Genomic DNA, 121896 nt, shown 5'->3' on the forward strand with positions numbered 1-121896 from the left:
CAGTCGTTTGTTGTTAGTTGTTAAAAAGAATCCCCCTTTTAAAAAATTATTCTAAACGATCCCAGTATGATCTTGTCAGGAAATACTGATCAGAGAAAAGGATCAGTAGGACATTTCAGTAATTACAATTTAAATGAACTTTATATCTAGTCAGGGCCAAACTGTGAAGGATTGGTATGTATGTGGTTTGATTGGATAGTTTTGTCAAGGGTTTATATTGTCAGTATATGGGATTTTCTTTTACTGTTTTTACTATCTTTGTTCAATTTTTTAACATTGTATTGTATTTATTTATTGTTGTAAGCCTCCCTGAGTACCAATTCAATTGGGTGGCATTGAAGTCAGATAAATGGATGGATGGATGGATGGATGGGTAGGTAGGTAGGTAGGTAGGTAGGTAGGTAGGTAGATAGATAGATAGATAGATAGATAGATAGATAGATAGATAGATAGATAGATCGGTTGATAGATAAATACAGAGAGATGATAGATAGATAGATAGATAGATAGATGATAGATAGATAGATAGATAGATAGATAGATGATAGATAGATAGATAGATAGATGATAGATAGATAGATAGATGATTGATAGATATATAGATGATAGATAGATGATAGATAGATAGATAGATAGATGATAGATGATAGATAGATGATAGATAGATGATAGATAGATAGATGATAGATAGATGATAGATAGATAGATAGATAGATAGATAGATAGATGATAGATAGATGATAGATAGATAGATGATAGATAGATGATAGATAGATAGATAGATGATAGACAGATAGATAGATAGATAGATAGATAGATAGATGATAGATAGATAGATAGATAGATGATAGATGATAGATGATAGATAGATAGATAGATAGATGATAGATAGATAGATAGATAAATAGATGATAGATAGATAGATAGATAGATAGATAGATGATAGATAGATAGATAGATAGATGATAGATAGATGATAGATAGATGATAGATAGATAGATGATAGATAGATAGATAGATAGATAGATAGATAGATAGATAGATAGATGATAGATAGATGATAGATAGATGATGATAGATAGATAGATAGATGATAGATAGATAGATGATAGATAGATAGATGATAGATAGATGATAGATAGATAGATAGATGATAGATAGATAGATAGATGATAGATAGATAGATAGATAGATAGATGATAGATGATAGATGATAGATAGATAGATAGATGATAGATAGATAGATAGGTAGATGATAGATGATAGATAGATAGATAGATAGATAGATGATAGATAGATAGATAGGTAGATGATAGATGATAGATAGATAGATGATAGATAGATAGATAGATAGATAGATGATAGATAGATGATAGATAGATGATGATAGATAGATAGATAGATGATAGATAGATAGATAGATGATAGATAGATAGATAGATAGATAGATAGATAGATAGATAGATAGATAGATAGATAGATAGGGTGGGTGGGTGGGTGGGTGGACGGATGGACGGATGGACGGATAGATAGATAGATAGATAGATAGATAGATAGATGATAGATAGATAGATAGATAGATGATAGATAGATAGATAGATAGGTAGATGATAGATAGATAGATGATAGATAGATATATATATAGATAGATGATGGATAGATAGATAGATGATAGATAGATAGATAGATAGATAGATAGATAGATGATAGATAGATAGATGATAGATAGATAGATGATGGATAGATAGATAGATAGATGATAGATAGATAGATAGATAGATAGATAGATGATAGATAGATAGATAGATAGATAGATAGATAGATGATAGAGAGATAGATGATAGAGAGATAGATAGATAGATAGATAGATGATAGATGATAGATAGATGATAGATAGATGATAGATAGATAGATGATAGATAGATGATAGATAGATGATAGATAGATAGATAGATAGATAGATGATAGATAGATGATAGATAGATGATAGATAGATAGATGATAGATAGATGATAGATAGATAGATAGATAGATGATAGATAGATGATAGATAGATGATGATAGATAGATAGATAGATGATAGATAGATAGATGATAGATAGATAGATAGATAGATGATAGATGATAGATAGATGATAGATAGATGATAGATAGATAGATGATAGATAGATAGATGATAGATAGATGATAGATAGATGATAGATAGATAGATAGATAGATGATAGATAGATGATAGATAGATAGATGATAGATAGATGATAGATAGATAGATGATAGATAGATAGATGATAGATAGATAGATAGATAGATGATAGATAGATAGATAGATGATAGATAGATAGATAGATAGATAGATAGATGATAGATAGATAGATAGATAGATGATAGATAGATAGATAGATAGGTAGATGATAGATGATAGATAGATAGATGATAGATAGATAGATAGATAGATAGATGATAGATAGATGATAGATAGATGATGATAGATAGATAGATAGATGATAGATAGATAGATAGATGATAGATAGATAGATAGATAGATAGATAGATAGATAGATAGATAGGGTGGGTGGGTGGACGGATGGACGGATGGACGGATAGATAGATAGATAGATAGATAGATAGATGATAGATAGATAGATAGATAGATGATAGATAGATAGATAGATAGGTAGATGATAGATAGATAGATGATAGATAGATATATATATAGATAGATGATGGATAGATAGATAGATGATAGATAGATAGACAGACAGACAGATAGATAGATAGATAGATAGATAGATAGATAGATAGATGATAGATAGATAGATGATAGATAGATAGATGATGGATAGATAGATAGATAGATGATAGATAGATAGATAGATAGATGATAGATAGATAGATAGATAGAGAGATGATAGAGAGATAGATGATAGAGAGATAGATAGATAGATAGATGATAGATAGATGATTGATAGATAGATGATAGATAGATAGATGATAGATAGATAGATGATAGATAGATAGATAGATGATAGATAGATAGATAGATAGATGATAGATAGATAGATGATAGATAGATGATAGATAGATAGATAGATAGATGATAGATAGATAGATAGATGATAGATAGATAGATGATAGATAGATAGATAGATAGATGATAGATAGATAGATGATAGATAGATGATAGATAGATGATAGATAGATAGATAGATAGATAGATAGATAGATGATAGATAGGTAGATAGATGATAGATAGATGATAGATAGATAGATAGATAGATGATAGATAGATAGATAGATGATAGATAGATAGATGATAGATAGATAGATAGATAGATGATAGATAGATGATAGATAGATGATAGATAGATAGATAGATGATAGATAGATAGATGATAGATAGATAGATAGATAGATGATAGATAGATAGATGATAGATAGATAGATAGATAGATGATAGATAGATAGATGATAGATAGATAGAAGATAGATAGATAGAAGATAGATAGATAGATGATAGATAGATAGATAGATAGATATATGATAGATAGATAGATGATAGATAGATAGATAGATAGATAGATGATAGATAGATAGATAGATAGATGATAGATAGATAGATAGATAGGTAGATGATAGATAGATAGATAGATGATAGATAGATAGATGATAGATAGATAGATGATAGATAGATAGATGATAGATAGATAGATAGATAGATGATAGATAGATAGATAGATGATAGATAGATAGATAGATAGATAGATAGATAGATGATAGATAGATAGATAGATGATAGATAGATAGATAGTAGATAGATAGATGATAGATAGATAGATGATAGATAGATAGATAGATAGATGATAGATAGATAGATGATAGATAGATAGATAGATAGAAGATAGATAGATAGATGATAGATAGATAGATAGATAGATAGAAGATAGATAGATAGATGATAGATAGATAGATAGATAGATAGATGATAGATAGACTGATGATAGATAGATAGATAGATAGATAGATAGATAGATAGATAGATAGTTGGATGATAGATAGATAGATAGATAGATGATAGATAGATAGATAGATGATAGATAGATAGATAGATAGATGATAGATAGATAGATAGATAGATGATAGATAGATAGATGATAGATGATAAATAGATAGATAGATAGATAGATAGATGATAGATAGATAGATAGATGATAGATAGATAGATAGATGATAGATAGATAGATAGATAGATAGATAGATAGATAGATAGATAGATAGATAGATAGATAGATTAGAGTTGCCCATATGTGTGAATAAAAATAAAAGAGAACTCCTGGCGGCTTTTGAGTCTGTCACTGGAAAGGGAAGGATCCTGGAGCACAGTATTAGAAATCAATACTATGCCATGAATGAAGACCTGCCAATAACAGGATGGAAAGGTAGCTGAGAGGATACAACACTCGGGTCCATCTCTTCACACGATTATTGTTCTCTTTTTTTTGTTCTCTCCCGTACTCTCTCTCCTGGCCAGATAAAACGCTTTCTGAAGGAAGACTCAGAAGAAGCTGAGCTGGTCCAGTTCCTTCACGATTCCCGGACAGAAGAACCCTTCCAGCGGGGGAAGCCCGAAGCCGTCCCTCAGGCGAGGAGATCCAGTCCAGGTGGGACTGAAATGTTCCCCAGCGCGGCGGTCCAGGCCATTCCCAAAGATGCCTTGGAGGAAAAGGAGCAGAAGGCCTTCTACCGCCCTCACCCTCTAGACTTGAAGCAGCAACACATGGCGGCTCCAACACCGCCCAGTCCATCGCGTCCCAGAAGCCCCTGGGGCAGGCTTGACCCCTATGAATCGGATGAGGTAAAGCATCTCTAGAGCATTTGCATGGGGTGCGGAAAGAACCACGCAGACAAAAGGGCTGGGTGTTAATGGGTCACTTTTATAATTACACAAATGAAATAGACATGCAGAGGTAAAAAACCTAAATGGGGCGGAAATGCCTAACACATAACATTTATCTATCTATCTATCTATCTATCTATCTATCTATCTATCTATCTATCTATCTATCTATCTATCTATCTATCATCTATCTATCATCTATCTATCTATCATCTATCTATCTATCTATCATCTATCTTATCTATTTATCTATCTATCTATCTATCTTATCTATTTATCATCTATCTATCTATCATCTATCTTATCTATTTATCATCTATCTATCTATCTATCTATCTATCTATCTATCTATCTATCTATCTATCATCTATCTTATATATTTATCATCTATCTATCTATCTATCTATCTATCTATCCATTTATTTATTCATTTATTCATTCATTCATTCATTCATTCATTTATTTATTCATTTATTTATTTATTCATTAATTAATTCATTCATTCATCCATTCATTCAATTATTTATGTCGCCCTTCTTCTTATAATCAGGGCAGTTACAACATGTTAGCAATATCACTTTTTAACAGAATCCCCACTATCCAGGTCCCCATTTTTCCCAACTCAGAAGGATGGAAGGCTGAGTCCACCTTGAGCCGGTGATGAGATTTGAACTGCTGACCTACAGAACTACAGTCAGCTTTAGTGGCCTGAAGTACTGCCCTCTACCTGCTGCACCACCTCGGCTCTAAGTAGCTATGGGCGAAAACTCCTTGCTAAGCAATGGGAGGGTGCCATGGCCCTTCCCATGCTCTCCGGCACATCACATGGCATGTGGGCAGGCTCATCCCGCAGATCCCCATCAGAAGAACTGAGTAAATGAGCCCCAAGGGCACCGCCTCTCCATCACACAGGCCCTACATGCCTGGAGCGTCTGGGGAGGGGCAGCCCATCACTTTCCAAAAGGTGCCCTAAAGGAGGACACGCAGCTGCTGCTAACACCCCTTTCCGCCCTTACTTGCCACCCCAGCGACCAAAGGGATTTTACACCAGATTGCAGCCAAATCGAGCTAAGATAGCTGGAAAGCAACCCCCTAACCCAGTGATGGCAAACCTTTTTTTCCTTGGGTGCCGAAAGAGCGTGCACATGCGCTATCACACTTGCATGAGTGCCCACACCCATAATTCAATGCCTGGGGAGGGAGAAAACAGCTGGCCTGTTTCCCAACTTCTGGTGTGCCCAGTAGGCTTGTTATCGCCCTCTCCCGGCTTCCCTGGAACCACCCATAGAAACTCTCTGAAAGCCAAAAATGCCCTCCCAGAGCCTCTGTGTGAGCCAAAAATCGGCTGGACAGCACACATGTATGTTGGAGCTGAGCTACAGCAATGGCTTGCGTGTCAGCAGATATAGCTCTGCGTGCCACCTGTGGCATCCGTGCCATAGGTTTGCCATCACTGCCCTAACCGATCCTGTCTCTAAATCTCAGTGTGGAGTAGGCGAAAAAAATCCCTGTGCCATAAAGTGCTGCAGCTCCAAAAAATTCCTATTCAGCCCCAAACGGGGACCAGTAGTCACACAAAAGGGGAGGGCGGGCGGGTGCCAGCGAAGAGAAATCAGAAGGAAAAAGCCAAGGTAAAGCAGGCTCTTTTATCAAGACCTGGGCCTGCCCCCCTCGGCCTATTGGGCCTGTGCAGACCCCGTACAGCAGGCTGGCCAATCCCGTGATCCCCTGGGATCCCCCAGCTATGTGGCCCGAAGCTTCCGACACTCTATGCATGGCCAGGGGCCGCGCAGCATGCTGGGTGATCCCGTCGACCCCTGGGATTGCCCAGCCACGAGGGATGCCCAAATAGCATCAGTGAGTAGTGTGGGAGCTGGGGGAAGCCTGTTGGGCGATCCCTTTGATCCTTGGGATCACCTGGCATTGTAAGAAGACGAGCCACTCCTTCCGGCCCCAATGCAATAGCTGGCCGGCGTTTAAGCCACCGACCGCTATTTCTGTCGGAACCTCCCATCTTCCAGCCCCTTAAGAGTCTCCCTTTTGTAGAACCGGACGTAGGATTATAGTCACGGATGCTTGAATGTACAGGAATATTCAACCTGGATTCCTCCTCATCCCTATTGATAGGAGCCTTTTGCTTATGTCGTGGAGTAAGCTTCTTCTAGAAGCAATGTTTTGCTGCGCTTCAAATGCTGTAGTAATGAAATTAGTGTCCCCCACTGATGCTTTCCAAGCTGGACAGCTTATTGGCAATCCCATGTTGGAGAAAGCACTGAAATAAAACAAAGGCTATTTTAGTGATTAGTTGATGACTCACTGGCACGAACAGTGGGTGTATAAAGGCACAGAAGTCCATTTCCTGAGTCTTGTATAGAAGATTTATGCCATTCATAAAAAGTACTTTAATAAAGAATGTTTCTCACCAGTGATGCAATTATTGTATTTACCCAGTGTGTTTAATCAAATCAAGTTAAATAGCCTGGCCGGGTGAATTTGCACAGCGTGTGAAGTTTAGTTACTTTCCAAAAGTTTATTTGCGGTTTAGAAACTAAGCCTATTTAATTTGTGTTATTAGTGCCTGATGTGAACTCAGAAATAGATTAATTCTGTAACCAAGTTAAATTTATTGTGTGAATAACTTTTTAAAACCTGCTTCAGACAAATGATTCTTGCAAAAAAAATGCCTGCCAATATGTAATACTGCTTTTTTCTCTTCCTCTTCTGTTTTCTCTCTCTTAGGATAATAAACAATATGTGGGATTTGCAACACTTCCTAATCAGGTCCATCGGAAATCTGTGAAAAAAGGATTTGATTTCACACTGATGGTTGCAGGTATCAATGCTGAAATTACAAGGGCTGTTTCAGGAGACAGTATATAATTGTTGCAGATGAAAAGCACATTATTCATGGCAGAGAACTATAATTAAAACTAAAATTCATTTGCCTTATGTTTAGATAATGTGTGTAAGGGAAAATATATTCTGTTGCATTTAATCTATGAGATCTTAGAAATAATTCCACAGTATTTTTACTGGATTGGATTGTAAAGTTGGATTTCTTAGCATTTTTTGTGACCCAATGGACAATTTAAACCATGGGTCTCCAACCTTGGCAAGAAGAACCGGAGTGGTGCAGCAGGTAGAGTGCTGTACTGCAGGCCACTGAAGCTGACTGTAGATCTGTAGGTCAGCGGTTCAAATCTCATCGCCGGCTCAAGGTTGACTCAGCCTTCCATCCTCCCGAGGTGGGTAACATGAGGACCCGGATTGTGGAGGAAATACGCTGGCTCTGTTAAAAAGTGCTATTGCTAACATGTTGTAAGCCACCCTGAGTCTAAAGAGAAGGGCGGCATTAAAAATTGAAGAAATAAAAAAACAAATAAACTTTAAGACTTGTGGACTTCAACTCCCTCAATTCCTCAGCCAGCAGGATTTACCTGTTTACCTGGGAGTTGAAGTCCACAAGTCTTAATGTTAACAAGGTTGGAGACGCCTGGTCTAAGCTGCAGATGCCAAAAAGCTAGAAATAGGAAGATTGGATTTAACAATACAAACTTGCTATGCAAATTGCCACTGATTGTTTTATTTATTTAAAGCATTCCTCACCTTTGTTGCTTTTTCTTTTAGAAAAAACAGTTTAGTGAACAGTGGTAGGGAAAGCAAGTAGAATGCTTGGCTGCATAGCTAGAGGTATAACAAGCAGGAAGAGGGAGATTGTGATCCCGCTGTATAGAACGCTGGTGAGACCACATTTGGAATACTGTGTTCAGTTCTGGAGACCTCGCCTACAAAAAGATATTGACAAAATTGAACGTGTCCAAAGACGGGCTACAAAAATGGTGGAAGGTCTTAAGCATAAAACTTATCAGGAACTCAATCTGCATAGTCTGGAGCAGTGTTTCCCAACCTTTTTTGAGCCGCGGCACATTATTCATATTTTCAAAATCCTGGGGAACACTGAAAGGGGGGGGGCTAAAGAAAAGTTTGGACAAAAAAACCCTCTCTCTTCCTCCCTTTCGCTCTATTTCTCCCTCTTTCTCTCTTTTCCTTCCTTCCTTTCTTTCTCTCTCCATCCCTCTTTCTTTCTTCCTCTCTTTTTTGCTCTCTTTCTCTCTCCCTCCTTCCCTTCCTCTATGTCTTTCTCTCTCCCTTGCTCTCTCTCTCTCTGTCTCTCTTGCTATCTCTTTCTTGCTTTTTTCTCTCTCTCTTGCTCTCTCTCTCTCTTTCACTGTCTTGCTATATGTCTCTTTCTTTCTCTTTGCCTCTATTGCTATCTCTCTTTCTTTCTCTCTCTTTCTCTCTGTCTCTCTTGCTATGTCTCTCTTTCTTTCTCTTTCTCTCTCTCTCTGTGCCTCTCTTGCTAAGTCTCTCTTTTTCTCTTGCTATGTGTCTCTTTCTTTTTCTCTCTCTCTGCCTCTCTTGCTATGTCTCTCTTTCTCTCTCTCTTTCTCTATCTCTCTTTCTCTGCCTCTCTTGCTGTCTCTCTTTCTTGCTCTGTCTCTCTTTCTCTGCCTCTCTTGCTATGTCTCTCTTTCTCTCTCTCTTGCCTCTCTTATATGTCTCTCTTTCTTTCTCTCTCTCTCTCAGCTGACTGCAAGCGGGAACCCTGATGGCGGCAGCTGGACGTGCTGCTGGACACCGTCAGGGCTCCCGCTTGCAGTCAGCTGAGAGAGAGCGAGAGAGAGCGATCCCTCTCGCCGCCGCCATCTCCCCGTGACTGCCTGCGGCCGCTGCGGCCACCCTCCCCCCCGCTCCCATCGCCAGTGCCCTCCCGCCGGGCCACAAAGGACACTTGCCGTCGACGCCAGAGAAGCTCCAGCTGGGCGGGGCGCTGCCGGTACTTCCGTCCTGGGGCTCCCGCTCGCAGCTGTCAACCGGCTCCTGCTCGATGCCGCGGTTTTCGGCGCTCTCCTGCTGGCCCCAAAGAAGGAAGGCGGGAAAAAGGCGCGAAGAATGGAGCTCTCCTTCTTCCTGCTTTCCTTCTTTGGGGCCCAGCAGGAGAGCGCCGAAAACCGCGGCATCGAGCAGGAGGCGGGGGACAGCTGCGAGTGGGAGCCCCAGGACGGAAGTACCGGCAGCGCCCCGCCCAGCTGGAGCTTGGCGGCACACCTGGCCATGTCTCGCGGCACACTAGTGTGCCGCGGCACACCGGTTGGGAAACGCTGGTCTGAAGGACAGAAGGGAAAGCGGGGGGGGGCATGATCGAAACATTTAAATATATTAAAGGGTTCAATAAGGTTCAGGAAGGAAGTGTTTTTAATAGGAAAGTGAACACAAGAACAAGGGGGCACAATCTGAGGTTAGTTGGGGGAAAGATCAGAAGCAACGTGAGAAAATATTATTTGACTTCAAGAGTAGTAGATGCTTGAAACAAACTTCCAGCAGACGTGGTTGGTAAATCCACAGGCCTGGGATAAACATATATCCATCCTAAGATAAAATACAGGAAATAGCATAAGGGCAGACTAGATGGACCATGAGGTCTTTTTCTGCCGTCAATCTTCTATGTTTCTAGAAAAACTCTTTCTTAAGAACTCATTTTCCTTATATGTTCCTCCTCAGGAGAATCCGGGCTGGGGAAGTCCACTCTGGTGAACAGCCTTTTTCTTACAGATCTATACAAAGATCGCAAACTCTTAAACGCAGAAGGTATTTATTTGTTTGTATGTTCCTTTAGGCTTCTTACTTTCCAGCTCTTAATACATAACACTTATGCTGGCAGGGGAATTCTGGGAGATGATGTTCACCCGTCTTAAGCTGTTTTTAAAAGAAGTAGATTTGGATTTTTTTCCTCTTAAAGGCCAGCTTTATTAAAATGAGGGTTTAAAAACATAAATTAGATACGTTTGTTTGTTTGTTTATTTATTTATTTATTTATTTATTTAGTTAGTTAGTTAGTCCAATACACAATGAGAGTTTTAGTGGATATATATATATATATATATGTATATATATGTCACATGTTTAAGCTGAATTTGAAAATTAAGGGAGACTAGGATAGATCTATTTCGGCCTTATTTTGGCCTCATCAGCTAGCCATACCCACTGGGACTTGAACCTGCAACCTTTGCCTTGTATACACACACACACACACACACACACACAGAGTAAAATATATGATGAAGGTTATAGAGGAGATACTCATAGTAAAATATATCTATGAAAGAATAGAAAAGAAGATATAGTATATAATAAATGGATTGAAGCACTATGGCATAGTTTTACTAGGAAAAAAAAAGCAAATAGCCAATAGAAATTTTGATAGCTAATAGCATTTTGAACTTGAATGCGAACAGAAAACAATCTTTGAAATCAAGATGACAAAATTAGAAAAGGAGGAAGTACAAGATAATTAATGTATACCAAAACAAAATAGATACAATTTAAGAATTTTAATTTTATGGTAATTAAGAATTTGGTGGTTGATATTATATTGTACTGTATTGAAATTTGAAGGTATGTGATTTCTGTATGTTTGTAAGGGTGGAGAAAAAAATAAAAAAATCATATAAAAAAAAAGTTAACAAGTTTGAGAAACACTGTCTTAGCAGCTCGCAAACAAAAAACATAACAATATAATACAAAATGGGGGGGAATTACACTTACTGTAAAACAAACAGCAGACATTAAGCCAAATCAAATAACCATAAAGCAAAATTATGTAGTGGTGATGATACTAAGCCTGATTCTCAATATTCAGCTCCCAGAAGTCCTTTGGATCATTGCTCCTTAGCTCCACATCCTTTGTGATGGTTAGTTACACCTGCAAACACATGTCTTCCAGGAAGAAATCTTTTCTTGGTGACCCTGTGCACCTTACCAGCAAGTAGAAATAAAGTGATAAAATGAAATAGTTCCTCTGTTGCTAGTCCTCACAATGTAGTGTGAGGGTTTGTGACTAAGGAACCCAGTTTCCTACTCCTGTGAAAGACAGATCAATTTTATAACTTTTACTGAAAGAGTAGTAGATCCTTGGAACAAACTTCCAGCAGACGTGGTAGATAAATCCACAGTAACTGAATTTAAACATGCCTGGGATAAACATATATCCATCCTAAGATAAAATACAGGAAATAGTATAAGGGCAGACTAGATGGACCATGAGGTCTTTTTCTGCCGTCAGACTTCTATGTTTACAGGAAGTTTAATATTATTATTTTTTAAATGAAAATAGTAAAACTTCCTTTTTTAATTTTAAGCAGCCGTGCGCAAAACAGAGTTAAGTAAGAAAGCTGTGAAATCACAGACATCTCAAAAGAATCTCCAATAGGAAAACCATACAAAGCAGTCGATGGATCAGTATTGGTCTGTGGCCAATTTCTGCAACATTCTGCAACAAATACACTACAGTATTTCTAGCCCCTGCATGCCTTCTCTGGATTTCTCAGATTCTGTTAAAATTCCAACTTTTAATCAAAGATGCAGGAACAAATGCTCTTTTAAGCAGCCAAAAGATTTCTAAAAATCAGGGAGGAGAAAGGAATCTTATTTCTGGTGGAAAAGCATTCCATTAGCAAGCTTATTCTTGCAATAGTGGAGATTTTCAAGTTGATTTGGAACTTTGCAAATATATACTCTCTCTCCGATTCTCCTTTTTCTATCTCGGGGGCTAGAACGTATTGTCCAAACGGTAGAGATTACCAAGAATGTGGTCGACATAGAGGAGAAAGGGGTGAAACTTCGTTTGACCATCGTGGACACACCAGGCTTTGGAGATGCTGTAAACAACACCGAATGGTACGTCTCTATTTTTATTTATTGTATTTATTGTACGTACGTACGTACGTATTTATTTATTTATTTATTTATTTTATTTATTTATTTATTTTGTCTAGTACATAATGTAGGTTTGTGAGGATATAATCATAGTAAGATTAGAAAAACATTAGGAATAATAAAGAAGAAATAATCATTGGGAGTAATAGAGTTGATATTCATGAAGCTAGTAAAAAACATAAAGAGACATTAGGACAAGGGATGGAAGGCACTCTGGTGCACTTATGCACGCCCCTTACTGGCCTCTTAGGAATCTGGAGAGGTCAACAGTGGACAGTCTAAGGGTAAAATTTTGGGGGTTAGGGGATGACACTACACAGCACCGTTCCCCGTAAGCCGCACGGCCCCCTCGCGCTCCTGGCCTCTTGGCCCTTCCCCCTGCCCGCCCGATCCGCCCCCTCTCCTCCTCCGCCGCCTCCTGCCTTGGGCGAGATTTCTCCCTTGGCGGTCGCTGCAGCTTCTTCTCCTCATCCTCATCCGCGCTCCTGGCAAGAGGGATGCAATTGGCCAGGACGTGGCAGCCCCACTCTTTGGGAGGGCGGGGCTGGAACAGAGGGGCAGCTGCGATGGGGCTGGCTCGGCAAAAGTGCTCCCAACGAAGGGGCTGTGAGAGGGTTTTCTCCGCGCGCTTCTGGAATGCCTGCCCCGCCCCTCTCGCAGCCCCTTTGCTGGGAGCGCTTTCGTACAGAGCTTTCAGCAAGGGGGTTGCAGTAGAGGCAGGGCAGGCGTTCCCAAAGCGCTCGGAGAAAGCGCTCTCGCAGCCCCCTCGCTGACAGAGAGAGGGGGGGGGAGAGAAAAAGTAAGTGAGAAAGAGAGAGAGAGAGAAAGGGGGGAGAGAGAGTTAGCAAGAGAGAGAAGAGAAAGAAAGCAAGAAAAATAGAAAGAGTGAGAGAGAAAGAAAGCAATAGAGAGAAAGAAAGAAAACGAGAGAGAGAGCAAGCGGGGGGGAGAGAGCAAATAAATTGTTTGTTTGTTTGTTTGTTTATTTATTTATTTGTTTGTTTGTTTGTTTATTTATTTATTTATTTATTTATTTATTTATTTTTCTATGCCGCCCAGTCCCAAAGGGACTGCCGCTCAGACACTATACTTTTCCGCCCACACCGAAAAAAAATTAGAGGGAACATTGCTACACAGTCTGGTAATGAGTTCCATGCTTCGACCACTCAATTACTAAAGTCGCATTTTTTTCTACTCAAGTTTGGAGCGGTTTACATTAAGTTTGAATGTTGTGTGCTCATGTGTTGGTGTGGTTGAAGCTGAAGTAGTTGTTGACAGGAAGGACGTTGTAGCATATGATCTTGTGGGCTATGCTTACATCATGTTTAAGGCGACATAGTTCTAAGCTTTCTGGACCTAGGATTGTAAGTCTAGTCTCCCTGGGAAGTAGAAAGGAATTTGCCCGAGGAAAGCCCGATTGCAGAATCATGGGAAATTGTAGGGAGGGAATCCCATTAGGCGTTTCTTGCAGGGATGAGCTAAACCTTGGATGGAGGCCAAGTCTCTGATAAAAATAATCTGCAGGAGACAAAGGCCAGCTGGCTGGAGGACAGGTAAACCCTGCTGCAGGCATCAGAAGAAGAATTGAGTGTTGCCCAAGAGGGAATCTTTTTTACATACATTGTTCATTTGAGGCCTAGATACAAATTTTGAAGTCTGATGGTATTCATTAAAAAAATTAAAATCTGAAGTAGAAAGGAATTCCTGTCTTAACCTCAGATCTTCAGAAAATTATATTTCCAAATGGCATCTCCTCCCCCCTCCCCCTTGTCAACTCCCTAGATTATTATTTTTTTAAAGAAAATATGATCTTTATTGAAGATAAATAGTGGAGGGAATGCATAAAGCAAAAGCACTATGTGAATATTGGTACAAATGTATATGAATTTAGAGTATACAGTTATAAATCAAAATACACGCTTACATAAAGAAAGGAAATAAGAAAGGAAATAAAGCTAAAAAGAGAGAAAGAAAAAAAGAGGGAGGGAAAGAGAAGAGGAAAAATTAAAAATAAAAATGAAGAAAGAAAGAAGAGATAAATTCATATCAAATGTCATAAATAGTGTCAACTTATCTGTTGACCCGACTACTCTACAGCTTGTAAGATCTTTACTATTAATATAGATGAAAGTTTTAGGTTTCTAAACTTGAGTTAGAGTTTAAGTTTTGTCGTTTTGAATTCAGAACAAACTTCCTAGATTAGATAGAGAGGGTGGTATGGACAGAAAGAGGAAGGGGTCACCTTGACCTCAAGCTCTTTCTTTGCTTCAGCCATTGCTAATTTTAAAAAATCACATGTTAGCGCAATAATACGTAGGATCATCCAACACAGATTAGAGCCCTCCATGGAAAAAAGAGATGCCAGATGTTCAAGCTGGCTTTAGGAACATGAGATCATGATTGCTGTGGCACACTGGTTGATTGAGACAGCTAAATACCAACAAGAAGTTATGTTCTTCATTAGTCATAGAAATATCTTTGGGTAGATCACATTGAACTATTGAATGTGCTTAGAAAAATAGGAATCCCAGAACAACTCATTGTCCTTTTGAGTAACCTGCAGGTGGTCCTCGGTTACTGACTTCCTGATACAGTGATCATTCAAAGTTACGACAGTATTAAAAAAAATACCTTTGCAACCAATTTATGATTGTTGCACCATTCATCGGTCATGTGATCGCTGATAGTGTGTTCGCAACTGGCACACAATTTTGTTTGGGACAAGCAGAACGAACACAGTGCAGTGCGTTAAAAACATACCTGTGCCGGCAGGCTTGGGGCTGTCTGATTGTTGTCGAATGAATGTTTTTATATTATAAGGATTTTAATTATAGGGGTTTCTTATACAATAGGGCAGTGATGGTGAACCTATGGCACAGGTGTCACAGGTGGCACACGGAGCCGTATCTGCTGGTACATGAGCCATTGCCCTAGCTCAGCTCCAACATGCATGTGTATGCTGGCCAGTTGATTTTTGGCTTGCACAGAGGCTCTGGGAGGATGTTTTTGGCTTTCAGAAAGCCTCGGGGGGGGGGGGGGTGTTGATGAGGGAGGGCATTTTTATCCTTCCCTGGTTCCAGGGAAGCCTTTGGAGTCTGGAGAAGGTGAAACATGAGCTTACTGGGCACACTAGAAGTTGGGAAACAGGCCATTTCCGGCCTCCAGAGGGCCTCTAGGGGGCAAGGGGGGCTGTTTTCGCCTTCCCCAGGCATTGAATTATGGGTAGGGGCACTCGCGCATACACAATACAGTGCGCACACGTTCTTTCGGCACCTGAGGAAAAAAAGGTTTGCCACCACTGCTGTAGGGGTTTTTAATTATCAGTTTTAGTGTTAGGTTGGGTTTCACTTTTTATATGTATGGTATTTTGTCTATATTTGTCACGCTGAATATTGCCAGCCCCAGAGACGTTTAGTAATGAAAGAGTTAACTGTGTGTGCTTTATTAAGTTCCTCCTATTATGATGTAATATCCTGCCATATCTAACACGACTTCCTCCTTCACCCTAAAACTTCATTCTTCTTTCTATCCACCATCATGTAAGACGTATTTGTTATGTTGTCCACCGAGACATGTTTTATTTTCTACTTTTATAATAAAAGAAATCTTGTTTTGAACAAATGACTAAAAGCTTCTATCCATCACCTCCGCGGTAATTAATGTTCTAACGGACTGTAATCACTCACACCGCGACAATATTGTTGTAAGCTGCCCTGAATCTCTGAAGAAGGGCAGCCTATAAATAAGTAAGTAAGTAAGTAAGTAAGTAAGTAAGTAAGTAAGTAAGTAAGTAAGTAAGTAAGTAAGTAAGCAAGTAAATAAGTAAATAAATAAGTAAATAAGTAAATAAATAAATAACAAAAACAAATAAACAAATAATTACATACATACATATACTGTATAAGGCAGAAGTACAATCTCACGAGAAGGCCACATATAATTTGGATTAGGCAATACATATGATTTGGAAGGGGAGCTGGCACAGTCTCAGGGAGAAGAAACAGTGCGGCCAGCAACTACCTCATGAAGGCCTAGGCCTGGCCCTTCAGTAGCAGCAGGGAGGCCAATTGAAGACAGTAAGACTGGCGAAAATGGCAGGAGCCTTGAGTGCAGGATGGTGGAGTGACAAGTTGGCCAGGCAGGTGGAGAACAGGGTGACAGAGGTAGCGTAATGCAAGGTTTGCCAAAAGAGCAGACATAGAGGTGCCACTGTACTTCAGTAGGGCTTGTAATGCGTTCACGACCGATAAGCCATTGTGGAGATAAAACTAAATATCTCCCTTCCCTACAGAAGTCTCCCTGCTGGTTCACAATTGCTGTAGCTCAGAAATCAGTACTCCTCCCTCCAGAAATGCAGCACTCTCTCTTACATGTCAACACAGCTCACTCAATCTACCAGGAATCAAATTATTCATGGATACGGTATCAAATGACCTCAGGAATGAAAAAAAACACCCCAAGTTATTTTGAAAGAAATTATATCTGACAGGATCTCAGGCACCTTTTCAAAAACATTTAAATTGATTATGCACCGTTAAGTTGGTATTGACTCTTTGCAACCACACATATTTTGTCCAGAAAGATAGGTCTCTGTTCTGTCAGGCTCTCTGGTAGACTCCTCCCAAAAATTCACAGGTACAAATTTCAGACACACAAACGTTTGAAAATTCAAAACAATGTTCTTTATAATGAAAATTCACTTAACCCAAGCCCTCTTTTGGTATAGCAAAGAGCACTCGTCTCCAAACAAACTGGTAATTTGTACAAGTCCCTTATCGGTTCTGTGATACTTAGCTTGCAGCTGTGAGGTAATTCACAGTTCTTCTTTCACAAAGTGACACACACTTTGCTCTGGTTTAGTTTCAAAGCGGGGGAAAATCAGCACACAAAAGTCAAAGTCAGTAAAGCAGTCATGAAACACAACGATCAGATAATCCTCCACAATGGCCAAACCCACAGGTGTCTATTTATAGCAGCCTCACTAATTACCACAGCCCCACCCAACCACAGGTGGCCTCATTTTCTTTGATAATAATCTCTCAGTTGTTGTTGCCTATGCATCGCTCTCCGCATGCGTGGCTGTATCATTAACTCTTGTTCTGAATCCAAGGAGGAGCTAGATAATTGCTCTCCTTCTGAGCTGTCTGCCCCACTCTCCTCCTCCCTGTCACTCATGTCTTCTTGGTCAGAGGAGCCTTCATTAGCAGATTCCACTGGGGGCAAAACAGGCCTGCAGCATGTGGATGTCTCCCCCACATCCACAGTCCTCGGGGCAGGAGCTGGGCCAGAGCTAACCACAACAGGTCTCTAACTTGCTCACCCAAATCACAAGCATTTATGCAGCTTTCCTGTCTTCCTGCTCTTTCTCCTCCCGCATATATATTAGGGATTTCCTAATTGTCAGCAATAATATGTGTGCCAGCCATGTACTATATTGCTGGTATGAAAAAAAAATCATTTAGGATAACCAGTTTTGGAATTCCACATTCCTTAACTCATAATTTTTATCTTTTTTAAAATAATCAGTGTGATATTTACAATAAAGTTTACTTTCGATTGTGCAAACATGATGGCTGCCTCCCTTTCAACCCACCAATTCTAAACAATGTTCTCTTTCTTCCCCAGTTGGAAGCCTGTGGCTGATTATATAGACCAGCAATTTGAGCAGTATTTCCGGGACGAAAGTGGCCTTAACCGGAAAAATATTCAAGACAACCGTGTCCATTGCTGCCTCTACTTCATCTCTCCTTTTGGTCACGGGTATGAACCGAGTCACTCTACTGATGATCCTGGAACATGTTTTTTCTTTAAAAAAAAAACTTGATTAGATTTCGTGATTGCCTTGCTACCTACCTACTCTTAGCAGGGGTTTTTTGGCCCAATCCTTTTATCTTCACGCTTTCTAATTTGCAACTCATGGTTTTCCACCCTGGAATTTACCATATTTTTCAGAGTATAAGACACAATTCCCCCCCCCCCAACTAAAAGAGGCTGAAAATTTGGGTGCATCTTATACTCCGAATGTAGCTTTTACTAAGCATTTTTAAGCACTTACAAGGTGCTAGCACGATCGTCCATGCTCTGCCAACTAAGCTATTTTCCCTTTGCCTCATTTTCTCATTATATCTTTCTGACAAGAGAGAGAGAACTGTTTTAGAAACTGTTTTTTATCCCCAACCAGTGGATAAAAAGCAAGCACGTCGGCTCAGAACCAGCAAACTGATACGCTGAAGCTGATCAGACTAAACACTAGCTAGATGAATACCTAGTAGGCAGATTATTTTTTCCCAATTTTTCTCCCGCAAAACTAAGGTATCTTATACTTCAGTGCGTCTTATACTGCAAAAATATGGTATATATGGTTACAATGCTACTTAACCTGTAAAGTCTATGTGCAATTAATGTCTGTTCCCATCTATTCACATAGAAGCCAATCCAAAGATAAGCCAATCCTTGAATTCTTAAGAAAAATAGTATACATAGTAATAGTATAATATAGTAATAGTAAAGTTATCGTATAATATATATAGTTATAGTATAGTAATAGTAATGTTATAGTACAGTACCGGTATATAGAAACATAGAAGATTGACGGCAGAAAATGATATCATGGGCCATCTAGTCTGCCCTTATACTATTTCCTGTATTTTTTCGTAGGATGGATATATGTTTATTTTATCCTAGGATGGATATATACAGTTAGTTATAGAATAGTATAGTTATAGTATAGTATAGTATATATAGTTATAGTATAGTATGGTATATATATGTATAGTATAGTATAGTATACAGTAATACCTCGTCTTACGAACCTAATTGGTTCCGCAAGTAGGTTCGTAAGGCGAAACGTTCGTAAGACGAAACATTGTTTCCCATAGGAAACAATGTAAAAGCGATTAATCTATGCAAAAAGAAAAAAAAAACGCAAAATGGCGCTCCGCTGGGCGCCACCGCCCGGCTGTCACCTTTTAAAACAGCTGGGGGGCTTCTCGGTGTTCTCCCGAACCCGAACCCAAACTTTTCGGGTTCAGGAGGCCACCGAGAAGCGCCGCCGCCCGGCTGTCACCTTCTGAAACAGCCAGGGGGCTTCTTAGCGTTCTCTCGAATGCCGAACCTGGAAGTTCGGGTTCGGGTTCCGGAGGCTGCCGAGAAGCGGCCGGCTGTTTCAGAAGGTTACAGCCGGGCGCCGCCGCTCGGCGGAACACCATTTTTGCGATCGGTGGCGGCGTTTTCGGCCGATCTGGAGGCTAGAAAGGAGGTGGGGAATCCCAATAGGGAATTCCATAGACGGAGCTTTGACGTCACAATTTTTTTTTTCCCGGGTTCGTATCACGAGGGGTTTGTATTACGAGGGGTTCCTATCATGAGGTACCACTGTATATAGTTATAGTATAGTAATAGTAATAGTAATATTACTGTAGTTATATATTATATATTACTATACTATATGTTACTATAAAATTAAATTCCGTGGCATACGGCTCCCAAAGGATCACCACTTCCAATATACATGACAAAATAAATAAATAAATACAAAATTATGTATATACTTATTCTGTATATATTGACTCTTGTCCGTTCTTGGCAGCTTGCGACCTCTGGATATTGAATTCATGAAAGCGCTCCATCAGCGAGTGAACATCGTTCCTGTCTTAGCCAAGGCCGACACTCTCATGCCCTCCGAGGTGGAACGAATGAAGTGCAAGGTAAAAAGAGATCAGGACAAACCCCGGGACACGCCCCTCACTTCCATGAACAATGTAAAAAAACAGAACATTGAGATAAACATTGAGATAAATAACCCAAGCAAAACTATCCCTGAGATCGCCTTCTACCTCATAGTTCCCAGCCACCGGTAAGATCCCATAGAGCTGATCTCCCCCAGGTCCCGTCAGATAAACAGTGTTCCCTGCGGGGAAGGGCCTTCCCTGTGGCTGCCCCAGCTATCTGGAACCAACTACCCCCTGAGATCTGGACTGCTCCCACTCTATTGACCTTCTGGAAAGCATTGAAGACCTGGCTTTTCCGGCAGGCTTGGGGCTGTTCTTGCAATTTTACGAGGTCCGGCCTTGAATGATATTTATTTATTCATTGGATTTGTATGCTGCCCCTCTCTGAGGACTCGGGGCGGCTCACAACATATCAAATCAATATGTATGTATGTGATTTTTTTAAACTGTTTTTTCTTAATCTTTTATGATGTTTTTAAAATGTATTTTATATCCTGTTGTAAGCCATCCAGAGTCCTTTGGGAGTTGGGTGGCATAGAAATACAATGAATGAATGAATGAATGAATGAATGAGGAAAACCATAAAGAAAAGGAAATGTCCAAGATTTTGAAATTATTTCTGAAGTATAAAAGTATTAAATACTGGTAGTCCCCGATTTATGACCACAAGACCTCTCCCCTTTTCTAAGAGGTTTGTTAGGGTGCACATAATAATAACAATAATTAATAATTATTATTATATTTAATAATAATAATAGTATTATTATTATTATTATTATTATTATTATTATTATTATTATTATTATTATTATTATTATCATCATCATCATCATCATTATTTATTAGACTTGTATGCCACCCCTCTCCAGAGACTTGGGGTGGCTCACAACAACAATAAAAACAATAGTACAAAACTAATCTAAAAATCTAAAAACAAAGTACAAATCTAATAATTAAAACTATGACTAAAACCCATTATCTTAAAAACAATCAATTACACAATCATAAACACATGTAACTCTTAATGGTCAGAAGGGGGAGTGCATAAGCACACCATTGTGCCTACCAACCCTGTCCTATTGTCTTTTTTTATCATTACTTTCTATGTTATGTTTATATAAACTACTCTCCTATACTTGATTGACAAAAATAAATAAAATAAATCAATAAATACAATTCATTGTATTGCGTTTTTTAAGTGAGACATCATGCGACCGCAATTTGTAATCTTCCTTTCTGGCTTCTCCATTGGCTTTCTTTATCAGAAGAAGCTGTCTGGGGAGATTACACGATTGTAGGATACTGCGACAGTCATACAGGCACAATGGTTGCCAGGTGCCCAAATCGTGGTCATATGATTGTGGGGATACTGGTTGTGTGAGTGCCAGTTTCAAGTTACCTTTTCCAGTGCCATCATAACTTTAATTGAACGGTTGTAATGCCAGAGTTACTGGTGCACAACCTGTTGTAATTCAGATTACAAATGCTGAGCTAAATGGTAGGCCGTGTAAAATCCTACTATTTTAAATATCTAATTTGATCTGCTTCTGTTACATCCCCTCTTCCTCACATTGACTTTGTCCTGCTCAACCCTCCCTTCCCCCTCACCAATATCCGGACACTGTGACATTGTGAAATCTGTATTCTTTTTAAAATGAGCCTACGGGTGGCTTTTGGTCTGTTCCCTCAAAGTGGCCACAAGAGAAAGTCAGTGAGAGTGAGGAATTGGAGGTATGATGCTGATTAAACGCTGAGTTCTTTACTCCCCTGTTAGGTTTCTACAAGACCCTTGATTGGCTCTAAAAGAATTCTCGGAGTAGCTAGTGGGTGCCCATGTTCATTCAGTTTGGTCTATAACAGGTAGACCGCCTTCTGCCTCATACCTCCTAGGGGCCAATAAGGGCCCACAGAGTTGGCCTTCTCCAGGTCCCGTCTGCCAAACAATGTCAGTTGGTGGGGCCACGGGGAAGGGGCTTCTCTGTGGAGGCTCCAACGCTTTGGAACCAACTGCCTCCGGAGATCTGCTGTTTGTTTGTTTGTTTGTTTGTTTGCTTGCTTGCTTGATTGATTGTTTGTTTGTTTGTTTGTTTGTTTGTTTGATTGATTGATTGATTGATTGATTGATTGATTGATTTTTATGCCACCCTTCTCCTTAGACTCAGGGTGGCTTACAACATGTTAGCAATAGCACTCTTTAACAGAGCCAGCATATTGCCCCCACAATCCGGGTCCTCATTTTACCCACCTTGGAAGGATGGAAGGCTGAGTCAACCTTGAGCTGGTGATAAGATTTGAACCACTGACCTACAGATCTACAGTCAGCTTCAGTGGCCTGCAGTACAGCGCTCTACCTGCTGCGCCACCCCGGTTCATATTATCCCCACCCTATCGGTCTTCCGGAAGGCCGTTAAGACCTGGCTTTTCTGATGGGCCTGGGACCATGAATAATTGAGAGTATATATGGTTTTAAGGGTTATAAAAACATTTTATATTGTTTTTACTGTCGTTGTTATTGTAACCCATTTTTACACTGTTTTTTAAGTATTGTTATTATTGTGAGCCACCCAGAGTCCAATTTTCACAAAGAAATAAATAACAGGGGTGTCAAACTCAATTTCACTGAGGGCCACATAAGGGTTGTGTTTGACCAGGCGGGGACTGGGGTGGGCATGGCCAGTTCGATGTCACTCGTGTCGTGGGCGCCTGTGGCGGCCCAAGCACTCTGCCAGAGAAAACAGGGCTCCTGAGTCCCATTTTCAGCTGCGACAGCCTCCTGCAATCCTATGCCGGTGAAAATCGAGCTCAGTGGGGGAGTGCATAAGCCCCTCCCAAGAACCCTTTTAGCTAGCAGAAGCACCATAGGCTGGACCTTTGTGGTTCCCAGTATGGCCCTATGGGCCAGATCTAACCACTCTGTGTGTCGGATTTGGCCTGTGGGCCTTGAATTTGACACCCCTGTTTTTAGAATGTGACAAATCAAAACTATGATTGAACTGCTGCTGACCCATTCCTCTGTTCTAGATTCGTGATGAAATTGATCGTTTTGGGATCCGCATCTATCAGTTTCCTGATTGTGATTCAGACGAGGATGATGAATTCAAGCAGCAGGATGAAGCACTCAAAGTGAGGGATTACCAACAGTGGACATATTGGGATCCCTTGGTTTGGCTACATATACCTGATTGTGTTAGAACAAATTCAGAAGAAAGCCTAGCTTTCCCCAGTTATATCCCACGTGTGTTGATGCTTTGACTGTAAAGGAGCTTTTCCTAATACAGCGGTACCTCTACCTAAGAAAGCCTCTACTTAAGAACTTTTCTAGATAAGAACCGGGTGTTCAAGATTTTTTTGCCTTTCTCAAGAACCATTTTCTACTTACAAACCCGAGCCTCCAAAACTGTAACCGGAAAAGGCAGGGAGAAGCCTCTGTGGGGCCTCTCTAGGAATCTCCTGGAAGGAAACAGAGCCGGGAAAGGGCAGGGAGGAGCCTCCGTGGGGCCTCTCTAGGAATCTCCTGGGAGGAAACAGGGCTGGAAAAGGTGGGGAGAAGCCTCCGTGGGGGCTCTCTAGGAATCTCCTGGGAGGAAACAGGGCTGGAAAAGGCGTGGAGAAGCCTCCGTGGGGCCTCTCTGGGAATCTCCTGGGAGGAAACAGGGCTGGAAAAGGTGGGGAGAAGCCTCCGTGGGGCCTCTCTGGGAATCTCCTGGGAGGAAACAGGGCTTCCACCCTCCCTGTGGTTTCCCCAATCGCATGCATTATTTGCTTTTACATTAAGTGTTGGTTATGACCTATAAAGCCCTTCATGGCACCGGACCAGAATACCTCCGGGACCGCCTTCTGCTGCGCGAATCCCAGCGACCGGTTAGGTCCCACAGAGTTGGCCTTCTCCGGGTCCCGTTGACTAAACAATGTCGTTTGGCGGGACCCAGGAGAAGAGCCTTCTCTGTGGCGGCCCCGACCCTCTGGAACCAACTCCCCCCGGAGATTAGAACTGCCCCCACCCTCCTTGCCTTTTGTAAAGTTCTTAAGACCCATCTCTGCCATCAGGCATGGGGGAACTGACACATCTCCCCCGGGCCTATACAGTTTATACATGGAATGTTTGTGTGTGTGTTTGCTTTTAATAATGGGGTTTTTAGTGTTTTTAAAATTATTAGATTTGTTCTTACATTGTTCTTGTTATTGTTGTGAGCCGCCCCGAGTCTACGGAGAGGGGCGGCATACAAATCTAATAAATAAATAAATAAATACATACATACATACATACATACATACATACATACATACATACATACATACATTAATTAATTAATTAATTTGTAAGAAGAAGCATTTTTTCCCATAGGAATTAATTAATTAATTAATTCCTATGGGAAAAATTGCTTCTTCTTACAAACTTTTCAACTTAAGAACCCGGTCAGGGAATGAATTAAGTTCGTAAGTAGAAATACCACTGTATTTGAAGAACAATATGTTTCATATTTGCTTGCCTTTTGTAAATTAAGGCACGTCTTCCAAAACAGGCATGTATCCCTAATCCCAGTTAAGCCGTACTAAAGAAAAGGCAGCTAGGCTTGGATTAAACTCTTAGCCTAAGAAAACATTTTTCTTCAGCCTTCTCCCATCCAAAACATTTATGCTCTTGATTTAATACAGCTGTCCCTAACCTGTTCTCCTCCAGATGTGTTCGGTCTGCAGAATATCAGCCCAGGCACTAGGGACATTGCAATCTTTTTCATCTGGAGGCTGAGAGCGGGCTGGGAGGCAACCTTGTTTTAAAACTGCTGCCGTCTTTAAAAACATGGGTGTTCAGTTTGGAATCCACACCTCATGTTTTTAATCACTTTTTTTCTGTTTTATTGTTGTAGGCCACCCAGAGTAAGCCCCACAGTGAGATGGGCAGCAAATAAATTTAACAAATAAAAACGTAAAAAATAACAAATTATATATTTTTGTAATGCCTGAATCGAATTTCATTTAAAGAAACAAAAGGAAATTGGTGGAACGCAAAGCACTTGTGCATCAAGTTTACTTACTGGACAATAGGGATCAAATCTCTTTTCTGAGCCTTTTTCTGTTTTGATGCTCTCAGAATTCCACCATTTCTTACTTCACTGCCAGATTTGGTGGTGTAATTGATGCAAGTCCACCATGCAATTCTTTGAATCTTTTTGAGGAATGCTCTCTCTTTCGTCACTAAATACCATATTTTTCGGAGTATAAGATGCACCTTTCTCCCCCCTAAAAAAGAGGAGTTGGTTCCAGAGGGTCGGGGCTGCCACAGAGAAGGCTCTTCTCCTGGGTCCCGGCCAAATGACATTGTTTAGTCGACGGGACCCGGAGAAGGCAACTCTGTGGGACCTAACTGGTCGCTGGGATTCGTGCGGCAGAAAACGGTCCCGGAGATATTCTGGTCCGATGCCATGAAGGCTTTTTGTCAAGAATCATGTGCTACAACACTTAATGATTATCATAGGGGTCGAATAAGCAATGAGTGCGTAGAGGATTTGGAAGGCGTGCAGACTGCTGGAGAAGGCAAAAATGCCCGTTTTTGCAAAAAAACCAAGGTGTGCAGAGGTTTTGGGAAGCTTGCAAAGTACAGGGAGGACAAAAACTGTTTTTCCTTACTTACCTGCTTAAAATCTTGGTTTGTCTTATACACCGGAGTGTCTTATAGTCCAAAAAATACAGTATGTGTAAAGTAGCAAAGATTGGGGAAGGCTCCTGCCATCTTATATGACTCCTAATTGCCACCGTTCTTCTGCAGGACAGCATCCCTTTCGCTGTGATTGGCAGTAACACCATTGTGGAGATGAAAGGCAGACGGATTCGAGGGAGGCTGTACCCTTGGGGAATTGTTGAAGGTAACCTATAGCTCCGTGTGGCTCAATAAGCTGGGGGCTGCAGCTAATGAGTCAACATTGATTCAATACAGAATTGAGGGAAAAAAAAAGTCCCATGCTCCCCTCGTTTGCATTAACATCCAATTATCAATGCTCCTGTGAGGTGGAAATACAAAATATTGACTTTGGCAGCTTAATGTCTTAGCTTTGGCTGTAGAAATCAATAAACGCTTCCTGTCCCCAAACACTAAATTTTGTGGGAATGATGGCCTCACCACGGTAGTTTTGCCCCATATCTTGTTGGAAAGTACCAGGAGATAGAGCTGAGGGAGAACATTGGCAAGATGCCACCTCTCAGCAATCCCAAAGATTTAGGATAGGATAGAATAGAATAGAACAGGATAGAACAGGATAGAATAGGATAGGATAGAATAGGATAGGATAGAATAGAACAGGATAGAACAGGATAGAATAGAATAGGATAGAATAGGATAGGATAGAATAGAATAGGATAGAATAGGATAGAATAGAATAGGATAGAATAGGATAGAATAGGATAGGATAGGATAGGAAAGGATAGGATAGGATAGGATAGGAAAGGATAGAATAGGATAGGATAGGATAGGATAGAATAGAACAAGATAGAACAGAATAGGATAGAATAGGATAGAATAGGATAGAATAGGATAGAACAGGATAGGATAGGATAGGATAGAATAGAATAGGATAGGATAGAATAGGATAGGATAGAATAGGATAGAATAGGATAGGAAAGGATAGGATAGGGTAGAATAGAATAGGATAGGAAAGGATAGAATAGGATAGGAAAGGATAGAATAGGATAGAATAGAATAGAATAGAATAGAATAGAATTCTTTAGTGCAGCAAAACAATCTTTCCTCTCTGCTGTGTCCTGGGAACTGCTGCCTGGAGTGGCTGCTTCAGTCCATCCTATCCCTTTGCCCCTGTTGAATTCGAAAAACCCAGTTTTAAAGCTTGGGTTTGAAGTATGCTGAATTTCATGATTTGCTGTATGCCTAAAAATGAATCAGAGTCAAATATAGCTAGGGAAAGCCAACAGGTAGGTAAATGGAAAGAGAGAGGGGAGGAGGGAGGCGGGGAGGAGGGGGGGGAGAGACAAACTCTAACTCAACCCAGACAAGACGGAGTGGCTGTGGGTCTTGCCTCCCAAGGACAATTCCATCTCTCCATCCATCACCCTGGGGGGGGGGGGGGATTATTGACCCCCTCAGAGAGGGTACGCAACTTGGGCGTCCTCCTCGATCCACAGCTGACATTGGAACATCATCTTTCGGCTGTGGCAAGGAGGGCGTTTGCCCAGGTCCGCCTGGTGCACCAGTTGCAGCCCTATTTGGACAGGGAATCATTGCTCACAGTCGCTCATGCCCTCATCACCTCGAAGTTCGATTACTGCAACCCTCTCTACATGCGGTTACCTTTGAAAAGTGTTCGGAAACTTCAGATCGTGCAGAACGCGGCTGCGAGAGCCATTGTGGGGCTTCCCAGATTCGCCCACGTGTCTAAAACACTCCGTGGCCTGTATTGGCTGCTGATCAATTTCCGGTCACAATTCAAAGTGTTGGTGCTACAGGTGGCACACAGAGCCATATCTGCTGGCACATGAGTCGATGCCCTAGCTTAACTCCAATGTGTATGTGTGTGCAGGCCAGCTAATTTTTGACTCGCACAGAGGCTCTGGGAGGGCGTTTTTGGCTTCCAGAGAGGCTCCGGGGTGATGCAGGAGAGTGTTTTACCCTCCTCCGGCTCCAGGGAAGCCTTTGGAGCCTGGGGAGGGCGAAACACAAGCCTACTGGGTCCACCAGAAATTGGGAAACAGGCCATTTCCAGCCTTTACAGGGCCTCCAGGGGCGGGGGAAGCTGTTTTTGCCCTCCCTGGGCACTGGATTATGGGTGTGGGCACTTGAGCATGCATGATAGTATGCAGACACGCTCGTTTGGCACCAAAGGAAAAAAAGGTTTGCCATCACTGCCTTATACCATAAGGTTTCCTGCCTAAGCAGAAGGTTGGACTAGAAGACCTCCAAGGCCTCTTCTAACTCTGTTTTTCTAAGCTTCTAAGAGAAATTGAGAAAATATATAATCTTTCTTGATAAGAACATTATAGATGAAACCACTCAAAAAAGCTAATCTACCGAAAATGGTGTTGAATTAAGGTGATGAATTCAACAGCTGCTTTGACATGTTCTTCAGTTTATTACAGAACAGGGCCTGTCCACAACCCCCACTGGCAGCATAAATAAGAGGGGCCTTTGGCAAACCATCTTTAGGACAACTAAAACAATAATGTCAATATTTGTTAAAGAGAGATGGGGGGAAGTTTTGCTTTTTTATAACAAGGAAAGAGATGTCATCAACGGATCCCAGCAGAATCACTTGAAGCTGATCGTTGTGTGTATACATTTATTTATTTGTTTTAGTAGATTTTCACAGGTACAGGTATGAAGGTCTTGGCATATTCGGGTTTCTTCCTGTTCTGTCGGGCTCTCTGGCAGACTCCTCCCAAAAATTCACAGGTACAAATTTCAGGCACACACACACATTTGAAAATTCAAAACAATGTTCTTTATAATGAAAATTCAAATAAACTAAGCGCTCTTTTTGTATAGCAAAGAACTCTCCAAACAAACTGTAATTTGTACAAGTCCCTTATCAGTTCTGTGATACTTAGCTTGCAGCTGTGAGGCAATTCACAGTCCTCCTTCTTTCACAAAGTGAAACACACTTTGCTCTGGTTTAGTTTCAAAGCGGGGAAAAATCAGCACACAAAAGGTCAAAGTCAGTAAATCAGTCACGAAACACAACGATCAGATAATCCTCCACAATGGCCAAACCCACAGGCTGCTCTTTATAGCAGCCTCACTAATTACCACAGCCCCACCCAACCACAGGTGGCCTCATTTTCTTTGATAATAATCTCTCAGTTGTTGTTGCCTATGCATCGCTCTCTGCATGCGTGGCTGTATCATTAACTCTTGTTCCGAATCCAAGGAGGGGCTAGATAATTGATCTCCTTCTGAGCTGTCTGCCACACTCTCCTCCTCCCTGTCACTCATGTCTTCTTGGTCAGAGGAGCCTTCATCAGCAGATTCCACCGGGGGCAAAACAGGCCTGCAGCATGTGGATGTCTCCCCCACATCCACAGTCCTTGGGGCAGGAGCTGGGCCAGAGCTAACCACAACACTTCCCATGTAAGTTTCAGAGATTCCTGGCAACGTTTCGACAAGGTCCCACTTGTCATCTTCAGGCTGGTGCTTTTGTCCTTGTGCTAGGGCGAGCAGAGGAATCTCTGAAACGTACATGGGAAGAAACCAAAATATGCTAAGACCTTCATTTATTTATTTATTTACATTTCTAAGCCACTCTTCTCCAATGGACTTGGGGGCATACAAGATAAAAACAATTACAACATTTAAAACTCCAAAAATTAAAAGACCATTCAACCACAATTCATCCGATACTACAACATACTAAGAGCCGGAGTAGAGTGTTCACACTCAATAGCCCTAGGCCTGCTGGCAAAGGTGTGTTTTTAAAGCCTTTCAAAAGGCCAGGAGGGTGGGGCCAGTGTGAATTCCTGGGGGGAGTTGATTCCAGAGGACTGGAGCCACCACAGAGAAGGCCCTTCCCCTTGGCCCCGCCAGTCAGCAATGATTGGCTGACAGGACCTGGAGAAGGCTGACTTTGTGGGATCGGACCGGCCACTAGGATACATGAGGCAGGAGATGGTCCTGTAAGTACCATATTTTTCGGAGGATAAGATGCACCTTAGTTTTTTTCGGAGGAAAATAGGGAAAAGAGTGTGCCTACCAGGTGTTCATCTGGCTAGTGTCCTTAGTCTAGTCAGACTATCAGCACATTATTTTATCCCCTGATTAAGGGCTTTGAAAACACTTCATTCGGAGGGAGTAACAATGAAAGAGCTTGCAAGCTAGAAAGAGCTGGGAACATCATTAGCACCTGGAAAGAAACATTCAGAGCAAGTAGAGCAATGGAAAAAACCCTGCAAAAACTTAGGGCTTGGAAAACATTCTTCTTTGCAGAGAGTAACAATGGAAGAGCTTGCAAGCCGGTAAGAGCTGGGAACATTGGTAGCACCTGGTTAGGGCTGGAAAGAAACATTTGGAGCATTTGGCTTGGAAAACATTCATTGCAGAGAGAAACAATTAAAGAGCCTGCAAGGTAAGAGCTGCAAGATCGTTAACAGCTAGTTAGGAAAGGGGGGAAAAAGCTACACTCAGAGTATAAGACACACCCAAATTATCAGCCTCTATTAGGGAGGAAAAAGGTGTATCTTGTACTCCGAAAAATACGGTACTCTGGTCCTAAGCCATGTGGGGCTTTATATAGGTATGAAAGTATTTCCTCCAAATGAGTGGGTGGGATTTGCATACTCTTCAGTCTTATCTTGAACTGGCCAGGTCTCTCTGGAGTCAGATTCCTAAGGACGTATGCTTCATGTTTTTGCCTGCCCGTCTGGATATTCAGCGATTCCCCAGACAGGCTCCATTTCACTCTAAGTTGTTAAAAGCCATCAATAGGCTTTTCATCTCCCATGGATTTGTTTCCAGGTTTTGCGATTGTTGGGCTAGAGCAGTAATGGCGAACCCATAATTAAATGACTGGGGAGGGCAAAAACAGCTTCCCCCACCCCCCGGAGGCCCCCTGGAGGCCAGAAACGGCCTATTTCCCAACTTCTGGTGGGCCCAGTAGGCTCATGTTTCATCCTTCCCAGGCTCCAAAGGCTTCCCTGGAGGCGAGGAAGGGTAAAAACGCCCTCCCTTATCACCCCCCGGAGGCTCTCTGGAAGCCAAAAACATCCTCCCAGAGCCTCTGTGGAAACCAAAACCCAGCTGGCTGGCACACACATGCACGTTGGAGTTGAGCTAGGGCAAAGGCTCGTGTGCCAGCAGATATGGCTCCGCGTGCCACCTGTGGCATCCGTGCCTTAGGTTTGCCATCACTGCGCTAGAGACCGTCATTGGGCTCCAGGGCCTTGAATTGCACTCACGTAGCTCCGCGTTCTTTTGCCAGTGGAGAACCCAATGCATTGTGACTTTGTCAAGCTGCGCACCATGCTGGTGAGGACCCATATGCAGGACCTGAAGGACGTGACTCGGGAGACCCACTACGAAAACTACCGGGCTCAATGCATCCAGAGCATGACTCGCATGGTGGTGAAGGAGCGGAACCGCAAGTGAGTTTGGGGTTGCTGGGACGGAGGAGGTGGGACTGGGGAGGAGGGGAGCTGAGCAGATGGCGCAGCTGAGGAGGATGAAGGAGATGCGAAAGATGGGACTCCTCCCCACGTCCAGTAACCTTGTTGTAACCTCTCCAACAGGTGTGAGGAGGAAGCACAGGCAAAGCGGCCTTAAAAATTCTCAGGTGGAAACAGAGACTGATGGAGGCAGTTCATCCAGGAAAAAATAATGCTGGCTTAAATTCACAGATTTCTTTTAAATGATGATTTAGGCAGGTATTTATTATAACAACAGATGGATAGGCACTTTTATTGCAAACAGAATAAATTATGTACACTGAAGCCCATTTTCCTGGTTTGTGCAATTTTGTGCTAAATAGAGATACCTGTAGATAGGACGTTTCTCGATGTGCCAGGTGCACAGTTAAGAAATAAGTGTGGGGCATTGGTTTAGCTTACAAAATAATTGAGTAATAATAATCCCTGAATATTCTGCTCCAGCCATTGGAGGAGAGGTGGGTTAGTCTAGTGCAGTGATGGTGAACCTATGGCACGGGTGGCACAGGTGGCACATGGAGCCATATTGGCTGGCATGCAAGCTGTTGCCATAGCTCAGCTCCAAAGTGCATGTGTGTGCTGGCCAGCTGATTTTTGGCTCAAAGAGAGACTCTGGGAGGATGTTTTTGGCTTCCAGAGAGCCTCCTGCGGTATGGGGGAAGGTATTTTTACCCTCCTTTGGAGCCTGGGGAGGGTGAAACACGAGTCCAAAAGCAGGGAAACAGGCCATTTCTGGCCTCCAGAGGGCCTATGGGGGATGGGGGAAGTTGTTTTTGCCCTCCAGGCATTGAATTATGAGTGTGGGCACTCGCACATGTGCGATAGCGTGCGTGCATGCTCTTTCGGCACCCAAGGAAAAAAAGATTCACCATCACTGGTCTAGTGTTTTCTTCTTTTTTTTGAAAAATTTCTTTATTGTTTTCACAAATATTTATCACATGATTTGATCGGTTTTACAGATCGTAATCCACCTTCGTTACCTTTTGTGCATATCGTTAATCCTTTTACATCTTACATTTAATAGTATACATTATACATTTATTTTTTATTTCATTAATATAATACATGTTCTAGATAATAAAAAGACATTTGCAAGGTATCTGTTATTTATTCTGTTTGCACTGATACTTTGTATTGGATTATTTTTAGGTTCTCTTTTGAATTCATTCATGCCATTTGTTCCATGTTCGTTTTGATTCGTTAATTTTATTTCCCTTAATTGAATTTGTAATTTCATCTATTTCTACACATGCATATATTTTATCTATTATTAAATTTTCTGTTGGAGTCTGTTCGTTTTTCCATGTTTGCGCTATCGCTATTCTGGTTGCTGTATTTATGTGTGTTATGAGAAGAAGTGTTTGTTTAGAATAGTGTCTCTTCCAAATTCCTAGTAGCATACCTTCTGGAGTATGGTAACTTTGAGATGAAATACTGGTTTAGTCTATATTGGCAAAACATCAGAGGGAAATGTGTTAGTCCCTTTCCTGACTAATACATGTTATTAGAACGCAATATAAGCTTTTGTGACTTGCATTTGATTTCATCAGATGCATTGAGTGGCGTGAAAGATGGAGGATTTAAGTTGGGATTAAAGTCGAAGAGGGAGGGTAAGGCAGGTTGATTACATGTGAGACAGATTACAAGTTTCTTTAAATCCTACATTTTATGCCTGTTAATGAAATGTCTGCTAATCTGCTTGGGTGGCCCTTGACTTAGTACTAAGTACCTGGGAGCTTAACCTGTTGAATGCAACTAACCTGATGATCCTCTGTAATTCTTCCACTGCTGCAGTTCGCCATCTGCATGCTGGGAGGGATTTAGTGAGAAAGCAAAGGGCAATCAGCTTGGGTGGAGAGGAATGCAAGTGTAGAAAAAGAAGAAAAAAGAAACCTTAGGAAGGATACCAAGGAGGTTGCACATTCAAGAAACGATTATATGCTGCTGCTGTTTTGCATTGATTTGCATGCGTTGAACTATAGAGCAGGACACTCCCCGTGTATATATAATATTTTGCTGATAATGAAAAGGAAGGGATACTACTATAGATCTATTTCAGGCTTATTTGCCTTCATCAGGTAGCCACACCCTTACTGGGATTTGAACCTGGAGCCTCAGCCTTGTAAGGCAGAGACCTTAGCCATTAGACTACAGGCTCATCTCCTGTATCAGCTTATACCAGGGAAGGGTTATGTGTGATTTTTTTGTTGAGTCACCCTGGTATATTGAAGGAGCATCACAGCTTCCGTTTTGCCTCTCAGCCCCACCAGGGGCCATATTCCAAGGCAGATAAGTTTTTTTTATAGCTGACAACTATAATCTACAAGTGCAACATATTTTGCTGATAATGAAAAGGAAGGGAGACTACTATAGATCTATTTCGGGGTTATTTGCCTTCATCAGGTAGCCACACTCTTACTGGGATTTGAACCTGGAGAAGGCCCTCCCCCGTGGTCCTGCCAGCTGACTCTGACCCTGAGAAAGCCAACCCTGTGGGCCCTAATTGATTGCTGGGAGGTGTGCGGCAGAAGACGCTCCCATAAATAGTCTTGCCCTAAGCCATGTACGGCTTTAATGTGATAACCAACAGTTTGAATTGCATCTGGAGACTGATTGGGAGACAGATTCCAAACCTCAGGATGAAAGAGCCCAAGGCTACCACCAGAAACTGACCGAATAATGTTTTAAAAGCTTCCTGAGAAATGCCAATATATCTCCAGAATCCAGAAAGAAAGGGGGGGGGGAAAGAGAGTAAGAATAACAATTCTTCTCTTTTTCTCCCTTTTCTATTTTTCTGCATACTTTTTATTCTCTTTTTTTCCTTCACTATCCCTTCTTTCTGAGGTCTGTCTGTCTGTCTGCTGTCTGTGGGAGAAACAGTGTGCCATGCCTTGGAATCGGAGATGGAAGATGAACAGCTGACAGGGAGCGGTAGAGTGGCTCCATTGGTTGTGGAGAAAGGGCAAAGTCAGGCTGGGCAGATCAGGGAAGAGGTAGAACAAGGGAGAGGGGGTTCAGATGAAGACCAAGACCCAACCCCTCCCTATCCTAGGGCACACAGGGAAGAACGCAGAAGAGGGTAACATGGTTTGCATGGCTTACAAGAAAGGATAGGGCCTTGATTCCCTTCACAAGGCACACCTGGGGATGGAGTTTAAAGGAGAGGGACATTTGCTGGGAACAAATGCTGAGTTTCTGGAGTGCTGTGTGCCATCGTTGAACGCTTGCATTCCTGTCTGGTATTCTGGACCGATTATCTGTATCTCTTGTTCCCTGAACTCCTTGCTTTGATCTTGTTTGCTGGATAAGTTCGGGAGTTACTGGTGCAGACAGCGTTGGGCTGGACCAGGGGTGGGCAATTAATTTTGCCATGGGGCTGCATGAGAAATTGGGATGGTTTTAGAGGGCCGGACTAATATAATTAACTCAGTTCTACCCAATAGTGTAAAGACCCAGACCCATGCCTGACCTAAACACCCAGACCCAATCTACAGACCCCTAATTGTTTGCTTTACGGCAACACGGTGCACCACAGTCACTTTCACTGGAGTGTTTGCGTGGTTTCTGTGCTCGGCTGCTCTCGGTAGGAGGTTGGGGTCATGATTCATCAGCAAAGCAGGAACCTGAGAAGTCCCGGCAGACGCAGTGAGCTCTTTCATCCTCACACTGGAGCGGACCCCAACCTCTGCGGACCGGTCACAGACAGCGGGCGGGCTGGATGTGGCCCACTGGCCGCCCCTTGCTCAGGTCTGGGCTGGACTAATTGCAACCAGAGGCTGTATGAGGTTTGGGGGAAGATTTTGAACACTGCAGGCCCCATTCAAGACCAGCCTCAGCAGAATTTGGGGGCAGCAACTGTGCCCTTGAGGAGGGAGGGCTCTGCCCCACACACCCACACACCCAAGGTCAGAAAGAAAAAGAGCTGGTGTGAACTGCCAGCTGTTTGTGTTATCTCTGGGTCATGCTCTGAGTCACCACACAGTGTATAATAGAGCTGTATTTCTCAGACCCACCAACTTCAGGATTAATGGTCTTCAATTTCCAGAATCCTCTGGGACCCTTGGCTGAGGAATTATGGGTGTTGAAGTACACACATCTTAAAATTGCTGAGATTGAGAAACACTGTCGTAGAGAACTTGGAAGAAACTGGCCTCCTTTGTATTGGATCCTGATCCTTATTCAAGATTCCCCCCACATTTACTGTGATTTTTGTCCTATGTAAATGGAGAGTAGTCTATACCAGAGGTCTTCAAACTTGGCAACTTTAAGGCTTGTGGACTTCAACTTCGAGAATTCTGGGAGTTGAAGTCCACAAGTCTTAAAGTTGTCAAGTTTGGGTATCCCTGGTCTAAAGTGTATTTTTGAGAAATTCATTATGTGCCACCAAATTGTTTTAGACTCCTAGTGACCATATAAGCATTCACCACTTGCGAGTCTTTTTTTGCACATTTCAACCACATACTTTCACATACTTTTACTTCTCTCTACCTGAGAAAGAGGATTATTTCCTGGCAACCCCTATTGCACGCACTAGCCAGCTGATTTTCAGCCCTGGGGAAGGCCGTTTCACCCTCTGGATGCTTCAAGGACCCTTCCCTGAAGCCCCTGAATGCAAAGAACAGCATAATGAGCAAACCAGAAGTTCGGAAAACGGACTTCCGGTTTGCCCATTGTATTGTTTTTTGCACCCCGAGTGTTAAAAATAGCACAACGGGCAAAGCGGAAGTCTGTTTTTCCGAACTTTTGTTTTTCCGAACATTTGGCTGTTTTTTTCACCGTCCCAGGCTTCTGCAAGGCCTGTGGGTATGCTTGGGGACAAGGGGATTGTGCGCATAGGCAAGGAGTGGTGTGAGGAGTGCGCATGTGTGTGGGGGAGGGAAGGGGTCTAGGCATATGTGCGTACGCTAGCACATGCACACACAAGCTTTTGGCACATGAACCAAACAAAAAAGGTTTGCCCTCACTGGTATACGGTCTCCTGCTTCTAGTCTTTCTAGAGCAGTGGTGGTGAACCTATGGTACAGGTGGCACACAGAGCCATATCCGCTGGCATGCGAGCCATCGCCCTAGCTCAGCTCCAAAATGCATGTTGATTTTTGGCTTGCACAGAGGTTTTTGGCTTCCAGAGAGCCTCCGGGGGAATGGGGGAGGGCGTTTATACCCTCCACCAGCTCCAGGGAAGCCTGGGGAGGGCAAAACACGAGCCTACTGGGCCTACCAGAAGTTGGGAAACAGGCCATTTCTGGCCTCCATAGAGCCTCCGGGGTGTAGGGGGAGCGGTTTTTGCCCTCCCCAGGCATTGAATTATAGGTGTGGGCACTCGCGCATGGACGATAGCGCGCATGCAGGCTCTTTTGGCACCCGAGGGAAGAAAGGTCACTGTTCTAGAGGACTAGAAGACCTCTAAGGTCCCTTCGAGCTCCATTCTGATTGACTGATTGTTCAAATGATTTGGAAAGGACCATTAATCTAAAAGTCCTATCTTCTACCTGTTTTCTATAGAGATCACGACAAAAGATCCCAGACTTAAAACCATCCAGCCTCTCTTCTAATTTCTTGCTTGATAATTGGTTCCATCCAGGGTAAAATTCAAATTTTGCCCTTGCCGGTTTTGTGGGCAAGGTAGGGAAGGATATTGCAAAATCTCCATTCCCACCCCATTCTGGGGCAGCCACAGGTGGTATTTGCTGGTTCTCTGAACTACTCAAAATTTCTACTACTGGTTCTCCAGAACCTGTCAGAACCTGCTGAATTCCACTCCTGCTTCCACCATCAAGCCATTCTTGCCGTCAGGAAGTTTCCCCCAAAATGAATCAAACTATTAATTGCCTTTTTTCACGGTAACCTCAAACAGCAGGAGAAAGCCAGGCTAGAATTATATCATGGAATAAGTAAGAGAAGTGGTTTGCTGGAAACCAAATACAGCAGCTGGATTGGGAAGCAAATGGGATTTCTTGTGGGACTTCATACCCAAGCATTTTTTTTGGCTGCTTTTTCTTCTGAGAACACTTTAATGTATTTCCTCCTCTTTTATTTCTTTTCTGGGTTTGTTTTTTTGGGAAAACAAACCCCAGTAAGCTAACTCGAGAAAGTGGGACCGACTTCCCCATCCCGACAACGCCCACAGTGCCAGACGCAGAGACGGAGAAACTGATCCGGGAGAAGGATGAGGAGGTATCAGGATTATTATTATTATTATTATTATTATTATTATTATTATTATTATTATTATTATTATTACTACTACTACTACTACTACTATTACTACTACTACTACTACTATTATTATTACTATTATTATTAATATTATTATTACTACTACTATTACTACTACTACTACTATTACTATTATTACTATTATTATTACTATTATTATTACTATAATAATAATAATAATAATTATTATTATTATTATTATTATTATTATTATTATTATTATGTCAGTGCAACACAGCAAACGAGATCACTATGCTGAATTTCGTATTTCATCACCAGTCGGGCGCTTCCCAAGCATCTAGGACTGCGTGATGTAGCAGCAAATTATGTTTGCCGATCCCAGTAAAGTGGCCTTTTGCAATTGACAGATGGAGATTTTGTCTATTCCGATGGTTTTCAAATGTCCGCTGAGATTCTTTGGCACTGCGCCCAGCGTGCCAAGTACCACTGGGACCACTTTCACTGGCTTATGCCAGAGTCGTTGCAGCTCGAGTTTTAGATCTTCGTATTTCACTAATTTCTCTAGCTGCTTCTCCTCAATTCTGCTGTCTCCTGGGATTGTGATGTCGATGATCCATACTTTCTTTTTCTCCACGATCACAATGTCTGGTGTGTTATGCTTCAAAATTCGGTCAGTCTGAAGTCGGAAGTCCCACAGTAGTTTTGCTTGCTCATTTTCGACCACTTTTTCGGGCTTATGATCCCACCAGTTCTTTGCCACTGGTAAATGGTAGTTCCGGCACATTTATTATTATTATTATTATTATTATTATTATTATTATTATTATTATTATTATTATTTAGATTTGTATGCCGCCCTTCTCCAAAGACTTGGGGCGGCTCACAGGATACAGAAACAACACAACAACAGATCTAATTAATTAAAAATTACTACTAAAATCCCATATGTATTAAAATCAGTCATTATTATTAATTTGACTTCTATGCTGCCCAATTCCAAAGGACTCAGCGTGACTCACAACAGTGTAAATTACAAGTAACAATAAAAATAAAAAGAAGTCAAGACAAAAATGAATTAATTTTTAAAACCCTAATTAAAACTTTAAACCGTTCAGCAGCACACCTACTAGTCATTCATACCGATTCATACACATGGACAAGCTAGTGGTTAGTTTAGGGCCCCCAAGCCTGCCGGCATAGCCAGGTCTTCGTGGCCTTACGAAAAGCCAGCAGGGTGGGGGCCGTACGGATCTTGGGGGGGAGTTGATTCCATAAAGTCAGGACACCTCCCTCGCAGTCCCGCCAACCTCAAGAAGGATATAATGGAACTGGAAAAGGTGCAAAAAAGGGCAACAAGTATGATCAAGGAAATGGAGCGCCTCCCTTATGAAACCAGGTTGCAACGCCTTGGTCTCTTCAGCCTTGAAAGACGGCGTTTAAGGGGTGACTTGATCAAAGTGTATAAAATCATGCATGGGATAGAAAAGGTGGATAGAGAAAAATTCTTTTCTCTATCACACAATACTAGGACAAGGGGGCACTCCCTAAAGCTCATAGGCAAGAAAGTTAGGACAAATCAAGGGAAATATTTCTTCACACAGAGGGTGGTTGGTTTATGGAATTCACTACCAGAAGAGGTTATGACAGCTGTCAGCCTGGATAGCTTCAAGGCAGGATTAGACAGATTCATGGATGCCAAATGTATCAGTGGTTATTGAAATGGATGTCCATGTGCCGCCTGTATGTGGGTTGAGGCAGGCAGGATTGCCTTGAGTACCATTTGTTGGGGCTCAAGGGAAAGGGAGGGTTTTGCCTTCTCTTTCTGCTTAAGATCTCCATGTAGAATTGGTGGGGCACTGTGTGACACAGGATGCTGGACTCGATGGGCTTTGGCCTGATTCAGCATGGCTCTTCTTATGTTCTTATTGTTTAGATGATGGGACCTGGAGGGGGCCAACTCTGTGTGTTCTAATTGGTCTCTGGGAGGTATGTGGCAGGAGATGGTCCCGTAAAGTATACTGTCTTGGGGGGAGATTGCCGGTGCTTGAAAGTTCAGAAACATGCAGTTAGTCCTCAACTTACAACAGTTCATTTAGTGACTGTTCAAAGTTATAACAGCACTGAAAATAGTGACTTGTGAAGGCCATTTTTCATGCTTACAACTGTTGCAGCATCCTTGTAGTCACATGATCAAAATTCAGACGCACGCTGGCATCACGTGATCATATTTGGCAGTCAATGGGTGTTGTGATTAGCTCTGGCCCAGCTCCTGCCCCAAGGAATGTGCAGGTGGATGTGGGGGAAACATCCACATGCCGCAGGCCTGTTTCGCTCCCGATGGAATCTGCCAACGAAGTCTCCTCTGACCAAGGAAGCGTGAGTGACAGGGAAGAGGGGAGTTTGGCAGACAGCCCAGGAGGAGATCAATCATCTGTATCATCCCTGGATTCTGAACAAGAATTAATGACACATCCACGAATGCGTAGAGTGATGCATAGGAGACAACAACTGAAGGATTATTACAAGAGAAAATGAGACCACCTGTGGTTGGGTGGGGCTGCTGTAATTAGTGCTACAGATAAAAGTGCCTCATGGCAGTTTATCTGATTCATTGTTTTGTCAAGATCGTGGTTTTTGTGCTGTTCAAGATTGTGTGTGGACTCTCTGGACGTTAGAATTGAACTCAATTTCCCAGTTATTGGGTGAGCAATTGGATTGCATTTAACCTGTGCCTTGTGTGTACCAGAAAATCCCTTTGACATTTAAAAGGGGAGCTGTTTCTGTTTTTGTTTATAAAAACTTTTGGGTTTTCCTTTTATCGTGTGGTGTGTGTCTTCCTGAACTAATTACCCTGTAATTACAGGTGGTTGAAACACGCCAGCAGAACAGTGGGGAATCCAGATTCACTTAAAAACCATGTCACAAACTTAAGAAATGTAATGAGTCATTTAACAAGGGGATAAAGTCGTAAAATGGGGCAAAAATATACCCGAATATGATCTTTGCTAAGATTTGACATATACTATATAAATATAATCTGTGTAATAGAAAATAAGCACTGTTAGAATTGTATTACAGGCACGTATTATAATAACATAAATTCCTGGTTTGCTTTTCTCCTTTCAGTTACGAAAACTGCAGGAAAGGTTGCAGAAAATCCAACAGCAGATGGAAGACTCGTAGTAATCATAAATTGCCCCCGCCATATATTTTTTTGTCCCTGCTGGCTGGCAACCTTCCAAAGTAGAAAATGTTTACATCCCTCTGAACTTCACCCCATCTCCAGTACCTGGTCCTCGTCAAACATAAATTGCTGCAATGATCGCCTTAAAACCAAAGTTCTACAATTACTTTCCCCTCTAAGAAATGAGAAACTCAGAAAGGCTTCAAGATGCTACCAAAACCTTCTAATACATGGGAACTTCTCCTTTCTCCATTCAATCTGGCTACTGATTTTTCTATAAAGTGCAGAGACGAACTAGTCTGCAATCGCAGTGCTGAAAGGAAACTTAACTCTCATCAGACTAGGGTAATGTATACCAGCAAACTGTGGTTGAAAAGATTCTGATCAGATTCCTTTCTAACTCAGTTGTAAAAAAGATGCAAGTGTACAAAAATCAGGCACAGACAAAACACAAGATATTGTCTCCAAGTCCCTCTTGAAATTACTGGCAAAAAATATATGCACACAAGAAATGAAATGACAAAATTCCGACCTATAGAATGGTAAAACTCAGAACTTCCAGCCTCGCATCAGATGTTGGGAATGCTTTAAAACTGGGGTCTCTAACCTTGGCCACTTTAATACTTGTGGACTTCAACTCCCAGAATTCCTCAGCCACCAAAGGTTGGGGACCCCTACTTTAAAAAAAAACCCTTCTGGCCAGCAATTAAATTTCTCATGATTAAGTCTCCTTGAAATGAATGGGAGCTGCCGGAATCTTGCACTGAGAAACTTTTGATTGAATTAAATACATAAGCAGTCCCTTTGCAAAAACTACGTTTGGTTCTATTTTATCTCCTTACAAGGGAGAGTCAAAACGTAGAGTTAATATAGTTTTTGCAAGCAAATATTATTAATTTTATTTTAAGTTTTTCAAGCTGTCTATCAAAGTAAGATAAAATTAATGCATACCCAGCTGCTGGTAGATGTGCAAAGTAACCAAGCTTCTTGCGAGGAATATTCAGTTTCATTCAAAATCGTTCCTTCCCGTGTGTCTTAAGTGACTGTGTTTCTTTTGTGAATATGCATCCGCTCATACCCCCAATCAAGGAAAACCTTAAATTAGGACTTTTCAGCTAGTGAATCCTGTAACGTGTGGCTTATTCCAAATGGAAATCTCCCTAAAAGTCTGAAAAAAAAATGCTTGCCACTCTCCCCTCTGTGGACGGTCAGTCCTGAGAATCTGCATGCCTGTTGCTCTTATGGGGACCAGTCTTTTAAATCTGCTAAAACAATTTCCGTCTCTGCTGATGATGCATGCTGCTGTTATGCTTTGAAAAAAGATCCCAAAGAACAAAGCTACGCGTCTTGCTCAAACCTGCTGATTCGTTGCTCACAGAAAAGGCTGGTGAGATACTCTCTAAAGAAGAACAACAGCCAACCCATCAAGTCTTCTAGGTCTCCCTCACTTCAAGGCTGTTCAGAAGGACCGTTAGAACCCCTGATGGGCAAACCATGGCGGCAAGCCACTCTTTCAAGGAGCGATGCCGATGGAAAGTGCCCTGAGAAAACCAAGGTGATCAATCTCATTGGAGATACGGGTGCAACCTGTTCTGTCCAGCTTGGTTAATTAGCAGTAATTAAGCCCCAATGAAGACTGGAAAGCAAAGTCACTGTGTATATTTGTCTATTTACAAAGAAGCATGCTTGAAACAACAAAGAAATCAGGAATGTCAGCCTGACTGGCAGAAATCCCTCGTTATGGGCCCAGCTGATAACAAGCAGCCAAAAGAAAGTCATAAATTCAAGTCATTAAGTCTCAACCTTGACAGGTACTCACAAATGCCTTCCAAAACCAGGATTGCAGAAGGATTTAAGAGAAAGAGAGAGAGATCCTTTGGCTGCTAGTTCTTTCTCTCTCCATATGGAAACATTGAACTTCTGCACTGGAATTTCCCATCATCCCCCCTTTTATACTATCTGGGATGACGAGCTGTGCATAGAAGCATTCGATGCCTAGATCTACATTGCTGAAGATGCTCTTATCTCCCCCTCATCCTCCTTACTCTGGCGTCTATAATTGGGTCCAATATATCCTCCTCCTCATCTGACTCCAACACTACCACAGCTGGGGGGTCTGCATCCTTTGGAGGTTTCCCAGGGCCCAACTCTCACTCTCTGATTCCTCTGATAAACACACTGGCCTGTGATACCCAGATGGACCCGGTTCATCCACCTCAAAAGTCCGTGATCAAAGGAGCAGGATGCGAGCCAACCACAACCCCACGAAAGCCACCTACTGTTCCAGTTTGGAGCCTCTCGTTAACAGGCTTTTTCTCCCTGTAAAACTCCACAATGAAAGAGAAGCAAAGGATTGGCAGAGGATGGAGAGGACTTCAAAGTGCAAGCGAGTAGCCTAGGACATTAACCTGTTAGACCAGAACAATGAGGCTTCTGAATAAAGCTAATAATCTTTAATTTGTAGGCCAGCTGGATCAGACCAAAGCTCTCGTTAGTAGCAATAGCAGTAGCATTTAGACTTATATACCGCTTCACAATGCTTTACAGCCCTCAGCAGTTTACAGAGAGTCAGCCTATTGCCCTCAACAATCGGGGTCCTCATTTTACCCACCTTGAAAGGATGAAAGGCTGAGTCAACCTTGAGCCTGGTGAGATTCGATCTGCCAAACTGCTGGCAGCCGGTGATCAGCAGAAGTAGCTTGCAGTACAGTGTTCCCTCGATTTTCGCGGGGGATGCGTTCCGAGACCGCCCGCGAAAGTCAAATTTCCACGAAGTAGAGATGCGGAAGTAAATACACTATTTTTGGCTATGAAGAGTATCACAAGCCTTCCCTTAACACTTTAAACCCCTAAACTGCAATTTCTCATTCCCTTAGCAACCATTTAGATTATTACTCACCATGTTTATTTATTAAAGTTTATTAAAAAAATTTTTTATTAAAGGCGGATGAACGTTTGGTGATGACGTATGACGTCATCAGGCGGGAAAAACTGGCATAGGGAAAAAAACAGCAAAGTATTTTTAAATTAATATTTTTGAAAAACCGTGGTATAGCCGTTTCACGAAGTTCGAACCCGCGAAAATCGAGGGACCACTGTATTGCACTCTAACCACTGCACCACCGAGGCTCTTGCAATGGTAATTCGTGGTGTCTTTCCTCTATCCATGGAGGCTCTGTAGGAGTCAATTGTTGATAGATACCTGTTAGTACCCTTCTGTCTCATTCTCTTTTCTGATAAGCTGCCTGTCATAATAAATGCTGCAATGTCAATGAATCCAGATCCAAACGGGCTTGTAAACTGGGCCAAGAATAGTAGAATATTGGTTATTTTCTCTAGAAGGTTCAGAACCCACTGGGCATCATAGAGCCATCTCTATAGTAACTATTATAACGTAACCTGCAGATTAAAGAAAAGCCCAAAAATTGCAGGTTTGGAAATTAAGAAATCTTTAGAATTTAACCAGACCTTTCCACCCAGCTCCAACTGACCAGGATTGCCAACTGACCAGGATTGGGGGGGGGAAGCCTAGCCTTAGCCTAGCATAACCTGGCTTGCTTCTGTGCTTTAAAGATATCTTGATATATAGAAACATGTTTTTCATTGCATGGAGGAAATCTTACTACTTGCTAGTATTGGCAGAGCAAACTGCTATTTACAGAGGCTGACCCCGTACTCTTGGCTTCAATATTTATAGAGGTGCTTCCAATTAAGGCTTTTCTTGTGCAATTAACCTGGTTTGTTTGTGCAATATTATTGGGGGGGGGGTGAGAATGTAATTTCTACTAGTAAACACCCTTTATTTTTCTTCTATTTTTCTACTATAACGTGAAGAAAAACTGGGAATGGGGAAGCTTTTGATTGGTACTGTTAAACTGTCCTCTATCTAAAACCACAATTGTTATCTTCCTATTGTGATATTGTGATGCTATCATCTGATGTGCTTATCCTTTATGATTGATTACTTTTTATTATTAATTTATCCTACAGGGCAGTGGTCACCAACCAGTGGTCTGCGGACCATGAGAAAATTTTGGTGGTCTGCAGAAAAATTATCTGCAATTTTTATATTGCACTGAATACTATTTAGATATTTTTTAAAAAATCATATTAGTGGATTTAAAATTATGAATTGAAGTTTGAAAGGTTGGTGATCCCTGCTCCAGGACACATAGGTGACATTTGCACTTCTGAATTGTTTACATAGATGAAGGCAAATATCTACTCTAAAGTATCACTATTTATAACCTTATTTAACCATCATTTTATTGTTTCCCATGGAGCCATTGTGCCGTGTTTCCCAACCTTGGCAACTTGAAGATATTGGGGGAAAGATCAAAGGCAACATGAGAAAATATTATTTTACTGAAAGAGTAGTAGATCCTTGGAACAAACTTCCAGCAGACGTGGTTGGTAAATCCACAGTAACCGAATTTAAACATGCCTGGGATAAACATATATCCATTGTAAGATAAAATACAGGAAATAGTATTAGGGCAGACTAGATGGACCATGAGGTCTTTTTCTGCCGTCAGTCTTCTAAGTTTCTATGTTTCTAAGTTGGGAGAAAGATCAGAAGCAACATGAGAAAATATTATTTTACTGAAAGAGGAGTAGATGCTTGGAACAAACCTCCAGCAGAAAAGGTTGGTAAATCCATAGTAACTGAATTTAAACATGCCTGGAATAAACATCGATCCATCCTGAGATAAAATACAGGAAATAGTATAAGGGCAGACTAGATGGACCAGGAGGTCTTTTTCTGCCATCAATCTTCTATGTTTCTATGTTTCTAACTCCCAGAATTCCCCAGCCAGCATTCGCTGGCTGGGGAATTCTGGGAGTTGAAGTCCAGATATCTTCAAGTTGCCAAGGTTGGGAAACACTGCCATAGTGAAAGCTGAATCAGCTGTCCACAAGGATGCCCATTAGCATATTCAGACAAGCAATTTCCCCCCTTTGCTTCAATCCAACTTCCGTGTTGCATACAAGGAGGACTATTCTTGTGCCATAACTGAAAGTGCAGAAAACGAAAGGAAGTCGCCCCAAAATTATCTCTCCTTTTCAATCTTTTTAAAAAAAGTTTCTAACCGTCATGATGTGAAGATAAGCTGCTGTGGTTAGATGGCTATTAGATATAATGCTGGGATTCTGGAATGCATACAGTGGTATTGGGGGAAGGTGGGAATATTAAGGAGGATATTGACAACTATGTGTTGGAAACCCAATCCCCCTTTAAAGTGTATTGCATCACAACGTGTGTCAAAAAAGAGACAGGGCTTTGAACCCACAATGGTGGAGTTTGCTTTTTTAATTCCTCTCCCTCTTCCCTCCTGTCCCGTGGATGCTCCTAAAAGGCATAATATTGTGTGCTCTCAACAATGCTTCCAAAACGTTGTATTCCTTTTTTCTCACTGCCTTAATTGCTGGGTTAGTCCCAGGAATAACGAAAGATGAGTGTGTGCGAGAGAGTTGTAGGATGTTTAGCAACCCGCAATCAGCATTTCTGCTTTTATTCATTTTTCAAATCTTAATATTTTCCTATTAAAAAGAGAAAAATTCTATCTGTTGTCTGGGGCTGGGAAATATTTATTGAAAGGTTGTAAAATATATATAAATATATATATATATATAGGTTTATACATTCTAGTAGTTTATTTTTTAATCCCACCAATAAAAGTAGCTAATTTCAAAGAGCCTGTTTGAGACTCGAGTGTTGTTGTTTTTTTAATTGAGCCAAAGCAGGGGGCTTTGCCAGGTGTGATGTATGAAAGTCTTCTTTGATTTAATGGTGGGGATCGGTCTGCGGTTGCATTGCATCAAAACAGTGAGATCTCCAATCCATGCAAGAGAGCCACATCTATAGAATGTCTGTCATTGGGTTGGAAAATATTTTTCCTACAGTGGGGAAGTGATACCCTTTGAAAAGTGGAACTGGATTTCTACAGTATTTGGTACAGAAGATGCTTTTGGAACAGTCATCAGCTAAGGCAATGTAGTAGCATTTATTATTTATTTATTGGATTTGTATGCCACCCCTCTCCAAGGACTCGGGGCAGCATACAAATACAGTAGTACCTCTACCTAAGAACACCTCTAATTTTTTAAAAAAATATTATTATTATTATTATTATTAATATTATTATTTAGATTTGTATGCCGCCCCTCTCCGAAGACTCGGGGCAGCTCACAACAGTAATAGAAACAATATAACAGTGAAACAAATCTAATATTAAAATAAAACATATCTAAAACTCCAGCAATTTAAAACCATACAACACATACATACCAAACATAAAATATAAAAGCCTGGGGGAAGGATGTCTCAGTTCCCCCATGCCTGGCGATAAAGGTGGGTCTTGAATAATTTGCGAAAGACAAGGAGGGTGGGGGCCGTTCTAATCTCTGGGGGGAGTTGAATCCAGAGGGTCAGGGCCACCACAGAGAAGGCTCTTCCCCTGGGGCCCGCCAAACGACATTGTTTGGTCGACGGGACCCGGAGAAGGCCAACTCTGTGGGACCTTATTTAAGAACTTTTCTAGATAAGAACCGGGTGTTCAAGATTTTTTTGCCTCTTCTCAAGAACCATTTTCCACTTATAAACCCGAGCCTCCGAAACTAACCGGAAAAGGCAGGGAGAAGCCTCCATGGGGTCTCTCTAGGAATCTCCTGGGAGGAAACAGGGCCAGAAAAGGTGGGGAGAAGCCTGCATGGGGCCTCTCTAGGAATCTCTATACCACTATACCGCATATTCACCATCCAGGGCTCCGGTTGCCAGGGAAATTCGGGACCAATTGCTCAGGTCAATTTGCAGAAAGAACATTCCAATGCAAATATGCTTATTCCTGAATTCAAGGCCCACAGGCCAGATTTGGGGGCAGTCGTAAAAAATTTAAGGGGCCGGCCTCCATTGCTTCAGCCCATTCTACCTGCATTGCTTTGGCCCAGTCTACCCGAACAGGAAACATTGGGCCAGTGTAGCTTAGGCCTGGTCTACCCAATATAAAGAGGAAACAAACCAGCAGTTTGGGGAGTGGCATCAAACTGGCCATGCCCACTCTATTGGCCCTCAATGAATTTGAGTTTGACAACTGAAATCTCAAATACAGTGGTACCTCTACTTACGAACTTAATTCATTCCGTGACCAGGTTCTTAAGTAGAAAAGTTTGTAAAAAGTTTGTAAGAAGCAGCAACTTTTCCCATAGGAATCAATGTAAAAGCAAATAAAGCGTGTGATTGGGGAAACCACAGGGAGGGTGGAGGCCCTGTTTCCTCCCAGGAGATTCCTAGAGAGGCCCCACAGAGGCTTCTCCCCGCCTTTTCCGGCCTTGTTTCCTCCCAGGAAATTCCTAGAGAGGCCCCATGGAAGCTTCTCCATGCCTTTTCCGGCCTTGTTTCCTCCCAGGAGATTCCTAGAGAGGCCCCATGGAGGCTTCTCCATGCCTTTTCCGGAGTTGTTTCCTCCCAGGAGATTCCTAGAGAGGCTCCATGGAAGCTTCTCCATGCCTTTTCATGTTACTGTTTTGGAGGCTTGGGTTTGTAAGTGAGAAATGGTTCTTGAGAAGAGGCAAAAAAACCTCGAACACCCGGTTCTTATCTAGAAAAGTTCTTAAGTAGAGGCGTTCTTAGGTAGAGGTATCACTGTAATTGGAAAATTGATAGATTATTTGTAAACGAATATCCAAGCCAACTCTGAACTTTTGAAAAACTCCTTACCAGTGGTATCACTACAGACGTCTGATTGTTCTAGGATAGCCTGGAGGTGGCATTGTGGGAACTTGCCTCTTTTGACATGTCCTGGCATGCTATGCAGAATGGGAGCTGCTATTCCCACTGTTACATGAATACTGTATGGCAGGGAAAAGGAAGCCGAGGAATCCAAAGATTGCTACTCTGCAACAAAGATTAAGTCTGCACTTCACTTCTCAGTCTTGTTGAAGAAAAATAAAACATGGCTGAGAGTCCAAATTATTTTGATGGACTTCTTTCCCATCTCAAAGATAGGAGAAGCACATGCAGCAAAAGGCTGCAATTTTTTTTACTACCACACTGTGAGCTTGGCTTATTTTGTGGATGTGGCTTGCTGGCCATGTGACCAGGTGGGAGTGGCTTTACAATCATGTGATCAGGGAGTGGCTTAAAGGTCATGTGACTGGTTTAAAGATGACCAACTTGACGTCACTCACTTCAAGGGTTAGGGTGCCTAGCCTCTCCTTGCCTCAAAGAGATACAATTTCCCTATCTATTTATTATTACTGAACATCCAAAATATACTATTTAATTCTACGTATACAGTATATGCCATATGTATACATATATATTACATATTGGCACACAAAAATATATATAATCTACTATATAAACTATATGTGTATACACACACGCACAGCTCTTTTAAAATTATACACATTCAACCTCATTTACTGCAATAGGAAAAACATACTCAGAGCCCAGAAGAAAAGAAAAAATAATAATTTTTTTCTACCAATTCTGCAGCTGTGAGGATGTGCCCCCGCTACCAGGTTGAAGGAAGTCCAGTGCGGCTTCCAAAGTAATGTTTCTCAGCCTTAGCAACTTTAAGATGTGTGGGCTTCAATACCAAGAATTTTCCAGCCAGCAAGGAGTTGAAGCTGCCAAGGTTGAGAAAGACTTGTAAGAATAGAGTGGAGCTCAGTATTGTTGACTGTGAATTTCGTTGTATGGGTATACTGTGTATATACATACAATGACAATAAAGTATTTCTTCATTCATTCATTCATTCATTCATTCAAGTTAGGAAGTGGCTTGATAATTGTTATTAGGAGACGAGAGTTGCAAGCTTGGCAAGTCTCACCCCACATCGATGATGTTGACGTTGGCTTCCTGTACCAAGGCATCACAGGGGTCATAGTTAAGGTTTGCCCATTTCTTAAGAATGGAGGAAAAAAGGAGTGGATCCAGATCAATGAATGCCAGCAAAGGGATCTGAAAAACTTTCAAACACCCTCCATAAAAATGTCATCAAGAAAATCAGGTAGCTAGAACAAGGGAGTGGAAGGACTTTTATTATTTCCATGTAAATTAATTATACATCACAGTTTTGTGAATTCTGACCATTGTCATCAGAGAGGGCATCACATTTCATTTTTCAAAGTGCGTATAAATGTTTCACAGTCTTTGTCCAATTCATGGTCCCCCCCTTAACACTTCTCCTAAAGACAACTGAGGCAGAGTGATATTAATATGATAAACTCCCCAATTCACCAAGGTTGACGGAGGGAACAAATACAATACAAGCTCTTCAGTTATGTGACAGAGCAATGATCCTGAGTACAGCAATGACGGGCTACACAACCCCCAAGTGTGCCAGAGTTGTGTGGAAGAGCTGCTTGACTCAGGAAAACAGCTCACCTGCAGTACCTGAAGAATGTGAAAGAATTGGGGGAACAGCATGGGAAACACATGGAAGATGGAAGGCAGACTCCCTAAAATGAGGAGCAGGATAGGAAATCAGCGACTTTGCGGTCTATAACAAGATAATGACAATGACAGTAAAACATGGTCTTAAAACCAACATTTCAGGCCTGAGTTTAGAACTTCTAAATGGGTTTTAGGCCATCAGATAACAAAGGGACCCTCTTCTCCAAGAGACATGTTGAACCTGGGAGAAATGGATTCCTTTTTCACCTTCTACTGCAAACCTGCAGCCTCTCTTTGTTTCTTGGTAAAACCACGAGAAAAGTGTCTTTTACACATAGCCATAGTTGGGAGACACTACATCAGGCTTGGAATGTCATGGTCTCCACACAAGTATAAATGCAACATCCACACTTTGGGTCACAGTTTTAAGTGGCTGTCAAAATTCTTCAGGAAAAAAACCCAATTTCTATAGATGTACATAGATGTACATAGAAAAAAACCCAATTTCTATAGATGTACATAGAAGTGGCAATGGAGCAGAGATGCTTGCTTATAACTTCCCTGTGAAGATCATTCATAAAATACGTAAGGTCTGCTTCTTTTGCGAAATACACGTCCCCAAAAATAGGGAGCATTAGCCTTTTCTAACAGATGCTCATAAAGTGATGTATCAGTCTGGAAGCTTCAAAGATATGCAAAATCAAAATTTAAAAACATTTTTCTCCAAATCTAGTACACAGAGGTGAGGTCCATTACTCTTAAATAGGGATTCTTCACTTAGTCTTGATTCTTAGATGAACGGACGTAGGTATCGGGCAGGCTTTGTTGATAAAAAGCAGAAATATTTGAAATTTCATTTCAGGTCAGAGTTTTGTGCCATTTCCTCAAACCCTTCAAATCATCCAGTGAGTGTTATGCATACTTTCAGTTTGTGACAATACAAGAATCTGTTTTCCAAATTATTTTAGATTTAGTCCCTGTAACAATGGTGGGTTGCTACCGGTTCGCCCCAATTCAGGCGAACCGGTAGCAGCGGCAACAGCGATAGGCTCCGCTCACGCACCCGAACATCATCATGGACAATCTGTACGTGCACAAATGCACACACACACAGCTCCCAACAGGTAGCAAAGGTAAGTGAAACCCATTACTGCCCTATAACAATGTGGTTCACCAAGGGACACTCCACCCCACTGTAACAACTGCTTCCAATTCCATGTATTTCAGGATTTAGAAGCTGCATAGTTACGCATGCACCATGGGTTGAGGAGAACTGCTTCCTACTACTTCTGAATTTGCAGAATTCCCTATTTCTAAGCAAGAAGATCCAGGAAATTTGCCTCTTTTTTTAAAAAAGCCAAGATGTCTGTCTGCAAATTTGGCACATAGGAGATTTAACAAAGCTGGACCAGAAGTCTACGGAGGGAATTCATTTTGAGATTGTAAGGAATGTTTACTTTCTTCATATTTTCCTCCTTCTTAAAAAAAAACAAAACCCCAAAACCCAATGATAACTATAACCCGGCCTTCAATTAAAATGAAAAACATGCTGGTGTTCCCTTGAAAAGAACAGGACCCCATTGGAAAGAGTTTAAGAAGATCCATGTGGTCTCCTTCAGCAGCTAACTAGACCAGTGATTTTCAACCTTTTTTGAGCCGTGGCACATTTTTTACATTTACGAAACCCTGGGGCACACTGAGTGGGGGGGAGGGCGGCTAAAAACAGTTTGGACAAAAAAATTCTCTCTCTCTTCCTCCCTTTCGCTCTATTTCTCTCTCCCTCCCACTTTCTCTCCCTTCCTCTTTCTTTCTCTCTCTCTTTCCATCCCTCTTTCTTTCTCTTCCTTCCTTCCTCTCTTTTTTGCTCTCTTTCTCTCTCCCTCTCTACCTCCCTCTATGTCTCTCTGTCTCTCCTTCCCTCCCTCTTTCTCTCTCTCTCTTGCTTTCTTTTTCTTGTTCTCTTTCTCTCTCTCTTGCTTTCTTTCTCTCTCTCTTGTTCTCTTTCTCTCTTTCTCTCTCTTGCTTTCTTTCTCTCTCTCTCTCTCTTGCTTTCTCTCTCTCTTTTTTCTCTCTCTCTCTTCCTTTCTCTCTCTCTCTGAGCTTCGCGGCACACCTGACCATGTCTCGCGGCACACTAGTGTGCCACGGCACACTGGTTGAAAAACACTGAACTAGACAACCAGAAGCCCAGAAACTGACTTTTCTTACCAGCACTAATAATCAGAGGTAGGTTGTCTCCAGGGATTTCCCAACTGGCATGGCTAAACTCCTTCAAGTCTTCCTGACTGACACTTTTGTACTTTGGTTGCACAACCAATGTTTATCCTGGGTCCTCGAATGCCAGGAAGAGAGAAAATAGTCTATTTTCCCCCCAATGGCCACCCACACTGTTAGTATTGAAAACCCAGTTTTCATGGTTCAGGTTCTGACAAATGCACTCTCAGGAACTGAAAAAGCTCCATTCATTTTCCCCAACCCCACTTCTAAAGGCCATCAAGCCAATCTCCTGTTGCACTGAATGACACAGGGATGAGCCTATTCCCAAATAACAATCTGAATGGCTGCTTCGTGTCCACAAAAAGCTTGCGTGATAAGGAAAAAAGCGAGGCCTGTTCTTCTTCTGCCTGTGACATACAAGGTTTTCATACGCAGGGGTGATTTATTTATTTATTTTGGCACAAGAGGACATTTAGTCCCGTAGCCCTGCAACCCAGAAGGGTAAGTCAAAAAATATGGTCTCTTTAAGTTGTGAGGATCCTTGGAAAAGTTGAATTTAGCTGGTCCAAAGGCTCCTTTTGCTGCTATGCTGATCCCCCAGATGGAAAACACCAGCTGCCCATTTCCAGGTGAGGGTCCAATAATGCCTGCTTATTCTTATTGCTGACCCTGGTGCATAGATTAGCTCATGCTTCTCCAATCTAATCCTTTCCAGATGGGTTGGAACTGCAACTCCCAGAATACCTTTGTCCGCCTGGCCTCCAGACCATTGGCTAAGAATTCTGGGAGTTGCACAGTTCTGGAAGCCATGTTGCCTGAGGAGTTCTGGGAGTTGTAGTGAAAACAAGTCTGCCTGGCATTGGTCTGAGGAAGGCTGGGGAGTGCACATCCTATGGTTCTAAACTGACCCTGGAAAGAGTTGGGTAGATTTTCAAGCTATGCAGAAAGATCTCTCTTTGGAATTAGTTGTTTCCTCCACTTTCTGTCCTTCTAGAAATCCAGCCATTTCCAAGACCTGACGGCATATGGGTGTATGCACGTGCACACATACATTATTAAATCTTGCAACAAAACCTTAACACGCATTTGGATCTCGGGAGTAGGCAAGCAGTTTAAACAGGGTGGTAATTTGGAGCAGAGGAGGGTAAGAGGAGACGATTTCAGCTCTACCTTAGAGCCTCTCTCTCTGGGGCAAACTGCCTGCTTAGGAAAATAGTTTTTCAACACCAAAAAAAGCAGCCTTGGACTTTATGTACTCCTGCCAAACAAGGAAGGAAGAAGCTAAGGTGTGCACACAGTGAAACATGCACACAGCACAGGTGGGTGTTGACAGAGCTACATTCACATAACAGATTTCACCTGGTTATCGGATTGAGCCATTGTGTGCGTGCATGTGGATTTGCACAATATTTCGACTTCAAATGAATCAAACGGGCTGGGTTTGCATAACATGCCAAGCTATATGAAAATAAAACCCTAACCGAGGTTAAGAATAGCGATAAGCTCAGTATGTTGTGCAAATACAATCTTCAGCCCACTGGGCAAAACATGTTGTGTGAATGTAGTCAGACACGGGATCCAGGGAGCGCAAACATCTGCAACAGATCTCTCAGTCTTGCAAACTTCCAAGGAAAGGCTGAGCACATGCTAAGCACACGCCGAGATGCCCGTTGCCTCTCTGCAGAACAAGGAAGTGGGGCTCGAGAATCCAAGTATGCAACTCCACATATAAACCCCAAGGCACCACTTTATAGGACAAAAGGTCTGAAAGAGGATCTGTAGAGGTGTATTGGGGGGATGGGAGGGGGACAGGGTAGCAGCCCCCACCTTAATGCCAGCTTGTGAGCAGCCGCCAGCTGATGACAGAAGCTTATGTGCTCAGCGGGGCGTGCAAAGCTTTCCGCAATCCGCAAAGTGTAACGAGGAGAGAGTCAAGGGTCCCTCGCTTCTCCCCCACTTTGCGGGAGGCGCAAGGAGAAGGATGTATTCACAAGGAGTATTTACAAGACCCCGGGCTGTCCCCAGGCCATCTCTGTGCAAGCCAGGCACAGGACTCATTTCCCCCCGAGGAAGGAAGCAGGGAGAACCAGCTCCCAGTAGCTCTTTCCAAAAAGCAGCTCTGCCCAGTGAGCTGCCCGCGGCTGGTGGCAGGGCTCAGCAAGAGAAGCTTTTCTTCAGCCCAGCTCATACCGAGGCATGCAGGCTTGGGGGCGGCTGGCCTGCCCCTGCTGTCCTCATTCCGACACTTCTGTATGTGCACACAGTCCGCTCTCAGCTCGCCGGTGGGTCTCCCAGAAGGCCCGGTCCAATTGCTCCAGCTGTGGACTCAGGGGGAGTTGCATAGCCAGGTGCATGCGGAGGGCTTCCAGCCACTGCTCCAACCGACTGAAGGAAGGCCTGGGGAGAGGAAGAAGAAGAGCGTGAAGAGTGGTTTGCTGGATCAGTGGTTATTGATTGATTGATTGGATTTGTATGCTGCCCCTCTCCGTAGACTCGGGGTGGCTAACAACAATGATAAAAACAATATGTAACAATCCAGTCCAATACTAAAATAACTAAAAAAAACCTTATTATAAAAACCAAACATACATTCAGACATACCATGCATAAAATTGTAAAGGCCTAGGGGGAAAGAGTATCTCAGTTCCCCCATTCCTGACGGCAGAGGTGGGTTTTAAGAAGCTTACGAAAGGCAAGGATGGTGGGGGCAATTCTAATCTCTGGGGGGAGTTGGTTCCAGAGGGCCGGGGCCGCCACAGAGAAGGCTCTTCCCCTGGGTCCAGCCAAGCGGCATTGTTTAGTTGACGGGACCCAGAGAAGACCCACTCTGTGGGACCTAACTGATCGCTGGGATTCGTGCAGCAGAAGGCAGTCCCTGAGATAATCTGGTCCGGTGCCATGAAGGGCTTTATAGGTCATAACTAACACTTTGAATTGTGACCGGAAACTGATCGGCAACCAATGCAGACTGTGGAGTGTTGGTGTAACATGGACATATTTGGGGAAGCCATGACTGCTCTCGCAGCTGCATTCTGCACGATCTAAAGTTTCCGAACACTTAAGTTAAGTTTGGTTCTTGCAGACTTAATCTTTGCTGCAGAGTAATTATCATAATGACATCCTTCCAAGGTGGATAAAATGGGGACCCAGATTGCTGGGGCAATAGGCAGACTCTGTAAACTACTTAGAGAGGGCCGTAAAGCACTATGAAATGGAATATAAATAATAACAACAACAACAAGAACAACACACAACAACAACAACAGAGTTGGAAGGGGCCTTGGAGGTCTTCTAGTCCAACCCCCTGCTTGGGCAAGAGACCCTACACCACTTCAGACAGACGGTTATCCAACATCTTCTTAAAAACTTCCAGTGTTGGAGCATTCACCACTTCTGGAGGCAAGCTGTTCCACTGATTAATTGTTCTAACTGTTAGGAAATTTCTCCTCAGTTCTAAGTTGCTTCTCTCCTTGATTAGTTTCCACCCACTGCTTCTTGTCCTATTCTTAAGTGCTTTGGAGAATAGAAACATAGAAATACAGAAGACTGACGACAGAAAAAGACCTCATGATCCATCTAGTCTGTCCTTGGGAGCAGCAAAAGAGCAGCTGAACCTCTCACAGTCTGAATTTTACTGGAAGTTTGGAAAAGCCTTAATCTAATGTTTCTCAAACTTGGCAACTTGAAGATATATGGACTTTAGCTCCCAGAATTCCCCAGGCAGCATGCTGGGAATTCTGGGAGTTGAAGTCCACACATCTTCGAAGCTATCAAGGTTGAGAAACACTGGCTTAATTTGTCCTTCCAGGCTGGACCATCTGCCCTGAAGAAGACTCATCCCTTTCTCCAAGCCACATCTCCTCTTATCCCCATTTCTAAGGGATCCCCTGACTCAAAGGTCTGACATGTCCGTTTCAACTTGCTCACCGTTTCTCATGATCCAAATCACAGCAACAAACAGCGATAGGAAAGAAGCTGGGAGGACAACTGGGAGGACAGTAGCGGTCCAGGAAGCCTCGCACATTGAGGCCAAAATCCAAGGTTCGAGGCAGGTAATCAGGGTCAGCGCTGACCCTTCCAATGATCTGTGCAAAATAAAAAAAAGAGTTGTTAGAAGCTTCTCTGAACTGATCTAGCCTTGATTAACAATCTAGAACTGTGATAGAAACATAGAAGATTGGCCACATGACCATGGAGATTTCTTCAGACAGTGCTGGGATAAACATATATCCATCCTAAGATAAAATACAGAAAATAGTATAAGGGCAGACTAGATGGACCATGAGGTCTTTTTCTGCCGTCAGACTTCTATGTTTCTATGTTTCTATGTGCTGGCTCTTCAACTTAGAAACGGAGATGAGCACCGACCCTAGAGCCAGAAATGACTAACACGCATGGAAAAACATCCAGATGACCCTTAGGTGGCAGTTCTAAAATGTTCTTCAATGTTCTGCATCTGTCTGCTGCCATCTAGTGATTGTCTAAATCAGTGTTTCTCCAACTTAGCCACTTTAAAATGTGTTGATTTCAACTCCCAGGGGAATTCTGGGAATTGAAGTCCACATATAGAAAGATAGAATATTGACAGCAGAAAAAGACCTCATGGTCCATCTAGTCTGCCCTTATACTATTTCCTGTATTTTATCTTAGGATGGATATATGTTTATCCCAGCCATGTTTAAATTCTGTTACTGTGGATTTATCAACCACGTCTGCTGGTCGTTTGTTCCAAGCATCTACTACTCTTTCAGTAAAATAATATTTTGTCATGTTGCTTCTGATCTTTCCCCCAACTAACCTCAGGTTGTGCCCCCTTTTTCTTGTGTTCACTTTCCTATTAAAAACACTTCCCTCCTGAACCTTATTGAACCCTTTAACATATTTAAATGTTTCGATCATGTCCCCCCTCTCCCCTTCTGTCCTCCAGACTATACAGATTGAGTTCATTAAGTCTTTCCTGATACGTTTTATGCTTCAGACTTTCCACCATTTTTGTAGCCCGTCTTTGGACCCATTCAATTTTATCAATATCTTTTTTTAGGTGAGGTCTCCAGAACTGAACACAGCATTCCAAATGTGGTCTTGCCATCGTTCTATACTTCGGGATCACAATCTCCCTCTTCCTGCTTGTTATACCTCTAGCTATGCAGCCAAGCATTCTACTTGCTTTCCCATATCTTGAAGCATCTAAGGATGAGAAACTCTGGCCTGGATTCTTACAGCTCAGATGCCTTGATCCATATACCACACCAGGTCCTGATTATAACCAAGATTCTCCTTTTCCCCCCCTTACTGAAAACCATATCACTTCCGGTGTAATCTACCAGAGTTGCATGCAACCACATTTAAAACTTAAAACAAGACAAACAGAACAATCTGTTTCCCCTCTTTTTTGCCGTTCCAGTTTTTGTGCTTGCTTCTCAAAATGAGGTTAAGATCAACAACTCTTTAAAGCAGTGGTTCTCAAACTAGGGGTCGGGACCCCTTTGGGGGTCGAACAACCGTTTCACAGGGGTCGCCTAAGACCGTGGGAAAAGACAAATTTCCCATGGTGTTAGGAATTAAAACTTCTATTCTGGCGCTTTGGAACATATTTTTACAATCTGACCAATCAGGCGTTTACAATGGGGGTGTCCCTCTGACCTTTCTGCCAATCATCTTAAATCTCTGTTGGGAGAATTGGCGCTAGACTTATGGTTGGGGGTCACCACAACATGAGGAACTGTGTTAAGGGGTCGCGGCAAGCATTAGAAAGGTTGAGAACCCTTGCTTTAAACAATGTAAGAACAAGGCTAGTGAAAGCTGGCTTCAAGCATCTGTCAAAACGCTCTTTGGAAATGTTCCTCTAGATCAGTTTTTCCCAACCTTGGCAACTTGAAGATATCTGGACTTCAACTCCCAGAATTCCCCAGCCAGCATTTGCTGGCTGGGAAATTCTGGAAGTTGAAGTCCAAATATCCTCAAGTTGCCAAGGTTTGGAAAAACTGCTGTAGATTTCTCAACAGAACCATCTAGCAATCTTTCTTTCCTCCTTGAATGGTTTATGTTGTGGGGACTTGCCTCACAAAGGATGATGCCAAAAGAGAAGACGTCCACTTTCTCATCATAACTTCTCCCTGCAAAAAGATGACAAAAGGTGAAAATAACCGCATTTAGCTATCAGGCCCAGACATCCTAGCCAGGGATGGGCTACTGTTTGGAGTTGGTGAGTGAGTTCATCTAGAATTTGTAAAGCAACTTATGGATGCTCCCACAAAATGGCCTCTGTTATGTACTGAAGTAAGTGCTAAATTAATATAGCTGCTGCTGATTGGCTAATGAAGCGGCGGCAGGTTTGAATGCCTGTCATTGGCCCACAGAGCTGCCAGGAACTCTTAAAAGCAGTTTTTCTGCAACTCGCAGCCAGTTCTTGTCAGAGCCTTTGCTTTTAAATAAAGTGCTTAACTCACTCTTGGTTTGTCTTTATTTGCTCAGTGTGCCAATCTAACAGCTTTCTTAAGGATCCATGAGCTCTCATGACAATCAATTTTTTAAAATTTATTTTGTTCAATACACAATACATATAGAAGAGAATAGACATGAAGTAATACAGTGGTACCTCATGATACGAACCCCTCGTCTTACGAACAACCCGAGATAGGTTCAGAAAATTTTTGCCTCTTCTTACGAACTTTTTTCTTCTTATGAACCCGCCGCCGCCGAGAAGCCCCGCCGCCCGGCTGTCGCTTTTTGAAACAGCCGGGGGGCTTCCCAGCGTCCTCCTGAACCTGAACACCAAACCCGAACTTCCGGGTTCGGCGTTTGGGAGGCCTCCGAGAAGCCCCCCGGCTGTTTTAAAAGGTGACAGCCAGGCGGCGGGGCTTCCCAGCGGCCTCCCGAATGCCGAACCCGGAAGTTCGGCAAACGTTCGGGTTCGGGAGGCTGCTAGGAAGCCCCGCCGCCCGGCTGTCACCTTTTAAAACAGCCGGAGGGCTTCCCAGCAGCCCCCTGAACCCGAACACCAAACCCGAACTTCCGGGTTTGGTGTTCGGGAGGCCGCTGGGAAGCCCCGTCGCTCAGCTGTCACCTTTTAAAACAGCCGGGGGGCTTCTCGGCGGCCTCCCGAACGCCTAACCCGGAAGTTCGGGTTTGGAGTTCGGATTCAGGAGGACGCTGGGAAGCCCTCCGGCTGTTTCAAAAGGTGAGAGCTGGGTGGTGGCGGTTTTTTTTTCCCGTTGCACGGATTAATTGATTTTACATTGTTTCCTACGGAAAACAATGTTTTATCTTACGAACTTTTCGTCTTACGAACCTCCCCCTGGAACCAATTAGGTTCATAAGATAAGGTATTACTGTATATATATAAAGAAAATATATAAAAATAGAGGAGAAGATATATGAAAGGAAGAAAATATATATGATATATGAGATAAGGGAAAGACAATTGGACAGGGGCCGAAAGGCACACTAGTGCACTTATGTACGCCCCTTACTGACCTCTTAGGAACCTGGAGAGGTCAATCGTGGATAGTCTAAGGGAGAAATGTTGGGGGTTAGGGGTTGACACTATTGAGTCCGGTATCTGTTCCAAAATAGCTGTAAGTAAAACTGCCCCTTTCTTTGCTGCCCATTTCAACTTAGTTTAAATGGGTCCAGAAAAAATTCCTCCTGTTCCTCAAGGTTATTCCTTCTGCACATTACACAGAGATGGCTTTGTGGACAGTTTCCAAAACAAGTTTCCCTTGTTGCTGATCACAATTAAGTCAGATCTGGTGAGATCTCTAGCCGCTGACCAGTGCCCAAAGCGTGCCTCCCCTTCGGTAAATGGAAATGGCGTTGATACAAGACAGATACAAACTTAGTGTAAACTGCTCCAAACTCGACTGCAGGAAATACGACTTTAGTAACCGAGAAGTTGATGCATGGAACTCACTACCAGACTCTGTAGTATCATCACCTAACCCCCAAAACTTTACCCTTAGACTATCTAATGTTGACCTCTCCCGATTCCTAAGAGGTCAGTAGGGGGCATACATAAGTGCACCAGCATGCCTTCCGTCCCCTGTCCTAATGTTTCTTTTTTACTAGTATCATGTATATGAATATTATTATATCTTTGCATATGACCAATATGTACTTGATAAAACAAACAAATAAATAAATAAATAAATACCTGAGCCAGCCATTCTAGATTCAGGAATTCTGGGAATTGAAGTCCACAAGTTATAAAGGGGCCATCATTCCCCAACTCCGGTCTACCTGAACTTACCATTGATCATCTCAGGAGCCATCCAGTAAGGGTTGCCCACCACGGTGTATCGTTTCCTTCGGTCAGGTTTCTTCAGGTTTGCTAGCTGGTTCTTCTCGTCCACCATCAACCGAGCAAGGCCAAAATCGGCCACGACCACACTTTTGTTCTGTGTAAAGGACAGAAAGAATCTTTTCTCCCCTTTCTTTTAATTATCCGGTGGATTTAGCACTTTCAGTTTGCAATGCTTTAATGCTTTTGGCAGGCCAGACAGTATTTAAGAAAAGAGGAAATACCATTTTTGTTGTTCTCAATGTCATCTTCAAACGATGTGCTTTGTTTTCTAAGAAACACAAATATCAGCTGAACCTTATTATTTTAAATAGTATTTAATGTTGTAGAATGTTGTTTTGAAATGAACTTATTTTATTCTCAATTTATCTACCATTTTTATTACATTAAAAGTGTCGCTACAGTTTTAAAATTAGCTTTGTTTATTTTTTCATGAATGGGGGGGGTTAATTTAACTGAAAAAGACAAAATTCTTGTTATTCTTGTTTCAGGATGTTAACAACTAATGTGTACTGATCCTGTGATAAACCATTATCAGATGTAGTGATGGCAAACCTATGGCACGGGTGCCACAGATGGCACGTGGAGCCCTATCTGCTGGCACACGAGCGTTGCCCTAGCTCAGCTCCAACATGCATGTGTGTGCCGGCCAGCTGATTTTTGGCTCACAGAGGCTCTGGGAGGACATTTCTGGCTTCTAGAGAGCCCCCAAGGGAAGCATTTGGAGCCAGGGGAAGGCAAAAGTTGGGATACAGGTCATTTCCAGCCTCCAGAGAGCCTCCAGGGAGTAGGGGAATCTGTTTTGCCCTTCCCAGGCATTGAATTATGGGTATGGGCACTCACACATGCGCAATAGTGCATGCCTATGCTCTTTCGGCACCCAAGAAAAAAAAAAAGGTTTGCCATCATTGTATTAGAGGGTTCCAGGATTGGGCTTGGCATTCCTAATGAATATTTGTCTCCAGAATCTCCACTGGTGAAATAGGTAGTAGAATAGCTACAGACTTGGAATATCTACAGAAGTGTCCGTGTTGGTAGATGTCAGTATATTTTATCTATTTCCATCCTGCCGAAATAGAAAATGGTTTTGTGAGATAGTAGCTGTAACACTAAAAGTATCCACTCAGTGTATATAAAAGTCAAGGAAGTATTATCATTTGCTATATCTGATACTTTCACATGGTTTTGAGGGGTTTTTTCTTTCAATCTTTACCATTTCCTTTTGGAGTAAGCAAAATTGTGCGAAGCTCAGAAAAAGAGCAGCATATAGTGAGCCAAAAAGAACTTCAAAAAGCTTAGAACTATGTCACCTAAAACACGATTTAAGTATTGCCCACAAGATCATATGCTGCAACATTCTACCTGTCAATGACTACTTCAGCTTCAATCGCAACAACACAAGAGCACGCAACAGATTCAAACTTAATATTAACCGCTCCAATCTTGACTGTAAAAAAATATGACTTTAGCAACCGAGTTGTCGAAGCGTGGAACTCATTACCTGACTCAGTAGTGTCAACCCCTAACCCCCAACATTTTCCCCTTAGACTATCCACGATTGACCTCTCCAAGTTCCTTATAGGTCAGTAAGAGGTGTGCATAAGTGCACCAGTGTGCCTTTCGTCCCCTGTCCAATTGTCTCTCCTTATCTCATTTATCTTTTCTTCCTTTCAAATATGTTCACCTATACTTTTATATCTTTTCTTCTATTCTTTTCTTTATTTATATTATTACATATCTATTCTCTTCAATGTGTATTATGTATTGGACAAAATAAATAAATAAAATAAATAAAAAAGTGAGATATGAAAAAGAGAGAAAAATAAGTCTAATTTACCACTTATTGCAACCATAACTCTCTGTCTTTCAAATCCTTTTGACTCCTCCACTCATACCTTACTGTTTTCATTTTGCCATTCAAACCTTGTTCATTCTCTCTATCGGATTAAACTATCTCGATAAATTCCTTTCCCATTGAAATTCATTGTTGCATTCAATCCATGTGCATTCAGAACCCATATATTTTTGTTTTTCTGGTTGTCTACCCTGTTTTCAACTTTTCCCCTTTCATAGTCAGTTCTCATTTCCACATAACAAAGTGGGAAGAAGTGCAGAGAGTTATTTTCACTTCTTTGTTTCAAATATTAATTTCTTGAACCAAGCTTCTGCGTCTGTCATTAATTTCTTGTTTGTAGTGGCTCACTTTCTTTCTAACAGCATCGAACATTTAAACATTTCTCCATCCGTTGTTTGTTAACAAAAAAGACTGACTCCAAGTTATTATTTATCAGAAACACTAGTCCCTAAGAATCTGAAGCCAAAAAAAGCAAAACGACATCTGGAAATGTCATGCAAACCCCTGTAAATGTTAACCATTGCTTTATTTGATAGATAATAATGTACATGGCATGCATTTTGCCTGATCCCCACCCCAATGAATTTTTAAAGTTTTACTTATGAGACACGAGTTGCACAATTATTATTTTAGGAGGCTGAAAGTATTGTAAAATTTGAGAATCCTGATATGAAGAGAGGCTATACAAGCATCAGATGCAGTGGAAATCAGGAGATTTAGGCAGTTCACATGAGTATAAAGATTTATTGCAAGTTTAAGCTCTCTACAAAAATCTGAGCTACTAAAGGTCAAGGAAAATGAACAGGAATTAAGAAGGCGTTCAAAGTGGGCTTGGATTTAGATCTATTGTGGGTGTGCAGAGATTCATGACTTATGACTCGTTTGACCCGTCCCTAAATGGGTATGCTTCCAAAAGCTGATCAGAGTTACTGTAATACATTTTCTAAATTTTTAGAATTCAATTAGAGTATAAACTAACCAACCAACTGGATTTACAGAACATATTACATACATCCTTCAACATCTTGAATCTCCAATGACCTACACTAGGGTCCTCTTTGTGGACTTCAGTTCAGCATTCAATACCATCATACCGGACATTCTCTTAACCAAACTAAATCAGCTAGCAGTACCTGAACACACGTGTAAGTGGATCACAAGCTTCCTAACAGACAGGAAGCAGCAGGTGAAGCTAGGAAAAATAACATCAGATACATGTACAACTAGCACAGGTGCCCCCCAAGGCTGTATACTCTCACCACTTCTCTTCTCTCTATACACTAATGGCTGCATCTCAAATGATCCATCTGTTAAACTACTGAAGTTTGCAGATGATACAACAGTGATCAGACTCATTCGAGACAATGGTGAATCCGCATACAGACGGGAAGTTGAACAACTATCCTTGTGGTGTGACCAGAACAATCTAGAACTGAACACATTCAAAACTGTAGAAATGGTGGTAGACTTTAGGAGAAACCCTTCCACCCTTCCACCTCTCACAATACTAGACAACACAGTATCAACAGTAGAGACCCTCAAATTTCTAGGTTCTATCATATCTCAAGACCTAAAATGGTCACCTAACATCAAAAACATCATCAAAAAAGCACAACAAAGAATGTTCTTTCTGTGCCAGCTCAGGAAGCTCAAACTGCCCAAGGAGCTGCTGATACAGTTCTACAGAGAAATCATTGAGTCTGTCATCTGTCTGGTTTGGTGCTGCAACCCAACAGGACCGACACAGACTTCAGAGAACAATCAGAACTGCAGAAAAAGCAATTGCTGCCAACCTGCCTTCCATTGAGGACCTGTATACTGCACGAGTCAAAAAGAGGGCAGGGAAAATATTTACTGACCCCTCGCATCCTGGACACAAATTGTTTCAGCTCCTACCCTCAAAACGTCGCTACAGAGCACTGCACACCAAGACAACTAGACACAAGAACAGTTTTTCTCTGAAAGCCACCACTCTACTAAACAAATAATTCCCTCAACACTGTCAGACTTTCTACTAAATCTGCACTTCTATTCTACTAGTTTTTCTCATCATTCCTTTCACCCATTTCCTCCCATGTTGACTGTATGACTGTAACTTGTTGCTTATATCCTAAGATTTTTATTAATATTGATTCTTCATTGCTTATTTGACCTCTATGACAGTAATTAAGTGTCGTACCACATGATTCTTGACAAATGTATATTTTATTTTATGGACGCTGAGAGCATATGCACCAAGACAAATTCCTTGTGTGTTCAATCACACTTGGCCAATAAAATTCTATTCTATTCTATTCTATTCTATTCTATTCTATTACGCCTCTGGACTATAACAACCAAGCTAACCACAATTGCATCTCATTAAGTTTAGCATGTGATACATATAAAATCACTAACATTTTAAAAGATCTAGTAGTATCTTTACTTCTTGCACACATCCCACTATTTTATTTAGCCTTCATAAAAGCCGAATCAGGGGTGATGCAATAGTACTGAATGGATATCACACTGAAAGTAAAGAGCTGCTCACAATCATTCCAGAGTGTAGAAAATGGAACAACGGGGCAAATTCTCATTTAAATGTTACAAAAAGGGTTTTTTTCAAAAAAAATATTAAAAGCAAATTTGGTAGTGGAAGCATTAATGAAATAGCAGTGGATTTTTCTTACTGAGTGTTTTCAGCAAAATTTGACAGCCAATTATCTGAAATACTTTAATCTAGATTCTAGCAGTGGACAGGGATTTAGGCTGAATAGAGTTGAATAGCCTAACCAATTTAGGCCAAGTAGCCTAAATTCAACCTTGGCTCCTTGGCACTGGCTAGGGAATTTGGGGAGTTGAAATTCATAAATCTTAAAAGTTGCCGAAGTTGAAAAACAATAGCTTAAAATGGTTTCTTCCAAGTCTATAATCCTCTAATTTTGTATACAATTCCCTCTCCCAGCTTTCAGGAAGATAAACCACAAATCAGTCTTGGATTAAATTCTGCCTGCCCTTGAGAAATCTACCTGTTAATTTGTTAAAAGTGTAGGAGACAATACAGGGAACAAACCTGAACTTGGCTACTAGTTCCAAGTTCTCACTTTCTATTCACACAGTATTGTAATCTGAAACAAATCAGAGATTTGGAACAAATCCTGCATCCTAAAATGTCATATAGTTTCACAAATTAGAGATTGTTACATTCAAGACCTATTTGTTGTTTTTAAGATGATGTTCTTAAAAATTAAGGATACCCTTCATAACTTACCTTTTCAAAATATGACCAGCAACATTTTCTCCTTGCTTTTAAAATCATTTTTAGTTTTTAAAACTCAACATATTTAGCAAACCAAAGAATGCAAATAAAACTTTAATTAATGAACGAATTAAAAGTTTGACCAGTGCTGGCTTACTTCTCGCACAAGGCAGTTATGTGTATTGAGGTCCCTGTGAATGATATTCATAGAATGGAGATAAGCCTATAAAAAGAAAAGAGAACAAAAGGGGAAAAAAAGAGTTAGCAATTTTGTTATTCTTCCATAATTCCTTTTTTTAAGGGATATGGTTAACTTCACTTTATCTAGCAGGGCTAGATGCTCTTAATACATATAATGCTCCATTTTATAGGAGGCTGAGTTGTTATTTTTGAATGAAACTTGACCTATCATAGTCCTTGAGTTATAACTGCTCACTTAGCAACTGTTCAAAGTTACAAGTTTACTATCCTTATTTATTTATTTATTTATTCAATTTTTATGCCGCCCTTCTCCTTAGACTCAGGGTGGCTTACAACATGTTAGCAATAGCACTTTTTAACAGAGCTAGGCGATTGCCCCCACAATCCGGGTCCTCATTTTACCCACCTCGGAAGGATTGAAGGCTGAGTCAACCTTGAGCCGGTGATGAGATTTGAATCGCTGGCCTTCAGATCTATAGTCAGCTTCAGTGGCCTGCAGTACAGCACTCTACCTGCTGCGCCCCAGCTTATGACCCAGATTTGAAGTTCAAATGATTACATGACCAAACTTCAGATCCTTGGCAACATGGCTATATTTACGGCCATTTGCACCATCCCACAGTCATGTGATTATATTTTAGTACAGTTTTGCTGAAAACTGGCACTTCCAGGTTTTGGCAAAATTGCACCCATAGTCAACCATTGATTTGTCTACCGATATTAAGTGGCATTCGCTTAACAACCTCAGATTCACTTAATGACCAATGCAAAAAGTTGGTAAAATTAAGTTGATCAAGCGACCACCTGTTTCATGATATGAAACATTTTGAGTGCATTTTTAAAATTTTAACCAAATCTATTTCACCCACCTTATTAATAAGCAAGTAAAAGTGAACCCAACTGAAGCAGATTTGGAAAGTTCACACAATCTAGCATTGTGTTTACAAGAGTGGTCAGTAAGTTAGTCTGGAAAGCTCCTGAGGAACATGCTTTATTATTTTTACCAGGCCTATGATGCCTCGAGTTACGGAGGCTTCATTTGGTGAGCAGTTTTCATAGATTGCTGACATACTTTTAAAGGTTAGTGAATAAGACAGGAAGGAAATTTTTAAATGATTCCTGCAAGATGCTTTCCTGATGTACCCACAGAATTGCTGGCTCAGTCTGCTGCAAATTCATGCTCGTACTCACCATCCCTGAAGCGATGTCTTTTGCAAAACTGACCCGCTGGCTCCAAGGATACTGACTATCCTGGAAGAAAAATGTTGCTGGTGAGTGCAGTATTTGGAAAAGTTGGGGTGAAACTTGTCTGGAGCATAAAAAGAACATAGGAAGAGACATGCTGATTCAGGCCAAAGCCCATCGAGTCCAGCATGACCCACCAATTATACATGGGGATCTTGAGCAGAAAGAGAAGACAAAACCCTCCCTTTCCCTTGACCCCCAACAAATGGTACTCAAGGGAATTCTGCCTGCCTCAACCAACATAGACATGGACATCCGTTTCAATAACCACCGATACCCTTGGCATCCATGATTCTGTCTAATCCTGCCTTGAAACTATCCAGACTGACAGCTGTCACAACCTCTTCTGGAAGTGAATTCCATAAACCAATGACCCTCTGGGTGAAGAAATATTTCCTTTGATTTGTCCTCACTTTCTTACCTATAGAAACATAGAAGACTGACGGCAGAAAAAGACCTCATGATCCATCTAGTCTGCCCTTATACTATTTTCTGTATTTTATCTTAGGATGGATATATGTTTATCCCAGGCATGTTTAAATTCAGTTACTGTGGATTTACCAACCACGTCTGCTGGAAGTTTGTTCCAAGGATCTACTACTCTTTCACTAAAATATTATTTTCTCACGCTGCTTTTGATCTTTCCCTCAAATAACTTCAGATTGTGTCCCCTTGTTCTTGTGTTCACTTTCCTATTAAAAACACTTCCCTCCTGAACCTTATTTAACCCTTAAGTTACCTATGAGCTTTAGGAAGTGCCCCCTTGTCCTAGTATTTGTTCTGTCTGGGTTCCCCCAGACGTCAACACCAACTAAAAAGAGTATTCAGACACGCTGGTAAAAAGCAAAGTCATTTTATATCTTTGAAAACAAACACAGATAACAAAAACTGTTCTTACAAACTGGAATGCTATGAAGCTTCACAGAAGAGTCACGACGGCCAGACAATACAACAGGCTTCTTGCTGGCACACACACCACTGTAGATAATAAAACCCACGCCTCTCCCAAGTTTTCAGCCTTCGAGGCCACAAGCCAGAATCAGAGACACCAAGGATCGAAGCAAGGTCACAGGACTCCCAAAAGATAACTCTCCACAATACAGGAAGGGCGGGCCTGCCTTTTCAACCTTTCTGAGGAGAACCACACCCAAACCCAGCTGTTGCCTATTAGGGATGGAAATACCTGGCTAATTGTCCCCTTCGTTGTGCTGCCCTTCTCTGCCTCATATCTATGATGGCTTGTGCGTTCTCATCTAATGACTCCAGGCTACTCGCTGGGGAGAGCTCCCCCCCGGGGGTCTCAGGCTGTTCTCCCTCCTCCTCGTCCTGACATTCCTCTTCCCCATCTGCCTGGTCCTCCTCCTGTTCCTCGTCCTCCCCCTCTGAGCATGGAGCCGGCAGAGTTCCAGCCGTTCCCTGAGGAGCCTCAGACTGAATCACAACAGTATTGTGTGATGGAGAAAAGAATTTATCCCTATCCACCTTCTCTATCCCATGTATGATTTTATACCATGATTTTATCAAATACCAGTAGCAGGAAAGAGACTTTGCATCCTTTTCATGACTATGTTCACAAAACACATTTTAGCTGGATACTGAATTAATCATGTTTGTACAAAATCAAAAACCTAATGGAGTATTATTAACTAAGCTTAGTAGATTGTACACATGCAATTGTGAGATCTTCATTAAGAGCACTCAGTTCAGCTTCAGACCTGAATGGGATTATATTTCACTTTGGGTTTGGTAGCCACTTGATACTCTCTAGAATTCAGTCTGTGCTCAAGCAGCAGTGTTTTAACATGCAGTGCAGTGTCAATTACACCAATGATGTTAAGTCATAATACAGTTTGCTTGGCCACAACATGCTACATGGAGCATAGCTATTGTGTTTTATAAACCCTGGCTTACTGTGCTGTGTGAACCCAGCCAGGTTGGCTCTGCTGCTGTCCCTCCCATTGCTCAGATGCTCAATATTCTTACATTCAATCTGATGGGGGTTCTATGCGCTCACCATGCTCTTAATGATCCCACGAAGGGTGCCTCCCTTGATGTACTCCGTGATGAAGTTCAGCCTCTTGTCTTTGTAGAGGACTCCAATGAACCTCAGCACATTGGGATGTTCCAGGCAGCGCATTACCTTCACCTGAGGAACAAAACCACAAGGCGGTTAATTCTGTACTCCTCAACATCTCTTGTTGTTGACAGGAAATGGCATACAACATCAGGAAAAATTGTCAATTTTGTAAAACATTGGGCTACTACCTGCTTGTCTGTAAACACTCTAGCCATTTCACAAAAAGGGGAGTCACAAAATGAAAGATTTTGGCAAATATTGTGAAGGAACAGCTTGTCATAGAATATTATAGAACAGCATACGCTCTGTGTGAAACTTAAACCAGAAATCCTTCCTTACAGTGTCAAAACAATAGGGATCACCATATACCAGGGGTGTCAAACTCGATTTCATGGAGAGCCACATAAGGGCTGTGTTTGACCTCATGGGACCAGGGTGGGCAGGGCCAGCTCGAAATCACTCGTGTTGGGGGTGCCTGTGGTGGCCCGAGTACTCTGCCAGAGAAAACGGGCCCCCGAGCTCCATTTTCGACTGCGGCAGCTTCCTGCAACCCTCTGCCAGTGAAAATGGTGCTTGGGCGGCCCACTCGCAGCCCTCCCAGCTCCATTTCTGCTGACAGAGGCACCACAGCCCAGTCCTTTGCTGTTTCCAGGGTGGTTCCAAATCTGGCCCTCGGCCTTGAGTTTGACACCCCTGCCATATATATTTAAAGAAGAGGGACACAGATTTAAATTAAATTAAATTTGATGTGGGGAGTAAAAATAAAAGCAAAAACCTAAATGATACTAATCGGAAATCAACAGAAAGGAAAGTTCTCTAACCACTGGACTAAGCTGGAGTAACCAACCTCTTTAAGAAACGTTCTTTGGGTCTCCTCATCGAAACGGATAAGTTCCTTCATGGCCATCACTTCTCCAGTCTCCCGGTGGGTCACCTGATGAAGGAAGCAGATGCCAATTAGGGCTTTGTTAGAGGAGGAAACGTTTAGAATCACAGAATTACAAGGGATTTTAAGAGTCACTGTAATGGGCTGTAAAAATAATCTTGAGAGACAAGAAGAAGCACCACAATGGTCTAATAAACAAAATACAAGTCCAGTGCAGGAATGTAATTTGAAGAAATGTCACAGAATTGACTCATCCTAATTTTCTCTAAGATAAAGGGAGGGAGGAGAGGCACACCCTAACAGGGGTCTCCAACCTTGGCAACGTTAAGACTTGCACACTTCAACTCCCAGAAAAAACTGGCTGAGGAACTCTGGGAGTTGAAGTCCACAAGTCTTAAAGTTGCCCATTTGGGAGACCCTCTTGCCTTAGCTTTTAGTGTATGCATAGACCAATTTTTATTTTCAATTTTATAGGATAAGCAATTATGTTCATGTACCTGCTAATCCAATCTCCTCCTCAGCCCAATGTTTAGAGACTGAGTCACTGAACAATGACTGTGCAACAGTGAAATTCCACCAACAGGCTGGATAGATCGAGCCATAATCTAGATCCAGCTGGTAGAAAGAGCGCAAAAAATATTATGCCTGTCCCTTCTAAAATGTTATCGTTTTTATTGATTTTAAAATAGCGATAAAAAAGAGAAACACAAAGTTAAAAATACATACATAATAAAAAAAAAACATTAAGGGGATTTTTTTTTTTTTTTTAAAAAGTGAACTAAAATACAGCAAAAGTAGGAAGTATACCATTTTAACAGTAAACAGTGATAATTATAATTCAGGTTAATTGTCAAGGTTCCAGGTAGCATCCAAACTAAATACAAGTCCAAGTCAAAGTAAACCTCAAAGTTTCAATTTATTGCCGGAGCCATCCTGGCACCTACACTGGGAAACTTGAATCTAAGTTTCCCACCCAGTTGAAAGTTCACATCCCTTGTCCCTCACCCACAAACCTGTCACATTGCCCACTCAGATTGCCCTCTTCTTAAAAATTTCCAGTGCTGGAGCATTTACAACGTCTGGAGGTAAGCAGTTCCACTGATTCATTGTTTTAACCATCAGGAAATTTCTCCTTAGTTCTAAGTTTATTTATTTTATTTATTTATTTATTATTTAGATTTGTATGCCGCCCCTCTCCGAGGACAAGTTGCTTCTCTCCTTGATTAGTTTCCACCCATTGCTTCCTGTCCTACCATCAGGTGCTTTGGAGAATAGTTTGACTCCCTCTTCTTTGTGGCAACCCCTGAGATATTGAAACACTGCCTATTTATTCCTTTAGTGTAAATGAGTTTCATATTTGATTACACCTGTCTATCTATAGGCAATCTGCTCATGGGTGGCAAGTGCAATCAGTCCTCAATCCATTGAGTAAATGGGGTTATATACTTTTCTTCTCAGTGCCGAAATATCAGTCTCTTGGGTATAGTAGGGGCACAGAGAATGCAATTAGCATTTAACATTTAGATTTATATATGGCTTCATAGTGCTTTATAACTCTCTCTAAGCGGTTTACAGAGAGTAAGCACATTGCCCCAACAATCTGGGTCCTCATTTTACCGACCTTGGAAGGATGGGAGGCTGAGTCAACCTTGAGCCTACTGAGATTCGATCTGCCAAACTGCTGGCAGCCGGTGTTCAGCAGAAGTAGCTTGCAGTACTGCACTGTAACCACTGAACCACCGAGGCTACATTTACATTTTCCACTTGCCACATCCCAAGTGCTTGGTGTGTAATTCTTGCATTGGCTGCCGATCAGTTTCCGGTCACAATTCAAAGTGTTCGTCATGAACTTTAAAGCCCTACATGGCTTTGGACCAGACTACCTCCGGAACTGCCTGCTCCCGCACGAATCCCAGCGACCGATAAGGTCCCACAGAGTTGGCCTTCTCTGGGTCCCGTCGACTAAACAATGTCGTTTGGCGGGGCCCAGGGGAAGAGCCTTCTCTGTGGCGGCCCCGACCCTCTGGAACCAACTCCCCCCAGAGATTAGAATTGCCCCCACCCTCCCTGTCTTTCGTAAACTACTCAAGACTCATTTATATCGCCAGGCATGGGGGAGTTGAGATATTCCTTCCCCCTAGGCCATTACAAATTATGCATGGTATGTCTGTCTGTATGTTTGGTTTTATAATAAGGGTTTTTATTTGTTTTATTATTGGATTGTCACATGCTGTTTTTATCATTGTTGTTAGCCGCCCCGAGTCTACGGAGAGGGGCTGCATACAAATCCAATAAATAATAATAATAATAATAATAATAATAATAATAATAATAATAATTATTATTATTATTATTATTATTAATTCATTCAAAAAAATATCATGGTCTGAATATTTTAACTTTTGTCACACAATCATATTTATACAGCCTACTACTTTTACATTGTTTATTACTTTTGTAAGTAAAGGGCATTGTACAAAATGTATCCTTATTACATCACCAACGAAATGCTGCCTTGATACCAAGCCTGTACCTTAATGGCCTGCCCGAAGCAGCCCTTGCCCAACACCTCGCCATGAATGAGATCCGAGGGGCGGAAGATGCGATGAGAATGGGAGACCACACGCAATGATTCTGAGCGACCAATATCTTTCCTCTGGGAAGAAGGGGAGCCCAGAGAGCTGGAACAAGGTGACTTATCGATGCTACAACTCCTCCTGTGCAGAAAAAGAGAAAGGTTCTTCTCAGGTGTACATCAGGCATGCTCTTCTCACAAAAAAACAGCTTCCAGATGCCCCAGATCAATTTTTCTAGGTTCAGGGAGAAACATGGAAGAATTTCACCATGAACAACTTCCCATTTGCCCTCAATTCCAGCTTAATTAGGACAACACGGCTTGCAATTAATTAATTAATTAATTTATTTATTCATTCATTCATTATTTGGACTTATATACCACCTCTCTCCGAAGACTCGGGGCAGCTTACAACATAAAAGAACAATAGAAAACATACTAAGTCCAAATTTAAAATTAATCTAACTAATCTAAATCCCCAAATCTTTAAAAAAAACCAATAACTCTCATTCAAATAGTCAGGCATACATTCCATTCATTGGCCAGGGGCTAATGTCTAATGTCGGCACAGGTGGGTCATAACCAATACTTTGAATTGTGTTCGGAAGCCAATTGGCAGCCAAAGCAGCCCACAGAATGCTAGAGAAACATGAGCATACCCAGGAAGGCCCAAGACTGTTTGCGCAGCTGCATTCTGCATGATCTGTAGTTTCTGAACACTTTTCAAAGGTAGCCCCATGTAGAGAGGCCCATGTAATTTACCCTCACCTTTTTTGGATTGGTAAAATATTACAAAATGGCCATTTTCACAGGAGTAGACTCTGTGCCTCTGTTAAGGATGGGCAGCCAGATGTTTTGCTGTTGTTGTGAGCCGCCCCAAGTCCCCGGAGGGGGGCAGCATATAAATCCAAATACCGGTAATAAATAGATAGATAGATAGATAGATAGATAGATAGATAGATAGATAGATAGATAGATAATAAAAACAGATTCCTGAGCTCTGTTTTCAGCCATGCCGGCCTCCTACCAATCTCTGCCTGTGAAAACAGAACAGAATCCATTTTCTCTGGCAGAGGGTGGTAGAAGGCACTGCTAAAAAGGGAGCTTGGGAGCCTGTTTTCGCTGGCAAAGTGCTTGGGCCACCACAGATGCCCCGAACACGAGTGACATAAAGCTGGCCATGCCCACTCTGGCCACGTCCACCCCAGCCCCCGAGGTCAAACATAAACCTGATGTGGCCCTCAATAGATCAGGTTTGACACCCCTATAATATATTCCCTTCTACTCTTGAGATCTACTGACCTCTGCTAGGATATAACGTAATTCACAAATTTGAAGTATCTTTACTCAAGTTTCTCTTTGCTCAGAACATCTTTACTCAAGAGTCCTAGAAAATGCAAGCACGCGAATGAGCCTACAAGGAGGAATCTGACATACTTCGGAAAAACACATTTCCTAGGGTGTGTTGCTCACAAACAGATGGGATTGTAAATTATTAAGCAGAGAGGGACAGTGTATGAATAATACACTTATCCCATTGCATCAGAAGTGCACTGAATTCAGTCAATCTTGGTAGGTTTTCTTTGTGGCATAAAGTGGTTATATACCCTCAGTCCATTTAATTCCTTCCAGTCTGGTGTAATGCATTATCTTAGGAAATGAGTTGATTCAGTAAATATATAAAGGGCAATGTGTAAATAAAACCAGCACGGGACTGGAAAATAGAAATGGAATTTGGCTAAGAAGGCACCAACTTTGAGTTTGCCAAGGATTTTGGTCATAGTGGGTCCTTCTCTGCCAGCCTCTACATTTATAATTCCAAGGCTGCCTTCCTCATCCTGATACCTTGTAGGCAGAGGTGGGCTGCTAAGGTGAAACGGTGATGTGTGCTTGTCCCCATGGCTCTGAGCACCTGCATGACCGCACACAATTTCGTTACCTGCCCAGGTGCAGTAGCATAATTGCGCTGGACTCCGCTAGCACTCAGAGCGACAGGAGTGAGCACATGTCAATGTTCTACCTTAGCATCCCACCTCTGCTTGTAGGCTGTCAACTTGGCTGGGGATTTTCTGGACTCTAAGTTCCTTCCCAACACAATGTTCAGGGCACTAGGCTAGGGAAGAGTGCATTATCTATTTTCTAGTTGCATTTCTATAGCACAGTGCTTCTCAATTATTTTCTGTTATGCCTCCCCTAGGAAGAAGTAAACATTTTGCACCCCCCCATTCTCCACCGGGACGATTGTTTGCAATATTCACCATGTTTTCAGTGAAAAAACTCGAGCGGCTTATCAGTGTAATTGGGGTGCAATATGTTTAAGTGACGCCTTAATTTATTTGGCTTCATGCTGTCCTCTGCCAACATTTTTAGACACAGTAAACATACCGGTCTTTCCTCGTCTCCCACCGTAGTCACAGTGAAGCCAAACGCTACATACGTTTTGTCATACTGTATTTCCCCCTCTTACCTTTCGGGAGACTTATGTTTGTCTCATTATCTCCGTCTCTCTCCTCCTTTCTTTTCATCCCTCTTAAATATTTTTCCATGGTGTCTCTTAAGGATTTGTTATCTGCACTTCATATCTCCTGCTCTGTGCTATATGCTATTGTTCGGTGCAAAAAAACCCTACTCCCTGCTGCGAAAAAAAAAGCACGTTCGCCGGGGTCACGTGCCCCCCTCCCCCAGCATCACTCAGCACCCTCCCCTGGGGGGCTCACCCAGGGGTGGGCTGCTAGCCGGAATGCTAAATCAATCAATCAATCAATCAATCAATCAATTAATTAATTGGATTTGTATGCCGCCCCTCTCCGTGGACTCGGGGTGGCTAACAACAGTGACAAAAACAGAATGTAAAAATCCAATACTATAATATCTAAAAACCCTTGTTATAAAAACCAATCATACATACAAACATACCATGCATAAATTGTAGAAGCCTAGGGGGAAAATTATCTTAGTTCCCCCATGCCTGACGGCAGAGGTGGGTTTTGAGGAGCTTACGAAAGGCAAGGAGGGTGGGGGCAATTCTGATCTCTGGGGGGAGTTGGTTCCAGAGGGTGGGGGCCGCCACAGAGAAGGCTCTTTACCTGGGCCCCACCAACCGACATTGGACTCACTGCCATGGCTCAAGAGTGCTTGTGGGGCCAGCACAATTTTGCTTCTGCAGGTGCGTCTGTGTCTTGGCGAGGCTTTTTTGCTTCTGTGCATACCAAAACATGGGCACACCTGCAGCTCCATGCGTGATTTTGCTACATCCACAGGTACAGAAGCAAAATCGCACTGGCCCCGCAAGCACTCATGAGCCGCCGCGGCGAGCCCAATTTAGCATTCCAGCTGGAGCCCACCCCTGGCTCACCCCACTATTTGAGAAGCACTGCTATGGCATGAGAGGAATCTACTTCGGGGAGCCATCTCCTACTTAATCCTTACATGACAGTGCGCTGGCGAATGGCTGAAGGGTCCGGGCAAGGCATGTGGCTGGGCGAATGGAGGGGACTGCGCAGCTCCGAGAGAGGGCTGCTTTCAATTATGTCGTGAGGGTCGTGTTCAATGGTCAGCTGCAGCAGGCGACTGGTCTCTTGGATCAGAAGATCGATCTGTGTGGAGATAGAGAAGGCAGGCTGAGAAGGGAGGCGATACATCCTGGCAGGCATGTGGAAACGAAAATGAGAAGAGGACAGTCTCAAAATGGGTGAGCAGTGTGGTCGGGCGGTAGGGAAACCAAGTAGGATGCTTGGCTGCATAGCTAGAGGTATAACAAGCAGGAAGAGGGAGATTGTGATCCTGCTGTATAGAGCGCTGGTGAGACCACATTTGGAGTACTGTGTTCAGTCCTGGAGACCTCACCTACAAAAAGATATTGACAAAATTGAACGGGTCCAAAGACGGGCTACGAGAATGGTGGAAGGTCTTAAGCATAAAACGTAACAGGAAAGACTTAATGAACTCAATCTGTATAGTCTGGAGGACAGAAGGAACAGGGGGGACATGATCGACACATTTAAATATGTTAAAGGGTTAAATAAGGTTCAGGAGGGAAGTGTTTTTAATAGGAAAGTGAACACAAGAACAAGGGAACACAATCTGGAGGTTAGTTGGGGGAAAGATCAAAAGCAACGTGAGAAAATATTATTTTACTGAAAGAGTAGTAGATGCTTGGAACAAACTTCCAGCAGACGTGGTTGGTAAATCCACAGTAACTGAATTTAAACATGCCTGGGATAAACATATATCCATCCTAAGATAAAATACAGGAAATAGTATAAGGGCAGACTAGATGGACCATGAGGTCTTTTTCTGCTGTCAATCTTCTATGTTGCTATTCAGTCAGTACTGACAAAAGAAAAATCACCTCATCCAGCGGGACGTGGCGGATCGGCGTGCCGTTGATTTCCAGAATGCGGTCACCGACATGGATGGAATTCTTCATATCGGGGCTTATGCAGTCTGGGTCTAATCTGAGAATACAGAAGGGGGCAGCAAAGGAGGCTTAAATTAATCTGTTCTGGCATATATATCTCCCAAGCTAAGCCTGGGGAAAACGATAGCATGCTAGAGCTTTCTCTGAAAATTAGGGGAGAGAGATCAAAGCACTTAGATTCCATCGCCCTCGTCTTACAATCAATCAACATGGGGTAGGCCCACATTCTTCAGCCAGATGTTCTCCAGATGTGCTGGGATTGAAACTCCCAAGCCATTCGGTTTAAGACATCTAGGCATTGCAGTCAACACATATAGAAAAGGAGTTGCGAAATGAACAGAACTTATTAAAACGGTTCCATCTCCAGAATAAAAACAGGTTTTTTTAAACTTCGTCAGTTGGCCTTCTTTGATGAATTTCACACTCAAATTCTCATGATATTCTACAGATAGTTTAATAGTTTGCATTCTGCAGATAGCGTGCATAAGTGCACTAGCCTACCGTTTCCTAAAATTTCTCTCTTACTAGTATCATGTACATAACATTTTTATATCTTTGTATACTGCCAATATGTACTTTACAAAATAAATAAATAAAATAATAGATCGTGCAGAATGCGGCCTCGGGAGCTATTGTGGGGCTTCCTAGATTCGCCCACGTTTCTATAACACTCCGTGGCCTGCACTGGCTGCCGATCGGTTTCCGGTCACAATTCAAAGTGTTGGTAATGACCTTTAAAGCCCTTCATGGCATAGGACCAGAATACCTCTGGAACCGCCTTCTACCGCACGAATCCCAGTGGCCGATAAGGTCCCACAGAGTTGGCCTTCTCCGGATCCCGTCGACCAAACAATGTCATTTGGCCAGGGGAAGAGCCTTCTCTGTGGCGGCCCCAGCCCTCTGGAATCAACTCCCCCCAGAGATTAGAACGGCCCCCACCCTCCTTGTCTTTCGCAAGTTACTCAAGACCCACCTATATTGCCAGGCATGGGGGAATTAAGACATCTCCCCCAGGCTTTCTTATATTTTATGTTTGGTATGTATATGTTGTATGGTTTTTAAATTGTTGGGGTTTTTTAATGTAATTTTATTATTAGATTTGTTCCATTGTTATACTGTTTTTATTGTTGTGAGCCGCCCCGAGTCTTCGGAGAGGGGCGGCATACAAATCTAATGAATTGAATTGAATTGAATAATATCAGATATCACCACCTACTCCCTGAAAATATGCAATTATCTGACACCAAGAATAGCAGACCACTGCATTTGACAAATAATTGAGTGATTCCTTATTTCACAGTTATTTCCATGTAACGCTCTTGAGATTTTCATGGTATTGGACAGACATCTTGCAAACTTGTATTAAAGACTGATTGGCAACATACAACGGGAATTGATATTTGATTTCTGTCCGTTTAGGACAATTCTTATTTAAAGCCTATCTCAACCAAAAATATATGCCAGCAAGACTCAGAATAGGTAAGAAAAAAAAAAGCCTCATGTGTCAAATCTACATTTGTCATGCCAAACTGTTGTAAATAGTCTCTATCATTCAGGACACTCCAGAGAGCTGATATGGAAGTCTACAATTTCTGAAGAACAACATTTCCTGACGGCTGGCAGTCTGTACTCACTCACGAACCCGCACAGTATGTGGGTGCTCAGAACCGCCATGCTTGTCAATGGAGACGGAAAACCCCCGCTTGTTTTCAGAACATGCTGGAATAGACACCAGGGTGACAGTGTGTGGAATCCGGGTGCCGGGAGATTCTGGAAGCAGCTGATCCATCACAGGTGTCACCACCATCTGGTAATAGCAGTGCCCACTGCAGCATGGAAGAAAAGGTACCACAAATTAGGACATCCATCCGTCCATCTGTCCATCCGTCCACCCACCCACCCACCCACCCACCCACCCACCCACCCTATCTATCTATCTATCTATCTATCTATCTATCTATCTATCTATCTATCTATCTATCTATCTATCTATCTATCTATCTATCATCTATCTATCATCTATCTATCTATCTATCTATCATCTATCTATCATCTATCTATCTATCTATCTATCTATCTATCTATCTATCTATCTATCTATCTATCTATCTATCATCTATCTATCTACCTACCTACCTATCATCTATCTATCTATCTATCTATCTATCTATCTATCTATCTATCTATCTATCTACCTACCTACCTATCATCCATCCATCCATCCATCCATCCATCTACCTACCTACCAACCAATCTACCATCTATCTATCTATCTATCTATCTATCTATCTATCTATCTATCTATCTATCTATCTATCTATCATCTACCTATCTATCTACCTACCGACCGACCGACCTATCATCTATTTATCTACCTACCTACCTGATTTATAAGCCCCCCAACTCCTTCTGGATGGCGTACAACAATTTAAAACAATATAATGTAAAACAATTTAAAACCCCTAAAACAAATCATTCATATCCTCTTAGCTGGGGTTAGATAATATTGCTCAATGGCACCGGGCCTGCTAGCGAAGCCAAGTTTTTCATGGCTTTCCAGAAGGCCAGGAGGGTGGGGGCAGTGTGGAACTTTGAGGGCAATTGGTTCCAGAGAGAAGGAGCAACCACAGAGAAGGCCCTCCCCCGTGGTCCTGCTAGCTGACTCTGACCCTGAGAAAGCCAACCCTGTGGGCCCTAATCGATCGCTGGGAGGTGTGCGGCAGAAGATGCTCCCATAAATTGTCTGGCCCTAAGCCATGTACGGCTTTAAAGATGATAACCAACAGCTTGAATTGCATCTGGAAACTGATTGGGAGACAGATTCCAAACCTCAGGATGAAAGAGTCCAAAAGCTTCCTGAGAAATGCCAATATATCTCCAGAATCCAGAAAGAAAGGGGGGGGGGAAAGAGAGTAAGAATAACAATTCTTCTCTTTTTCTCTTTTTTCTATTTTTCTGCATACTTTTTATTCTCTTTTTTCCTTCACTAACCCTTCTTTCTGAGGTCTGGAGGTCTGTCTGTTGTCTGTCTGTCTGTCTGTCTGTCTGTCTGTCTGTCTGTCTCTCTATCTCTTTTTTTATCAGAGTTGGGACCTAGTCCAATTCCCTGCTGGTGCAGGGGACCCTACATCACACTAGTTCAATAGCAGTCCAGTCTTTTCTTGGAAGGTCACTAGTGTTATAATTATTATTAAAACTTTCAAACTGAGCAAATCTCTTCCTCCCTCCCCCCATCCCCATGGGTGTCTAATCTAATTTACAGGGCCTTTGTTGTGAATTTAAAATTAGGGAAGATCCCAGTTATCTGATACAGCCAAATTCCCACTCACCAGTAAAGCTTGGATCGTTCCACCAGGGCGTAAGTGTCTCCATCGCCAATGAACACCTGGCAGTTCAGGCAGCTGAAGCATTCAGGGTGATATTTTTGTTCCCCAGCCACCTGGAAAAGGAACAGAGAGACGTGAGCTCTTCGTCTTATACACACTTCTCAATCACCATGGTTCACGTCGTCCTTCCCACTATCCAGTGGTATCCTAGAGCTCCAAGAAGAGCGGCAAGAGGCCCAAGATTGTTCAGTCCTGAAACTCAACATGAGCAGGCTCAGACCATGAAGTTCTGATCCAGGCACTTCACGTTGCCAGAGGAAGAGATTTGAAGAAATCATTGTGAGGAGGATGAAAGGATCACATCTCAAAAATAAATAAATAAGTAAAAGACATGTAGGTGGCACTCTAGCCCAGCGTTAAAATTTACTTGCCTTCCCTACCGGTTTGGAAGTGCACGCTCTGTGTGTACATGCATGTTCTTTTACCCGCACTCCGCTCATATGTGCGCTTTACACCCTCTGTGCATGCACAGAGGGTTAAAAAGAAAGAAAATGGCAATGTCCTGGAGGTGGGCAGAGCCTCGCACTACCACCACTAGATCTAAGTATTGCCCACAAGATCATATGCTGCAACGTCCTGCCTGTCGGCGACTACTTCAGCTTCAACCACAACAACACAAGAGCACACAACAGATTTAAACTTAATATTAACCGCTCCAAACTTGACTGTAAAAAATATGACTTCAGTAACCGAAGCGTGGAACTCATTACCGGACTCCATAGTGTCATCCCCAAACCCCCAACACTTTACCCTTGGATTATCCACAGTTGACCTATCCAGATTCCTAAGAGGTCAGTAAGGGGCGAGTACAAGTGCACTAGAGTGCCTTCCGTCCCATGTCCTATTGCTCTCCTATATCTCCTATACCTTTCCTCTATTCCTATATCTCTTCTTCTATTCTTTCATTGATGTATTCTATTCCTATATCTTCTTTTCTATTATTTCTTAGATATATTTTACTATGAGTATCTCCTCTATAACCTTCATCATGTATTTTACTATTTGTATATTGATATATACCCACTAAAACCCTCATTGTGTATTGGACAAAATAAATAAATAAATAAATAAATAAATACATACATACATACATACATACATACATACTGGGCTGAACTGGTAGCATTTAGAAACATAGAAACATAGAAGTCTGACGGCAGAAAAAGACCTCATGGTCCATCTAGTCTGCCCTTATACTATTTTGTGTATTCTATCTTAGGATGGATATATGTTTATCCCAGGCATCTTTAAATTCAGTTACTATGGATTTATCTACCACGTCTGCTGGAAGTTTGTTCCAAGGATCTACTACTCTTTCAGTAAAATAATATTTTCTCATGTTGCTTTTGATCTTTCCCCCAACTAACTTCAGAGTGTGTCCCCTTGTTCTTGTGTTCACTTTCCTATTAAAAACACTTCCCTCCTGGACCTTATTTAACCCTTTAACATATTTAAATGTTTCGATCATGTCCCCCCTTTTCCTTCTGTCCTCCAGACTATACAGATTGAGTTCATTGTCTTTCCTGATACGTTTTATACATTTCACCCATGTAAGAGCAGAAGAGGCAGATTGACAATCATTCCTAAATCAAATAATATTTGGGTAATTCATTAATTAGCAAAACATTCAGTTTACACAAATTAAGAAAACTTGCTCAGACTTGGACATGGGGGTGGACTAAAAGACCTCCAAGGTCCCTTCCATCCTTAGGATTCTTTGAATGGATTTAACTGGTAACTGATTCATCTGTTTTGAATTCATATAGCCCAGTGATGGCGAACCTTTTACAGCTCGGGCACCAAAAGGGTGAGCACATGTGCGATAGCATGCATGCACATGCCCAGACAAGTAATGCAATGTCCTCCCTCCGCACATATGCACAAAACCCTGTGATGCCCCCTGTGTATGTGCACAACCCCCCTGCACAGCTCCCCACCCACCCCGCGCTTGGGCACAGGTCTCATTGAAGCTTCCAGAGTTCCAGTAGGCCCATTGGGCCGTTTTTCGCCATCCAAGATTTGCAGACCAGAACAAGGAGTGGTACCCACAGGACATACATGCCCTTGTGTCCCACTGGAGGAAGGCCATAGAACGGGATGGAGGTTATGTAGATTAGGTCCCACAGAGTGGGCCTTCCCCGGGTCCTGTCGACTAAGCAATATCGTCTAGCGGGGCCCAGGGGAACAGCCTTCTCTGTGGTGGCCCTGGCCCTCTGGAACCAACTCCCCCCGGAGATCAGAACCTCCCCCACCCTCCTTGCCTTTCGCAAGTTGTTGAAAACTCACCTTTGCCGCCAGGCATGGGGAAATTGACACCTCCCCGAACTACTGTTTTATGTATGGTTTGATTGGGTTGTGTGATTATTTTATTAATAAGGGTTTTTAAATTGTGTTTTTAGATATTGGATTTGTACTTTGTTATTATTGTTGTGAGTCGCCCCGAGTTCTCGGAGAGGGGCGGCATACAAGTCTAATAAATTATTATTAATTATTATTATTAGAAAAATAGGTAGTGTAAAAGAAACATCATTTGTGTATGTTTCGTTGTGTTCAATAAATAATTGTTGAAGAAAAAAAAGGTGGTGCATTACTTTCTGGGTGACCCTCATAATTGTCCATTTACTGTCTCATGATATTGGCAGCTGTTTTGCTCCTTTGTAGGGCACCCCGTACTTCTTGCAACTGCATCTCCAAGCTTTCTTGGGTAACAGCTTTGCACTTCAAGATGGAGCAATAGCTCTGCTATCTCGGACTCAGGACTGCCCTTCCTTTTTCCCTCTAATGCTTTCTTAATTTTTTTTCTCTATAGAAGTCTCAAGGCATCCCTAAGATCAGGCTCTTAAACTGCATTGGACTTGCCTTCTTCCTCTTCAACTGGGGATGCTCTGATTCCAGCTTCCCGATTCCTAGATCTTTATATCTCCGGGACCGCCTTCTGCCGCACAAATCCCAGCGACCGGTTAGGTCCCACAGAGTTGGCCTTCTCCGGGTCCCATCGACTAAGCAATGTCGTTTGGTGGGACCCAGGAGAAGAGCCTTCTCTGTGGCGGCCCCGACCATCTGGAACCAGCTCCCCCCAGATATCAGAGTTGCCCCCACCCTCCTTGCCTTTCGCAAGCTCCTTAAAACCCACCTCTGTCGTCAGGCATGGGGGAATTGAAATTTCACTTCCCCCTAGGCTTATAGAGTTTATACATGGTATGCTTGTGTGTATGAGTGGTTCTTTAAATTGGGTTTTTTTTAGATTATTTTTAATATTAGATTTGTTTTCATTGTCTTTTCATTGTTGTTAGCCGCCCCGAGTCTTCGGAGAGGGGCGGCATACAAATCTAATAAATAAAATAATAATAATAATAATAATAATAATAATAATAATAATATACAATAATGAGGCATTTGGGGAAGGTAGCTCTCAGAAAGAGAGAGTGTGTGTATGTGTGTGTGTGTGTGTGTGTGTGAGAGAGAGAGAGAGTTGAGTAGCTGCCACACATTGAATCTCCTTATCCTACTGAGTGCAGCAGATACTCTAACACTTTATTTAGATCAGCAATGTTTAACTTTCTGAGCTTTTGGCCGACCTAACAGCTGTGCCTGGTGAAACCTAAGCAGGATCTTTAGATTTTGCCAAATCTTTCACGGAATAAGATCCATACTGTATTTTAAAAGTACCATTGTACTTTTCCGTATTGTATTTCTTCAGGAGTGGCTTCACATTTTCTCACTTATCCACAGACAAAATTACTACTACCCCATAATTCATTCTGCCATATTTAGATGTATAACCATATGCTCCAAACGCTAGATGCCATGGTTTGGGTTCACAATTAATGTCATGTTGTGTATTTCTTTCCCTGCCTTTTCTAAAAGGCTTTCTGTCAGTTTCTCCAGATTTTCCATTAGTTCATTCCACAGCTGTTGTTTTCTGTCTTAACTGAGAAACATTCAATCTCTTCCTCATTTCTGCAGGCACCTCTAACTTAGAGAACACCCACATCATACACTCATCCTGGGATTGACCAACAATTCAGTTTCCCTTTTAGGTTGGTGGTTCTCAAGAATCTCATGACAATCTCTTTAAAATTTTAAAGATAAAGTATTTCCTCACTTTGCCACAGAAGCAATTTGATTCTTTATTGTACAACCGTCTTTCGATTCCATCTAAATATCTTACATTTATGTTACATTCTTATAAACTCACAGCAGACCTCTGAAAGACAGGGTGCACGTTCACATTTTTTTTAAAAAAAGCCCTGGTACAAATGTGAGGATTTTTTGTTTGTTTTCTGGCCAAATAGTTACTTCCCTTTTGGACATTCCTTTAAAAAATGAATCAATAGTTATTTCAAGCAGTGACCACAATGATATGGTTTTTGCATGGTCAGAAATGCTAAAAATAAACATGTGTGTGTGTACGTGTGTACACCCACATGCATATATATAATTAGATGTGTGTGTGTGCGTGTGTGTATATGTGTAAGCAAGACATCTAATTAAAAACGGCCGAATTCTCAGGCCAATTTGGTCTTCTACTGGGATTTCAACCATTTTAATTTATTGTTTTAAAGTATACTATTATTTAAAATATGTTATTTTAAATAATAAATTATGCAGTTTAATGTTTCCAAATATAAAATAATGCACTTGGGAAAAGGAATCCTCAATCTGAGTATTGTATTGGCAGTTCTGTGTTAGCAAATACTTCAGAAGAAAAGGATTTAGGGGAAGTGATTTCTGACAGTCTCAAAATGGGTGAACAGTGCAGTCAGGCAATAGGGAAAGCAAGCAGGATGCTTGGCTGCATAGCTAGAGGTATAACAAGCAGGAAGAGGGAGATTATGATCCCGCTATATAGAGTGCTGGTGAGACCACATTTGGAATACTGTGTTCAGTTCTGGAGACCTCACCTACAAAAAGATATTGACAAAATTGAACGGGTCCAAAGACGGGCTACAAGAAGGGTGGAAGGTCTTAAGCATAAAACGTATCAGGAAAGACTTCATGAACTCAATCTGGAGGACAGAAGGAAAAGGGGGGACATGATCGAAACATTTAAATATGTTAAAGGGTTAAATAAGGTCCAGGAGGGAAGTGTTTTTAATAGGAAAGTGGACACAAGAACAAAGAGACATAATCTGAAGTTAGTTGGGGGAAAGATCAAAAGCAACATGAGAAAATATTATTTTACTGAAAGAGTAGTAGATCCTTGGAACAAACTTCCAGCAGACGTGGTTGGTAAATCCACAGTAACTGAATTTAAACATGCCTGGGATCAACGTATATCCATCCTAAGATAAAATACAGAAAATAGTATAAGGGCAGACTAGATGGATCATGAGGTCTTTTTCTGCCGTCAGTCTTCTATGTTTCTATTATTTATTATTTATGTTATCATAATAACTAACACCACTACTACCCTGTTTCCCCCAAAATAAGACATTCCCTGCTAATAAGCCCAATCGAGCTTTTGAGTGCATGGCAATAAGGCCAAAGCACTTTTTTCAGGATTCAAAAAAAAATATAAGACAGGTCTTATATTCAGGGAAACACAGTACTATTATTATGTACATTATGGATATCATCCTGCTCGTTATCACCATCATTAGTTTAGAGGCCAGTGGGTTGCTATGGCGCTTATGTGTGCTACCAAGATCCAATTTAAAGCAATTTAAAGATCTCAGGTTTCTGCCTTTTGTGTACTACCAGTATGAACTAGAGCGTTGTTTTAACCTATAAAAAAACAACTCAGCTATATTTACCTTTGTGCATTTTGCTGAAAAATTAGGTCACTGGAGTACATATTTCTTTATAAGATTTTTGATATATTATAAATAACTCAAGACAGTGAACATATGGTAATTCTGTAAAGTGAGTTGGACTTAGAGTGACTGGCCCAGCCACTTAGCCAACTTTTCATGCCTAAGGCAAGACTAAAACTCACCATCTGGTTTCTAAGCCAACATCTTAACCACCATATAAACTAACTCTTCCCGGAAAGGGAGTAAGTCAAATGCATTTTGCATTCATAATAGCGTGGTTTGGACTCTGATGTTTCCTTTCCTATATTGCTCTTATAAAAATGAATATTTTCTAAAGCAACTGTTTTTCCCCATCCTTTGGACATGCTAACTTATCCATGACATACAATGCTTCGTGAGAAGGAAAAGTGGTTTGGCAATCAAACTTGAGTGTAATTGACAATCCTGTTTTGTAGTAAGGGCAGAGTTAACTAACACATGCAGACTAAGAAATGAAAGGCAACCAGGAAACCATAGTGAAAGTATGTGGAAACGCTGCCTTGATCTTATTAAAAACAATGGGGAGAAAGCTTGATTAGAAGCAGCATTGCTAGCTAGTGCTGGGATCTGCTGTTGTTAAATAACTTGATGGTTCCCTCTGTGTCATTCCCCCTGGTTCTTACCTGCAAGGATGCTATAAGGCCAGTGATGGCGAACTTTTTGGGATTCATGTGCCAAAAGGGTGTGCTAGCATGTATGCACATGCCCAAACCCCTTCCCTCCCCCCAAGCATGCGCACATATTCCCACAGTGCCCTCCCCACGCACATATGTACAGACCTTACTGAAGCCTGGTAAGTGAAAAAAAAATGCCCAAATGGGAAAACTGGAAGTTCAGGAAAACACACTTCTGTTTTGTCGTTGTGCTGTTTTTTGCACTCCGGAGCTTCAGAAAGCTTCCCTGAACCCCCTGGAGGGCAAAAACAGCATAACATCAAACTGGAAGTGCGTTCTTCCAAACTTCTGGGTTGCCTGTTGGGTGATTATTTTTGCCTCCGGGGTTTCCCTAAAGCAGTGTTTCCCAACCTTTGCAACTTGAAGATATCTGGACTTCAACTCCCAGAATTCCCCAGCCAGCATTTGCTGGCTGGGGAATTCTGGGAGTTGAAAATCCAAGTATCTTCAAGTTGCAAAGGTTGGGAAACATTGCCCTAAAGCATCCGGAGGGTGAAACGACCTTTCCCAAGGCTAAAAATCAGCTGGACAGCAAAGTCTCGCGTGCCTTGCAATATGACTCCACGTGCCACCTGTGGCACACATGCCAAAGCTTCACCATCATGGTTATAGGCGCTCTGGAGAGGGGAAAAAGAGCATATCCTGTTCTCCATCATCTTTCACCTATATTTTATTTATTTATTTATTGGATTTATATGCCGCCCTTATCCCCTATATGACTTCATTGGTTACGAAATTGGTGCCAAGGATAGTCTACTCCCCCGCCCCCAATTCATGTCTCTTTTCTCCATTGCTGTATTTATGTAACAAAATACTGAACCAAATAAAAGGATTTAAGGAGATCTATGCTCAGGCAGAAGCCTTTCATACCATACTTGTCTCCCTCCCTCTGCAAATACTGATTGGTCCACATCTATTCCTCCTTCTCCTCCTCCCACTCTTCCTCCTCCCCGCCACCCCTCCTCCTCCTTCATTATGTCCTCTTTTTCTTTTTTTCCCCATTTCCAAAATGAAAAGTAGAAAACCAATGGAAGGGGGATCTGTCCCTATCCCCTTTGCAATGGTCGCAGCATTTCTGAAGTAGCAGCATCCAGACAAAAAACACAAATTTAATGATTTGGTTGCATGCCATCCAGTTGCAAAGGTGTATTTCTTGCTCAGTATTTCCACATCAATGGCCACAGCCAGAGGAAAAAATATGCCAGACAGCCCAAAGATCAGAGATGTACAGTCAGGCCTCCATCACCGCATACCACCTCTTAACAATCTATCTCAAAGGTGAGCTCTGAATTGTTTGACGAAAGGATGACATGATTAAATGCAGGGAACAATAATCACTGAATTGCATTTCATGCAGCCAGTGTTACATTTTCCATTTAAATTAAATAATATCATGCAGAGTTTTTACTATGGCCCTAGTGACGAGGGCTATCTGGAAAGTAAGGTTTCAATGCACATAGCTCTTGCAGGGAATGTTCGCGGGGGAAGTTGGTATTACTATCATGTAGCGGGAAGCCAGCAGAAGAAAACAAGCAGTGCCAGTGGTCAGTAGATTAGCATCCTCATTCTGTTTCACTCCAAGTGCGAAGTGCACCTTTTAATACGCTACCTGAATGCTAAGGGCATGAATGCTGCTGCAATGGGTGCTCAGGATTTGTGCGCGATGGGTGCCCAACATTTTTCTCACCGATTGCTGAGTTTTGAATTTTGGGGCTGAAGGAGAATGGGGATGGCGCCACTGCATTGATTGGCGTTTGCTCTCTGGAGTATGGTGATGAGCCCAAATTTTATCTCCTGTCACTACACAGTTGGGAAAAGCCTCGCCTTCAATCTCGAAACGGTCAATAAATTCTTGGGTGGCACTGACTCTGTAGATTTTGTGAGCTTCAGTAAGCATCTTGGGTACCCATCACAGCAGCGTTCATGCACGTGTTACAGCGTGCAACTCACACTTGGAGGGAAACGGAATTTATTTTATTATTTTATTTTATTTTATTTATTTTATTCATTCATTCATTTATTTATTTTATTCATTCGATTTTTATGCCGCCCTTCTCCTTAGACTCAGGGCACCTTATAACATGTTAGTAATAGCACTTTTTAACAGAGCCAGCATATTGCCCCCACAATCCGGGTCCTCATTTTACCCACCTTGGAAGGATGGAAGGCTGTGTCAACCTTGAGCCGGTGATGAGATTTGAACCGCTGACCTTCAGATCTACAGTCAGCTTCAGTGGCCTGCAGTACAGCACTCTACCTTCACCACAATGCCTTCACCACAATGCCAGTTGGTGATCTACTGACCACTGGCACTGCTCGTTCTCTTCCACTGGCTTCCTGCTACACGATAGTAATACCAACTTCCCCTGCGAACATTCCCCGTGAGAGCCATGTGCCTTGTAACCTTACTTTCCAGATAACCCTCGTAACTTCTTTTTTCTGCCCACTTGCTTTTTTGGATTGTGATCACTTGCATTGTTGCCCCTCCTCCCCAACACAAAAATCCCCAAGTTACAACATTCAGTGATGCTGTCCATGGATGTCCTCTCTTACCATGACCAGCCCTTTGGTGATCTGCTCCGAGCAGCCATGGCACAGTTCCCCAAAGTGGGCCCAGTAATCCTTTTTGCAGTAGAGACGACCATCCTTCTCGTAATACTGATGGGAAAGCAAAGCCCCACATTCGCAGCACCTGCAGGGACAATTTAAAAAAGGGGAGGAGGTTTCAATCTCAAGACTTTTAATGGAAAGCTGCTGTGTGAATAGAATAGAATTCTTTATTGGCCAAGTGTGATTGGACACACAAGGAATTTATCTTTGGTGCAGATGCTCTCAGTGTACATAAAAGAAAAGACACATTTGTCAAGAATCATGAAGTACAACACTTAGGGAGTCAAATAAGCAATGAAGAAACAATCAATATTAATAAAAATCTTAAGGATACAAGCAACAGTCATACAGTCATAAGTGGGAGGATATGGGTAATAGCAATGACGAGAAAAAACTTGTAGTAATAATAATGCAGACTTAGTAAATAAGAAGAGCTTCCAAAACCAGAGCTTTGAAGGAGGCATGATCCCATAGGTTTGCCCATCATGCTTCATTTAGACGGCTACAAATTTAGCCAGACCAAATGACTCTTGGACTCAGGAGCACGTGCTTGTTAGGTTAAGAGCCACTGATTTGGGAAAAAGAGAAACCTTGTTCAGTTCCTCCTTATTGCCTTGTTCCTTTTTCGTGTGTAATTTTTTCCCCTCCACAATTTCCATTTTTATAGTACCTTAAAATGTGAATAACATAAATACTCATACATTTTGTTCAATCAATCAAAAATCAATGTCCTATTTTTACCCTGCTCATCAGTCTGTTTTCCTTCATTCCATTACAATTCAATCCCTTGGAAGTAGAATGATAGGCTAAGTTGACTCTTCCTTTCATCTCAATGAAAGGAAACCATGCCAATAAGAGAAAAAAAGGAACTTTATTTGCCTCTGAATCATTTTGTCGAAAGTGACCTGTCAATGCCCCTGTAAAGCAGAGGATATGACGGCAGATTTGAGACCGGCAATAGAAAATATTTCTTCACTCATTACTATAATTAATTCAAGGCCACAAATTACAAGGAGGGGCTCTAGATGCCTTTATATGAGATTTGGGGAAATTAATTGAGATCAACTCAACATAGGTTCTGGTGGACAAGAACCACCTCAATTCCTAGAAAAAAGTATATAAAAACTGGGAGTCATAGTTCCCTCTAAGCTGAGCAGTGAGCAATCGCTCACTTAAAAATCATCATCAACTCAGAGTTTTCCAAACCTGCCCAGAAGCCGAGAGGGAAAGAGTGAGAGGGAAAGAGAGAGAGAGGAAGAGAGAGAAACAGATAGAAAAAAGAGAGGAAGGAAAAGAGAAAGAAAAAGAATGGGAGTAAGGAAGAGAGAAAGAAAATCAAAATCTAGTTTGAAACTAGCTCAACTATTTAAGTGGCATTTTGATATTGATAGAGTTGCCCTATTATGAGCTCACTGTTATAGACACACAGGGGCAAAACAGGGTGGGTTTTTTATTTGTTTGTTTATTCATTTATTCATTCATTTATTATTTCTGTGCCGCCCAGTCCTGAAGGGACTGCTGCTCAGACACTATACTTTTCTGCCCACCCCCACAAAAAACTAGAGGGAACACTGCGGAGTATTCAGAAGTAACCTCTATTTCCATCTATTTTCTGGGTATTTTACATGGGAGGGGCCAGACAAACATAGCTGCTGGGGATTTCTCCTGAAGAGGAGAGAAATGACGCAGGAGATTCACTTCCTATTTAGATCTGGCCTGTTGCAAAACCTCTGTTTTTCTTCTAATACCCCATGCTGCACTGTAAAGATATTGTGTGAAAATGTTATTTTCTGGGCAAAGTGTGTTGGTTGGACACAACCATTTTGTTCCAAAATGGATTTTGTCTATTACCATGATTTATAATTAACTGCAAGCAGAGCATCTGGCCGTTCTTTGGAAAATGAAGTCCACATATGAAAAGTGGCACCGAGCTAAACACTCACAGTGAACTGACAGATGTTGTAGCTGAGGAATCAGCTGTCTTTTAGAATCTGCAGCTAATCAATTACCTTCAAAATTGATCTTACCAAATTGCAAGGTACGGTAAGTGCCCTTCTAGCAATGCCAATCGCATCCGATCGTATGAAATGTATGAAATGACTGACCAGATGTTAAGGGGCCTCTGAAAATATGCAAGGACTTAGTTCTCTTCCCACATTTTTTGGAAATCCCATTAGTTTCCTGGTTCTGCTAAACCAGTGCACAAATTAAAGAATACAGTAGAATATGTTATTGTCACTTTAAATGTGCAGTAATTAGCATACATTAAAATGAAACATCACTGCATTCAGCTCTCAAAAGATAACCATTATGCATACACCCAGATACACACACATATATAGAATAGAATAGAATGGAATGGAACGGAACAGATCAGATCAGAACAGGACAGAAGAATGGAATAGAATACAATTCTATTGGCCAGGTAAATGCTCTCAGTGTACATAAAATAAAATATATGTTCGTCAAGAATCATAAGGTGCATAAGGTACATGACATAGAAAACATCACAGTCTAAAAGCTGTAGCAATTTATCTACAAAACCCAACCAATTATTACTTGTCCTTTGGCACACTGATAGGAAGAAAAAGTGTACAGTGGTACCTTGGTACTCTACTGCTTTGAGGTTCATTAAATTTAGTAATGCATTTTGTAAAGAAACTTTTTGTTCCAGTACTTATTATTTATTTGGTACGCAATGAGCAATCCAGAACTTGCCAGTTTTATTTATTTATTTATTCGATTTTTTCTTATGCCGCCCTTCTCCTTAGACTCAGGGCGACTTATACCATGTTAGCAATAGCACTTTTTAACAGAGCCAGCATATTGTCCCCCATAAGTCAACCACAGTTTTGATTTGCCTCGTGACTTACTACTTTTTCCACAAAAACAAAGAGGGAGGTGTTACTCATGTGGTAGGTCTTGCCATGTGCACATCCCCTTGCAGGCAAAACTTTGCTTCTGTGGCCATTTTGTGCATTTTTGCATCAGTACAGGTAAAGGGAGGCTTTTTAATTTTATTTAACCTAAGTTAGGTTTATTTCTCATGTAAAGTAATGATATACAACCCCATATTTTTACATATTGCCTTAAAATGTGCATTTTCTTTGCTTTGGGTAACATAGTACAGTGTTCCCTTGATTTTCGCGGGTTCGAACTTCACGAAAAGTCTATACCACGGTTTTTCAAAAATATTAATTAAAAAATACTCCACGGGTTTTTTCCCTATACCATGGTTTTTCTCGCCCAATGACATCATATGTCATCGCCAAACTTTCGTCCGCCTTTAATACATTTTTTAAAATAAACTTTAATAAATAAATATAGTGAGTAAAAATCTAAATGGTTGCTAAGGGAATGGGAAATTGTAATTTAGGGGTTTAAAGTGTTAAGGGAAGTTTTGGGATACTGTTCATAGCCAAAAATAGTTTATTTACTTCCGCATATCTACTTCACGGAAATTCAACTTTCATGGGCGGTCTCAGAACGCATCCCCTGCGAAAATTGAGGGAACACTGTATATTTATTTACATTATTCACGATGGTGATTTAATGATGATTTACTGAGATACCACTCTATTTGCTTCTGAATTTCCAGGTGAAAAATTCCTTTGCTTTTAGGCTATTTGAAGGCATCATCTCCTTGACTGTATGACTTTTGCTCAGTTTTGAAATGGAGCTGGAAATAAGAGGAAAGGTCTCAAATATCTTTTGTGCTGCTGCTCTCAGCTTCGTCTCCTTTGTCCTTGAATTCTCTGTTTGAGCTCTGGAATCAAATGACAGACTCTCTCTTCTCCCACAGCCAGCCCCCCGTATTTCCTGCTTCCAACAGCAGTTCCCAAAGAGCCAAGAGGGTAGATCTGGGGCCTCATCAGTCCCCTTAATGTGGTTTGCTTCATTTCAGCTCAGCATAATGTAGGAAACCAGCGACTGTGGCTTGCAAAGAGGCGCACATCATTTTTATCTTCAAAAGCCAGTGGCTTTTGTTAAAAATAGTTTTAAACATTAACAGAAGTTGCAGTAATAACCAATTGCTGGAACGGGTGGCAATGGTATTTCCTTCTGCCACTCTCCCTCCAGAGGTTTTAAGAGGTGAATAAAATAGGTACATTATGCCTTCAATTTGATTTAGTTTCCCCTGAAAAGTATGTGGTTACGTTACGATTTACTCACTGGATTTTGATGACAGTGTCTATGGGTGGATTCACGCAACTTATTTATTAACTTAGTAACGTGAACCCTAAATGAACCAAATGGCCAGATTCACCTAACACATTAAGCCACAAAAAGAATGAACAAGGTTAACATTAATCAAGCCAAATCATCTTGTTGTCAGTATCCCAATAAACATCCGAGAAATAAATCAGAGTCCAAACTTTGGCCTTCTTCCAGGTCCCAATTTATTAACAGAGACATGTGGGATACGAACTGTAGCCAAACTGATACTTTTCCTACAGTTATCCACCCAGATTAAGGTTTATCTCTCATCCTCACACCCACAAGTTCATCACATGGACCACTCCGGGTCTCCCAACGTCCACCTTCCTCCCCTGCACTTCCTGCTGAACAAAGGATGACCTTGAATCTTCTGGAAGGAATTTGTTGTGGCTACTATCTTTCCCTCTCATGCAACCACCCCTCCACAATTCCCACAGTACTGTTCTACTTGTGGCAAGGCCAAAGTCTCTAACTCAAAACGATGGCTTTGGCTTGACACTTGTATGAATGCACCTGCTGAGATTACATTTGAACTGGTTAAGAGTATTATGCGGATGTTGTCAGTTGGAGGGTTGATGGTGAAGTGCTCCATTACTGGAGGTTTTTAAAGAAGAGATTGGACAATCACTTGTCTGAAATGGCACGGGGTCTCCTGCTAGAGCTGGGGGTTGGACTAGAAGGGCTTTTAAATTCCCTCCCAACTCTGTTATTCTGCTAAGATGCCTTGCAACATTGGAGGGCAATTTACAATTTACAATGACCAATAAGAGCCCACAGGGTTAGCCTTCTCTGGGTCCTGTTGGCTAAGTGGTGTCAGTTGGTGGGGCTGCAGGGGACTTTGGATTCTGGGCAAAAAGATTGTTAAATTATATGAACCCCTCCTTTGCATGTACCTTTCAATAAATGTGTTGATAAACATTTGTCTTCGGACAAGATTTCTAGCCTGGTGCCTTCTGGAACTAGCTTCCCCCCCCCCCCCGGAGATTCGTACTGCCCCTACCCTCCTCGCCTTCCGTAAGAGTCTGAAGACTTACTTATGCCACCAGGCCTGGGGGTTATTAGATCAGGCCCCCTGGCCAATGAATGCGGTGAGAGAATATGGAGTGAATGGAATGATTGGGGGTATTTTTTAATGGTTTTTTGGGGTTTTTAGATTTTTAATTAGTTAATTGGATTTAAGATATTGTGTATTGTATATTTTATATGCTGTGAGCCGTCCCGAATCCTCGGAGAGGGGCGGCATAAAAATCCAATTAATAATAAATAAACTACTAGACCAGTGATGGTGAACCTTTTATGCCTCGGGTGCCGAAAGAGCGTGGGTGTGTGCAGCAGGTAGAGTGCTGTACTGCAGGCCGCTGAAGCTGACTGTAGATCTGTAGGTCAGCGGTTCAAATCTCATCACTGGCTCAAGGTTGATTCAGCCTTCCATCCTTCCGAGGTGGGTAAAATGAGGACCCGGACTGTTTGGGGGGCAATAGGCTGGCTCTGTTAAAAAGTGCTATTGCTAACATGTTGTAAGCCTGAGTCTAAGGAGAAGGGCGGCATAAAAATCGAATAAAATCAAATAAATAAATAAATAAATGCCTGGAGAGGGCAAAAACAGCTTCCGCCGCCCAGGAGGTCCTCTGGAGGCCAGAAATGACCTGTTTTCCAACTTCTGGTGGGCCCAGTAGGCTTGTGTTTTGCCCTCCCCAGGCTCCAAAGGCTTCCCTGGAGCTGGGGAAAGGTAAAAACGCCCTGCCCTATCCCCTGGGAGGCTCTCTGGAAGCCAAAAACGTCTCCCAGAGCTTCTGAGCAAGCAAAAAGTCAGCTGTCCAGCACACACATGCACATTGGAGCTGAGCTAGGGCAACTGCTCGTGTGCCAGCAGATATGGCTCCGCGTGCCACCTGTGGCGCCCAAGCCATAGTTTCGCCATCGCTTTTACTAGACCAAACCTGCTCTCATATTTCTCTGTATGTTTGGGGAAGATAGAAGACTGCAAGGGTGGTATGAAAACAATAGGCCTTCCATAGGCTTCCCACTTCCATTTTCACTTTTGGGGGGGGGGGGATGAAGCCAACATCCAAACATTTTTACTCACAAAAATGTGAGGTCTTGGGGGGATGGATGGAATGAATGTAGCTCTGAACTGCTCACTAATCTTTAAAATACTCCTATCATGGATCAGAATCCAATCTGGAGAAGGGATGAGAGCCATTCACAGCACCCAACTTTTATAAACCCTTGCCCTTACTTTGTTTAGATGACCAGCCTACCAAAGCAAAAGGACAACAAAAAACCTTGCATTCAAATATCTAATGGAAATATATAAAGGTCCTTTCTCTTTGTTTCAATGTTTAATTCTTCTAAGGGTCCATTCACCTGGCCTTCTGTTTTCTAACAACTAGGCTTATCTCATTCTGGAATGCAAATTCCACAGGATTAAACCAGACATTCAGTAGGCTTTCAAGGGCTTTTAAAGGCTTGACCTCACTGATTCTTTCTAACCTGTCAGTATGTCATGAGAAAAAGGAGGTGAGAAGTGGGGGGGGGATATTATCTAACCCCATTGGTATTTCATGAGAAAAAGGAGGTAAGGGTTCCAAGTAATACACCCATAGCAAACAGAAGAACTCAGACAGTAAGAAGTGTAAAATATGTTGGGCTGGTCTCAGGTTAATCATATGTGTCACTTCTTTTTAACCAATTTCCCACGTAAAGCAGCAAACTGATCCACCATCCCTAGAAAGATTTAACAGTGTTTATAACAACAACACATCCATTAACAGAGGTCACAGGTGAGTTTATCATAGATACTTCAAGATCATCTAGCAGTGATAATAAGTCTACCCTTTCTATGAAACATACAGCATGTGAACTAAGGGAATGCATTTCCTTGATATCCTTTGTAAAGAACTTTAAACAATTGAAATAAAATTTAAAATTAAAATTAAAATAAACAATCAAGATCATGTGAAGCGTTAATACCCCTTGTAAGGCTGCACATGGTTGCCACGATGTAAAAAAAATGTTGAGACTCTAGAAAGTGTAGAGAAGAGCAACAAAGATGAATAGCGAACTGAAGGCTAAAACATATGAAAAATGGTTGCAGGAGCTGGGCATGTCTAGTTTAATAAAAAGAAGGACTAGGGGAGGCATGATAGCAGTGTTCCAATATCTCAGGGGCTACCACAAAGAAGAGGGAGTCAAACTATTCTCCAAAGCACCAGAGGGTAGAACAAGAAGCAATGGGTGGAAACTAATCAATTTCCAGTGTTATTTAACTTCATCAGAGACATCCACAGGAGAGCAGTCAAAAAAGTCAAGGTGCCGATTGTAACCTCTGCCCCTTTGTATGCATTTATGCATGTGTTCAGTTGCATAGTCGTGGCTATCTTTCAGGGTTTCTTTTACACCTATCCTTCCCCCTCTCCCAACACCCCTATTGTTTTTTTGTCAAATATTTTCAAATTTAGCCTCTCAATTTTATAACTAAGGGCTTTCACTGGAACAATCATTTCTATTTTCTTGTGCTGATTGCCATTGAATTTCGCGTTTTGAATTTAAGACGTTAGTGTATTTGTTTCATGCTCAAGTAACACTTTTTTTTCAGGCAGACTCAAAGGTTGGGACCTGTTCCCTGAAAAGGATCTTCCTTTAGATCAGTGGTCCCCAATCTTTCCAACTTTGTGGTCCGGTGGCGGTGGGAGCGGGGATGATTCTGTGGACAAATGGAGCTGTGTTTGTACACTCACCCGCTGCTTTCACAGCAGAATAGAATAGAATAGAATAGAAATGTATTGGCCAAGTGTGATTGGACACACAAGGAATTTGTCTTGGTGCATATGCTCTCAGTGTACATAAAAGAAAAGATAAGTTTGCAAGAATCATAAGGTGCAACATTTAATGATAGTCCAGGTACAAATAAGCAATCAAATCATATTAAGAACCAGTCAATATAAATTGTAAGGATAAAAGCAACAAAGTTACAGTTACACAATCATTTGTGGGAAGAGATGTGTGATGGGAACGATGAGAAGATTAATAGTAGTGCAGACTTAGTAAACATTTCGACAGTGTGGAGGGAATTATTTGTTTAGCAGAGTGATGACATTTGGGGGAAAACCTGTTCTTGTGTCTAGTTGTTTTGATGTCCAGTGCTCTTTAGTTCTATATCTGAACACATGCATAAATGGATACAAAAGGGCCACAGCCTGGTATTGGGTCATGGGCTTGGTATTGGATACCCCCGCTTTAGTTGTTTCACACAACATGTTTCCGGTGCTGCTTCCCTGAATGTAGCAATACAGCACTGTGCCACATCAAGAGAGATGCCCTGCTGTTTCCAAAGATCTTGGGTGCATGCATTTCTTTTGAAGCAAATGTTTGCCTTCATGCTTTGTTTGGCAATATTGAGGCATAATGCCTTGCTTTTCTTTTCTTTTTTAAAAATATTTTTAATTGATTTTTTAAAATAGACAAGACAAGACATACAACATTTAACATGTAAAGGAGCTACAATTGCTCCGCTAAGTATAGAAGTCTTCTTAATACAGAAGAAAAAAGACTAATTCTAGTTTAGATCAATACAGAAAGGTCAGCTTATCAATGAAATATCTCTATCTAATCAATAATAGCATAAATATAATAGTAACATTTAAATCCTAACTTATCAATACTTTCTGACAATTATATAATTGTAATTAAAAATAATAAAATCAGTTAATAAAAGTGAACTTATCTATCGAATATCACTATATAATATATTCAACCTACTTCTTTGCAGTGCTTCTCCATCTCAGCAACTATAATATGCTATACAGTATATGGACTTCACGTCCCAGAGCTCCCTAGCCAACAAAAACTGGGTCCTCTAATGGTTTAAATAGTAATAGCATTTAGACCTATACAGTATACCGCTTCATACTGCTTTTACAGCCCTCTCAAAGCAGTTTACAGAGCCAGCATATTGCCCCCCAATAATCTAGGTTCTCATTTTATCCACCTCAGAAGGATGGAAGGCTGAGTCAACCTTGAGCCGGTTGTGAGATTTGAACTGCTGAACTACAGCTATAGCAATAGCAATAGCATTTAGACTTATATACCGCTTCACAGTGCTTTACAACCCTCTCTAAGCGATTTACAATGAGTCAGCTTATTGCCCCCAACAATCTGGGTCCTCATTTTACCGACCTTGGAAGGATGGAAGGCTGAGTCAAACTTGAGCCTACTGAGATTCGATCTGCCAAACTACTGGCAGCTGGTGATCAGCAGAAGTAGCTTGTAGTACTGCACTCTTAACCACTGCACCACCGAGCTAGCAGTTAGCTGAAGTAGCCTGAGGTGCTGCACTCTAACCACTGTGCCACCCCGGCTCTTATCAGAGTTGTCCTGAAAAAATGCCACTTGCAATGCTCTTATTAAAAATGTAACCACTAAAAAAATGTAAATCCTGAAAACCTCGCTTGTAAATAAGCTCCGGTTTTCAATGGGGTTCCTTTCCCAATAAATGCAGGCATCGTTACAAAATCCTAGGCCATCATCTTCTGAACACATGACGAAAGTCCATTTCTGACAGTCTCAGAATGGGTGAGCAGTGTGGTCGTGCGGTAGGAAAAGCAAGTAGGATGCTTGGCTGCATAGCTAGAAGTATAACAAGCAGGAAGAGGGAGATTGTGATCCCGCTATATAGAGCGCTGGTGAGACCACATTTGGAATACTGTGTTCAGTTCTGGAGACCTCACCTACAAAAAGATATTGACAAAATTGAACGGGTCCAAAGACGGGCTACAAGAATGGTGGAAGGTCTTAAGCATAAAACGTATCAGGAAAGACTTCATGAACTCAATCTGCATAGTCTGGAGGACAGAAGGAAAAGGGGGGACATGATCGAAACATTTAAATATGTTAAAGGGTTAAATAGGGTCCAGGAGGGAAGTGTTTTTAATAGGAAAGTGAACACAAGAACAAGGGGACACAATCTGAAGTTAGTTGGGGGAAAGATCAAAAGCAACGTGAGAAAATATTATTTTACTGAAAGAGTAGTAGATCCTTGGAACAAACTTCCAGCAGACGTGGTTGGTAAATCCACAGTAACTGAATTTAAACATGCCTGGGATAAACATATATCCATTGTAAGATAAAATGCAGGAAATAGTATAAGGGCAGACTAGATGGACCATGAGGTCTTTTTCTGAGGTCAGACTTCTATGTTTCTATAGGCTTAAATTCAAGATTCAGTGAAAATGAAAATGTGCCAGACAAACACTAGGTGCCTCCAACCCACGGTTGGCAAATCCCAAGGTTTGAAATGAAAGTTTCCTAGAAATCTCTAGAGGAAGAAGGGAATCCTTCATATTAGCCTCATCGGAAGGAGCAGCTGGCTGGGTTTGCGAACTCCCTCTATTGCTTTGTTTTTTTCCCTTTTCTAGGCACAATCTCCACGACCAGCCAGGATCCCCCTTGTCTCAGTCTGCCTCCCACATTTGCACGCTGGCTGATTAAAATAAAACCCTGGGAAAATAGCGTGCATGATGCTGCGCAAAATTCACCCACGGCTCTGCATTGAGTTGAAAGCCTGCTCCGTTCTTTCTGCTGCCAGAGACTTACATAGTGTTTATCAAATTGTTCCTCCCCTTCCTTCCTGCGCACTTCAGGTAACCAACTGCAATGACGGTCTCAAGGGACAAGGATTACCTTACGCCACAAAGCTTGCGGTGTTGGAGGAATTGGATATGGCCGGTTTAAAGAAAAGAAGGACTAGGGGATGACCTGATAGCAGTATCCCGGTGTTTGAGAGGCTGCCACAAAGAAGGGGCAGGGGTTTCAACTTATTCTCCAAAGCAGTGGTCTCCAACCTTGGGAACTTTAAGCCTGGGGGACTTCAACTCCCAGAATTCTCCAGCCAGCTTTGCTGGCTGGAGAATTCTGGGAGTTGAAGTCCTTCAGGCTTAAAGTTCCCAAGGTTGGAGATCCCTGCTCCACAGCACCAGAAGGCAGGACAATAAACAATGGATGGAAACTAATCGAGGAGAGGAGCAACCTGGAAATAAGGAGAAACTTTCTAACAGTGAGGAGGACAATTAACCAGTGGAACAGCTTGCCTCCAGAAGTTGTAGGGCAGAGGCTGGACAGTTACTGTCTGAAATGGTTTAGAAACATAGAAGATTGACCGCAGAAAAAGACCTCATGGCCCATCTAGTCTGCCCTTATACTATTTCCTGTATTTTATCTTAGGATGGATATATGTTTATCCCAGGCATGTTTAAATTCCGTTACTGTGGATTTACCAACCACGTCTGCTGGAAGTTTGTTCCAAGCATCGACTACTCTTTCAGTAAAATATAGGGCAGTGATGGCAAATTTTTTGCTCAGGTGCCAAAAGGGTACATGCCGACACCCATAACCGCACGAATCCCAGCGACCGGTTAGGTCCCACAGAGTTGGCCTTCTCCGGGTCCCGTCGACTAAGCAATGTCGTTTGGCGGGACCCAGGAGAAGAGCCTTCTCTGTGGCGGCCCCGACCCTCTGGAACCAGTTCCCCCCAGATATCAGAGTTGCCCCCACCCTCCTTGCCTTTCGCAAGCTCCTTAAAACCCACCTCTGTCGTCAGGCACGGGGGAATTGAAATTTCCCTTCCCCCTAGGCTTATAGAATTTATACATGGCATGCTTGTATGTATGAGTGGTTCTTTAAATTGGGTTTTTTAAGATTATTTTTAATATTAGATTTGTTTACATTGTCTTTTTATATTGTTGTTAGCCACCCTGAGTCTTCGGAGAAGGGCGGCATACAAATCCAATCAATCAATCAATCAATCAATCAGTCAATCAAATTAAAATAAAATTAAATAAATAAATAAATAAATAACCATGAGATGACCAGACTAAAGATGCTAGCCAGATGAATATCTGGTGAGCAGATTCTTTTCCCTTTTTTCCTCCCCAAAAACTAAGATGTGTCTTATACTCTGATAACTGTTGCTCCCTGGGATCATAACACCATTAAGAAGTATCCTAGGATGATACATACAAGGAAAACATTCCAGGACAGGGGTCTCCAACTGTGCAACTTTTAAGACACGTGGGTTTTAAATCCCAGAGTTCCTCAGTCAGCTTTGCTTGGCTTCCACTCTGGGAGTTGAAGTCCACCAGTCTTAAAAGTTACCAAGGTTGGAGACCTCTGGATCCCCCACTCCAGGATCTCTATGGATCAGCTTGCATCCTGGCTTGGATAAGTACCAAAAAGGTTTTAGGATTTAAGTAGCTCTACGTGACAGAGTGATTACAGCATAGCCACTATGATAGTCTGGAAATCTTGGTTAGACAGGAGGGTTTAGACAAAGCAGACGAAAAGGCAAGTGTGCCCTTTCAGATGTGAGTAAGCCTCTCACAATCAAAATGCTACTTTCTTGATGAGGCTTTCTTGAGCGGAAGCAAAATGTCCCCCTCTAGCTCTGCGTCAGCAATAGGGGGAAAAAAGAAAACCCAGACTGGAGCGTAGAAGACCTCCCCCTAAATTGTTAAATATTTTAGCACAGTCTAAAGCTTTCCGAAGATACTCATCCACAGCCGGCTTTCATCTGTTACTCGCTCCCCTCCTTTCTTTCCTGCCCACCCACCTTTCTGGAAGCAGGCGGGGAATGTCAAGTAGCAATGACATCACTGGTGGGGGGGGGCACCCCATTACATCACCATTGCAGAACTTCCCAAACTCTAGAGAGAAGATGGCTAACCAATCCGGAAGCTTGCCGGTTTAACCCTTGCACAGCTGCTATCGTCTCAAAGCAGGCTGCTGCCGCTGCTTCCCTTAGACTTTGGCAGGACTACACTCTTTGTGGGCAAGCACAACGCAGTCTCTGCTGGAGCAATTAAAGATCTGGGGAAGGAGAATTTGAAGAGAGAGAACTCCCCTATAGAGAGAAAATCTCTTCACTCCTCTGCTCGCAAAAAATACCTTATTCCACCAGACTTGAAATACTGGGATTAGACAATTTACAACTACAGTGGTACCTCTACCTACAAACGCCTCCACCTACAAACTTTTCTAGATAAGAACCGGGTGTTCAAGACTTTTTTTGGCCTCTTCTCAAGAACCATTTTCCACTTACAAACCCAAGCCTCCGAAACTGTAACCGGAAAAGGCAAAGAGAAGCCTCTGTGGGGAATCTAGGAATCTCCTGGGAAGAAACAGGGCCGGAAAAGGTGGGGAGAAGCCTCCATGGGGCCTCTCTAGGAATCTCCTGGGAGGAAACAGGGCCTCCACCCTCCCTGTGGTTTCCCCAATCGCACACATTATTTGCTTTTACATTGATTCCTATGGGAAAAATTGCTTCTTCTTACAAACTTTTCTGCTTAAGAACCTGGTCACGGAATGAATTTAATTCGTAAGTAGAGGTACCACTGTACGTCGCCTCTGATCTGATCTAAATGTAGTTCATAAAATCATATACCAAAATGTCCTTCCTGTTAATGACTACTTTACCTTCAACCACAACAATACAAGAGCACGTAATAGATTCAAACTCAAACTGCTCCAAACGCGACTGCAGAAAATACGACTTCAGCAACAGAGTGGTCAATGCCTGGAATGCACTAGCTGAGTCTGTGGTTTCTTCCCCAAACCCCCAACCTTAGATTATCTATAGTCGACCTCTCCCTGTTTCTAAGAGGTCTGTAAAGGGTGTGCATAAACACACCACTGTGCCTACCATCCCTATCATACTGTCCTCTTTTATCGTTACTTTTTACTTATGTTATGTTTATACAAACTACTGCTATCCTATACATATTGGACAAATATCAATCTATCTATCTATCTATCTATCTATCTATCTATCTATCTATCTATCTATCTATCTATCTATCTATCTATCTATCCTGTATGCTGGATGTGTTTCCACAACACTCTTAAGAGGTCAAATAAAGAGTAGAAACTTGCATTTGCATACCACACGAAGGGGTTTCCTGTATCAAAGTTGCTTTTTCAAAAAGCAACTGGACTGGGTTCCCCCCCCCCCCCTCTTTTCCTTGAGGAAGAAGAAGTCATTTCACTTTTCCTCCAAGAAGCTTCATCAGTTCTGAGATGATGGTGGGGGCTATGGAGGGATTAGTTCTGACAGGATGGAGGCGGGGTTGGAAGAGCTTCAATGGAATTTTTTTTTCCATTGAAATTTTTCCATTGACATTCTTTGGAAAAAGAGGTTGGAATGGCCTCAAGAGCTCTCAGGGAGAGTACTGTATATTTACTGTATATTTTCATTATTACTATGAGAAGGACTCTTTGCACTGCATAAGCCTCCTTTATCTGTTTATGGTTTTTTTTTAATCGTTTGTGTCTCTTATTGTGAGAACCTCTGAAAACTGAGTTGTTGAATGACCTGGTTTAAGTGTGCTGTGCGAACACAGCAATGGGACAGAATTTCAGGGGTCTCCAATCTTGGCAACTTTAAGACTTGTGGACTTCAATTCCCAGAATTCCTCAGCCAGCTTTGCTTAAGAGCTCTCTTGCCAGCTTTGCTGGCTGAGGAATTCTGGGAATTGGAGTCCACAAGTCTTAAATTTGCCAATAGATTACTGACACAGTTAGCCAATTTTTGTTTCCTAAGAGCCACAACCAAGCATGCTAAACAATCCTGACTCGTTCGCATGAGCACAGAAGGAAATTGCAAGACCACAAGGAAATACCAGAACCACATCCTTACTGTTTCATTCAATGCTGTAACCCAGTATTCTGCTTCCAATGTCTGCAGGTAATTGTGCTAATAGATTTATCTCTTGAACCAAGATACTCTTTCCACCTAATAGCTCCAGAAAAGCCCACAAGTCAAACAACAGCCCATCTTAAACTCCTCCCAGTTAAAAAAATGTAATTTTTGAAGTTGCATTTGTTTTTCTAATTATCATGGCTATAACACTAGCTTTACAAAATAATCCTGATCCGAAGAACAAGGAAGGCAGGCTAATGGATGGAATGAACAAGGAGAGATTCAACCTGGAAACAAGGAGGAACTTTCTGACCATCAGAGCGATCAACCAGTGGAACAGCTTGTCTGCAGAGGTTGTGAGAGCTCCAACACGTGAGACTTTCAAGAGAAGATTGGATGGCCATTTGTCTATAGGGACTCCTGCTTGAGCAGGGGGTTGGACTAAATGATCTATGAGGTCCCTTCCAACTGTAGTAATCAAATTTAAGGCAAGATGCTCTCCCTACATGGCTTCTCAGACATATAACTATCTCTGGAGTCCAGTTGCTGGTTCTGCCCTCTCCTACACTTATGTCCCCTGCTTCTATGGGTGGCAGCCTCCCCACCCCCTCCTGGGAAAGAAAATCCAAGGTCAGATCAAGAATAATATGTGGCTCAAGGTTGACTTGGCCTTCCTTCCTTCCGTGGTGGGTAAAATGAGGACCCAGATTGCTGGGGCAATAGGCAGACTCTTTAAACCACTTAGAGAAGGCTGTAAAGCACTAGGAAGTGGTATATAAACAACAGCAGCAACAACAACAGAGTTATAAGGGGTCTTGGAGGTCTTCTAGTCAAACTCCCTGCTTAAGCAGGAAATCCTATACAGTGGTACCTCGAGATACGAGTTTAATTCGTTCCGGACCTGGGCTCTTAAGTCGAGCAGCTCTTATCTCGAACGACTTTTCCCCATAGGAATTAATGTAAATAATTTTAATTGGTTCCAGCCCTCAAAAAACTCACAAAGTTAGTCTAAATTATGCAGAAAGACATGTTTTTAATGAAGAAATGTACATGTACATATAAATGAATAATGAAGTTTCTTTCACTTAACTTGTAAACTTTCTTAAACTTTTAAATTTACATATGTTCAACTTCTCTGCCACCCAATCCTGTAGGACAGAGGTCCCCAACCCTTTTTGCACCAGGGACCGGCTTTAAGCGATCAAGAGAGGAATGGGTGAATGAATGGACGGAGGGTGGAAGGAAGGAAGGAAAGAGGGAAGGGACAGGAACAGAGGAAGGAAGCAAGGAAACTTATGAAAGGGGAGAGTAAGAGAGGAATGAGTGAAGGGAGGGAGGGAGGGAAGAAGGTGGGAAGGAGAAAGAAAAGAAGAAATAGAGGAAGGGAAGGTAAAAGAGAAAGAAAAAGAGCAAGAAAGAAAGAAAGAAAGAAAGAAAGAAAGAAAGAAAGAAAGGGGGAAGGGACAGGAACAGAGGAAGGAAGCAAGGAAACTTATGAAAGGGGAGAGTAAGAGAGGAATGAGTGAAGGGAGGGAGGGAGGGAAGAAGGTGGGAAGGAGAAAGAAAAGAAGAAATAGAAGGGAAGGTAAAAGAGAGAAAGAAAAAGAGCAAGAAAGAAAGCTGCAAGCACCCCCCCGAGCCCCCCAGGCCGGCTGCAACCTTTTAAAACACGCGCGCCGCTTCGCAGCTGTCTCCTGAAGCCGAACGCGGAAGTTAGCGTTTGGCTTCAGGAGACATCTCCTTGGCGCTTGTATCTCGAATTTGGGCTTGTAAGTAGAACAAAAATATCTCTCCCCTCCCAGCTCTTATCTCGAGTTGCTCTTAAGTAGAGCAGCTCTTATGTCGGGGTTCCACTGTACTATTTCAGACAAATGGTTATCCAACATCTTCTTAAAAACTTCCAGTGTTGGAGCATTCACCACTTCTGGAGGCAAGCTGTTCCACTGATTAATTGTTCTAATTATCAGGAAATTTCGCCTTAGTTCTAAGTTGCTTCTCTCCTTGATTCATTTCCACCCACTGCTGCTTGTTCTACCCTCAGGTGCTTTGGAGAATAGTTTGACTCCCTCATCTTTGTGGCAACCCCTGAGATGTTGGAACACTGCTATCATGTCTCCCTTATAAGTCTAAGTGTTATTGCTATTGCTATAATTATTGCAGCCTCAACTAGAACTGAAAAAGAGAGCGGTATTTAGATTTTTTGTATCCTATAATAACTCAAGGTGACGAACTTACCTAGTAGCAATGGTAATAGAACTTAGACTTATATACTGCTTAATAGTGCTTTTACAGTCCTCTCTAAGTGGTTTACAGAGTCAGCATACTGCCCCCCCCCATTAACTGGGTCCTCATTTTATCTTTTTTTAAAAATATATTTTTATTGGTTTTTTAAATGTTACACACACAGACTGCACATCATACAACATAAAACAGTGCCCTGTGAAGGTGCGCCCACCACCTAACAACATACATACCCCACCACCAATTTGGAGGGTCTGTACAAACATCTTTGACATTCTTCTAAGCCTGGATCTGCATTTTATTTACATATCAAAGAGTGATACTAATTTATTCTTTATGCCTAGATCACAAATACTGTACTACTTGTCATATAACCTCTCACCATGTCCCATCGATCCATCAGTTTCTTCAATTTATTTTCATTGTACATGTTCATCCTTACCTCCATAATTTCAAAGTGAATGTGGTCCACCATGTACCGATACCAGTTCTGTATCGTCCATTTTGCTGCTTCTTTCCAACCCAATACAATTACTGCTTGAGCGCTTTCCAATGCTGCTACTTTTATTTCTCTAAATTCTCTTAAATCTCCCTTTTTTACTAGTACTGCCATTTCTTTTGTGATTGTCCAGTTAATATTTAACATTCTGTTCATTTCATCTTTCACTTCTTTCCAAAATTTCTAATAGGAAAGTGAACACAAGAATAAGGGGACACAATCTGAAGTTAGTTGGGGGAAAGATCAAAAGCAACATGAGAAAATATTATTTTACTGAAAGAGTAGTAGATCCTTGGAACAAACTTCCAGCAGACGTGGTAGATAAATCCACAGTAACTGAATTTAAACATGCCTGGGATAAACATACTGTATATCCATCCTAAGATAAAATACAGAAAATAGTATAAGGGCAGACTAGATGGACCATGAGGTCTTTTTCTGCCGTCAGACTTCTATGTTTCTATGTTTCTGTACTACTGAACACTCTCAGAACATATGCATAAAAACTCCTCTCTTTTGGCATCCATGCCAACAGGTGCCCTTCCCCTTCTTCTGAAAATATGCAAGTTGTGTTGGTGTATAATACCACTTATGTAAAAATTTCCTTCTCATTTCTCTAACTGATTTTATCCACCTCGGAAGGATGGAAGGCTGAGTCAACCTGGAGCCTGGTGAAGTTCGAACTGCCAAATTGCAGGCAACCAGCAGTCAGCAGAAAAGCAGCCTGCAGTACTGTATTCTAGCCACTGCTCCACTGTGGCTAATACTCCTTCCTCCTATTTTCCCGACAACAGCCCTGTGAGGCAGACTGGGCCGACAGAAAGTGACTGACCCAAAATCACCCAGCTGCCTTTCATGCCTTAGGCACAGCTAGAACTCATGGTCTCCAACTGATGGCTTTGCCATAAGATTAAAAGGATCCAACCAAGAGGATTTAACAAGATCCTGCCTGCCAGGGAAGAAGTTTGTGCCACAGCTGGTGGAAACACACAAGGCTCCCCAATGGATCTTTACGCACCATATATAGAAACATAGAAGACTGACGGCAGGAAAAGACCTCATGATCCATCTAGTCTGCCCTTATACTATTTTCTGTATTTTATCTTAGGATGGATCTATGTTTATCCCAGGCATGTTTAAATTCAGTTACTGTGGATTTACCAACCACGTCTGCTGGAAGTTTGTTCCAAGGATCTACTACTCTTTCAGTAAAATCATATTTTCTCATGTTGCTTTTGATTTTTCCCCCAACTAACTTCAGATTGTGTCCCCTTGTTCTTGTGTTCACTTTCCTATTAAAAACACTTCCCTCCTGGACCTTATTTAACCCTTTAACATATTTAAATGTTTCGATCATGTCCCCCCTTTTCCTTCTGTCCTCCAGACTATACAGATTGAGTTCAAGATATGTAAGGATATGTTTTTTTGGTAATACTAACTTCTTCTGTCTTTTTTTTTAAAGTAAGTGATGCCAGAAACCATGGCTGCATGACAAGCAAGCCATGCATTTTGTCAAAGATATGGAGAACAGATGACCGCAAATTCAAGAATGTTGTGCTTGCAAGGGTCTTCTGTCTCCTATTTCAAATGAAGTCATGGTTCCTATAAAGCGCTCTTCTTTGCTCTTTTATTCTTGCCCCTATCTGAAGTTAAAATTAAGTGCAGGGCACTGCCATCGTTTGCTGTTGCCACCCTTTCATCTTTTCCACCCTTCCATTTTGCTCACTGTCAAGCGTAATTTGTGAGATCCTTGGGGCAGAGAACTGTAGATTTGATTAATGAGCTCCTTGAGCAAAAAGTTATGCACAGCATAACAAAGCAAATAAATACAAAGCAGCATTGACGCAGGAGATCTAGCCCTCCCTTCATTGTGGGGGTAATAAAATATGGCCTTCTCTTGCACACGGACGTGAACTTTTGCTGTCTTTCGGCTGCGGGCTGGAAACTTCATCATCAACTGCAAAACCCCTTTGATCTGCCCACAGAGCCCTGGGAGCATGGTAACAAATGATCCGAACAGAAATGAAAGCCGTTGTACACCCCAACTCTTTGCAGACATGGCTTTGCCTTACTTTAAATTAAAAATATGGATGGTTTCTTTTTTTAAAGATATATACACACTGTATATGTATATATGTGTGTGTATATATATATATATGTATGTATGTATGTATCACATGTTTTTGCTGAATTTTTAAAATTAAGGGAGACTAGGATAGCACTATTTCAGCCTTGTTCTAGCCTCATCAGCTAGCCATACCCTTACTGTGTGTGTGTGTGTGTATTATTGTTTCCATTGATGTAATCTAACTTTTTATAGTAACAGGGAGAGGAAGAATTTTTATTTAGATTTTTAAGAATTGACAATGTTGTATAAAATTAATAGAAATTCTTAGATGAGGAGAGATAAGAGCCTCCATTGAGTGAGTAATAAGAAAAGTTTATATATGATTGATTTTAAGCATTGTTGTTGTGTTTATAACTATACATTGTTTTATTTTACGGTGGAAAAAATAAAAAAAATGTATACCCGAATTTAAAAAAGAAAACTGGCTTTTTCATTCTCTGATACACAAACCTGCTAAAACCTTTTGGCTCACAGAACTCAAGTCACTCAGAAAGAACAAACGCCGAATGTAACTTACTTGGCTCTTGCAATCCGGAGGCGATTGCGTTTCAGCACAGTGGTCAGCATGGCTGGCAGGGTTTCCTTCTGGTCACCTGTGTCTACGGATGGCGCTTAAAGAGGGACCAAGGGCATGCCAGTCCTTGCCTCCAAAGGGCTTGGGATTCTGCAGCACCCTTTGGAACCCTCCAATTGTCCAGCCCCGCTCCAAAGAGGCAAGGGAGTGACAGTTTCAGTAGCACTGGTCCCCTTGATAGGAACCCACTGCTCTGACTCAGGCGTCCGTTCTGCTATCTAACTACCAGGAGGGAGGAAGCCGTCTTGTAATCACACAGTGGGATAGAACTTCCTTTGCGTGCACGCCTTCTCTGCACAAACTTTCCCTCTGGGCGCCCAACCCACCAATGCAGCGCAACAGTGCAAGTCCAGCTGTTGAAACCTCACTGACGGCTCCATGGAACGCTGCCTGACCCAGCTCAGGAGCCCTTGTCTATCAATCGACAACACTACCATTTTGGCTTCCTCGGTGCCTTTTCAACCACCAAACCAGCAGTCTGGGCTATGGGAATATCACGAGCACATGTTGACACATAATGTTATCCATCCACAACACTCACTCAGCTTCTCCATACACCACACACACACCCCTTCCATTCCGCCTGCATCCTCCCTTGAGCTGCGTTCTCCTGAGTGTGGGTGTGAGAGAGTGGTTTGTTTTATTTCCGGCCAGATGACAGAAAGGAGACGGGCCTCAAGCAGATTAGCTTGGGACTCTGGGACTCGGCTTAGTGCTGAACAAGCAAAGAACGGCAAGCCAGAGGACACAGGAGGTCCCCCAGCTAATGCGTAGCAGGCGAGCCAACTCTTTGTGTTAACCAGCTGCTGCTAGTGCTATTAGTAGTTGCTCAGCCCCAGCCATGTGAAAGAGGAAGGAAGGAGGGATTGGGTGGGGGATGCAAAAGGAAGGACAGAGCAGAAATCAAGAAACAGAAGAGTACGCTCTACACGCTCCCCCCCCCCCCCCCACACACAAACAAGGAAACACAGCTATCCTATATTTTGGAGTATAAGACGCACCTTTGGAGGGTTCCAAAGTGTTCGGAAACTTCAGATCGTGCAGAATGCAGCTGCGAGAGCAGTCATGGGCTTACCTAGGTATGCCCATGTTTCACCAACACTCCGCAGTCTGCATTGGTTGCCGATCAACTTCCGGTCACAATTCAAAGTGTTGGTTATGACCTTTAAAGCCCTTCATGGCACTGGACCAGAATATCTCCGAGACCGCCTCCTGCCACACGAATCCCAGCGACCGATTAGGTCCCACAGAGTGGGCCTTCTCCGGGTCCCGTCAACTAAACAATGTCGGTTGGCGGGCCCCAGGGGAAGAGCCTTCTCTGTGGCGGCCCCAGACCTCTGGAATCAACTCCCTCCGGAGATTAGAACTGCCCCTACTCTCCTTGCCTTTCGTAAACTCCTTAAGACCCACCTGTGTCGTCAGGCATGGAGGAACTGAAACATCTCCCCCGGGCAGATACAATTTATGAATGGTATGTTTGTATGTATGTGTGTTTAGAATATGGGGTCTTTTAAATATTTTTAAACAATAATTTAGATTTGTTGTAGATTGTTTTTTCACTTGTTGTGAGCCGCCCCGAGTCTGCGGAGAGGGGCGGCATACAAATCTAAATAATAAATAAATAAATAAAATAAATATTCTGAATGTAGCTTTCCCGAAGTTTTTCCCCCCAGCCCAAATGAGGTGCTAAGGATCTTCCTACTCCCTCCGAAGAAGTTATTTTCCAGCCCTAAGTCTTTGCAGGCTTATTCTCATTCCTACTCCCTCTGAAAAAGGCTTTTTCAGCCCTAACAAGGTGCTAGCAATCTTCCCCGCTTGCATCATTTTTAAAATTCCTACTCCCTCCAAAGTAATTTTTCCAGCCTTAAGTCTTTGCAGGGTTGTTTTCATTCCTACTCCCTCCGGAAAAGGTTTTTTCAGCCCTAACAAACTGCTAACAATCTTCCCAGCTTTCAGCATTTTTAAATTCCTACTCCCTAAAAAAGTAATTTTTCCATCCCTAAGCCTTTGCAGGTTGTTTTCATTCCTACTTCTGAAAAAGGTTTTTCCAGCCCTAACAAAGTGCTAACAATCTTCACAGCTTGCAGCATTTTTTAATTCCTACTCCATCCAAAGTAATTTTTCCAGCCCTAAGTCTTTGCAGGGTTGTTTTCATTCCTACTCCCTCTGGAAAAGGTTTTTTTCAGCCCTAACCAGGGGATAAAATAATGTGCTGAAGTTGAACAGACTTTGGATGCTAGCCAGATGGAATACCCAGTGGGTAGATTTTTTTTCTCCCTATTTTCTTCCCCTAAAACTAAGGTATGTCTTATACTCAAGTGCGCCTTATACTCTGAAAAATACGGTACTTATTTTTAATATTTATAGCCTAGATCTTAGGGCAGGCTACAAGCCTCATAAAAGGCAAGACAAAAATAAATAACAACTTCCTGTACAACACACAGTAATCTTTCCAATGATATCACTAAGTTATGTTCCGAAAAGCATGTTTAGTTAGCTGGAGCTGTTCAAGATCTAATACCTTGTTTAGTTTTGAACATGGTGGGCTAATATGCTACAGTAACGCAAGTGACAAAATTTTATGATTCACTGCATTACATGCACCCTCTAAATGAGTGGCTTGAGTAAGCAGGTCAAGATATTGTGTCAATGAAGCCATGCGGAGCACTGAAGGGACAAAAGACAGAGTTAAATGCTAGATGTTACATGCTGAACACCAGAGTCAAAAGCCAGAGGCTTCTTTTATGCTGAAAAGTTGAGAATGACAGGCCTGGTATGGCCTTGCAAAGGTAGCCAGAGCAATCAGGGCCATGTCTTACTGGCCTCTCCAGGTTCCTAAGAGGCCAGTAAGGGGCGTATATAAGTGCACTGATGTGCCTATCGTCCCCTATCCAATTGTCTTTCCTTATCTCATATATCATATATATTCTCTCCTTATCTATATATATATATAGATAGCCACCCAATCTATTTGCTACATTCAAATCAAATCTCCACCCCCACCACTATATATAAGGAACAAATGGCATTGCAAACTAACTATATTTACAGCAGCATGAAGCTTACAACTTCAGCCTGATGATGGTGAATGTGATTTCACCGAAACGTCGCATTGACACTCAAAATATTACACGAGGCAAAACCCGAACTCAGAACAATCTACATATATATTATATATATATCTCATATATACTTATATATTCACTCCTTATCTCTTATATCATATATATTCTCTCCCTCCCATCTACTTCTCTTCTTTTTTACTTTCTATCTTTATATATATTACTTAATGTCTATTCTCTTCCATATGTATTGTATATTGGACAAAGAATAAATAAATTTTAAAAAATGTCCTGCATATCAATGTACTTCTCTTAATCTTGGAGCCGTGTAGATTTCAGGGCTGAGATTAGTCTTTCCTGGAGAGGTGCTCTCTCAAATATTGACTTCCTAAAGAGGTTTTCAAACTTAGCAACTTTAAGACTTGGGACTTCAACTCCCAGAATTCTCCAGCCAGCACAGCTGGGAGTTGAAATCCACAAGTCCTAAAGTTGCCAAGTTTGAGGAGCTCCATCCTAAAGCATGAAGGCTCTTCTCCAAAGCTTGGAGTTTACAAGTTTGCATACAGCAGCCAGCACAGTTCTTTTATTCAGGACAGGCAGAAGATAGGAAGGAACCTCTCCTTCATTGGTGGTTCTTCTATCCATTGCCACTACCTGTGATAGAGTTAAATTGCATTTGGAGTCTAGGGATTCGAATGAAATTCACACATCAGCCTTTGGGGAGGAAACCTCTCTTGTTTGATACTATACAAAATCTCACACCTATTTTGAAAGGTGTGATAAAGGGAGATGTAATGTAGATAATTCTTGGGGTTTTAGCATTAATTTTATGTTTGGGTTTCTTTCTTTGGATTTCTCTTCTTGTATTTTATTCCTATTTTTGTAAACATAGAAACATAGAAGTCTGACGGCAGAAAAAGACCTCATTGTCCATCTAGTCTGCCCTTATACTATTTTCTGTATTTTATCTTAGGATGGATATATGTTTATCCCAGGCATGTTTAAATTCAGTTACTGTGGATTTATCTACCACGTCTGCTGGAAGTTTGTTCCAAGGATCTACTACTCTTTCAGTAAAATAATATTTTCTCATGTTGCTTTTGATCTTTCCCCCAACTAACTTCAGATTGTGTCCCCTTGTTCTTGTGTTCACTTTCCTATTAAAAACACTTCCCTCCTGGACCTTATTTAACCCTTTAATATATTTAAATGTTTCGATCATGTCCCCCCTTTTCCTTCTGTCCTCCAGACTATACAGATTGAGTTCATGAAGTCTTTCCTGATATGTTTTATGCTTAAGACCTTCCACCATTCTTGTAGCCCGTCTTTGGACCCGTTCAATTTTGTCAATATCTTTTTGTAGGTGAGGTCTCCCTGAGTGTGCGGAAATGGGCAGTGTAGAAATCCAAACAAATAGAAATAGAATGGTTCATAATTGAAAAAAGACTACCTCTTAGTTGCAATGGAGAATATACACTGCTCAAAAAAATAAAGGGAACACTCAAAGAACACATCCTAGATCTGAATGAATGAAATGTTCTCATTGAATACTTTGTTCTGTACAAAGTTGAATGTGCTGACGACATGTGAAATTGATTTTCAATCAGTGTTGCTTCCTAAGTGGACAGTTTGATTTCACAGAAGTTTGATTTACTTGGAGTTTTATTGTGTGGTTTAAGTGTTCCCTTTATTTTTTGAGCAGTATATTCTTCCTAAATCATTTTACATGCCACAGGCAGCAAAAGTGTGCCTGGTTCAGTTCTTAAAACATGACTCCTGCTTTAAAATTAACCAGTTCCTCCAATTAATTTGCAGACATTTCAGTTCGTAGTTTAAAGAGTGGATATCCGAAAATCAATTCCATTGAAACTAAGACATACTTCTGAGTTAAAGGGATTCTGTTGTGTGACTCAGTTATGCAACTCATTTAATCTGATCAATTTTCTGGAGGGGTAATTCACACAAGTTATTGACTGTGAACAAATAGGCTGGGTTTGTACAATATACTCAATAGGGAGAAAACCCCCCCACCTGATTTTGTATTCACAAAAGAGCAGATCGAGCCTGCTGCTGCTTTTCCTGCAAGAAGTGATCCAGTGGCACATGATGAATGAAAAGAGCCACTTCTTCAATGCAATAGGACAGGGGGTCTCCAACTTTGGCAACTTTAAGACTTGTGGACTTCAACTCCCAGAATTCCTCAGCTAGCTGAAGTCCATGAGTCTTTTTAAAAAAGTTTTTATTGTTTTTCTCCACAATACATCCATACATATACCTGAATTCTTAACAAAATACACAGTTATACACTTCTATTTGATAATACATAAAGCAATATCTTAATTTATACTTTAATTACCTGCCTGTTTTTCCCTTTATGTCATATCAATCACTGTCTTCCCTCTGTCTCTCTTTCTTCCCTCTACTTTCTTTCTTCTTCTTTCCCCTTTTCCTACTTTCCTCCTCTCCCCTTCTTCCCTTCCTTCTTTACTTCCTTTTCTCCATCTTAACCTTTCCCTGAGTGTATCTATACACCATCCATCCTATAGTTAACAGACAGGTAAGTCATGTCCCTAATCTCATTAATTATTGGTGCTTCTCTTAAACTCGTTCCCCCCCCCTCCAGTATCCATTATCTATGCTTATTTCTTATATTTTCCTAGCTATATTAACTGCTATCTTAATGCTGCCTCCTCAACTATTTAATTTTGTCACCTGGATCTATCACCTCACACCAATACAACTAGACACAATAACAGTTTTTTCCTAAATGCCATCATTCTGCTAAACAGATAATTCCCTCAACACTGTCAAACTATTTACTAAGTCTGCACTACTATTACTACTAATTTTTCTCATCATTCCTATTCCCCATCTCCTCCCACTTATGACTGTATGTCTGTAATGTGTTGCTTGTATCCTTAATGCTTATTTGACCCCTATGACAATCATTAAGTGTTGTACCTCATGATTCTTGACAAATGCATCTTTTTTTTAATGTGCACTGAGAGCATATGCAACAAAGACAAATTCCGCGTGTGTCCAATCACACTGGGCCAATAAAGAATTCTATTCTATTCTATTTTCCTCCAATTTAATCAAAGTTACTTGTCTTCTATACATATTCATTTTCTAGCCAATCATAAAGTTTATCCCATACATTATAGTATTCAGAGTCTTTTTTATCTTTAATTTTCATTGTCTGAAGTCCTCAAGTCTTAAAGTTGCCAAGGTTGGAGACCCCTGCAGTAGGAAGCAGCTTTTTGGCTGGCATCCCAGGTGCCAGTGCAGCTATACCTCTCAACATCTTTTTAAACTAACACCCCCTCCCCAGTGATAAATCAGGGCTGAAGCTAGCAGGGGATGGCACAGAGGGGAAAATCCTTTGCCTTTAGGAGGAAAAAGTAAAGAAAAAAATAGCCCTGTTCTTCCCTCCCTCCACCCACTGACTGCTTTAAACTTCCATTTCTACATCCCAAGGTCAAAAGGGAGATTCCGTTTAGGGCTCCTCAGAACAAGGGTGCAGGCAGGAAGATAACCACTGGAAGGCAACAAACAAATAAAAAAAAATTGCCTTTACTGTCATCTAGTGGCCAGCCAGATGTTATAGTGCTACTTAATTTTCTGTTCTTCATTGAAGAACAGCATTGAAGACCTGGCTTTTCTGGCAGGCTTAGGGCCATTGATCTCTCAATTTGTGAGATCTGGCCTGAATGATATGCATGTATGTGATTTTTAAAATCTTTTATGATGTTTTAAAATGTATTTTCTATATCCTTGTTGTAAGCTGCCCAGAGTCCTTCGGGAATTGGGCAGCAGAGAAATACATTCGATTAAATTAAATTTGCACAACGTGAATCCAACCCAAGGCAAGGTTGTACAAAGGTATTTATTCCGGGTTTGATTCTGGTCCAGAAATATTTGCACAACACTCTGAGATAACCAGTTAAACATGTCACGCAGATGTCACCAGCCATTTACAAAAGCGGGAAGCTCTCTAACCTCCTTGTTCAGATGGAACAATGGTGCGTGGAAGTTAATTTCTTGTAAGACTAAGGAAATTTTCAAAGCAAGGGTACTTTCTAATTCAAATTTATTGGCACCCTTCCAAAAGCTGACACTATGGGATGTCTTTTACTGCGGTGAGCAATGCAAAAGCCTGCCAACATGGCTGGCAAAGTTGCATAACACAAACCCAAATACTATCTGCTTGTTATTTCTAGTCTGTGGCATCTTTTCTGCCTAGCTTAAGTTTAATATTATGCCATACGTTGAGGTGCTTCTTTGAGTAAGTTGCATCCAACAAAGAAGCATCCAGGATTTACCAGGGAGGGCCAAAGTACTGGAACATTTTGTTAGGTTTTGAGCATAGAATATAACTGGACAGTCTTTAACATGCAGGCTTTAAAATACAGTGTTTAACATGACAAAAGCATTTCTCTCCCATCCACAAGGCCTGGAGCAGCAGCTGTGCTTGTCTGAAATGCAGTTCAGCTTGAGCAAAGCATTGATTGGCCGATACCTAGGATGTCATGAATATACTTTCCCTTATTTCCCAGGGAAAAAAAAGCAGAATTGCACTTTTTCTGCTAAAACATATCACGGCTAATATTTAATCCAGGGTTGGATGACATTGCTGGGACTGTAATTCTAAGTAACTGAACAATCAATTAACACAACTCAGGTCAACAGTACTGATCCCTCTTCCCATCATGGTAAAACGAAGAAACTGCTGCAAGAAATGATGGTGATCATCGATTTAGAATGATTTTAATTGAAGGTGGGCTTCATGTACTGTAACAACCAGTTTGCCTGAACCGGTCTGAACTGGTAGCAACCCACCATTGGCTTTAATAGATATTAGGCCAATTTATAGAGATTTATTGGCACCAGGATAATTGCTTGCTTGCTTCTTGCTTGCGTGTTGTTTAGCATGTTGTGTGAACCAGCCTATTTGGTTCACTGGTGTGATAATAGTAATTTGACAACTGGGGAATCAGATTTTGATCAGTTGCCTCACTGGACGGATCTGACCCAGCTGTTATCTGCTCAATCATATTTCCAATAAAATAAAATGAAAAATGTCCCTCTTCCCTGTAAATCAGTTGGAGTTCTTACAGCCGACAAATAAAGAAGAACTGTTATTACTCAAAAAACTAACCAGGACCCATGCAGCCTATCAACCTGGGTACTTTTTCTCACTTTACACAATCTATCATGTCATAGAATGATCCAGAGGCAGTTCTGACATTAGTATGGATCTCTACATGCCCTCCTTCCTTTGGACTCATAGCCAAGGAGATAAAACTTTTGCAGCAAAACCTTCCCTCTAGATCACAGGTGTCAAACTCGATCGCGTCATATGATGTATTGCAACATTCCCCCCCTTTGTGGAGCTGGGGTGGGCGTGGCCTACATGTGACGCATCTGGCCTGCAGGCCGCCATTTTGACAGCCCTGTTCTAGATCCGGCAGGCTGCAGCCATCACAAAGACCCCCCTACCTGAAACAGCTGGTATGCCAATCGGCGTTCAGGGCTTGCAAGTACTGACCGTCGTAGATGCTGTGATTGCAACTGGCACATATTGGCAGGTCACTTCCTGGGGAACACAAAAGGAGAAATAGAGGTGATTTTCTGCAGCCTAGAGAGACAACTCAGCTGGAGCAGCATAGCTCTGGATTCTGGCAACAGACTGAGCTATTAAAAGTTAAAAAGTGCACGTGTTGGTCCTTTTTCCCTCTCAACTTCCCAGGCTCTTGGATTAACCCTAAACATTCAATTCTTTTGAGACAGCCTTTGCCAAACTATAGAATAGAAATCTAATGCAAAGGCAGAGTGCCTCTGAGAGCATGTAAAACGTTTTATCCACCAAAAACCTTGAGCTGAGCCTGCAGCTTCGAGCTTCTTAGGGTATTTTCCTCCAAAGCAGAGCCATGATTAGCCTCCCCATCCCTTTAAGAAGAAAGAGGAGAATTTGCTGTAACTTGCTGTAAGCCATCTAAAATCATCACTTGTTTGGTGAAATGAGATATTGGACGGATGATGGATAGATGGATGTAGATAGATAGATAGATAGATAGATAGATAGATAGATAGATAGATAGATAGATATGGTAGGTAGGTAGGTAGATAAATTCCTAGTTTATTTAGGAGTGTAATGAGAGCTATTGCCTGCAAGAGGGGAAGAGTAAATTTTGCCAGTCCCAAAGGGTTTCACGGCCACAACCTTGTGCAGAAGGTGCTTTTCTGACTTTTGGATCAATGTCTAGTGAAAAATGATTGATTTTCCATTTCTGTAACAGCAGCATTATCCCCCAGTTCACCCTCTAGCATGGGAAGGTGAAGGACAGCTGCGAAGAAACAAGGGAATCTCTCTCTATTCCTCTTTGCCAGTCACCTAAATGGGAAGTAAAACCTCCAAACCAGTTTTGGTGGTGGATCAAATCATCTAGCGCAAGAGCAAAAAAGTGCCTTAAAGCATGTACAGAGTTACCTCTTATTGCTTCACTCCCTCCCCCTATAAATTGCATTAATTCCTTTCCCAAAGCCCTCTATTTTAGCATGGGGGTAAAAAGGATGGGGAGAATGAAGAAGGACCGAAGGGAAGAACCAAGTCCTGCTGTAGATCTGCATCTTATTAACAATATCATTTCAAACTAGCTCTTAAAGTTACGGTGTAAATTACAGTACCAGTACAAGAATGTAGTACAAGAGAATTATTTCCAAAGTTATAACACTGACGAAAACATCCTGCTGAAAAGATGCAACAAAAGAAGAGGGCTGAGAACCGAGCCCCTTAATTCAGCTTGGTTCAAGAATTTTTCCCCCATCTTGTCCCATAGCTAACTAAGGGTCATTTGCTCTTGGTAGGAGAAATGGCATCGGGAGAGTAAGATCAAGCAGCACCCTGGACAGCACCCACGGGATGAGGAAGGCTTGTTGCAATAGCTCTAGAAGATTTTTATTTTGTGTCCTTCCCCATATATTGCATTTTTTCTTTTCTTTTCTTTTTTGGTTGTTGGAAAGTATCCGAAGTAGGAATTTCGTGGCTTGAATGGAAAGAAAAAAATGCATTCCATACCTGCTGGGTAAAACGAGGAGCCAGAATGCTGGGGGCAATACGCTGACTGTGCAAACCGCTTAGAGGGGGCTGTAAAAACACCACGAAGCGGTATAGAAACATAGAAGATTGACGGCAGAAAAAGACCTCATGGTCCATCTAGCCTGCCCTTATACATTTCCTGTATTTTATCTTAGGATGGATCTATGTTTATCCCAGGCATGTTTAAATTCAGTTACTGTGCATTTACCAACCACGTCTGCTGGACGTTTGTTCCGAGCATCTACTACTCTTTCAGTCAAATAATATTTTCACACGTTGCTTCTGATCTTTCCCCCAACTAACCTAAATCTAAATATTTAGATTATTTAGAATATGTATATAAATCTAAGTGGCTATTGCAATTTAATTTAATTTTAATTTAATACAATGCAATGCAATGTAATTTATTTAACTTTTAAGCAACCCAACTACTATTGCCACGCTATGGCTCGCAGAGAGGACCCCCCCCCCCCGCAATTTAATTTCTTCGGAGAGGGGCGGCATACAAATCTAAGTAATAAATAAATAATAAATTATTTATTTGTGCAGGGTTTTAGCGCCCTAAAACTAGTTTGTGGAGGGGGGGGGAGGATGAGTGCGAATAGACCAGTGTTTCCCAAGCATTCGCTGGCTGGGGAATTCTGGGAGTTGAAGTCCTAATATCTGCAAGTTGCCCAGGTTGGGAAACACTGGGATAGACGGTAGGCGAAGGAAAGAGGGGGGGAGATTGCGTCAAGGTCCCCTTTTCGACGTGCCAAGGGCAATTCCTCCGTCACGGGGCCTGCCAAGTCCCCACTCTCCCCCTCCCTCCAAAAAAACACCACACGCACACAAAACCCGCAAGGCAGAGCGCGGGGCGGTGGTGGGGGGAGGCACCGCGAGCTGGCTGGGTAGTTTCACGTGCGAGGGTCAAGGCAGCTCGGTTCCCCCTCCCTCCCCTCAAGGTCACCTGAGGAGGATTTGCAGGGACCGCTCCCCCTCCCTCTTTCTCCCCCCCCCCCTCCGAGGCGCACGGGGGGGGGGCGACACCCACCTTCGTCCTCTCCCATCGGCTCTTCCCTCCAAGTGCAGCACAGCAGCATCAACCTCATGCAACCGCCCCCGCCTGGCCCGGTTAGGCAGCAGCAGTAGCAAGCACGGCGGCGGCCTCTTCCTCCACCTCCGGCCCGGCGGCGCGACTGAGGGGTTGGGGGGTTGTTGCAGGGCGGGCGGGGCGACCGGGGCTGACTCGAAACGCCGGCTGCAGACTCACCCGGCCCGACTTAACGAGGCGGCGCTGAGGAAAATGGGGCGGGGGGGAGGGGGAGGAGGGAAGGGAAGGGAGGCGGGTCTTAAAAAGAGGAGAGCGCACGAGCCGGCGGACCCCCCTTTAATCCCTCCCTCCTCTTCTCTTCCAGCCAATAGGGAGCGCCGGGAGAGTGGAGGCCTGGTCCCGCCCCGCTCGCCGGCTGCAGGAGCTCGTGGCGTGGTGGTGGGGGGCGCTGAGGGGCGGGGGGAGGAGGAGAGGTATGTCCCAGGGTTGCGGCCGTTCGCCATTCGGGAGCCACGCTTCCGAGGAGGAGTAAGAAGGAGAAGGTAAAATGAGGATCCTGGGAGGAAAAAAATC

At 42.0% G+C, this 121896-nt stretch overlaps 2 protein-coding genes across 4 annotated transcripts; one reads left to right on the top strand and one right to left on the bottom strand.

Moving 5' to 3' along the window:
* Positions 1-4580: 4580 nt before the first annotated feature.
* SEPTIN4 (septin 4) lies at positions 4581-32523 on the top strand. Its single transcript, XM_070742148.1, has 10 exons — positions 4581-4852; positions 7634-7727; positions 10457-10543; positions 12508-12631; positions 18296-18430; positions 20259-20376; positions 23422-23523; positions 26168-26264; positions 31317-31479; positions 31624-32523. Exons 1-10 carry the CDS (start codon positions 4670-4672, stop codon positions 31655-31657), a joined length of 1137 nt encoding a protein of 378 aa, XP_070598249.1. The 5' UTR covers positions 4581-4669; the 3' UTR covers positions 31658-32523.
* Positions 32524-49930: 17407 nt separating this feature from the next.
* On the bottom strand, positions 49931-121538 carry LIMK1 (LIM domain kinase 1). Of its 3 annotated transcripts, XR_011557581.1 has the most exons (18): positions 121324-121538; positions 118691-118787; positions 89723-89861; positions 80644-80753; positions 78949-79140; positions 77246-77351; positions 76324-76490; positions 72853-73036; positions 70281-70367; positions 69371-69502; positions 67303-67362; positions 66068-66133; positions 60767-60914; positions 58579-58634; positions 56446-56603; positions 52469-54915; positions 50821-51923; positions 49931-50767 (listed from the first exon to the last, which is right to left on the bottom strand). XR_011557581.1 is itself a non-coding variant. In XM_070735097.1 (16 exons), the coding sequence occupies exons 1-16, from the start codon at positions 121379-121381 to the stop codon at positions 54753-54755; spliced, it is 1923 nt and encodes a 640-aa protein (XP_070591198.1). In that variant the 5' UTR covers positions 121382-121468; the 3' UTR covers positions 52950-54752. The 3 variants fall into 3 exon arrangements, 2 of the variants coding, with proteins under 2 accessions (XP_070591198.1, XP_070591199.1); XM_070735097.1 differs by lacking the exons at positions 49931-50767; positions 50821-51923 and having other exon boundaries at positions 52950-54915; positions 121324-121468; XM_070735098.1 differs by lacking the exons at positions 49931-50767; positions 50821-51923; positions 118691-118787; positions 121324-121538 and adding an exon at positions 110073-110321 and having other exon boundaries at positions 52950-54915.
* Between the last annotated feature and the right edge of the window lie 358 nt (positions 121539-121896).

Source organism: Erythrolamprus reginae, chromosome 1 (genome assembly GCF_031021105.1).
Source record: "Erythrolamprus reginae isolate rEryReg1 chromosome 1, rEryReg1.hap1, whole genome shotgun sequence".
Classification (NCBI taxonomy): Eukaryota; Metazoa; Chordata; class Lepidosauria; order Squamata; family Dipsadidae; genus Erythrolamprus; species Erythrolamprus reginae.

What these genes read in the sequence shown, in the direction of transcription:
- LIMK1 (XM_070735097.1), bottom strand. Translation starts at nt 121,381, where the DNA reads ATGAGGTTGATGCTGCTGTGCTGCACTTGGAGGGAAGAGCCGATGGGA. An exon ending in GCCGATGGGAGAGGACGAAG is followed by an intron (nt 118,788 to 121,323) that starts GTGGGTGTCGCC and finishes TGTGTTCCCCAG; the next exon opens with GAAGTGACCTGCCAATATGT. An exon ending in ATAACTGCCTTGTGCGAGAA is followed by an intron (nt 60,915 to 66,067) that starts GTAAGCCAGCAC and finishes TCCTTTACACAG; the next exon opens with AACAAAAGTGTGGTCGTGGC.
- SEPTIN4 (XM_070742148.1), top strand. Translation starts at nt 4,670, where the DNA reads ATGTTCCCCAGCGCGGCGGTCCAGGCCATTCCCAAAGATGCCTTGGAG. An exon ending in GCTGTAAACAACACCGAATG is followed by an intron (nt 12,632 to 18,295) that starts GTACGTCTCTAT and finishes TTTCTTCCCCAG; the next exon opens with TTGGAAGCCTGTGGCTGATT. An exon ending in ATCTCTCCTTTTGGTCACGG is followed by an intron (nt 18,431 to 20,258) that starts GTATGAACCGAG and finishes CGTTCTTGGCAG; the next exon opens with CTTGCGACCTCTGGATATTG.